General features: G+C 51.5%; 3 protein-coding genes, 1 long non-coding RNA gene and 1 pseudogene across 7 annotated transcripts in view; 2 read left to right on the top strand and 3 right to left on the bottom strand.

Moving 5' to 3' along the window:
* Positions 1–6,964, bottom strand: part of UPK3A (uroplakin 3A) — a 7,674-nt gene extending 710 nt beyond the window's left edge. Inside the window, exons 1-5 of the mRNA XM_028115666.2 lie at positions 6,873–6,964; positions 5,677–5,832; positions 4,424–4,703; positions 2,762–2,844; positions 975–1,107 (exon numbers count right to left, since the gene is read on the bottom strand). Of these exons, the coding sequence (XP_027971467.2) occupies positions 975–1,107; positions 2,762–2,844; positions 4,424–4,703; positions 5,677–5,832; positions 6,873–6,924 (704 nt within the window). The 5' untranslated portion in view covers positions 6,925–6,964. The remainder of the gene's footprint in view (positions 1–974; positions 1,108–2,761; positions 2,845–4,423; positions 4,704–5,676; positions 5,833–6,872) is intronic.
* A 28,778-nt stretch (positions 6,965–35,742) lies between these two features.
* KIAA0930 (KIAA0930 ortholog) lies at positions 35,743–69,306 on the top strand. Of its 4 annotated transcripts, none has more exons than XR_003611205.2 (11): positions 35,743–35,956; positions 57,373–57,524; positions 60,744–60,869; positions 60,954–61,031; positions 61,323–61,424; positions 62,241–62,381; positions 62,956–63,150; positions 65,959–66,121; positions 67,409–67,567; positions 68,099–68,916; positions 69,093–69,306. XR_003611205.2 is itself a non-coding variant. In XM_088025405.1 (11 exons), exons 2-11 carry the CDS (start codon positions 52,044–52,046, stop codon positions 68,137–68,139), a joined length of 1,197 nt encoding a protein of 398 aa, XP_087881531.1. In that variant the 5' UTR covers positions 35,891–35,956; positions 51,947–52,043; the 3' UTR covers positions 68,140–69,306. The 4 variants fall into 4 exon arrangements, 3 of the variants coding, with proteins under 3 accessions (XP_027971438.2, XP_027971440.1, XP_087881531.1); XM_088025405.1 differs by adding an exon at positions 51,947–52,083 and having other exon boundaries at positions 35,891–35,956; positions 68,099–69,306; XM_028115637.2 differs by having other exon boundaries at positions 68,099–69,306.
* Positions 69,307–75,388: 6,082 nt separating this feature from the next.
* NUP50 (nucleoporin 50) lies at positions 75,389–94,790 on the bottom strand. The gene is made up of 8 exons (XM_028115384.2): positions 94,445–94,790; positions 90,394–90,472; positions 88,569–88,652; positions 85,384–85,570; positions 83,738–84,379; positions 81,864–81,945; positions 80,000–80,118; positions 75,389–78,886 (listed from the first exon to the last, which is right to left on the bottom strand). The coding sequence occupies exons 2-8, from the start codon at positions 90,460–90,462 to the stop codon at positions 78,684–78,686; spliced, it is 1,386 nt and encodes a 461-aa protein (XP_027971185.1). The 5' UTR covers positions 90,463–90,472; positions 94,445–94,790; the 3' UTR covers positions 75,389–78,683.
* A 214-nt stretch (positions 94,791–95,004) lies between these two features.
* On the top strand, positions 95,005–121,861 carry LOC148163824 (uncharacterized). Its single transcript, XR_015768787.1, has 3 exons — positions 95,005–97,828; positions 98,230–98,285; positions 121,427–121,861. It is a non-coding gene; the product is annotated as an uncharacterized LOC148163824 (long non-coding RNA).
* LOC114218496 (MICOS complex subunit MIC19 pseudogene) lies at positions 102,856–112,984 on the bottom strand (annotated as a pseudogene).
* Positions 121,862–140,394: the final 18,533 nt, after the last annotated feature.

The following is a 140,394-nucleotide window of genomic DNA, read 5'->3' as shown; positions in this document are numbered from 1 at the left end:
TCCTGGTGGCTAATCTTATCTATTATTTGTGTTTTTATTACTTAAATGTCAGAGGGCAACGTGACTTGCAAGTTCACTGCCCCCTACTCCATCCCCCACCCACATGGCTTTTTCCACATGGCTAATTCCTGTGTCCACTCAATCTCACCTACTCCAAGAAGCTTTCCCGTCTCCTCCCCCCATCCACACTGGGACAGGCACCCCACCATCTTCAAAGCCTCCCGGGGGCTCCCTCCCTCTCGCTGAGACGCACGTGATTCCTCCCTGTCCTGAAGAGACTTTGCTCCTGTTGTTCCTTCCTCCAGGAAGCCCACCCTGGTGCTCCAGGCAGGATCTTCCTCACCCTCCTCCGGATTCCCACAGCACCTGCTGGTGCCTTGATTCACCCCCTGTGCCAGCCTCCCAGGATTAGTGGATTGTGTGCACACCTGACGTCCGCTCCAGACACCCACAGGAGACCTGACCCGACGTCAGAGCTATTGGTAGCGTCAGGAGACCAGGGCTCTGGCCCCAGCTCTGTTTTAACTGGCTGTGCGACCTTGAGCCACCCTTAACCCCTCTGGCCTCAGTTTCCCCACCTGTCCAGCCAGTGGGTGAATTATGACAACAGAAGCTAATAGCTGTTGAGTATCCAGGTGCTGCCCTAAGAACTCTGTAAGGATTATGTCACTTAACCGTCATGACTCCACATGGAGGATAAGATTTATTAACATCCCCATTTCCCAGATGAGGAAGTTGAGGCATAGAAGGAGAGGTGTCGGAGCTGAGACCCTCCCACCCAGCCCCGCTGCTGAGCCCCTCCCTACCCAGCTGAACGACCCCAGGACACTGCTCCCCTCTCACCAGACCCAACCCCACCCAGGGTGGAAGGCCGCTCCCTTGCCTTCTGGGCTCGCCCCTGCCTCGGGAGACCCTCTGGGTGGAGTGTGCCCAGGGTGCCCCCGAGTCTTGCCCTCCAGATGGCGGATACTCACAAAAGGCTGAGGACAATGGCGCCAGCAAAGGCGATGAGCAGGAAGAAGGGCAGGGAGCCCAGGATGGATGTGATGACGATCATGCCCCCACTCCGCCGGCCTGGCCACGTGTCGATCTCTGAGGACGGGGTGACTAACAGGACACAGGCCCACTCACTCCCCAGACACTGCACCCCTCAGCCTTCTCCCGGGACACACAGGGGCCCCCCAGCCTGGCAGCCTCAGATTTCAGGATGGAGTGGGGACCCAGGTCAGAGTCTGTCTCCCCCCAGGTCCGGGGAGCAATTAACTTGCTTGCCCCACCCCTGCTTCCCAACTCCCTCGTGTGTCTCGCCTCTTCCTCTTTTAACTGTCTTTCTGCATAATTTTAAATTCTAAATGAACTCAACCCCTCTGGCGAAATGGATGGGACACGGATTATAAACAATTAAAGATGCGACAAAGGGCCTGGGTCTGAGGGAGCTGGATGCCCCAAGGATCCCCCTCTGCTCTGGTCCGCGTCGCCCTTCTGGAACTAAGTGAACAATTTATAGGTCCTCCTGTGAGCCGGCTGCTTTCTGGCCACTGTCCCATGTAGACCCGACAAGACCCTCGTTCTGGAGATCGCTCACTGCCGCTGCGGGAGGTTGAGTTCCTGTTCAAGGGCACTCAGACTCCAGACTCAAGTCTATAGGCCTGTCTGGTCCCAAAGGGCATACTCGCCCCACAAACTGACCTCAGGCCCTGCCCCAAAAAGAGCCAGGCCTAGTGCTTTTGTCTGGGTTACTCCAAGGAACCCTGCTGGGGAGGCAGAGCAAAGATTTTTCTTCCCAATTCTCAGACGTGGAGACTGAGGTCCTAAGGGGTTCACAGAGCAGTGAGGCGCAGAGGCCGGGCTTGAACTCAGCACTTTCGGTCCCAGGGTAGCCCTGTTGCAGGGGGATGGCAACACATGGGCATGCCCCTGGAAGGGCAGGCGGGGGGCCACCCCGGCCACACGCGTGTGCACACATGCCTGTCTGTCTATGCCCTCCACTAGCCGTGTGACCTCAAGCAACCTGTCAGAGCTACTGCATGCCCTGTAAGCTTACCATGGGGCGGGGGCGCTCTACAGGTGAAATTCTCGGCTCTAGGCTGAGCCCATCATAGCATGAAGTCTCACCTTGGGGGCCAAGGTATGGGGGAGGGTGCTCTAAAGTTAGGGTCGGGTGCTGTCAAGATTACCATCTGAAATCTCTTCTGTTGCCCTCAGGTTCTGTAGACACGATTCTGGGTATAAACCTTGGATGGTGTGGAGAACCCAGATGGAGGCTTGAGGAGGGACAGGGCAGGGCCACAGGCAGATGCCTGGGCCTCCGAGCCCCCTACCTTTAGGAAACCCACCCAGCCTCCAGAGAACGGGGTGGAGAGGTGGGCAGCACTCTCGCTCCCTCCCAGGCTCGCCCCCTGCCCCGGGTCCTAGCCTCCGGAGCCATCCAGAACCATCAGGATCCATCTCACGTGGCTGTGAGGTCTCAACGAAGGGGTGGGTGAGGATGGAAAGACAGGGTAAACTCCATGCCCCTTGGAGGCAAATGCCTTGACTTCAGTCATGCCAGCCTATCCTTCACCTGCCTCTGCCACAACACCTGGCCCTCAGGGAACGGGGGGGGTGGGGGGCGGATGTCAGGTCAAACCATTTCAAGATGCATTTTCCTCCTCAACCCGACAGCCTGCCCGGGTCTGGGGAGACCTTTCTGAGTGACAGGCTGAGTGTGTTTTCCCACGTTCCCCTGAGGGTCGCCCCCCAGCCCAGCCCCATCACTTACGCCGGTTGGTGCGGATGGGGTCGGACCACAGGGTCTGGTCCTGTACCAAGCCCGTGGACATATTGACAAGGACGTACTTGAACCTGTAGGGAGACGGAGAGAGGGGGACTTCTGTCCATCCTGTGTGCCCGGCCACAGGCAGGTGGAGGGATTAGAATGGTGGGTGTCGGGGGGCAGAGGGGGTCCATCTTGGAGACGGAAGTTTAGACGGCCACAGGGTGGGCTCTGGGCAACAGGACAGTGCTGGACTTGGCCTTGGCGCCGTCCTCCCCTTTCCCGCCCCTGGACCCTTTCCATGAAGACTTCAGGGTCAGTGGTCTTCCTCTCAGCTCTCCCTCTGGGGCCCCCGTTTCTCTATTATCCACAGGATGAGTGTAGCATATTTGCTGAATAGCGACCAATTTACCCTCTCGGCATCCTTGCCTTCCACCATTCCCAGCCCGCTCCTTGGTATCACAAAAGGGACTTAAAAAAAAAAAAAAAGTAATAATATTCATTCCCAACCCAACTGCCCTGGGACAGGGCTGCCCTTTTTCTGTAGAAAGCCCCAGCTGAGTGTCACTAATCATAAAGGAAGATCACCAGAAGATTCCCAGAGCCCACCCGGGGCCTCAGATACGGTCCGTTTAAAATGATGGCTACTCTGAGAACTCAAAAACCAACAGCCTCTCATTTAACACTTAAAAAAAAAATGAAGACCCTTAAAATCTCTACAGCCTCCAGTGTTTTGCCTAATCTCCTATTTCTCTGACTTTGAAGAGGAGAATTCCAGAAGCTGGGATATGTGCTTTTGTGTCCCCCAGGTAGGAGGTTTGAGGAGGTAGGGGGAGGTTTTCCCACATGGAGAACAAGGTCAGAGGTAAGAGGTTGAGGGTGGGGACCAGACACTAAGGCTTTCATCCTGCCCTGTGGCCAAGGCCAAAGGAGAGGCAAAAGCCCTCCGACAGGACGGCGGGGGAGCGATGGTCTGGGCCCCCGGTGTGTCTAGCAGGTGCAGAGACTCGGCCTTAGGAGTTTCCACAGTAACGGGAGTGGGTGTACCCAAGGCTTTGGCACCAGGCGAGACCCCATGGCCACGGATCAGGCCTGAGCCCCGAGCTCTGCACGGAGAAGAAATAAGTGTGGAAAGGAATCAGGGACCCGCTGGGGCCAGGAGAGGGGGCACAAAAGGATATGGCAGAAGGAGGCAAGAAAAAGCAGAAGATGAGGTGGGAGCTGGAAAAGCCTTCAGCGCGGCTCTAGCTCAGGTGGGGCCGCTGCTTTTCAAGCGGTGACCCCCCCCCCCCCCCGCCCGCTCCCTCTCCGGACCAGCTAGTTTCCTCCCCTGGCAAATGAAGCAGATTGGGTAAGTGACTGTCACGCGGGTGATGAGCCGGGATCAGGCACAGAATCTGTGGAGCCCGGGGCAAAATGAAAATGCAGGTCCCCTGTTAAAAAACAATGAAGAGTTTCAAGATGACAGCAGCAGAGGATTAAGCCAAGCAGGGGTCCTTCTGAGTGCATGGGCCCTGGCCCGGTCGCACAGCCCAAAGTACGCCCCTTCGGGAGACCCGGGACAGTCCTGGCACAAGAAATGTGGCCTCGCACGCCTCACCCCTCCTGGGTCTCCCTGAGTGGGGATGGGAGCATAACTGCCCCGCCCCCGCAGCCGCTCACACCCACCTGTATTCCGTGGCTGCCAACAGGGGCGGGTTGCAGAGGCCCCGGAAGTTGGGGTCTGACAGGCAGGTTCCGTTGGCACCCACCCTGACGAGGTATGCGTTCAGGATTTCCGAGGCCCGGGCCACGTCCGCTAGGGCATCCAAGCTGGGCAGGTCGCTGCAGGGGGCCAGGTCAAAGGCCGCGGCCTTGTAGGGGCCCGTCCTCCCTCCCAATGTCTGCTGGAAGGTCGAGCTCAGCGGGGTCCTGCTATGGTCCTGCACGGAGGCGTTCCTGGAGCTGGCTGCAAAGACAGCATCAGCAGTGAGGCCCCTGGCCACCCCGGCTCAGCCGGTCACCGAATACCCCCAAACATCCTCTCTGAGCTAGTGCTGTGCTGGGCCCTGGGCTCCCAGTCGGAGGCAGGGTCAGGCCCCGCTCAGGGGCTCCCTAGGCACTGGAGGCAGATAGGCAGGAACACCGCCGACTTCGGGCAGGAGGAGGGCTCCTCTTTCTACAGGCCAGTGAGATCTTAAAGGGTCCTCCCACCCCTACAGACTTCCGTCATTTTCCCCCTGAGAGGCTGCCCCGCTCCCCCCCCCGGGCCAGTGAAATGGGAGAGAAGCAGCCGGCGGTGTGCACAGAATGGGCCCCGGGCCCAGGTGATGGCTCTGAATGAGCTGCTGTAAATGACCGGCTGCCAGAAATGTAGAGGCTGTCACTGGGTTCCTTCTCCCAGAAGCCCAGGATTGCTCCGGGGAACAGGCGGGGCTGGCCCAGAGCACATGGGTCCAAGTGCATGGTTCCCCTCGCCAACACCAACTGTGACCCACCTGCAGAAGCCGGGGAAAGGGCTGGGGCTTGAGGCACCACAGAGATCTGAGCTCACTTTCCAGCCTGGGAGCTCCCGTGAGTTATCCCACCGCTATGAGCCTTGATTCCTTGCTCTGTGATGGGACAGTGGCCTTGCAGGCTGGTTGTAAACATTAGCACCAAGGTACGCGAAGCACCGAGCATGATGTATGTGCTCAGTGATGTGTACTGTCTTTATTTCTCCACTAGCCTGCACATCTCTCCAGGGCAAAGACGTGTGTGTGTGGCCGCACCATGCAGCCCAGGGCTGGCCCGGGGCAGGCCCAGGTGCCTGTCAGTGAGGTACCTGGGTGGGGGGTGTTGAATGATAGAGCTAGAGCATCCCACGACCAGCCTCCTTTCCTCCTCCCTGCAGAAAGACCAAAGCCCCTTTCAGCTCAGCCGAAGGGAAGCAGAACCCTTACCTAGGTCGACGAGGACATAGAGGTAGATCTCATAGTTGCTGCCAAGGGCCGCTGAGCTGTCAAACATGCAGAGAGGCTTTTCCAAGGCCACAGTGGTGAGGGTGGGGTTGTTGGTGGCGAAGGTCATGCTGGCCAGTTGGGGCTGGAGGTGCACACCTAGAAGAGGCAGTGAGGACAGGAGCTGACCCCCAGTAGAACTGTCCACACCCATGGGCACACTCTGTGCCCCCCCATGTCTGCATTCAGTTACTGGGCACCTAGGGTGTGCCAGGCACTGGGGTTCACCCTCCCCATGGGCCGTCTCAGGAATTTGTCTCAGACCCAGGCAGCTCTCCTGCCCCCACCAGCCATCCCCCGCCCCAGAAACCAAGCAGTCCAGCCTAACTGCTGCCCTCTCTCCCCACCCACAGATGGTCAGTTGCCAAGAACCCCACTGCCTCTCCTAAGCATCTCTTCACCCAGTCAGCGCAGTCTGGGAGTCCCACTCTCTTTCCTTGGACCCCAGAAATAAGCCTCCCCCCCAAGTCCTTTGCTCTCTAACATGCAAATCTGACCCTGTCACTCTTCTGCTGGACCCCTTCTGTGGCTCCCCACTGCGTTGGAGGGGCCTCCCACATGGTCCAGCCTCTCTGGGGGGGCACCAAAGTCCCAAAGCTCTGGGCTTTGCTTCCTTGGGTCTCCAGCCTCACCCCAAGCACGCCCCCCACCTCACCCCACCCCATCCTACGCTCCAGCCACGCTGATGGACCGGTCAAGAGAATCCCACGGTGGACCATGCCGCCTCCCTCCTTGAACTTGCCCTCGCTGCCTCTTCCCCTGAAATGTCCCTCCATCTCCTCCAGTCCAGTCATCTGCAGGGTCTAGTCCAGCCTGTTCTCTGCTCTCCCACAGCCCCCTGCGTGTCTGTCTCTCACAGCACCCATAACAGGGACCTGTGACCCATGAGCCCTGGAACCGCCACCCAAGGAAGCTTATTAATCAATGTTGTCTTTATTATTAATATCCCACTCCCCAGAGCCTGCACAGGGCTTGGCACAGAGCAGGCATCCTGCCTATTCCTGGAGCGAATACACGAAGTTCCCCTTCCCAACGCGGCTTTCCATCCCGGCTCCTCTCAGGACGGTGGGAGGATCAGGGCCGAGGACTCAGCTGCCCGCCCTCCCGGGGCACGTCCCCTTCTCCCCTTCCCCGCTTACCCACACCGAGCCGCAGGCAGCCGAGGGCCAGCAGGGCCCAGAGAGGAGGCATCGCCCTGAACAAGCCGCGGGAGCGCGGGCAGGGTGGTGCAGGAGGCCGGGAGCCCAGGGCCTCTCTGGGTCAGCGCACCTGGAGGCCGGGACCCGCCCTCGGCGCGCCCCGCCCCCGCCCGCGCCGGCCAGTCCCTGGCCTCCTCGCGGGCTATTTGCATACGCCCTTCCCCGTCTACCCCGCCCCGCTGCGTGCCTGAGGCACACACCTGCCCCGCGGGACCTTCCCGGCCCTTCACCGAAGCGCCTACTGTGTGCAGAGGCCGGGGCGGCGCTTTCACAGCGTCTCTCGCCGTATCATCCTCTCTTTGAGCGGCCCCTTCCACACTGGGAAATGGGGGCGCTAATTCGTACAGCTCTTTATAGAGACCCTGCTAAGTGCCAGGTACTGGCTGGGCTCTGGTGGAGATGGACCAGGTTAATCAGAGAAAGTGCCGTCGTGGAAACCTTGAAGTCCCGGGCCTGTGAGCGATCCGGAGACCCCGCGGTGTGACCCTTGGGGTTCACAGGTGCGAGGCCAGGGCCGCACACGGACTCCCGGACACGCCCAGACGGGAGGAGCCCAGTCCTGCCTCCCAGCCCCCGCTGTTTCAAAAGGCCTGCTGCCCAGGGGAGCGTTTGAGAACAGTGCCGTGGGTTTCACCTGGTCTAGAGGGTTCCTTCCAGCATCAGGAATCGCGCTTTTCTCAAACAGCACCTTAAATATTACATTTTTTCATTGAAGACATAAGCCAAGGAGGATAGGAGAAAACTAAAACTGGAAACCAACAGGAAGTGTAGCGTGAACGACATAACCCCGTGCAGAAAAATACCGTGTCTGAGACTCCGGAAGGCTGGTTGGGCAGCACTCCCTTATAGAGAGCACTGTAAGGGCAAAGAGGACTCTAGCAGAGCCCTGGTCCGCAGGAGCCAGGTGGTGGGGAGGGCAGAGCAGTTCTGTAGCAACTGGATATAACTGGGGTCAGGACCCAGGCCCTCACCACAGGATGAGGGAGATTTGGAAGGGAGGAAGAAGAAGAACTTCTGGCGTTTTCTATTAGTAGTATTGTTATAACAAAATAACAACTCCTTGGCTCTGTCTGCTCCCCCCCACTTAGCACTCTGGGTCCTGAAACAGCGGTCCCCAGTAAAAGGCACCAAGGTCCCTTGGAGACCTGGTGACTCTGGGGCTGGGACAAGGAGTATCAAGAGGAGCCTAGACACTAAAGGTTTCGAAGATGATGGGGTTATGTCCAAGGTGCTGGCACAGAAGGGGCTTGAAGGGGCTCCAGCAACCCGACGATGGAAAGTTTGCACACAAAATAAATAGTGGAAGTAACATATTTAGCCCATTGGATGAAACATGAATCCATGAGTCAATACTGGTACTTTTGAAAAAGAAGTTGTAAAAGAGAACATTTTTCTTCAAAGAAGAACACCAACTAATAAACGTACAAGGAATGACAAAACAAAAATCACCATTCTGCAAACATCTTGGTAATAACGGGTTTCAGGAAAGAATCCTCTCAATCAATGTGAAAACCATAGACGAATGATTTTTAAGGAACAAGAGGTGCAGGAATCTGGGGATGTCAATTTAGTGAAGTAATTGAACCTCACATCACCAAGAATGGGGTGGGTTGACCTCATGTGCTTCCTGGGTCATGCCTCTGAGAAGGGCTCAGGACCATCTCTGTAGTGCTCCCACCCAAAAACTCTAACCTGAATCCAAACAAGAGGAAACAATCGGACAAATCCAAATTGAGGGATTTCCTGCAAGCCAACTGGCCTGGATGCTTTGAAAATGTTCATATCAGCAAAAGCAGAAGCAAATACCAAAGGCTGAGAACCGTTGTAGATTGAAGGAGACATGACAACCCACTGCCCCTTGTGACCCCGGATTAATTCTTAATAAAAACAACCTATGGGGTGCCTGGGTGGCTCAACTGTTTCAGTGGCCGACTCTTGGTTTCGGCTCAGGTCATGATCTCGGGGTCCTGGGATGGAGCCCCATGTCAGGCTCCCTGCTCAGCGGGGAGTCTGCTTCTCCCGCTGTCCCCGCCCAGATATAGGGATATTCATTGTCTTGTTCTTGAAATGTGTCTATAGTTGGAATTTTGCCCAAGTAAAAAATGTTTTTAAAAACCAAACATGCTGCTCCTCTCTCTGGGCCTCAGTTTCCCCTCTGTTACATGGGCGGGGTCCAATCGCCGGACCCCTGACATGCTGAGTGGATGGTCAGATCCTTATCGCCGGGGGACAGAAAGTAACAGAAAGTCTCTGCCCCAGAGATAGGGATCTCCTGGGCAAAGCAGTGGGGCTTCCTCCAAGAATTTTTATGGGCTGACATTTCTCGTCCAGTGATTGTTTGTGAACCTGGACTTGAACAGGGACTGGCCGAGCTGATCACAAAGGCTCAGCCCAGAATCACCCACGAGAGGGAGAAGACCCCAGGCATGTTTGTCTTCGCCCAGACACTGCGGTTTCTCATGAAAAAAACATAAAAAGTCCTCCAGTCTCTTGTCTTGCCCAAATATGGCGAGAACATCTGGGGAAAAGAGTTAAAATAACAATCTGCTAAGGCCCCAAAACATTCTGGGAAAAAAAAAAAAAAAGTCTTGGATTTATAAACAAGTCTCCACTTCAAAGATGCCGAGTTTTGTTTGGCCAGGTCTGAAGAGGCGCGAGTGTAGGAGAAGGAAGTCACTGTGGCGCATTCATCTAGGAGACACCCAGGCTAGTGTGCGTGGAGGGAAACAGGAGACAGGGGGTCCCCGACACCAATCCCCTCCTGCTGCAGCCCAGCGCCCCGGGTGCACATTCCAAAAACATTTTTGCCAAAAAAATATATATTTTTTAAAAAATTGTCCCTTTTTGATCAAGCAAATTCCAGGGCACCGAGCTTCAGTCTGACTTTAGATCTGTTTACATACCTCAGTGCATCAGACCGTCTCTGTGAACCCTGGCCCAGATGACAAGCTTGTCAGGAGGCCACCAAGCAGGAAGTTCTGTGATGTGAAAGGTTATGCAAACCCCAGCCCTGCACAGGCCTCCTTTGAATTTGAAACGTGGGGAGTTTATGGGTTGGAAATTCTTGACCCAGAAATGTTTCTTCCAGGACCAGAGAGGCCTGAGACGGTTTCCACTACTCTTTTCTTTAGAGGTCAGAGACGTTCACCCCAGCAGGTTCCGGCTTTTAGTGTTTGCTACGTCCCAGAGGTCCTGAAAGCCAAGCTTTCCAAAGCACTCAGACTCAGTCACTTTGACCCTAAACGAAACGCAACACAAGCAAAGCACCCCAAGCCCCAGGCTTTGGGGGCTCACGGGTCCACCCCCAGCTCCAGGTTGCTCCCAGCAGCCCCCATCTCTCCCCCGGGCTCCAGACCCCTGTCCTGCAGAGCGTCCCCACCTTGGTGGTCCCGAAGGATCCTGTCCCTTTCCAAAGCCTTAGTTTCTTTTTCAGTAAATCTGGGATATCGAGGTGCCCCCTTGCCAAGCAGAGGCATAAAGTGCAGTCAAGGGGTGAACGTGCTCTGTGACTGGGGCGCTGGGCAGGGCTGGAGGGTAAAGATATCTCTCCCGCCGCCCCCCCCCCCCGGGGCCGCCACCCTCTGCCCGGCGTGATAGGGCTTGTCCTGCCCTCACCGGCCTGTGCCAGGCCCCCATTTCTGGCCCCTCTTATGCCGAATCCAACTTTATTCAACAGATATGTCCTAAGTGCCTACTGTGTGCTGGGCACACCAGTCCCCCAGGTGACCCAAACCCGTCTCTTCCTTCCTGGTCCAGCTACGCTGCCTGCATCATATTAGTTTGCTAGGGCTACAGACGCAAATACCACAGGCTGGGGGCCTAAGCCCCAGAGACTTAGTTTCTCAGAGTTCTGGAGGCCGGAACTCTGAGATCAAAGCGTGGGCAGGGCTGGATCCTCCTGGGGCCTCTGTCCTGGGCATGCAGACGGCTGTCCTCTCTCCCCGTCCCCACGTGTGTGTCTGTGTCCTGACCCACTCCTCTTGTAAGGCCCCCAGCCAGACTGGGTTAGGCCTCATCCTAATGACCATATTTTACCTTAATTACGTCTTCCAAGTCCCCGTCTCCAAATACAGTCACGTTCTGAGGTCCTGGGGTTGAGGACTTCAGCGTATGGATTTTGGGGGGAGGGGGACACAGTTGACTGGACAGATGGATGCGTCCGGTGACCCCCAGGTAGGAAATAGGGAAGCAGATTTTAAACTTAGGTCACGGGACCCCATGGGACCCCATGGGGCCCTGCCTCCTCCTGGGTCCGCTCTCTCACCTGTCCCCTCTCCGGGGCCTCTCCACCCAGAAGTCACGGAGACATTTCTAAAGTATAAATCTGGCTGTCACCTCCCTCGTGCAAAACCCCTCGCGGGCCCTGACTGTCCTCAGGACACAACCACGCTTCTGGCCCTAGCGTCCAAGGCCCTGCGTGGCCGCTCATCTCCAGCCAACCTGTCTGCCTCCCCTCTTGCCCCCCATGCCTGGCACCAGCCCCTTTGGACACTGGTGTGTCCCCAGGCTCCCCACGCTCTCTCTTGCCCTTTGTGCTTCCAAAAACAAGGGCTTTCTCTGTTCTCCCCGACTTTGGTATCCACGACTAATGCTTTCTCAAGGCCCCTCCCCTGGACTGCTGCCCTGAAGCCCTTTCTGCCCCCACTGGGCCCACTGCCTAGGGGGCCCCGGGCGGTGCTCCTACGTGGAAGTCCCCCAGCCCCAATCCATCCTCCTCCAGAAGTCTTCCTTCCGTGGCTCTCCTGCGCATGACCTGTAGGGTTTTGATGTCATCATGCCATTGGTGTGTCTTGCTCCCCCAAGCCCCAGGAGAAGAGCCCCCTGCCCTGGGGCCGTGATAGAGTCTTCTTCATCACAGTGACTCCTGTGCCCTGCCAAGGGCACATGCCCATCAGTGTTGAATGAACGAGCGAAAGAATTTTTAAATGAACATTAAGTAGAAGGGAGGAGAGTCTTTCGAGGTGCCAAGCACGTCTCGGTTCATAGCGGACGCTCTCCAGGCAGGAGCTAGAGCATGGCACGGAGCAGGCTGCCATCAGCGTAGGCAGGAAGAGTGTTCACACTGTCGATACACGTTGCAGGATGGGCCACGAGGACTTGGCTGATGATGCGACGTGGGGAGTAGGTAAGGGGAAGTCGAAGGTGGCCTCTGGTCTGGCCTGGGGAACTGGAAGGTTGCAGTTGCCCTTAACCGAGATGGGAAAGGCCACAGGAAGAGTGGGTCTGGAAGGGAGAGGAATCAAGACATGGGTTTTAGAGCTTTTCATTCCCTTTTTCCCAGGGGGGGCCCTGGAGCCCAGCAATGGAAAGCGGCTAGGCAGGAGCCCCCCAGACGCCAGGCGCCCTGGTCAAACTGCAGTGTTCTTACTGTTCCCGACGGCATCCACTTTGGCATCCGTGAGGCTGGCTCTCCATCGGAAGACCTGGCCCAGGGCTTCGGGCTGCGGGAGGAGCACAAGCAGAAGCTTCTTCCCCCCACCACCCCCCCCAGCAATACCTGGGGGTGGCATGGGGTGGGGGGACTGATCTACAACCTGAATTTACCGAATGTCTCCAAGTTCCTTAGGGCACAGGGGACCGAAGGCAGTAGGACCCGCTGGGTCCTGGGGAAGCTCTTGGAGCCCCAGAGTCAAGGCCAAGGGCTGTCCTTGAAGCAAAGGAGGGTCAGCCAGATGCTCAGGCCCCCACCCCCTTGCCCTGGGGGAAGGCGAGGCTTCTCTGGTTGAGCAGTGGCAAACTGGTTTGTCCATCTCTGGAATGAAGCCTGGCTTAGACATTAATCTCTCTTTATCTGTGGGATCGGAGCCTAGCAGGCCTGGGAGGCTGTTCTTGCCCGGCCACAAATATCTTGGTTGGCTCAGAATTGCTCTCCCTCTGCCACGTGGGTCAGTCCCCACTGGCTGCTCACCCCGAGCTGACCTCCGTGGGTCAGAGCTAGGAGGATGCGCCCGGGCCCTGGAGGGAGGAGGGGGAGCACTTTATAGCTCCTAAGCACCTTCCCTTCCCTCACTCCCCTTCATCCCTGCAGCAGCTTGGGTAGGCCTTTGGTGTCCCAACCCCCACTTTACAGAGGAGGAAACAGGACCCCCAGACCCCGGGGGGGATGGCTGGACCCTGGAGCCTGGTCTCCAGGCCTCGGTCTGGTTTAACTGCTGCTGCTCACCCCCTCCCCGACCCCATCCATCCCAGCCACTGCCCGGCCAGCAGGAAGGGGCCCACCCTGTGTGCATCCAGATCCACCGAGGCCTGGAGGGAAGAGCTGGGGATAGCCACGCAGCACAGCCCCAGGAGGCAGGCTCAGAAGGCCCTGTTCTTGCCCCCCGTTTATGCTCCTACGTCCCCGTGGAGAATCATGTGGGGGCCTGGCCCCTTCTGGGGCCTCTCTCAGCTCAGATACAGAACAGTTCCATCTTGGTGTTTTCTGACCCTGCCCTTTGTGTGCTGGAGCCTGCATTCGAACACCCCGCCTGCAGCCCCACATCTAAAATGACTTTTCCATGTCCCATCCCCACCCTAACTCAAGCCCTATGAGGGCACCTGAAAGGCCCGGCAAACGAGTTCGTGGATCTATGACTGCCTCGGGCCTCCTTGCACAGTTCCCTGGGGAGGCCCAGAGACATCCAGGTTAAACCCAAGGGACTTATCATCAGCCCCTCGGGCTGCAACTTTGAGCAAGCAAAGTACTTGCTGCACAGTGTCCTCCTCTGGAAGTGGTCAGAATCTCTCCCTCATGGGTCCGCTCTGAGGATGAAATAAACTCACGTATACAGCAGAGGACTCCGTTGGGAGGATTCAGTGAGACAGTGTATGTTGAACAAAGGGACCCTGGGCAATTGCTTGTCTAGCAAGGTCTTCCTCCAGACCAATAACTCCACCTCGGGATTTAGGACCTCGGGGTGGACGGGGGTCTTCCAGGGAGGGGCTGGTGTGCAACTGCTCCTCAAATCCATCCAGGTCGTTGAGCCTCTCCTTTCTCCAGACCCACGTGCCCAACACTACAGCCGCTGGGCACGTGGCTATTCATAGTCCATCCACATTAAATAAAATAGCAAAGTCAGCTCCTCAAGTGCACTCGGCACATTGCGAGTGTTCGGTAACCAAGCACGTGGCTGGCGGCTGCCATACAGGACCTGGCCGATCTAGAACATTTCCATCTCTGCAGAAGGTTCTGGTAGCGCTATTCTGGAGGCCGGGATGGCCGTCCGTGGGGCATCACGCCAGGATTCCATTTATCGGTCAGAACAGGGACAGGCATAAGAGGCGGGACACGGGAGAACCTGTGACAATGGCTGCTTGTGGGATAAGGCGCCTCACTATAATGCCTTCCTTCAAATGATTATGCATTCAGCAAGCGCTTATCAAGGGCTTGCAACTGTGTGCTGGGAATGCAGTATCTCGACAATTGTGGGAGGAAACAGACCCTGCACTCAGGATGTTTTATATTAGGAAAAAGAGACATTCATCAAATAATCACACAAAACACATTAAAAAAAAAAAAAAAACACACACACACACAACAGGCTAGGGAGAGGCTAGAATCGGGGCTGGAACTCTTTACAGACTGGCAGGAGAGGTGCCCCGAGGGAGTGGCACCTCAGCTGGGCTCTAGGGGGTGAGGTCTGGCCAGGCAGAGGCTCCTGAGCCCGTGCAGGAGAGGATTGCACATAAGCATTAGAAATTTAGGACAGCACACCAGCAGCGGGTGCGGTGGTCCCCGCCGCCGCCTGTGGCCCCCCAGGCCTCGAGGGGCAAGAAGAGAGTCTGCTGGAAGGCAGGAGGCCCAGCTCCTGCCCGTGGCCTCCAAAAGAGTCCAACACACCTAGCAAAGGAGGGAGCTCTGAGCTCACTCTCCTCCTACCTTCCAGTCTCCAGCCAGGACCCCCACTGGCCGAACCCAAGGGAAGCCTGGGGGCAGGGTGCTAGTTGGTGCCGCCCACGGGGGTCAGAGGGCCCAGGGGAGGGTGGAAAGTTGAGAAGGGCTCGGGAGGGGCACATGGAGGGAGCCTGGTCTTTGTCCCTTCCAGGCTAGATGGCTGGAGGCACCACGGGAAATGATAAGCTAAGGGTCTCCTCAGCTTTTGAGTTGGGCTGGCAAACCTTAGATTCTAACGTATGACTCTAGCAAATGTGGACGCCTAGAAAAAATGATTTGCTATGGAAAATTTAAAACACACACAGAAGTAGAGCTAATAAACAATGAATCATGGAACACTACATCAAAAACTAATGATGTACTGTATGGTGACATAATAAAATTAAATTAAATTTAAAAAAAAGAAGTAGAGTTACTAGAATAGGTACCTAGTACTCAGGCTCACCAATGACCAGCACTTTGCTAATTTTGTTTCATCTGTCCTCCTGACTTAAAAATTTTTTTCATCGTGGAGAATTATAAATATATACAAAGGTAGAGCAATGGCACAATGAATCTCTAGTACCCATTCCCCAGAGCTGACAATTATGGACTCCTAATCAATCTTATTTTGTCTGTGTCACGTCCATTTGCCCATCCCTTGAGATTATTATGAAACAAATCCTAATTTACAACTATTGAAGATACAGAATCCTGGATTATTCTAGGACCCTTGCCCTGAGCAGGAAAACGTCTTCAAACAAATGTATTTTTATTGGTACAGTAATGGAATGAGGGATAAGACAGCATAAGCACATTCTAGCATGGTCACCTTCCTAGGACATTATGGTAACTTTGTATCTTATGTATCACGGTGGGCGTGGTTCTTCATAGAGTCAGTCGGCTTTAATCAAGCACAGTCAGTTTTCTTTTTTTTTTTTTTAAAGATTTTATTTATTTATTTGAAAGAGAGAGAATGAGAGATAGCACGAGAGGGAAGAGGGTCAGAGGGAGAAGCAGACTCCCTGCTGAGCAGAGAGCCCGATGCGGGACTCGATCCCAGGACTCCAGGATCATGACCTGAGCCGAAGGCAGTCGCTTAACCAACTGAGCCACCCAGGTGCCCCAAGCACAGTCAGTTTTCTTCTTTTGATCTTCAAATTGTCAGGACTTTGGCGGATGGGAGTTCCTTAAGCAAGCTCTTTTGTCCTTGTGACATGACCCCAATAATCCTTAACAGTCTTTCTTGCCCTGTGGCTCACTAAAGCGTTCCAGGTGCAGTGGGTGGCTCCTGGCCCACACATGGGGATGTGGGGACATGACCATCTTTAAGGGTTTGCTGCTGTAGTTATGTGAAACCATGAGTTTGTGTCAACATTTCCAATGTAGTTCTAACATTCTTATATTATTTGATTCTGTGATTGTTCTTATGTTCTTACCTGAAAATCTTGACACCTAACCCATTGAACATATATACTTAGTTGCTTTTTGTTGTTGTTGTTTACAGTAAAGTAGTTCCAAAATAATTCTGCCAGTATAAAAACCAAAGGAAGGCAGGAAGGCAGGAAAGAAGCAAGGAAGGAAGAAGGAAAAAGTACCAAATCAAGTGCAAGATTTTCTAAGCAATTCCTTTTATGGGTAGCCTGCATCCCTTTGTAATGGTGAATTTTATGCATCAAATTGGCTGGACCACACACAGTGGCCAGATACTTGGTTAAACATTATTCTAGATGTTTCTGTGAAAGTGTTTTTTGGATGAGATTATCATTTAAATCAGTGGACTCCAAGTAAAGCAGTTTCCCCTCCATGATGTGGGTGGGGCTCACCCAATCAATTGAAAGCTGAAATAGAACAAAAGACTGACCTCCCCTGAGCAAGAGGGAGTTCTGTCTCCAGCTGGCCCTTGGACTGGAACGGCAGTCTCTCCAGGTCTCCAGCCTAATGGCTGCTCTGCACATTTGGGACTTACCAAGCCTCGACCATCACATGAACCAATTTATTAAAATTTATCTCTCTCGTCCCCACCCCCCTGCTGTGGCCAGGTTTGTTTACAGGACCCTAACACACCTTCTAAGGATGTTCCATCCAGTGTCTTTGCTCCAGAGCAGCGGTTTTCGACAGGGGTCGATTCTGCCCCCGGGAAGACACACGGCAGTGTCTGGACACACTCTTGGTTGTCACCACTGGAGTGATGAGGAGGGCATGCAGTTGGCATCTAGTGGGTGGAGCCCAGAAATGTTTCTAAACATCCTACAATGCACAGGGCAACCGCACACACAAATGCATGGTCAAGGTCTGAGCTTGGAAGAGCAAGGTGAACCTCAGCTGAAAGCACGGAGCAGGATCACGAAAGTGGAAATAGAGTAGAATTGTGATTATAACTCTAGGAAAAACCAGTCCCAACAACGTACCGTTGGAGAAAAGATAAAGTAGGCTGGGCTGGAGAGCAGCATCCCAAAGATGTCTCTGGCCTAACCCGCGGAACGCACCCATTTAAAGTGCACCATTTGGGGGCACCAGGCTGGCTCAGTCAGTGGAGCATCGGACTCTTGATCTCAGGGTTGTGAGTTCAAGCCCCATGTTGGGTGTAGCGATTACTTAAAAATAAAATCTTTTTAAAAAATAAATAAATGAAATATAACGTGCACAGTTCGGTGGTCCTTATTTGCAGGGCTGTACAACTCTCACCACTAGCAGACGTTTTCATCACACCAAAAAGAAGTCCCACCCCCATTCGCAGGCGCTCCCTCCCTCCTCCCGCTCTCCCTGGCAACCACTAGGCTAGTTCCCGTCTCTAGGGATTGGCCTATTCTGGGAGTTTCATAGAATTGGCATCATCACACTTATGAGGCTTTTTGTGGCTGTCTTCTTCCACCCAGCACAATGTTTTCAAAATTCATCCATGTCTTTTTTTTTTTTTAAGATTTATTTATTTGAGAGAGAGAGAGAGAGAGAGAGTGCACAAGGAGGGGGGGGAGGAACCGAGGGAGAGAGAATCTCTAGCAGACTCTGCCCTGAGCACAGAGCCCGATGCGGGGCTCGATCTCACGACCCTGAGATCATGACCTGGACCGAAACCAAGAGTTGGACGCTCAGCTGACTGAGCCGCCTGGGCGCCCCACGTCATAGCGTGTGTCCTGCTCTGCTCCTTTTCACACCACAGTCCACTGTATTGTCAGCCTGAATTGTCCTTACCCATTTAATCAGTAGATTAAATGGGCATTTGGGTTGTTCTTGGGGCCATTATGAATCACCCTGCCGTGAACTGTCGTGTGCACGTTCTTGTATGGACAGGTGCGCGTTTCTCTCGAGAAGACGCCTGGGGTAGAATTGCTAGGACATGCGGTGACTCTCCAGACAGCCCTTTGACGAGCTGCCGGACTGTTCTCCACAGCGGCCGCACCATTTTGCAATCTCACCAGCGGTGCCCAAGGGGTCCGCTGCCCCCACAGCTCACCAACACTTGTTACCTGGTGTCTTTTTTTTTTTTTTAAAGATTTTATTTATTTATTTGAGAGAGAGAGAATGAGAGATAGAGAGCATGAGAGGGAAGAGGTTCAGGGGGAGAAGCAGACTCCCCGCTGAGCAGGGAGCCCGATGCGGGACTCGATCCCGGGACTCCAGGATCGTGACCTGAGCCGAAGGCAGTCGCTTAACCAACTGAGCCACCCAGGCGCCCCCGGTGTCTGTCTTTTTTGTTATGGACACCCTAGTAGGTGCGAAACCGTATCTCATGCTGCAGAGAGGTTTTCAAAACGCAGTGATTGCATTGTTTGGTTTGGAATATTTCGATGGCTTCCTGTCGATCTCAGGAAAAAGTCCAGGATCCTCCCCTGACCCTCTAAGCCCAGCGTGCGTGGGCCCTGCCCCCAGGGGGGCGGCTCCCAGGCGCCCCTCCGGCACCACCCTGGCTTCAGCGCCGGCTCTCCTCCGGCTGTGGCTGTCCGCTCTGCCCATGACAGCGCACCCGCTCCCGCCTGCCCCTCCCCCTTTCTGGGGCCCACTCCTTCTAGGCTTTGACAACCTGAGTTGAAATGTCCCTCCGTCCCACAGAGGACCGGTTCCTGACCCTCATCCCACAGGTTCCCAGCATCTCAGGCTGCTGCTTTGCCGCCTCCGGAAAACTGCATTGTTCCTCTGCCTGACTCCTCCTGCCGCACCACCTCCCCCGCCCGCCCCCCCCTCCCCCCCGCTAACCCCACCCCTGCCTGCTGCTAAAACCATTTGTATTGGGCTCCCTATGTCCTCAGAGCCTGGGATGGTGCCTTAAATGAAGAAAGTACAGAGTACAGAGCTCTTAGCACGAGGCCAGAGCTGATGTGAGTGCGAGCAGGATGCTTCCTAGGGTAAGATCCTCCCTGCTCGCCCGCGCAGACCCTGTAGCGGGGCCTCAGTTGGCCTGTTACCCTGCTAACCCCGGCGGGCAGAGTGGGTGGCCAGGGAAGAGTCAGGGTCTCACGCATTCAGCCCTTGCTATGTGCTAGCTAGGTGCTGTTCAAAGAATTTTCTACCTCGTATCTGGTCCTGACCATAACCTTCGTGGCAGTTCTTATTATGCCCATTTTAAAGGTGGGGTGTGTTCGATTTCCTACGGCTGCTATAAAAAAAAAAAAAAATCACCTCAAAAGGAGTGGCTTGAAACAACCGAAATTTATTCTCTCGCGGTTCTGGGGCCAAAGTCTGCAATCATGGCGTGGGCAGGGCCGTGCTCCCTCTGGAGGCTCCAGGACGAATCTGTTCCTCACGGCTTTCAGTTTCGGGTGGCTGTGGGCCCTGCTTGGCGGGTGGCCACATGGCTCCAGTCGCTGCTCTGTGGGTCGCATGGCCTCCTTCCCGGTCTCTGAATTCCCTCTGCTTCTCTCTTATAAGGAGACATGTGGTTGCATTTAGGGCTCACACGGATAACCCAGTATAAAGTCCTTCTTGAAATACCCTTAATTACTCACCTGTGTCCTGGAAGGTACTATGCCCAGGCTCTGGGATCAGGAGGTGGCCATACCTTTTGGGAGGCCACCATTCAGGGCACCACGGGCCACAATGTTGGGGTGACAGAGCAGGGCCAGGAGAACCGCATGCGGCTCCCGAGCCCGGGTCTCTCTGCGGCCTGCTCACTCCCCGGGGGCAAGGGACCAAGCCCGCCCGTGGGACAGGGTGTCGTGGCCCATCTGCTGAGACTGAAGCAGCACAGGGGGCAAGTGCGGCTGAGCTCACAGGCCTGGAAACACCGCCTCTCCGAGCTGCAGGGGCCCGGACGGATGACCCCAGAGGGCATCACTGCAGGCCCCCTGTGTGCCACGCTCTGCTGGAGCTTTCCAGGACTGACCTGTTGAGGGTTATTCGAGGCATATTTGTTTCTTGTCTGTGTCTCTGTCTCAAAGGTAACCTCCCCAAGAGCAGTCCTGGTGTCCCAGGAGTGGTGCCTGGCCCACAGGTGTCCGGAGAGGCGCGGTGTGAGTGGCTGACCCCCAGATCCTCTGGGGAAGTGGGTCCCACCATCCGGTCTTCATAGGTGGGGACCCTTCCCTGGGGAACGCTGAGGGGACAGGAGCCTGGCTTCTAATCTGGGAGGGGTGGAAATGGTGGCTCAGGCCCCTTCTGCCGGTCCCAGGCAGGCAGGCCCAGGGTAGGGGAGAGGGAGAACACCGGTGCTCTCCCCAGCAGACAGAACAGAGCGGGCAAACCTGGGGCCCGGGGCTCAACCAGAGTCCATCCCCAGCCCTCATGCTCCGGGTGCCCAAGCCAGCTCGGGCCGCCAGCACCGAGGACCACAGCCTCGGGCGGTTAAAACAACGGACGTTCACCGTCTCACGGTTCTGGAGACCCGACGTGCTGCCCACCACGGAGGACTGGGCTGACTCCACTCCCGGTGGGGGCTCTCTTCCTGGCATGCAGATGCCGGCCTTCTCTCTGTGTCCTTGAACTCCATCATCCTTTCCTTCGTGCCCACGGGGAGAGAGCCCGCCCTCTGGAGTCTCTTCTCACAAGGACACGAATCCTATGGGAACTTGGCCCACCCTCCTGCCCGCCTCTAACTGAATTACCTCCTTCTAGGCCCCATCCCCCAATAGAGCCACACTGGGGGGGCTGGGGATTTGGGATTTAGGGGCACACTCCTTCAGCAGACAAGCGTGCCGTCCCTCCCCGCGGCTGGGCACAGGGCTGGGAGGCTCAGGGGAGGACGCCGCCGCTCAGAGCGGGGGCCACGCAGCTGGTAGGTGGGCGAGCTGGGACTTGCATCCAAGGCTTCTGGAAGCCAGCGCCCCTGCACGTAGCCACTGCTGCCACTGCCCAGACTCATTCATTCATTCATTCGTTGTCCATTCATTCCTTCCTTCTCTCAGCCCACATAGGAAACTCCCGCTTCCGTAAATCAGGGACGCAGGATGAAGAGTCCCTGCCCCGGAAAAGATAGGAACAACCCCCCTGTCCCCCCCAGGGATCATTACTCTGCCAACCCCTGCCCTCCTCCAGGAGCTGTCAGCTAAGGGGTCAGGTGTGTTCCCATGTGTGGTTGGGGATACGAGAGAGGGGCATGAGGAGAGAGGTTCTAGGAGCCAAGGAGAGCCTGCACAAGCCTGCCAAGCCCTGGGGTGGGGCCATCTCCTCTTTCCTCTCCCACCCCCCTGAGCAGGTGATGGCAGACCCTCTACTTAATTCACAGCAGTACTCCTAACTAACCCTTCTGAGCATCTCCTCTGTGCTGGGCCTTCTCCCGAGTAGTAGGCAGGCACTGTCTCATTAATCTTCCTGAGAATGGAGGTCGGGGCGGGGGTTGGCTCTGATAACACCATCCCATTTTACAAATGAAGAAATTGAAGCACAGAGAAGTTCAGTAACTTAACCTAAGGTCACACAGCTAGCCGGAGTTGGAGCTGGGACTTGAACCCAGGCAGTATCCCTCCGGTTTGTGTCATGCGTCACCTACACGGTGCCTTGTGACCAGAGGCCAGCAGGGACCCTGGCGAGTGGGGGTCTGAGTGTTCTAGAGCATTCAGACCCAGCCTTTCCAAAGCCGTCTTGCCCGACAGACATACTACGTCTGCCAGGCTGGCCAATCCTGTACGGTCAAATCACAGAGTGACACAGATAACTCCCTAATTTATTAATTCTGAGGAGGTAATTTCCAAGCATCTGAGTCCTTTATTATTGCTCACAAATTGAAGAGGAGTCTCACAAACGATCCTGCACCCCAGTTGAAAGCTCCTCTCAAGAAGGAGACGGCAGGCAGAGATGCATGGTAGCAAGGAGGGCGTCCTGGCGGAGGGACCAGCTAATGCAAAGGCCAGGGGTCGGGAGCTGGAATGCCACCTCCCCTTTAGAGGTGGGGAAACTGAGGCAGGGGTCAGCCAGCAGGCTAGAAGGGCACGTCCTCCTGGGTTACAGACATGAGATGGGATGGGGATGGGAGCCAGGGAGCCCATTCCTGAGCATCTGTAGCCACTAAGCAAGGCCTAAACAAGAGAGGGGTGGGGGGCCAGGACTTCCACCACTGATGACCCAGCAAAGCTGCGTGGGAACTACCTGGGATCTAGGATCCCAGATTTACTCACCTGAACACTACTGCCAGAGTGGCCGTTCTGGGGTGATGGGTGACCCAGGCCCAGCCCTGCCCGAGGGTTCACCATCCACTCTCCTGGGAGACAGGAGCAGTGACTGACAGCGTGGATGGGGTTCCAGGGGGCTGTGCGAGCCTGGGGGAAAAGCCTGGCCCAGCCTGAGGCCCAGGAAGGCTTCCCGGAGGCGGTGGTACCTCAGCTGGGTCTTTCAGGGGGAAGAGAGGCGATGAGGTGCACAGAGTGTGGTTTTGGTGCGGCAGGGACGCAGGCGGTGGGCGGGAGCCCCCAGAGCAGGACTTCCCTTGGGGAAAGCCACTCTCCCCCCTACTCCGCGGCCCAGTGGGCAGCGCTCTGGTGTCGGGCGCCCCCTGGCGGCGGCCCCCCGCGCGCGGTTCGGACGGGGAGGCTTGCAGGTGTTTGCCTGCCCAGGCTTCCGCCTTCGGAAAGGGAGCTGCTGGTTGGCGGGGTCTGGCCTGGCCATTAGAAGTCCCTCTCTGGCTGCGGGCTGGAGGACAGGCTGACCTGAGATTGAAAGCAGGGAGCCCAGCGAAGGAAGCCATGCGGTGGCCCCCCTGGGGTGTGTGTCCCTTCCCTCTGTGCCCCTGCCTTGGGCCCCTTCTCTCCCCTAGGCTGCCCCATCAACTCCGACAGGTCCCCTGCCCAGGGGCCCCCCTCCACGTGCAGGGGGTAGCACCGTGTGTGGACATGTGTGTCCCAGCACCCCACCTCATTCGTCAGGGCTCGTCAGAATCAAATCCTCCACCATTTTTAAAGTCAAGGAGAAGTGCCTTTGAGCTTCCTGGAAACCAGAGCACAAAGGGAAATCGTCTGCTTATTTGATTCGTTCAGTGCTCAAGCACAGAGAGGAGTCAAAGGTGAAAGGTTCCTCTAACACTCCGAGATTTGGGGAGACCCCCAGATTTGGTGGAACCACAAGAGCACAGAACTCTGGGCAAATTCTGGGTTGCAGGATGGACCTGGTTTCTGGAACCTTCAAATCTCATGTTTCCTAACTGATGTTGGTAATTAGCAGCTTCAAAGAGCGACTGGCTGAGAGGAGAATGTGTGTCCTCAGAGAAGCAAGCCCAGCTCCCCTTCAGAGGTGGGGCACTGAGGCAGCGGAGAGAGGGAGGGACGTGGCTAATGCCATGCACGTCAATTCTGCAAATATTTACAATCAGCTGCACTGATTGAGGTACTGAGCTACAGACGTAATAAAGCCCGGTCCCCCGTGTCCCTCAGCAAGAGCGGGGGAAGGGGCCTGTGGGCAGAGAGCTCCAGGCCAGCCACAGACTCAACAACCCAGCACAGAAATAATGTTACAAAGGAGTCCTAGCAAAATTTCTGTGGCCCTCCTCACCCCTCACCCAGTCAGATGGTCCCCCCTCTGTAGAAAGGGACAGTGATCCTACATCCGATGGTCCGGTGTCTGTCGTGAATTGACTGAGCTCTCACTCTTCTCAGATTCAGCCCAAAGCCTGCTGCTTCGTGTTCCTCTTAACCACCCCTGGAAACTCCTGGATGCAGCCAGACTGAGAGGGGCTTTGGTGGGCCACCTGACAAGGGTCTGCTGGTGCAAATCTGTGTCGCCCCTGCTCAGAACCCCGCCCCAGCTCCCTTATCCCCAGGCCACAGACTCAGCGGCCTGGGGGGCCGAGAAGCGGATGCCTGAGTGCAGAGAAACCAGGGGAGTTGGGCCCAGGCAAACCGGGGAGCCGGGGCCGGGGCCAGAGGGGCCTGTGGCCCTCACTCCGCCATCTGCCTCTTGCCCACACAGAAAGCTGCTCGCAGCCGGTCACATTTTTCTTTCTTTCTTTCTTTTTAATTTTTAAAAAGATTTTATTGATTGATTGATTGATTTAGAGAGCACATGTGCAAGCAAGGGGAGGGACAGAGGGAGAGGGAGAGGGAGAGGGAGAGGGAGAGAGAATCTCAAACAGACTCCACACTGAGTGCGGAGCCGGACGCAGGGCTCGATCTCACGACCCTGAGACCATGACCTGAGCCGGAACCAAGAGCTGGACGCTCAGCTGACTGAGCCACCCAGGCACCCCAGCCTGTCACATTTTTCAAGTAAAATCGTCAATACAGATTTTTTAAAAAATTGAAATCCCCCCATTTTTAGGACGGGCAACTAATTTACAGATTTTTGAGGTATAAGTGACATATAATGAACCATACTTGTTTAATATGTACGATTTGGTGAGTTTTGACATATACATGAGGTTTGACATGTATGTCTATAGATCCTTGAATCCATCACTGTAATCAGGGTAATGATTTCCATCACCCCCAAAAGTTTCCTGGTGCCTCTTCTGTAAGAGATTTGGTTGCATTTTTTAGAATTTCATATAAATGGAATTATATGATCTGTTCTCTTTTTTGCCTCACTTCTTTCACTCAGTATAATTATTTTGAGCTTCATCCACATGGTTACCTGTATTAATAGTTCATTCCTTTTTATTGCTCGGTGGTAATCCATTATAAGGATGTACAGTTTGTTGATCGGTTCACCTGTAGGGGACACTGGGTTGTGTTTCCACTTTTTCCCTCTTAGCTATTCCCAATGAAGCTACTGTGAATATTCCAGTACAAGTCTCTGGACGACCGTGTGCTGTCGTTTCTCTTGGGGAGATCCTAGGAGGGGAATGGCTGGGTCACGTGGGAGGCGTACGCTTAACTTCGTTTTGTTTTTTTAAAGATTTTATTTATTTATTTGACAGAGAGAGTGAGCGGACAGCAGAGGGAGAGGGAGAAGCAGACTCCCCGCTGAGCAGGGAGCCCGATGCGGGGCTCGATCCCGGGACCCTGGGATTATGACCTGAGCCGAAGGCAGACGCTTCACGGACTGAGCCACCCAGGCGCCCCTTGAAAGGTTTATTTAAAAAAAGAAAGTGGGGGGCGCCTGGGTGGCTCAGTCCGTGAAGCGACTGCCTTCGGCTCGGGTCATGATCCTGGAGTCCCGGGATCGAGTCCCGCATCGGGCTCCCTGCTCAGCGGGGAGTCTGCTTCTCCCTCCGACCCTCTTCCTTCTCGTGCTCTCTGTCTCTCATTCTCTCTCTCTCAAATAAATAAACAAAATCTTTAAAAAAAAAAAAGAAAGTGGGTTTGGGGGAACACCTGGCCGGCTCAGTCAGTGGAGTGTGCAACTCTTGATCTCAGGGTTGTGAGTTCAAGCCCCATGTTGGGTGTAGAGATTACCGAAAAATAAAATCTTTAAAAAAGATGTTGGGTTGTTTGTCTACTTACTGTCTGGTTATAAGGGTTCTTTTTGCATTCTTGATTGCACATTTTTCATACACCCCCGGGGGTGTAAATTGTTCCTGGAGGAGAGGAAAATGCATCCTCATTTTATGTGGAGGACATGGATGTACATACTGGACAGAAACAGACACCTGCGGGATTGAACATTCATGGGGGCAATTAGGAGAGAAATGTCGAGAAAAGGGCTCCTTCGGGGATGAAAAAAGCCTGGGAAACATGGATTCAGATGTAGGTCCTTTGTTGGATATACGCTTCACAAAGAGCAAAATGTTAAATTTGGATCAAGTCCAATGTATCAATCATGCCTTTTATAGCTTGTATTTCTACAGCTTCCCCGGGCCACCGAGATTTTTCTCTTATGTGTTCTTGTAGAAGTTTCCTATTTTAATGATTCCTTTTAGGTCTACGATCTATTTCATAGATGAAAAAATTGGTTTTTGTATGTAGTGTGAGGTCAGAGTGAACATTTGTTTGTTTGGTTTTTGGGTTGTTTTTTTGTTTTGTTTTTGTTTTGCATCTGGACATCCAATCGATCCATTGCTATTTGCTGAAACCCTGCCAGTCACTCGCCCTGCCTCTGGCCTCATCATCAAAGCAGTCCCTCCCTTTGAGAGCAGCACCAGAGAGAAGGGAGGTGAGGTCTGGCTAGCCTCAGGCAGTAGGAGTCAGGAGAGGGAGAGGGGAGAGGGGTGAGGTGTCCTTGGGGCCATGCTGGGCTATCAGTGCCCTGTAATGACCACTGGGGCAGCAGTACTCCCACGGCTGGCCCTGTCCTTTTGGGGGCCATGTCCCTCTGTCGTTGACTCCCCTCTGGTCAGCAGGGGCTCCCAGGCTCCTGTGGGGTTGGCACAGGCCTCGCCTGCAGCCTGGTTCACTCACTCATTCACTGACTCGGTGGCTGTGGACCAGGCGGGGGGGATATGATGGTGAGCAAACAGACGCGCTCGCGCTCAGAGGTCCCAGGCTGGGCGGGGAGTGAGAGAGCAGTCAAGAAATCACACCCACGAGTGGGTCATCATGGACCGAGGTGGGTGCTCTGAAGGACAGGAGTGGGTGCAGGGCAAACACGGGGTTCCAAGAGATCAGAGACAGGAGTGGGACCTGATTCCTGGGCCCTCCTTGGGGGAAGGACAGCTGAACTGGAAGAGAAGACACAAAGAAAATTCCAGAAGAAAGCACGGACAGGAAGGTACAGCAGCTGGGAGAACATGGTCCGCTGAGAAGGAGAAAGGAGGCCAGGCGGCATTGGGGCAGGGGTGCGGGAGAGGCCACAAGGTGAGGCGCCACCAGCTTCAGGCTGAGCGAGGGAAGCCAGGAGGTGCTAAGTGGGGAGGTGACGAGTTCACACTGGATGTTGGAAGGATCACCTTGATCCTAGCTCAGAGCAGCTGGTGAAGAATGCTTGAGGGGCCAGGAGAGAAATGTGAGTGCAACTGGGGTTTAGAGAGGGTTCATTTTATTACGGGGGTGATGGTATTGTGGTGATGGAGAAAAACATCCATTTAAAAAACTTGGACGCACATACTGAAGTATTTAGAAATGAACACTCACCACGTCTGAAATTGACTTCAAAATATTTAGGAGAAAAGGTAAATGAAGAAAATAAGGTAAGATATTAACAATTGTTCAAAGCTAGGTGATGGGTACCTGGAGTGCCCATGATACTATTCACTCTGGTTGGGGATTTATTTGAAATATTTCCTATTAAACTGAAAAAAAAAAAGAATAACAAAGTAGGAAAGGTAGATCAGTAATAGGTAGATGAATAGACAGGCAGACAGACAGATAGGAAAGATCACCCTGGTTGTCCAGCAGAGGCTGGGTTGGAGGGGCCAGGGGTCTAGGGCTGAGGAGACCCCATAGAGAGGCTGTCTGTTGTAGGGGAATTCTAAAATGACCACCAGTGCCCTTGAGTGTGAGCGAGACCTATAGCTATGAGGGGATATCACTCCCATACCCCGTTAAGTTAGAAGGCAAAAGGGAATTTGGCAGGTGTAAATTAGTTGAGTTAATCCAAAGGGAGATTATCCGGGGTGGGCCTGACCTAATCAGGTGAGCATTTCAAAGAGGGAGTCTTAGAGACAGGGAGAGTCAGAGAGATGCACTCCTGTGGCCTTGAAGACACAGCTTCCACGAGTTGTACAGCTGCAGGGAAAGGACTTCTGCCCTCATCTGCCCTCAGATGAGACCTCGGCTCCTGCCAGCACCAGGGTTTCAGCCCGCCAGACTGAGCATGAACCCATTTGTGCTGGGCCTGCACTTCTGGCCTACGGCCACCGTGAGATGTTGAGCCACCACGTGTGTGGTGGCTTGTCCCATGGCCACAGAAAACAGACACGTGGTAGCAGAGTTGAGGCAGAAGAGCCAACAGGGTGGGTCAGGGCAGTGACAGTAGGGCTGCTGGGAAGCAGAGGGACTGGAACGTGCTCAGCAGAGAAATCACCAGATGGGTTAGAGTCGAGAACGAGGGAGAGGGACGGCGGCAACGGCCCCTGGGTTTCTGGCTTGAGCGGCGGATGTGCAGAGCCCGCAGGAGGAGGAGGTGGGGCAGGCGGTGGTGTCTCGGGCGTCAGGTGAACTTGTGTAGTCAGCTGGGCCCAGGGCGAGGTGAGGCATGCACGGGCAGTTGCCCAGATGCCACGGGGGCTGGGCTGGTGCGTGGGAGTCAGGAGGAGCACCCAGGACGGAGCCTGGAGGACCTGACTCTGAATGCCTGCGAGGGCTGCTCCGGGAAGGCAAGGGGGCTGTTCTAAGAGCTGGGGAGGAGAGAGGCCTCAGGGTGAGGTGAGGGGCAGGGGGGTTCAGGCTGCACATCATACGGGCCCCCAAGGCCTCCCACCGCGACGTCCTCACTGCCTTTGGCCTTGTCCTCCCTGCCCCCTGGCGGTGACACCCCCACCTGTAAGCCACCCAGCATTTGGTCTTTCGCCACAGCGGGCACCATGAACTAACACGCCCACCCTGGTCTCACTCATGAAACCCCATAAGCAGCGTCCAGGGGTGGCTCCCAAAGCTTGAGGGTCCACCAGTGCTCCCAACACCTCCGTCAGGAAGGGACAGAAGTGGGTGCGAACAGCTGCTGGGTTCTAAACATCCAGCAATGAGCCTCTGCCAAGTAGGGATTAATAAATATATCCATACGACCGAAGTGAGACCACAAAACACAAATACATTCACTGCATTCTTCTCCAGGCTCATGGGCTCAAATCCCAAGCTGTGCTGCACCCGGGCCGTGTGACTAAGCCACTTGGCGTCTCTGAGCCTCAGTTTACTGTCCTATAAAATGGGGATGCTGTCAGTACAAGCCTCCAGTTAATGTGTGGACAAAACGGGCTGGATACAATGAATTCAGCCCAGTGCCGGGTGTTTATGGCGGGGTTCTGTCCATTCTCCACTGCTCTCCACCCCCCAGCGGACAGCAAGCTATTCGGTGCTCTTTCATCCACTGAGCATTGCCTTTTTTTTTTTTTTTTTTTTTTTAAGGATTTTATTTATTTGAGAGAGAGAGAGAGCACAAGCAGGGGGAGCAGCAGAGGGAGAAGGAGAAGCAGACTCTCCCCCTGAGCCGGGAGCCCCACGGGGGGCTGGATCCCGGGACCCCAGGATCATGACCTGAGCCAAAGGCAGACGCTTAACCGACTCAGGCCCCCAGGAGCCCCTGAGCATCACCTTCCGTGTGCAGGCCCCATGCTGGACCTCAAGGGACAGAGCCATTTCCAGGCCTTTGGTGGCCTGAGGCACTCTTGCTTTTGGAGGCTCTGCCCACATCATCTCAAACATGAATGTACCTTTATCAAATGTATTTTTTTTTCCAAGAAAAAAAAACCTGAAAGGATTTGTATAATTTTGCTCTTGATTTTACTTGGTTACCTGATTCTGCCTTTGGACTATGGACGAGTCACCTAACCTCTCTGTGCCCCAGTGGGCTCATCTGCGGAAGAGGGATGATGATGTCTCCAAATCACAGAATTCAATGTCAGCATTTGCAAAGTCAGAAAACAGTGCCCAGCCCGTGGTGGGTCCTGCATCCATGTTTGCTAAATAAGATAAAATATATCACTATCTTTCATTTCTGATTTCCCGTCAACTACCTGGCGTTCTCAGAGTCCTTGTGACCTGAGAAAAATCTAACCTACAAAGAGTTCTCAAATGTAGTGAAACTTTTATAAATATCAAATCAAACATAAAGAGGAGGGGCAGCCTGGGTGGCTCAGTCAGTTGAGCAACTGACTCTTGATTTCGGCTCAGGTCATGATCTCGAGGTCGTGAGATCGAGTCCCAGGTTGGGCTCTACTCTCAATGAGGAGTCTGATTGTCTCTCCTCTCTCTCTCTCTCTCTCTGTCTCTAATAAATACATAAATAAAATCTTTAAAAAAATAAAGATGATACGATGTTATATCTTGTAGGTATTTAATGAGGCATCTCTTAATTTTAACTTTGCCATTTTATTGTTGTGTTTCGCAGTAGTACACAATGTTGGCTGTTAATATAGTTTCTATTGGCCCAAGAGGGCGGAGGCTGTGTGTTCGCGCACGGGAGCTCCAGGAGCAGGAAACTGGGGGAACCGGGAAAAGGAGGGTGGACCCTCTAGCTCTCTGCCCCGGCTCACCCCAGCTGTCCTTCCATAATGTCGGGGCTGGAGAGGCCCGAGGGGACATCTAGTTGAGCCTCCACAACTAGATGGGAAGCCCAGGGCTCTGGAGCAGAAGGGACTAGGCAAAGTTCAAACTGTGTCGGCCCCAGGTCTCCCTCCTGATGATGAAATTTCTTTCCCTATCTGCTCCCTGCCCACACTTAGCACAGCCCACCCCCTCGGCCCCTGGTAGCCCGCAATTGTGCAATTGTACCCCACAGCCTTTTGCAGAAGCGGGTCTCCTCCCTTCGAAGCTCATCAGCCTGCGTTCCTTCTTCTCCAGTGGGCCTTCCTTTTTAAAACCAGAAAAGGGATGACTTGATGCCAGAGGGCGCGTGCCTGGCTGTCTCCTCCTTCCTGAACCATCACGAGGGTTCAGATCCCGGCTCCGGGTCTCACGTGCTGGGTGATCGTGAGCATTACTCAGCCTCTCTAGGTTACACTTGTCTAACCTAACCCACAAAGACAACACTAGCTGCCTTCCAGGGCTCAGGACTGTACTTGTCCACATTCAGGAAGCTTCCGGCACAAAGCAGTTCCTCCAGAAATGTGAGCACGCCCCCCACCCCCAGTCCTACCAGGCACGTCCTCTCTCAAACTCTGAGTCCTTTCTTCTCGCTACCATGCTGGTGCCTAAAATAACTTTAAGGTTATCCCCTCCAGGGGAATTTGAGCAGGGACCTATTTTAAAAAAGTGGAGTGCTAGCAGTGGAATTTCTGACAACGCGAGGATGAGAAAATATTTTGTGTGTGTCGGGTGGATGGTGGAAAGAGGGCTGGTGGAGGGGAGGAAGGAGGTGGTGAACGTTTCAGGTGGTGCCCCCACCTTGGTAGCAGGTGAGAAAAGCCGAGAAAAAAACCCAGTGTTGGGGGAGATGTTGCGATCTCGATCTGGGAGAGGTTGGGTTTAATTTTCCAGAGCAACAAAAGGCTGAGGACCAGGGATTGCAGCAAAGGACAACCCCGAGTCCTGAGGAGGGATAAGTCAGGCCGGGAAACTCACGTGACTGTGAGAAGTATTTCAACAGCTTCTCTGCAGTGATCGAAGAGCCTGTGAACCTGCCCTTTGCCGTGCTTATCGAACCAAAGTGGGGCTGTGCCCACCTGGCTCAGCCCCAGAGAACTGTCTTGTCTTCTCAAGGAGAAAGGATGAACAATCGGGAGTCCAGCTCTAGATTCATGGACCATTGAGGGCAGGAGGGAATATCTCAGCCATCACCCCGGGCCCATACACCATTACACAGACCGTCAGCTGGAGAAAAGACAGCAGCTTGGAGCAGAGAAGGTTGGTGGCCGGGGGCTCTCTCTATCACTGCCAGGACTAACAAAATAAGTGCCCCCAAACCACATAAATGTATTATCTTATAGTTCCATAGAAGGACGACTGGGCTCTCACTCTGGGCTAAAATCAAGGTGCAGGCAGGGCTGTGTTCCCCTCTGGAGGCTCTAGGGGGAGAATCTGTTTCCTGGCCTTTTCCAGCTTCTAGAAACTTCCTGCATTCCTTGACTTGTCGCCCCTTCCTCCACGTTCAAGGCTAGTGATAATGCATTTATCTGATCTTTCTTCTGTCACATCTCTTTCTGACTATAGCCAGGATATCTCCAATTTTAAGCACTTATGTGATGAGATTGAGCCTCCATAGGGTGCCTGGGTGGTTCAGTCTTTGGGCGTCTGCCTTCGGCTCAGGTCATGATCCCAGGGTCCTGGGACTGAGCCCCGCATCGGGCTCCCTGCTCAGCGGGAAGCCTGCTTCTCCCTCTCCCACTCCCCCTGCTTGTGTTCCCTCTCTCGCTGTCTTTCTATGTGTCAAATAAATAAATGAAATCTTAAAAAAAAAAAAACAGTTCTCAAAAAAAAAAAAAAAAAGATCAAGCCTCCATGGATAATCCAGGAGGATCTCTCCTTCTCAAAGTCCATGTCCTTAATCCCATCTGCAAAGTCCATTTTGCTATGTAACATACATTCACAGCTTCCAGGGATTAGGGTTGGACATCATTGGGGGACATTATTCTGCCTACACACTTCCCCCTTCCTCAGTAGTCTCTCTAAAAGTGCAGTTCATTTATTTGCAGAAAATAACTTTTTCGTAATCATAGGAAATATAGCTAAACCAATTTTTTCAGGGATTTTAAATCTTTTATTTTTAATTCTATTTTATATTCTGAATGTTTATATATAGAAAAGTACACAACTCACAAAGTTACAGCTTGATTTTTGTACACTGACCATGTAGTCTGCACCCAGATCAAGAAACAGAATAAGCCCTATGGCCCAGGCTCATGCCCACTTCGAGTACAAAATATGATTCAACACTTGTTGACATTAAAGAGTTCCCTAGGTTGGGCGCCTGGGTGGCTCAGTTGGTTTAAGCGTCCAACTCTTGATTTTGACTCGGGTCACAACCTCAGGGTCCTGGGATGGAGCCCCGAGTCTCTGTGCTCAGCGGGGAGTCTGTTCCAGGATTCTCTCTCCCTCTCCCTTTGCCCCTCCCCCTGTGCCCTCTCTCTTTCTCTCTCTCTAAAATAAATAAATAAATCTTTAAAAAAAAGTTCCCTATGAGGACAATACTGGGAGTATTATTGGAATAAAAAGCAGAGAGCCAAAGCGATGTTCATTATTTTGTTCGACAAACATTTTCTGCCCCCTGTCCTGGGCTGGATCCAGGAAGAATAGCAAGAGTTGATTTGATGCTGGTCCTATGGCACAGAGTCTACGGAGGCGGCCGGGTGTGGGGGCGGGTGGAGTTTACAAAGCAGATGAGAACACAAATGCATTGGCCAAGCCTAACCAGAAAGGCTTCCCCAGCAACAGCGGGCCTCCAAGGCGAGAACGGTGGAGAAGAGAGGATTTCAGGCATGGGGAACAGCATGAACAAAGGGGAGGCGGTGCGGGCAGGCAGGGGTTTTCAAGGAGTTTGGGGAGACAGGGATATGGCCTTTGGACTTGCCAGTCTGTGAGCCCTCAGCAAGGCTCATTCCCGTTTCTGCAGCCCTAAGCCCAACTGTCCAGACTCAGAGCTGGAGGCCAGAGCCCTCGGGCCAGTGACCTCATTGTACAGCTGGGGACACAGGCCCAGGGAAGAAGAGAGACATGCCCATGGCTTACCTCCTTACTTCCCTCACTCCACACTTCTTTACAGAGGCCCCCACTCCCACCCCCCACGCGGGGCGCTGAGGGCACAGAGGGGCCAGACGCGGGCCCTGCCCAGAGGTGCTCGGGCCCAGGGGCACAAAACTAAAGCAAGGTCCTGAACACCCATTTCCTCCTCCAGGCTGTTCCACGGTCCCAGGCCTCCTTACTGCCTCGCCCAAGAGGCTTTCCTGCTTCCTATCAGGCCTCTCATCCATTCTTCCTCTGCTCATCCCACGCTCATTTCCAGGGTGTCCACCATGTGCCCAGCAGCGAGCTAGGCGCCAGGAACGCAGCCGTGAGCTGTGCAGGAATCGGACGATACACAGCCTGCGTAGCCGTGCAGTGTGATGTGGGAGGAGGTGAGCGCTGCGCTGTGCGGGGAAAATAGGGCAGGGGAGGAGAGCAAGGGCGGGGGGTTTCTGGTAAGATGGTCAGAAAGGCCATTTGAGGAGGGGACACTGGGACCCCAGGGAAATCAGGGGACACGTTTTACAAGGATGGGGAGAAGAGCACAGTTGACCCTTGAACCCGACGGGGCTTGAGGGACGCCATCCCCACACAGCTGAAAACCCCCGTGTAACTCCTGACGCCCCCCCCAAACTTAACAACTCATAGCCTGCTGTTGACTAGGAGCCTTACCAATAACATAGTCGATAAACACATATTTGGTGTTGTGGTTGTGTATGTATCGTACATGTCTGTGTACGTATCATATACTGTATTCTTGCAATAACGTAAGCTAGGGGCGCCTGGGTGGCTCAGTCGGTGAAGGTCGGCCTTCAGCTCAGGTCATGATCCCAGGGTCCTGGGGATCCGTGCTGAGCCAGGAGTCTGCTTGTCCCTCTGCCTCTGCCCCTCCCCCTGCTCATGCTCTCTCTCTCCCCCTCGCTAATAAATAAAATCTTAAAAAAAGAAAATCATAAGGAAAATACATTTATAGTACTATACTGTATTTCTTGAAAAAAAAATCTGCCTATAACAGTTCGCAGTGTTCTGCCTCGCAATTCACACCAGGGATATTGGGGGGTGTGGGGTGGGGCCTGGAGGCAGGACCTGCCCCGATGGGTCAGAGTGGAGACCCCCCCCCGCCCCAGCACTGACTCTCCATTTCTACCTGCCCCAGAAGTGCTAGCAGGCCTGGGTCCCGGGAAGGCCTCTGGCTGCTTCTTCCTCGGGTCTTCACCATCAGCAGAGGCCAGCACACGATGGGTGCCTGGCTGGACCTTGGCCTTCATCAGGATCACATGCCCAGCTGACCCCATATGTCCCTACTCCTCGATCCTCTCCTACCTAGTCAACACTCAGGGACACAGCCCCCATTGCACAGCTGAGGAAACTGAGGCTCAGAGCCCTTCTCAACACCCTGCTTGGCACTGGGTGAAGGACTCCATGCGGGAGGCAGGGCTTTGCATCATGCCCCCTAGGACACTTTATGGGGAGGGGGGTGAGCTCACCCTGGGCTCGGCGGAGGATGTTCCTGGCGGAAACCGGCCTTGGCAACTGGACCGGGAGGAGAGTGGCAACGTGGGGAGCAGGTGACAAAGTATTCCCGCGCGGGACGGGACAGGAGCAGGTGGTAGGCGGGCAGAGGGGGCGGGAAATAGGCCCGGAAGGGGCGATGGGAGGGGCTCAGAGACGCCAAACCGCTGCACGGTGTTTGGGGGCGGGGGCCGGTCTCCGGGACGGCCGCGGGGGTAGGGCCTGGAGGAGGTGGGCGCAGGGGCCAAGCGGCCAGGGAGGGTCAGAGGCACCGCGCGGAAGGTCGAGGCGGGCTCGCGACAGCCGTTTGAGGAAGAGCGTGGCTGGTGTCCGAGGGGGGCGGGGCCAGGGCCGCCAGGTTTGGTGAGGGTGGGGAAGAGACCTAGCCCGCCGGGGTCCTGGCCGTGGAAGCCGGGCCCAGGGCGGGTTCTCGTCGGTCGGGGGCGGGGCCCGGCGGCTCGGGGCGGGCAAGAGGCGGAGCGAGCAGCGTTAGGGGGCGGGGCCCGAGCAGCCGGGGGCGGGACGGGGCTGTCCTGGGGTGAGTCGGGACGTGGTCGGGCGGCGGCGGGGGGCGGGGCCCGAGAGGCCAGGGCGGGGCCTGGAGGACCGGGGCGGGGCCTGAAGGGCCGGGGCGGGGCGGGCCGGGGCGCGGCGGGGCGGGGCGGGCGGTGGCCCGGAGGCGCGCGGGCGGCCGCGGCGGCGCGGAGCTACGCTCCTTTCCCTGGGCTCGGCAGGCGGGCGGCGGCGGCGGCGGTGGCGACGGCGGCGGCGACGCGTACAAAGGCGGATTGTGGCTTCACTGGTGCTCGCGGCGGGTGGCGCCGGGGCGGGGGCGGCGGGGCGCGCCGGGGGCCCCGGCGGGCGCGGCGCGGGCGATGAGCCGGGGCCCGGCATGGCCTCTGCGCGGCCGCCGGGCCGGGCCTGCGCCTCGGCGCCCGCGCCCGCGGGGCTCCGTGCCGGGCCGCCCGCCCTCCCCGCCGCTGCCACCGCCTCCCCTGAGCCTGCGGGCGGCGCGGAGGCCGAGGAGCGGTCGCTGCAGCGCATGCTGCGCGCCATAGCCGAGGAGCGCGGCCGCCTCAGCCTGCGCCGTGAGGTCTGCGGCCTCGGTGAGTGGGGCGGGCCGGGGCCGCCGGCGCCGGGGGAGTGCGCGCCTCCGGGGGTCTCTGCGCGGGTCTCCGTCACTGCGTGTGTCTCTGTCTCTGTACGCGTCTCTCTGTGTCTCCGTCTCTGTGCCTGTCTCGGTCTCTGCGTGCGTCTCCGTCTCTGTGTGTTTCCGTCTCTGCGTGCGTCTCTGTCTCTGCGTGCGTCTCCGTCTCTGTGTGTTTCCGTCTCTGAGTGTGTCTCCGTGCGTGTGTCTGTCTCTCTCTGTCTCTGTCTCTGCGTGTCGTGGCCTCCTCCATGCGCCCCCAGCTCACCACGTATAGGTTTCTCCTGCGTCCCTGTGTCTTGGTCTCTGATTTTGGTCCCAAGAGCGGCTCCGCACACTCGTGTTCCTGGGTCTCTTCCTCTTTCCCGGGTCACTCCGTGTCTCCCTCTGTTTGTCCTTTCGAGTATGTCTGTTCACCCTTCTTCCTCCCCGGGGTTGTGGCAGGTTCCTAGGTTCCTGCCTTCTCTGGGAAGCCCTCCCCGGGGCTTCCGTGCCGCTGCAGGGAGTGTGGGCGTGGGATCTGGGGAGACCCGGAGCCCATCGCGGGGGGTGGGGGCAGGCCCCCAGTGGGCTCTGGGCAGATTTCCCTGCAAGCGCGCCTTGGCCACCGTCCCCAGCTCCCCGAAGCCTTTGTCTTCCCGCACCTGTCCGCACTGCCTTGCCTCCTCCCCAGCAGCTCTAACTGGGGACCTTGGCCTTGGCCCCCTGAACCCACCCTCTTAGCACAGAGAGCAAGGTCTGCTGCGTCTCTGGGTGTGATCCTGCTCAGCCGGGGCCCTAAGTCCTACATGTGCTGTGGGGTGGGGTTGGGGTAGGGTGGGGGTGCGTGGTATTGTTTGGAGGAGCCCGGGACTGTTAGGTGTGGGTGGGGTCTCCCTGCTTGGCTGGGCGCGAGGTTAATTGCTAAGGATGGATCCTGCCTAGACTGAAGCCCAGGAGCCCGCTCCCCTGTAGTGTGGGTTTTTCATTTTCTCCGTGGAAAGACCCCTCCCTTCTTCCTGCAGGAATGATTTCATACCACATTGTCAGCTCCCCCATCCCCAGTCTGAGCTGGGGATTTCTGGGGGTGGGGGGTGGGGGTGACAGCGTTGTGCAGGAGGGAATGTCAGCTTTGGAGATTCTACCTGTCCCCTTGTGGTTCACCATCAGGGAGTCCCAAAGAGCCAACACATCCCCTCTAAGGTCACAGCAGCCCTAGGGTTCCAGGCCCCTCAGCAGGCCACGCCCTGGAGGCTAGTGAGGAGAGGAAATAACTTTGAATCCTCCTTTTTGTAGGAGGCAGGCTTACCTTAGCATGAGACCTGTCCCCTCAGGGAGCCCGACCCAGCCCAGCCTGTCCCAGGAATGACCTTTCCTCATGGGCAGGCATGGGAGTTGGGGGGGGGGTGGTGCCTACCAAGTAGGATGGACCAGGAAGTGGGGTTCTCAGGTGTCTTTTCTGAAAAAAGGTGTCATGACTTAGTTTTGCACAGACGTTGAAGGATCCTCATTAGTTCATTCAGCAAACGTTCAGTGAGCACCTACTGTGTGCCAGGCTGTGTGCCAGCCTGGCAGGCATACCTACCACCTGGCACAGGATGTCTGAAATAGGAGAGGTCTGAGGGACCATCTGCTGCAGGCCCCTCAGCCCTGCTTGCGCAGAAGCTCCAGGGAGCCCCTCCCTGCTTCCCCGTGAGCACGCTCCCGCTGTCCTCTGACCTCTGAGCACCCTCTCTCCCCTGTTAGGCCCTGTCCCAAGGAGCCTGCAGGGCCACTCCTTAAGGACAATAATAATTAATTCTAGCACCTGGCATTTACAGAGAGCTTACTATGTGCAAGGACATTATGTGCGCTTTGTCACTTTGATTCTGACTTTGCCAGAAAGGAATAGCATCTCCGTGTCACAGAGAAGCTAGAGGTTTGGAGAAGGGGGAGACTTGCCTAGAGATGGTCAGTGAGGAAGTGGCACGACTGGCATTGACCCTTGGCCAGTCTGACCCCAGAGCCTGCCCCATCCCTCCTCTGTCCCCCAAGCGTCCCCAGCTAGGCCTCCCGGTGCCTGCTGCGCTGCGTCTGGGGAGAGATGCCCCGTAGTTTCCAGGTCTCGTGTCCTGGCGCCCAGGCCTCCCTCCCACACAGGGTCTCCTGTCTTAGCCCATCTTCCCATCCCCCTGCAGTGCTCTGATGCCCTGTGTTTTAGGCCTGCTGTTTTCCTGGACACGGGACACAGGACATCCTCCTCACCTGCCCCACACACGCCTACAGGTGTCCCTTCAAGCCTCAGCTGCAATGCTGCCACTTCCTGGGAACCGTTCCTCCACTTCCTGTCCCGCTGCCTGGGCTCTGTGTGCCAGGCTCAGGTCTGCGGGTTGATTGGGCCGATTATGGCATTGTGACACAGGCCTGTATGACTGACTCCCCCCCCCCCCAAGGCGGCAAGTGAGCCCCTGAAGGGCACGGCCCAGGCCGTGTCTCCTCAGTGCCCAGCACAGGGCATGTGCAGAGCAGGTGCCCGGGAAACATTTAGCAGACAAATGAGAGAATTTCTGGACTAGTAAATTAAGGGTGAGGGTGTCTGCAGAGAGTGGAATCTCAGCCTCTTAGCAGTGCTCACTTTGTCCATCTTTCATTTATCAGGTGAGAAATATGTTCAGAGAGGGCCAAGCTTAAGAGTGACCTAATGCCAGAGTTAGGACCCAGTGGTTGGCCTGCGCCCCCAGACGGGAACCCAGAACTTTTACATGGCCGGCAGATCACTTCCCCTTTTTTCTCCACTTTATAGCTGTGACAACCTGTTAGATTTAGGGATTTAAACCTCCCAGATTGTCACTGTTGTGTAATTAAAGCTGAGGTCATGCAGAAGCATGCCGTGTTCCCTGAGGTTATTTTGAAGGTGTCAGGGAGCCTCTGGTGGAAACGCTTGACCCCAGACACACTGTTGTCACTTCTGAGTCACAGTGTCTGTCTCCGATGGGAGAGAGCGACTGGTCCCCCCACACAGGGATTGTCGCTCGGCCGTCATGATGAAAGGCACCTTGTAGATGCAAACCCGACTGTTGCATCTTTCCTTCGGCAGCGTCTGTGCTGGAAGCATCTTCTGAGTGCCAGGTGGGGGGATCGGGCCTGACCCTGCCTTGTGGGAGGCCACAGCTAAGTAGGGGAGAGAAGCCAGGTGCCCAGGTGACAGCCAGAGTAAAGATCCTGCTGGAAGCAGCTGCTCCGAGCAGGATTTGGGGGTTTTATCCACAGGAAACTGCTTGTGATTCCAGGGAACAGATGAACCAAGCTGGCTGGCTGAGCTAGCTTCTGTGGGGCTCCGGGTTCTCTGAGCTGAGAGGAGTCAGGAGGTCCAATGCCCAGATGTTGTGTGATGGAGACATCTGGACCAAAAGTGGGTAGATATAGCCTGACCCTTCCTTCTGGGGCTTGGGCTCTCTCCTGGGCCTGGGCTGTGAGCTCCAGCACGCTGGGGCGGGAAGGCTCCTTCTCAACAGGGGCGGCACGCCACTGATGTTCAGCGAGGCTGTGTGGACTTGACCTGGCCCCAGGACCTGGTGTCCATCACGGACAGGCAGGGGCCCCTCATGCTGCTCATCTTTGGGCCCTGCCTAGGCCTCGCACTTTGTAGAGCTGCTATTTCCTGGTCTCTGGCCCCCTTTTAGGTGGCCGAGGGCATTCTCTCTCTGGTTGCAGGGCTGTGGGGCCAAAGAGTGTTTCATGTTCCCTGTTTTCTTTTATTCTTGAAATAGTCCTATGAGGTGGGTATTGTTATACTCTTCTCTTTGTCCTGATGAGCAAAGAAAAGGCAGGTTTAGAGGTGAAGTAACATGTCCCCAGTCACCTGGCTGGGAAGTGGCAGAATCTGTCTAAGCCTAAGCTCTTAGCAGAGGTGGACCCCGCCCACACCTGTCTTCAGGGTTCCGGCAGCCTGGTCAACACAGGTGTGCACAGCTCCCAGGCACAGGTGGATTGAGGAAGGGCCCAACTTGAAGTAGGAGAGGTTCCCTCAGGGGGCACGGAGGAGGGAGCCCCCGTGACTGATGGCAGGGCGGGGGGGTGTTGTGCGGGGTGTGGCCTTTGAGAGGGGCCGTGGCAGGGCAGGACCTGCCTGGGTGGAGGAGGAGAGGCTGGCCCCCCCGAAAGGGAAGCTGTGTGGGAGATGGGGCTGCAGCAGTGGCTGGGCCCTTGGCCTGGCCTCGGGGAGTGTGGTGGCTGTAGTGGGGTGGCCAGGGGCGCCTGGGTGGCTCAGTCGTTAAGGGTCTGCCTTCGGCTCAGGTCATGATCCCAGGGGCCTGGGATCGAGCCCCGCATCGGGCTCCCTGCTCCGCGGGAAGCCCGCTTCTCCCTCCCCCACTCCCCCTGCTTGTGTTCCCTCTCTCCTTGTATCTCTGTGTCTCAAATAAATAAAACCTTGAAAAAAAAAAAAATAGCGTTGTAGTGGGGTGGCCTGCCCCGGACCCGGCACACCCACTATGTGCCAGGCGCCTGGCAGCTACAGCAGTGCCTGTAGAAGAAGGTTCTGTTAGTACCCCATTTTGCAGATGAGGAAGGCAAAGCTTCAGAAAGCAAACTGACTCACCCAAGGTCATGTAGCTGGAAGGTGGCAGAACTGGGGTCTGTGGAGTTCCAGCTGAGACCTGTCAGATGCCCAGAGCCATCTTGCAGGGAGTTCATGGAATGAGCCAGAAGGTGTGAAGGGGGACACTGCCTTATAGTGAGCCTCTGCTCCTAGCTAAACACCCGCAGATGCCAGGCGCCCAGGGCCAGTCTATGAATTGGGAAGTGAACCGTGCAGCCTTGGCCCAGCTCGTCACCATTTTGCTAGGTGCAGTGCGGCTGGGCATCCATGGTGGGTGGGGGATTTTGGTGGGAGATGTGGCTGGAGGGGAAGACCGGGGGCCTGAGCCTCTGCGCAGTGGGGATGACAAGAGTCTGGAGGGCTGTGGGAATTGTATGAGAAGTGCCAGCTTCATGGGGCCGCATGAGGAGAGAATGGCAGCTAGGGGCCCAGCACAAGCCGAGGCACAGACTCAGACCTGAGCCTCGCTGTTGCCCTTGTCATTAGGAAGGACGCAAAGCACCTGGCCCGGTGCCCACACATGGAGCTGGGGTTGCATGCATGCTCCGGGGTGCAGCCTGCTGTGCACTCCCTGGGGATGGTTTCCCGAGGTTCCCTGGGGCCCCCAGTCCTCCAGCCCAACTAAGGGAGGCCGAGCTGGTCCTGGGCCTGTGCTGTGGGGAGGAAGTGGGACCGTTTGCTGTGGTGGTGGTGCCTCTTTCAGTTCCTGGGCCTATTTTTAAGGCCTGTGGGTTCCGGCCTCTGGCCGTTTCTGGGGCTGGAGCAGCCTGCGAGGCTGTGCTGTGGTTCTCTCCCGAGGCAGGGACTCTGCGTCCTTTGAGGGGAACCTGAGGACTGTGGCCCTTACACTCTGAAGAGCCCCGGGGTCTCCGCCAGGCCAGAGTGTGCTGAGTTGTGTGGCCGCCCCCGGGCCCGCACGTGAGGGCCGTTCTGCCCCCACTGTGTCCCCTCCTCGCGCTGTCTGCTGGCCTGACGTACGCTTGCCTCCTCCACTGAGCCGGGCAGGCTCCGGGGTACCGGCTGAGCCGGGAGGCCGTGGAGGAGAAGCGCCACGCGGGATCCTCGGTGAAAAACAGCCTCGGAATCCCCAAACAAATGTTTTCCCAATTAAAAAAAAATGTGCCATGCCACATTATAGAAACTGGAAAATTTAAGAGAACGGGAAAAAAATTACAGTTCCAATCACCCAGAGACAACCATTAACTTTGCGAAGTCTTGCTTTCCAATCTTTTTAAAGCCTTTTTAAAGAATTCTCGATGTTCTCTACATAAAGTTTTCTTAGTCATGCTTTTTGACTTAAAATTCTAAAACATTTTCCATGTTGTTCAAACTCTAAACATCATTTAAATGACTACGAGACAGTTGAGTGGATGTGCCATCATTTACTGAATGGGTCTTATCTTGTGGGAAACTTAGCTTGGATCTAGTTCTTCGGCCGGGCTCCCGGTTTGGGCTCAAGCAGCAGAATGTCTTCTGGGCCACGGCCCACCTTTGGGCGGGGGGGAGCCGGGATGGACAGGAAGGATCCGGAAGTCCACCAGCCTAACCCCGTGGCTTCACAGACAGTGGGGCGAGGCTCAGAGAGGACCCTGACACAGGTGGGTCCCAAGGGCCGGAATGAATGCCTGATTTGACCCTCCCCACCAGAGCCCCTGCATGGGGGCAGCTGGAGGCGCATCAGTGGCAGGGCCGGGGTGTACAGAGGGGAGAGAAGCTCAAGCACAGCCCTCCCGGGGCCCTGTTGGCCACAGACGGGGGCTGGGATGTTGCTGTTGGACCTTCAGATAAGGGGTCGGAGCATTCAGAGTTGATCCCCCAGGGGAGAGGGCCGAGGTTGGGGGACGCCCAGCCTGGGGAGGAGCCTTTGCACTTGAGGGATGTCTGTTGGCAAAAGTAGAAAGAGGGGGCTTCGTTTTTAATTTTTGGTTTTGTAGGTGGAGTCGCGGTTACTTGTTTATCTTTTTTTTTTTATGATTTATTTGAGAGAGAGAGAGAGAATGAGTGGTGTGGGGGAGGAGCAGAGGGAGAGGGAAAAGCACACACTCCACGGAACAGGGAGCCCGACATGGGGCTCAATCCCAGAACCCCGAGATCGTGACCTGAGCCGATGGCAGACGCTTAACCGACTGAGCCACCCAGGTGCCCCCGGTTATTGTTTATCTTTAAGGCAAAACTCCTTTGCTTTTGGAGGTGCTTTGAATTTTGAAAAAGACTTTTTATACTTGGGCAGGTTCTTAGGACAGAGGAAGTGAGGAAAGCAGAACATTCTGATGAAGAGCAGGCATTACCTCACTAAGTAGGGAGGAACCCCACCCCGGGTTTGCACTCCTCAGCCCTCAGCCTGTTTGCTGGAGAGTCTCAGCCTCTTGGGTCTCTGCTTGGTGGTCCCTCTCCAGCTGTTTGCTGACCCCTTGAAAGAATCGGCACCCCCTGCCTTTCTCTTGACCACTGCTATGCCGATTTCTGCCGCCAGTCCCTTGAGGCTGCACAGCCTGCTCTGTGCGTGACTTCCCTCCCCCCGCCCCCCGCCCCAGGCTCCCCCCTAGGGCTGCCGATGCCCTGCGGGCTCAGGGTGGACTGGGGCTCAGGGTGGACTGCTTCATGAGGGCAGTGCCGGGGGATGGGTCGGTGGACAGGTATCCGTGGGGTGACAAGGTGATCGTTTCTTGGGGGGTGTCCCTTGAGTGGGGCATTCCTCAGAGGGTCCTCCCTGGCAGAGACAGAGTGGGGAAGTGGGCAGAGAACGTTCCAAATTTAATTTTCCCCCAGTGCTGTGCTGCTTTAGGGAAATCCCTGCCGCGCTCTGGGTCTCTGTTCTCCTGGCGGGCAGGGTGCAGGGAGAATGACTGTCCCGCCTCCACCTAGGGCAGAGGCCGGCCTCCAGACCTAGAGCATCAGTCAGTGTCAGGAGGCTGCCTGGGACAGGTGACAGGGCCCGGGGCCGAATCCAGGGGGACTGTGTGGGTGAGCGTGTGAAGGCCCTTCCCCCTGGCTCTGGGTTTCCTCTTACACAAAGGGAGGGAAGGGTTGACCTGGAGCGCCGTTCTCAGCCCGTGGGGTGGCGCATGTGTCCGAGCCACCTGTGACAAGCAGGGCCGGTGACACCACGCCTCAGGGAGGTCACTGCCACCCGAGTGCTTTGGCTCAGGCCGACAGAAGTGAAACAGGAAGAGGCAGAAACAGAAGAACCCCATATCCCACCGCCCAGAGGGGGGAAACAAGAACCCTGTCGTCCCACCACCCTGAGCCTCCACAGCCTCCGAGTCCCCAGCCCCGGTGGCAGGGCCGCCTCGGGTGATTCTGGATTCCTCCTGACCCGGGGCGCCACGGCGGGACTCTGAGCTCTGGCTGCGCTCACTGCCCAGGAATGTGGTGCTCTCCGGCCCAGCAGCCAGGTTCCTCGGGAGCCCCGCAGCCTGTCTCACAGGTCCCATGTTTAATGTGTCAGAGCAAAGCAGTGAGTCAGGAGTTTGAGTAAGGCTACAGCCCACAGGAGGTGGGACATTGACTGGGGAGCTGCTCTTTTGGCCCCGAACTGCTCGGCAGGATTGAAGCTGGAATGGTTTGCGGGGTGCGAGGTGGGGCGTTGAGTGACGGGGCTGCGAGGGCTTTGCAGACCTTGGTGTTTGGGAGAGTCCAGAGGATTGCCTTTGGAAACCTGGGGCCGTGGACCACTCTGGCGGATGCCCCACCTCAAGAGAGCGACCTTGAGGTCAGGGTCAGGGTTTATTTCCCTCTGTGCCCCTGGGGCCTCCCACAGAGCGGCTCCCGGAGCAGATGCAGATGGACCCTGGCCCGGATCCCAGCCCCACCTGCCATCGTGGTCCTTCTGGGTAACCTGAGTCAGGGCTCTCGGTCTCCTCCCCTGGGAAGTGGGCTATTGGGGTGATCCCCGCTGAGGGTTGTAAACGCACTTCAAGGATTTCGCCCCACTGCGTGCATGACCGGGGGTGGGGGTGCAGGGAGGAGGAAAGCCCTTGGCGGTGGAGGCTTTGGACGAGTTTCAGAGCTGCCAGGGTGTCCTCTGAGCCAGCTGCAGAGTGGAGCTTTGTCATCCTCACATACTGATTTGTTCAACCCTCGCCGACCCGCTCTTGTGGGCCCTGCCCTGTGCGGGTGCCAGGTCCCGCTGCCAGCAAGGTGTCCTGTCTTGGCGGGGAGGGATGCTCAGGTGTTTGGAACCAGCGTGGAGGCTGTGGCTGGGAAGGCAGCTCCGGGCAGGAGACTCGCAGGGTGACATCGGACCCGTGACTCAAGCCGTGAGCCTCCAGTTCCTCACCAGCTGAGTGAAAACGGCGACTTTACCCCACAGGGTGTTGGGGAAGGTGGAAAGAGGGGAGGTAGCATGAGGTGGGAGAGGTCAGGGTGGCATGGGGGTCAGGGAAGGTGTGGCATGGGGGTGGTCGGCGGGGAGGTGACAGCTGAGGTGACACACGGGGGTGAGTCGGGCACGGTCAGGGCGGAGACCTGTCAGTGGGGGGCTGGCAGGCTGAGGATGCACGGGCTTTTGGTCCGGGAAGAAGGGCGGGGGACCATACTGCAGACCCGGGGGGGCTATCTGGATGGCCTGGCTCATCTGGTGAAGGAGCCCGAACTTCAAGAAGACAGGGAACCGGGCAGGGGTGTTGGGCATCTCCTGACCCGGCCACCTTGCATCCCTGAGACCCCATGCTTTCCTTAGGCTGGAGCAGAGCCGTGCTCGCTCACGTGGGGACCCGTCTGACCAGTACTTCTCATCTAAGTGCTTCATTCCTGCAGCCAGGGCGCCCCCGGCAGCGTCTTTGTCTCTTGTGCCCCAAGGGAGGGTCTTGAGCCAGCTGAGCACTGAGAGGCACGAGTTGGTGAAAGGCCTATTGAGGGGACCACAGAGGCCTATTCATTGTGCCCTGGCTACAGGGGTGCGGGGGAGTGTCCAGGGGCCGAGGGCTGCCTGGGACTCTCCCCAGAGAGGCCAGTTGACCCCCCCCACCTTTGGGAGGGGGCCAGGCAGAGCAGAGGCTGCTGCCAAGCCAGGCGTGCTCTCGGGAGGCACCTCCCCAAAGCAGAGACCCCATCTCCACCCCTCCCCGCCAGACCCTTCAGGGGCCCCCAGGCCTCTGAGGATAAACACAAAACCCCCAACCCAGCAAGGAGGCCCCGTGACGTGGGGTCCTATCCAGCTGTGGCTCCCCCAGGCCCTCCTCACCCCTGGGGCCTTTCCCTTGCCCAGCCACAGCAGGGCCTTGAATGTTCTTCCCGTACCTTCACCCACTTTACCCGTCAGTTCGAACCCCCAGATGGGGAGCCTCCCTAGTGCTTCTGACTTGTGTAGACTCGGGATGCGGCAGCGCGCACACCCTTGTGTGAGGCGTTGACACATCATGCCTCCCCTGAAGCTCCAGGGGGGCAGGGCCGTCCCACACCCAGCTCCGAGCACCCAGCCTCTAAGAGTGGCCCTCAATCAGTGTTTGCTCCAAATCAGACCAGGTGTGGTTGGGGGGGTGGGGGTGGGGTGCAAGTACCAGTGACCTTGGACAGCCCTCAGCATGTCCTCACTGGTAAATAAAACCTGCTTCTCAGAGTGTTGACTCGGGAACGTAAGTATTTAGCACAGTGCCTGGCACAACCTTTAGTGTTATTTAAGTTCATGAGGTATTTATAAATATGCCATAGAATATTTGGACAACAGGAAGAGTAATTCCAGCGCTCTGGACCCTAACCTCCACGGCATTTGCTTTCCTTCCTTTGGTCTCAGGCGTAGTTTTTACAGCAGTTTCTTTCATAGAGGCATTTCTGTACAGTTTTGTGGCCTGCTTTTTTCTGCTCTTTAAACTTTCTCTCCTATGCATTTTTTCCAAGTAGCTGCACTATTAAAAATATTTTTGTGGAGGGGCGCCTGGGTGGCTCGGTCGTTAAGCGTCTGCCTTCGGCTCAGGTCATGATCCCAGGGTCCTGGGATCGGGCCCCACGTCGGGCTCCCTGCTCCGCCGGAAGCCTGCTTCTCCCTCTCCCACTCCCCCTGCTTGGGTTCCCTCTCTCGCTGTCTCTCTGTCAAATAAATCAATAAAATCTTTTAAAATATATATATATTTGTGGAAAAAAATACATTTTTGTTACTTTCTGAAAAGGTCAACGGGCTGCAGGGCGTCACATTCAAAAGGTATGAGAAGATTCATGGTGACAAAGTCTCCTTTCCCTGTGGCCTCTCGCGGGAGGCTGACACCGGTGGTGGTGTGAAAATTGTTAACCTGGGCGCCCGCTCAGGGCCCAGCTCCCCGCAGGAGGCTTCGCGTTCCCCCCGCGCCTTCAAACTCCCAGCAACCCGGAGAGCTGGATTCCCTTCCAACTACCGTTCTCCAAGTGGGCAACAGGCCTCGAGGGGCTTGGGGCTCGCCTGGCACCTCCTGGAACTGCCAGAGCCTGGATGGAGCCCAGCACCACGTCCGCACTTCCCCGCCCGGGCTCCGCCATGGCCAGCTGTTGGCTTTAGTAGTGAGATCATCTAGCGCCATTCTGCTCCTCCTTTGTCCCGATTCCTTTATCCTAGAGACCTTTCCTTGCTGGCACAGGTAGGGCTGTTCCAGTTCTTGCTTGACAACGACAGAGCAGCCCATTCTGCAAGTGATTTCTGATTCCTCTGCTTACTTCCCTGTGCATGGGACCATTGCGGTATTTTGCAAACACTGCTGTCATAATTACATAATTTGGAAAAAACCCTCGGGCGTGGACTTGCCGGGCGGAAGGCGTGAGCGTGTGTGGGTCTTGTTGCCTTCCATCTCCGTGGAGATTTTTATCAGCCAGACACGAAGTCCTGATTCTCTACATTCCCTTCCATCCGGGAGTGTGGTCAGGTGTTCTGATTTTTACAAATCTGAGACGTGAAAAGGAGAATTTGGTGGTTTTCAAACAATAGCCCTCTCACTGTGTGAAGTTGAGCCTATTTTCATGTTCAGAAAGCTGTATCTCCGTTTGCTTTCTCTTCTGTCTTATTTTATATGCCTTTCCCTGTGGAAATATATATATTTCCAAATATATATAAAATATATATGCCTTTTCCTGTAATTTATGCATTACAGGAAGCCTATTATTTATTAGGGAAATTAGACCTCGGTTAAGACTTCCAGTGGTTTTTCTGGCATGTTGTTTTTTTCCCTTTGTTTATGACGTGTGGGGGGCTTTTTTCCCATAGACATTTTTTATTTTTATGTAGTTCGATGAATCTTTTCCTTGAAAGCTTTGGTGTTCTACTTAGAAAGGCTTTTTCGTCTCTTGAGAGAATAAAAAATTCTACCACAGTTTTTTTTTCCCCCCTGTGATTTTACTTTTAACATTAAACGTTTTGATATTTTGGAATTTATTTTGGCATGAGCCTTATTCTTTTCCCCTCGCTAGCCAGTTGTCCCAAGGCCAGTGGCTGGAGGCTCGTCTTCTTCCTGCTAATTTGAAGGGCCGCCTCGATGTAAACGAAATCACAGCGCCTCTAATGTTTCAGTACTTTCTATACTAGTCCACGGATCTGTGTGTTTATGCGCAGTACCATCCATCCTGGCTTCATCAGTCACTGAGTTCATGTCACTTACTTGTCCGTTGGCCAAAATTTATTGCTTCCTCTGGGCCAGACACTATTCTAGGACCTGAGTATACAGCACTGAACAAAATGATCAAAGTGGAAACGTAGTCATTGCCTTCACGGAGCTTACATTCTCATGGGGGCATCTCTGTTAAAACGCATATCAGTTCTAGTAGGACAGGCAAACCATGGCCCCAGGCCAATTCTGGCCGGCTGCCTGTTTTTGTAAATAAACTTGTGTTGGAACCCAGCCATGCTCATTTCTTTACACATTGCTCGGGGTGATTTTGTCGTTGAGACAGGACCATATGGTCTGCAGAACCTAAAATATTTTCTGTCTGGACCTTTACAGAAGAAGTGTGTTGGCTCCCGTCCTAAGAAAAGGCTGAAAGCAAACAAAGCAAACAGGTAAAACAGATGATGTTATGTAGTGACGGGTGCAGGAAGTGGGATAGGGAATGCTTGGGGTGGGGTTTGCAATTTTAAAAGGGGTGGTTTGGGAAGGCCTCGAGGAGAAGGTGGATACTTGAGTAAAGGGCTGGAGGCAGGTAAGGGGGATTTTGAGCAGGGAAGTGACAAGAACTGATTGAAGCCTGAGGACCAGTTAGGAAGCTGTACCAGTAAGGCAGACGGGAGATAGGTGTCTTGGCTCTGGGTGGAAGAGTGGTTTGTGGGACGTGGTTGGATTCCAGGTTTGTCTGAAGATAGAATCAATGAAACGATACAGAGATAAGGTCACAGTTCCGCAGGGGCGGGGGGAAGCAATGGTAGAAATTAACCAATATGTACATTACCAGATCTGTCCAGGAAAATGACGGAAAAGTTTCTACTGGAGTCAGCTTCTGATTGGCGCTATAGGGTCAAGGGGCATTTCTCAGTTTTTTGTTGTTGTTGTTGTTTCGCCTTGGGCGAGTCTCGCTATTTCGTTTGCTAGGATTCTTTAGGTTACAGTTCCCTGCTCCCTCCAGTTCTGTTCTTGCTGGCTGAGGCGAGAGGCATCCCATAGTTTTAGGGGTTTTAGGTCCGTAACAGTAAGGGGTGACAGAAGGGTTTAGCTTTCTGCTGTGGTTTTTTTAATACTGATAGGAGCCCTGGCCCCACATCATTCTTTCTGAATTGCCCTGGCTGTTCTCGCTTATTCCGAAACATTCTCTTGGCATTTTCTATTGGCTCATGTTAAATTCTCAAATTAGTGGAGTTGTTCCTTCTGTGACTTGAATATTCCTAGCTAAGAACTCGGCAAACCTTCAGTCATTAAAGTCATTAAAGTCTCTCTTCTTTTTAAAGATTTTATTTATTTATTTATTTATTTGACAGAGAGAGACACAGTGAGAGAGGGAACACAAGCAGGGGGAGTGGGAGAGGGAGAAGCAGGCTTCCCACCGAGCAGGGAGCCTGATGCGGGGCTCGATCCCAGGACCCTGGGATCATGACCTAAGCCGAAGGCAGACGCCTAACGACTGAGCCACCCAGGTGCCCCTCTTTTTTTTTCTTTTTAAAAAATTCTGAACAGAATATTTCTTCCCATTATACTTTCTAACTGGAATATTGGTTTATCTCAAAGTTTATCTCTAACTGGAATATTGGTTTCTGGATGTACTGGTGACTTTGAACATATGACTTCTGTTGTTTTCAGTTGAGTTTTGCATTTTGGAAGTCAAGTATAATGTCATCTGTAAGTAATGTTAATTTTGCCTTATCTTCACAATTTCTATTGTGAAGATATTAATATCTTCATTATCTAACTGCAGTGTATCTAGTACCTTTAGAACAATGGTAATCATAGTGAATTGTGATAATATTTAACTTGTTTCTTTTTCATGTTTAAGGAAATACCCTTTATTCTTACTTTATGGAGAATTTTTTTTTTTTTAAATCTTACTGAATGTTCTCTCAGCATCGTGAAGATGATCATGTGTTATTTCTCTTTTGATCTGTAAATATATTGTGAATATATGAACAGATTTCCTAATATTGGACCACTTTTGTATTACTGAATTAAATCCTGCTTGGAAATGGGATATACTTTTACTGGATTGCTGGGTTCTTTTTCATATTGTATTTAAGATTTTTATGTTTCTATCCGTGAGTGAGATTAGAGCTCACTCATACTTCCTCGTATGTGTTGTGTGTGCATGCTCTATTTTTGGAATAAGCATTATGCCTCCTTGTTAAAAAGAATGTGCAAATTGCTTAGGCTCTAAAAATGTGTGAGTAGCATTGGAGCTGTTTCTTGAGGATCTGGTAGAAATGCCCTCTCAAAAACATCTCTTGGCCCTACTACTCCAAAGTCCCTTTTTTAGATGTGGTTCCTGGACAGTTTTCTCTACTGTAATTTAATGGTCCTCATTTTTAATAGCTATAAACTGGTTTTTTTGTTTGTTTAAAGTAGGCTCCCAGAATGGAGCCCACCGTGGGGCTTGAACTCACAATGCTGAGATCGAGACCTGAGCTGAGATCAAGAGTAAGACGCCTAACCGACTGAGCCACCCCAGCACCCCCGTAAACTGTTTTAATTAGGGCATTATGTACCCTGCTTAATTGTGTGGTTTAATGGTCTCGAAGAAGACTGGGTTGGTTTCAAGGAATGCCTTCCAAAATCTAATTCATGATTTTTCAAAGGTCTGGTTAATGGAAAATAATTTGCTCGAGGCAGGGGAGGCAGCTGGAGCCTCGCGGCCCCTTTGGAGCTGACAGATACCAGTTTTTCTGATCCAGTCCATCCTCATTATGCGTGGATTCTGTGTTTGCAAATTCATCTGCTTGCTAAATTTACTTGTAGCCCCCAAATCAGTACTTAAAGCACTTCTGCGGTTAATTGCAGACATGCACAAAGCGGTGAAAACTTTGAGGAGCTCAGTGGGTGCACATTCCCCCCGAGGTCAAACAGGGTGACGCTTGGCCTCATTTCAGCTCATGTGGTACACAAGTGTCCGTTTGGGGACTATTTAGTGCTTGTATTTTGCATTTTTGTGCACCGTGTTGGTGATTTTGCTGTTTAAAGTGGCCCCAGGCATAATACTGGAATCTGTCCCAGGCGTGAGAGGGCTGCGACCAGCCCTTGTGGAGAAGATAACCTGTTTTAAACTCGTTCAGGCACAAGTTATAGTGCAGACCAACTCTATATGAAATCAGGTGTCACAAAACAAACACACATAAAACAAGGTTATGTGCTGATTGGTTGGTGGAAGTGTGTCCAGAGGCTTTGCAGGAACCTCCCCCTGTATTCCCTGAGGAGCATGGGTGTGGTAGGGTTCATCCTATGTCTTTGCGGAACATAACTACCGCGAATAATGAGAAGGGGACCATTAGAATGCTGCTATAGGACCCCAGGCCATCAGGGAAGGTGGGCCCTCAGACGTGGAGGTGTCCATGGCGGGGCCCAGGTGAGCTGCTCAGCATCAGGGGCTGCCTCTGTCCCACACGTCATCCACTGGATTCAAGGGTCCTGAAAACCTCCTGCCACGGCAGCCGGATGGCAAGAAGACAATCGGAGAGAGTTGGGGAGGTTAGGGAGCTCTCTGCCAAGGTGGCAGCTGCCTGGGCTGTGACCCAGGGCATCTCTTGCTGGGCAGGCCTGGGAAAGGCCATGTTGTGGACAGAGACACGCAGAGCAGCAGTGCAGGATGTCGCCACGAACCCACATGTGGATGGGACTTTACCGTTTACAAAGGACGTTCCTGTCGGCCTCTCACCTGGTCCTCACCATTGATTCTGGGAGGGTGGCAGGTTAGACCCATCTTATGGATGGAGTCACTGAGATTCAGAGAGGTTTCGTGCAGTGGCTGCCCGGCTCGTGTGGAGTCGAGTAGGGACCTGAACCCAAGTGTGTCTGACTGCAGGTCGAGACGCTGCTCTGTGCCTCCCGGAGCCTGAATTCTCCCCCAGTCTCGCCCTCGCCCTTCGCTTTGGACGTGGAGCGTCTCTTTGATCAGCCTGATGACATTCATCGGATGCTGTATGTTCACCGGAAGAGGAGGTATCACTGGCCTGTTACCAATACTGAGGGTCAGAGAAGGAGGAAAGGGAGACTTCCCGGTCAGGCTCAGCAGCCCCTGTCACTCTGGCGTGTTTGCTGCTGGTTCCCACGTGGCCCAGGCAGCTGGGTCCGCGTGTCTGCGCGCGTCTCCACGTGCCTGCGCGTGTCCGCGGCGGAAGCTCTGCTCTTCCCCGAGCATCAGATTGCACACAGCCCGTGGATCCACCTGTGCTCTTCATAGGCATCCTTCTCGAAGAGGGACGAAGCCTTGGCTTGGCAGATGGATCGTAACTCACTAGATTGAATGTCAGCACAGAATGTTATTTTCCTTTTTCCCCTTCCTTATAATCGTTGGGGTTACATTACTGGCTCTCATGTAAAACCATAGGAAAGAGGTTTGTCACAAGCCTTTTATTTTTGTGTTTGTTTTTATTTCTCTTGCATAAAGTAGATTCAGAGAAGTAGGAGAATGTCCGTTTGCTTTTCACAAAGGTGAGAGTGGTTTGTTCTCCAGCAATATATGAGCATCCCAGGGCAGTGCGCCCTTGCCAGCTTTGGCTCTTAACAACTTTTTGTCATTATTAGAGCGTGATTCACGTAAGACAAAGTGTGTCCATCTGGCCACTTGGATGAGTTTTGCTGGCTGTATGGACCCGTGAAACCACCAGCACGAGAAACAATGCGTGGGGACAACCACTGATCTGCTTTTTTTTTTTTTTTAGGTTTTATTTATTAATTTGAGAGAGAGAGAGCGAGAGAGCACAAACAGGGGGAGTGGCAGAGGGAGAGGGAGAAGCAGGCTCCCCGCTGAGGAGGGAGCCAGATGCGGGGCTCGATCCCAGGACTCCGGGATCATGACCTGAGGCGAAGGCAGACGCTTAACCGACGGAGCCACCCAGGTGTCCCTGATCTGCTTTTTGTCACTGTGGGCAGAAGCCCTGTACGCAGCCTTCTGTGTCTGCCTGCAGCCGGTTCTGAGATCCACCCGTGGTATCATGTGGCTCAGTAGTTTGGTTTTACTGCCAGTAACCCTCCACCGAGGGGCTGTGTCACGTGTCCACTCGCCTGGTTTCCAGCTTGGGGCTATTACGAATAAACCTTCTAGGAATATCTGTGTACCAGTGTTTACAGAGACACTTGCTTCGTTTCTCCCGGGTACGTCCCTAGGAGTGGCTGAATCACTGGCAAATAGATGTTTATAAGAAGCTGCCCATTTTCCGAAGTGGGATTTTTGTAAATACCAAATTTGCCCTTTCCAAAATGACAGCTTGTTGTTTATAATGAATTTTTGATTACTTGTGAGATTCGTGTCTTCCCACATTTTTGTTAACCAGTTACATTTCCTTTTTGGTATGTTACCCGTTTGTCTGTTTGTCTGTTACGGTCGGTAGGCATTTCCTTTCATCACTTGCTGTGATCTGAGTTCTTTGTTTATTATGGACACCTGTTACTTAACCGGGCCTTGCTCTCCCCCCGTTTTCACGCGCCCTTTCATTTCAGGGATGCTTCTCTTGGACAAGAGGGCAGTTTTAAATGTTGAGGAGGGCAGCTCTTGACCTTTGTGATTTCCCGTCCTGCTTCTGACTTTGAGCATCTCGGGTGTCAAGATGGTCTTGCGGGCCTGTTCCACCACAGTGATGCCCATGGCCCCTTCTGGCGCTTGTCCTGGCGGCTCTTTGCCTTGAACGCCTCTCCCGACTTGCGATGGGCCTTCTTCACCTCGTGTTAGAGGGAGGTGTGTTGGAGTTTGACTGTCTTCCTGCTGGGCTGGTCATGCCGGAACTGAAATAGTAACGTTCACGAATTCTGTCTGTGCGGCATTCCACAGCAGGTGGTGAGTCTCTAAGCCCCTTCTTGTGTTCGGAGCTCCCTGGCGCCGGGTCTCCTAACTTGCAGGTGCTGGGCGCCCCGTGGCAGCAGGTGCTCTGGGAGGCTGGGTGAGGGTCGGCCCAGTCTGGACACTCTCTCCTCTTCTCTCCCCATTGAACCTTCTCAGCGCACGTGGTAGGCCCACCTGCCCCATGCAGCTCCCCACAGTCTGACCGTGGAGTCATTGCTTCAGGCCCAGGAGAGCCCAGCGAGGGGGGCTTGCACGCGGAAGGCTTCTTTGGGAGATATTTCTTAGGTCAGGCCCTGTGGCTGACAGAAGGTGGCCCGGGCTTCAGGTGGATGGCCCTGGCTGGGCCACCTCCCGACTGTGGGCCCCTGGGCAAGTTGCCCCCTCCCTGAGCCTGTTCAGTTGGGCTAAGCCGTTTATTTAGCCAGCATTTATGGAGTGCCTGGTGCATGCCCGGCACTTTGCTGGGCTCTGAGATCTGGTGGTGGCCAAGACAAAGTCCCGACTCCTGGGATGCTTTCCTGCTGCAGGGGACAGACAGCAAACATGAAAACACCAGGGGTGATGAGGTTGCGACAGCAGTAAAACCAGATGATGTGACAGGGAGAACCCAGGGGGCACGTCTGGTATGGGGTCAGGAGAGGTTCCGTGAAGAGGCGACATTGCAGCTGTAAGTGGGGTGCAGTGAGGAGCTGCCTGGGCTGGGGTCCCAGGGCAGTGGAGTGGAGGCTGAGAAGCCGCAGGGACAAAGTGCCCGAGGGAGTGAGGGCTCAGGTCAGCGTGCCCTGGAGGCCGGTGACCGGGGACGGAGTGGGGACGGGGCTGTCATGCAGCGTTGGTGAGAACTCTGGGTTTTATTCAGAATTCCATGGAAAGGCTCTAAGGCAGGCAGGGAAAGATGCTTAAATAAAGATCCCGTGGCTGTGGTGTGGAGGGTGGGCTATCGGGGCTGAGGTGGTGCTCGCTCGGGCCAGGGCTGGCAGTGAGGGTGGGGGGAAGGACTTGGCCTCTGGCTGCTGGGAGTTTGGTGGGAAGCGTTTGTGTGGTGGAACCGCCGTGGGCCTGGCGCTGGCCCCTCCCAAGATCTTGTTTGGGTGTGGCCCAGAGAGGGAGGGCGGCCTTGGAATAAATGCTGGCTGGCAGTGTGGTTCGGGCCCCTCCCGCAGACTGTCCTCATGACCCGGGGTGGGCGAGCTGTGGAGAAGATGTTCTTAGCGCTGTCAAGCAGGGAAACGAGACCCCTTAAGTGGCCCCCGCTGGGCGCGTCGGCTGATAGAGAGCAGGCGGGTGCATAGTTTGTGCCACATCCAGAACTTCCTCTTGAAACCAGACCCCTCGTCCCCCAGCCTGGGAAGCCGTCCTGCCCACGGTGCTCCCGGGGTCCACGGCGCTCCCGGGGTCCACGGCGCTCCCGGGGCGGCACAGCTGCTCGCCAGGCAGTAGGTGGGGAGCATCCGGTTCCTTCATCTCACCAGGTTGCTGAGTGTAGCACGGAGCATCTTTCCGGAGCCAGAGTGCGGGGTCGGACAGGTCCGAGGGCCTCAGTAGTCTCCAACTCTGTGAACTTGAGAGCATCCTTGAACCTGTTGAGGGCCGGTCTCTTCTGTGCCGGGGGCAGTGATGACAGCTGAAGGTGATAACCCGCGTGGCGAGTGTGGCCCGGGGCCCACAGGAGGCTAGCATATCTCGAATCGCAGCCGATGCTCTGCTCATCATCATCGATGCTGACCGGGCGCCCGGCTACCGCTGGGCTACTTACAAGGTGACTTCCGTTAGCACAACGAAAGGGATCACCTGCGGAAGGCAGCACCTGGCCCCAGGGACAGACGCTGGTGGTGACCCTCTGTGTCTCTGTGGCAGGTGGGGAGGTTTGAGCCGTGACCCCTGCTCATCACAGCCAGAGATGCTTCTGGGGGGCTTCCCGGGACCTGCAGGGAGGGCGCCTTTGCTCACCTTTGCAGGGGATCTGGAGTGGTATGACGTCCTGTTGTCAGAGTGTGGCAGGAATCTCTAAGCAGTGGTGCAGGATGACGCAGACAGGGGGCTTGGTTCTGCCTGGGGCCGACAGGCAGGCCCACTGACCCGGACCCCTGATCGGAAGACCCCTTCTGTTTTCCTCCCCCCTGAGAGCCACGCAGGGCGGGGAGGGTGGTGTGTGGGCCACAGGCTGTGGGCGGTGGCCAGGAGGGGGGCACGGGCTGGTTTGGAGCCCAGGTTCTTTGATCACTGTGTGGCTGAAATGAACAAAGCCTGGGCTTTCTGCAAGCGACCCCGTCTTCCAAAGCCTGATGGCTGAGCCCCCAGGAGGTGAGTCAGGGGACCTGGTGGGGCCGCTGAACTGCCTGTGATGGCGGGGAGGGGGCCCAGCACGGGCAGGCTCTCAGGTTCCCCATCTCTAAGGGCGGGGATTAGGTCCTTCTGCCGCCAAAGTACGAGGACTAGGTCACAGTGGTAAAGTATTTTCTGGAGAAGAGAGGAAGAAATCAGCAACAATTTTATATTTTGATTATAAGAAATAGCTCTGTCTCATATCTTGAAACTGCGTCGGATCTGCCCAGATAGGGAGGAAGCCCACGTTGGTTGAGCCTGCTCTGTGCCAGGCTCGGGCTCTGTCTATGCCGGTTCCCTGCCAGGTGTCGGGCAGTCAACATTCACTGAGGAACCTGGGGCCCATCGAGGCCAAACGGCCTGCCTGCCGTCACTCAGCAAGCGGCAGAGCGAGAGCAGAAACCCGGGTCTTTCCCAGCAGAGCCCGTGGGCTTTACCTCCTGGGGGAAGGATTATGACAGAGATTTACGGATCCTAAAGAAACAGTATCTGTAATAAAAAGAAGAGCCCCCCCCCCCCCACGAAGATCAAGGGAGAACAGATCTGGCTGATGACAGGCTCCACTACACGCGGGGGTGAGGGAGGGGGTGGGCGCCTTCCCTGCTTTCTGCCAGCGGCCGAGACTGCCTGGCACAGGCCGCTGTTCCTTTAAGTCCGGTTCTCGGTGGGAATTGCCGCAGCCTGGGGCGGGGGTGGGGGATGCTGGCCGAGGGTGGTGCCCGCCTCTGGAGCTCCCTCCAGAGCCTGTCTGCTCCCAGCCCAGCCAGCCAGTGACGCTGCCTCTCTCTCGCCTCTTGTTAGGGCTTTCCTGCCCCACTGAAGCTGCTGATTCATCCACGCTGGAGTCGCCGGGGCTGTGGGGCTGGGGCCCAGGGATCTCGGGCTCTCTGGGCGGAGGCATTGGGCCTGCCGGGAGGTGTCCTTGAGCCCCTGTCCCCTGGCTGGGAGGGCGTGGGGGGGCGGTGAGGGAGCAGGGGGCTCTGGACATCCCCGAGCCCCAGCAGACCTCTGACCAGAAATGCAGGTTGGGGGTGGGGAGGAGGGGGGACAGGGCCTGGCCAAGGTCACGTGCAAGGACCAGGTTGACCCATCCTTTCTCACTCTTCTCCGGCCTCCCTCGGCAGGGTGCTTCAAGGATGACCGCATCGTCTTCTGGACTTGGATGTTCTCTACTTACTTCATGGAGAAATGGGCGCCGCGGCAGGACGACATGCTTTTCTATGTGCGCCGGAAGCTGGCGTACCCGGGCAGCGAGGGCAGCGTGGACGGGAGGAAGGTGAGCAGCCCCCTCCGGCCCCAGCCAAGCGTCCTTGTGGGGTCTGCCCTCAGCCGCCCAGGTGGGCTTCCCTGCAGACCTCGAGCAGGTCCTCAGGGGAAAACACTGTTCACTGAGCACCTACTGGGTGCCAGGAGCCGTGTGGAGACGGTCACATGTGCCGGGGGGGGGGGGGGCGCGTATACGTTACTACTGATCTTCACCAGGGCCCTGAAAGGCAGTGATGACATCACTGTTGTCCCTTTGAGGAGACAGGCTCAGAGGCGAGGTGGTTTGGCCAGCATACTATTAAGTAAATCAACGGGAGAGCAAAGCCTCGAGCCCAGAGCCCAGGGGCAAGATGACGTGCTCGGAGGTGAGGAGGCCCCGCAGGCCCGAGCCCCCACCGCGCAGCAGGCACAGTGCTGAGCTCTTTCCTTCTCAAACCTGCCGTGTCCTCCCTGCAGCTCAGCAGGGCAGGGGGGAGACCAGGGTCTCAGGTGTAAAGTGACTCAGCTGAGGCGTTCCGTCCACTGAGCTTAGGTGTGTGGAGGGGTTAATAAAACAGCCTCTGCCTGTTCTCTTTTTTTCAGAAACGCTACTAGTTTGTAAAATGTGTAAGCAACCTGTATGCCAAACAGGGGAATGCACTGTTTGCCTTTAATCACGAAAATGGGAGGGCTGTGGAGGCAGGTATGCAACTCACAGCCACCTTGGTTCCAAGTCCAGTGCCCTCTGACCCCTGGGCCACGGCTTGTGAGCTTGCCTGTGTGTCAAGTGCATGGAGCCCTTTCCCTGCTGTGTGCCTGTTCTCGGAGCTTGACACATACGGCCTAGGTGTCCTGCACGTGGACAGGCCTGGTACCTGCTGCAAAGGAGACACGGTGACTTGCATGCTGGCAGCCAGAGAGCTGGTCTGCCGTGGGCTCAGGGTGAGTCTGGTGCCGTCGCAGGAAGACAGGGTTCGGTGTTGGACAGGTTGAGTCCTAGCGCCTGTGGGCCATCCAGACGGTGACGTCCTCCAGTGGCGGATCTCCTGTGGGGTGAAACTCAGCAGAGAGGCCAGGGACAGAGGCAGAGGTCTAGGACCACTGGCTCCAAGATGGTACCTGGAACCATGGGAATTTGTGGGAAGAGGAGGGAGACTTGGAGGTGTGACAGTCACAGAGGCCTAGGACAGAGCTCTGAGCTAGCCTGACCCTGGAGGGACCAGCAGGAGACCGAGCGGCTGGCCGGATGGGGGTGCCAGGAGGAGAGGGCATGACCAGCAGGGACGCAGGACCTGAGGAGCCAAGTCCAGCAGGATGAGAAGGGGGACGGGCCGTTGGACCTGTGACCAGAGGCTGGGAAGGCGTGGGCAGAGCAGCCTCAGTGGTGGGCAGGGACCCAGGCTGTACTCAGCATGGGCAGGGGTTGCCCTCTGGGAGGGATGAAGAGAAGGCCCCAGTGGGTAGAATTGGGGCTGGGGTGAGCAGGTATTGGTGGAGAGATCCATGAACTGAGCACCTCGGGAGCCTGGCCCAGAGCTCCTCAGTCCCTGCTCACCATGCCCGCCCTGTCTGGGGGTGCAGCTGAGAGACCAGCTTTTCCAGCTTTGTCTCCCCCGACTTGCCCTGTGACTCCGCGGCTCAGCCTGTCCTGGGAAGGGGGCTGGGCAGATGCTCAGTGAGGTTAAGGTCCTCTCATTGCTCACACCTGGGAGGCCAGATGTGTGGGATGGTGTGACCACATGAGTCTCCTGGCAGAGGGCGGTGAGCACCTAGGGAGCCTCACTGCCAGGGACGCCCACTGTGGGCATGCTGTCCTCTCTCAGCTCGGCCCTGGGGCACGGGCTCCTACTGCCAGGGCTCACATGCAGAACTGGAACGGGGAGCTTTCTGCCCAGGGGCAAGGAGCGAGGGGGCAGCCGGGCTGTGGCCTCTGCCCTGCAGCCTGCCCCACTGGCCTGTGGCATCCGCTGCAGACTTTGGGTTTTGTTTGGGTTTTTTGTTTGTTTGTTTGTTTGTTTGCAAAATCTTGATCTTTTCCCAAAGGCAGCCTGCTGAGACCAGAGGCTCTAATAAGGATCTGAGACTCAGCTGGACCTTGAATTTTGGTGCCGGGAGATGCCCCAGCTCTGGTTAGGGATGGTTTTCTTAGCCCAGCCCAGCCTGGAATTCTCCAGGAGGCAGGAGAGGGGAGAGGCCAGGTGAAGAGGTAGGAAGAAAAGTTCTCTGGATCCAGAACTGAGGAGTTTGGAGCAGGAGTTCTGGGACCATGTGCAAACTTCCTGGAAGGTTTGGGGGTGTTGAGGTCAGCCTGGGGAACCTGAGTACACGGGGGCATGTGGCAGTCCTGCTGTTGACTTGCTAGAATGTTCCATCGAACACCACAGTGAGCTGTAGGCCGATGCCCCTCCCCCCAGCCCTGGGAGCCCAGGAATGACTCAGACCTGGCCCTGTCCTCAGGGAGCAGACAGACAGCATCGTGAGTGATCACAGAGTGGTCAGTACTGTGGGAGTGGGAGAATGGGGGACAGCCGGGAGCCCACACACACCAAGCTGTGACATCGGACCTCCGTGTTGTAGGACAGAGGGGGGGTCCACGGTGGCCTAAGGACATTCCCACTGGAGGGACCAGCCTAGGAGGTGCTGGGGGCGGGGGGCACCCGGCACACATGTGACCTGGCACCAACGAGAGGGGACCATGTGGTGTCTGTAGTGTTTGGAGGGCAGGGGGTGGGCAGTGATGTGGGGAGACCCTGCAGGCCTGGAGGGTGCAGGGTGGGCAGGGAGGGACAAATGGGGAGACCAGACAGCCATTCCCCCAGCAGCCTCTCTGCCCCCACCACTCAAAAGAACAGAAAGCAAGGAGAGCCCCGGGCAGGCGCCTGCGCACTGCGGGCTCTCTGCGGCAAGCCAGGGCCGCCTCCCGCCCCCTCCCCAGCCTGCAGCTGAGCTGGTACCCGGTTGCCATAGCAACCTGCGGGCTTCCTGTGCTAGGCTGGTGGTGATGGTGGGCGGATGGGTGGACGGCCGCCTCTGGGCAGGTTGAACAGAAGCAGTGTGCTCCCAGGAGGCTGGGATCCCCATGCCCTGCCGCAGGGCCCGAGGGACCACCTCGGAGGCTCCCTTCTTCATTAACTTGGGGTCACATAGCTGGAGACCGAGAAGCCAGGCCGGAGTCCATGTCTGTGCTAGCAGCTGCCAGGCAGTAGTCAGGGAGAAGGCGCCAGGACTCACCTGCGCCCTGTGCCCCCAGCTGGCTGAGGCTGAGCCCGAGGTGGAGGTAGAGGTGTACCGGCGTGACTCCAAGAAGCTGCCGGGCCTTGGAGACCCTGACATCGACTGGGAGGAGAGCGTCTGCCTGAACCTCATCCTGCAGAAGGTACAGGGGCGTGGTGGGGGCGGGGCTCCTGCGGGCGGCCAGGCGGACCCCTCCACGCACGCCGTCCTGCGTGCTCTCTTCCAGCTGGACTACATGGTGACCTGTGCCGTGTGCACACGCGCTGATGGGGGGGACATCCACATCCATAAGAAGAAATCCCAGGTAAGCCCCCAGGCCCCCTGACTGCTAGCTCAGCCCAGAAATGGCAGCCCTGTGGCTGCTCAGCGTTTGCGTGGGGGAGACAAGTCCTCCCCTCCCTCCCTCCTCGCTTCCCTGCCTGGAGGGGCAGGTCTGACCAGAAACCGGTCTGGCTCCGTGCAGAGTGGTTCCCTCTGGCTTTGGCCTGGCTCTGAGCCATGTGACCACAGTGACCTGTCCCTTGAGTGGCTGTGGGCCTGGGTGCAGGGCAGGGCCTCGCCTCACTCAGTCCTTCAAAAATCCCCTTCCTTTCAGCAAGTGTTTGCGTCCCCCAGTAAACACCCCATGGACAGCAAGGGAGAAGAATCCAAGATCAGCTACCCCAACATCTTCTTCATGATCGACAGCTTCGAGGAGGTGAGCTGCTCGTGCCCAGCACGTCTCCCCAGGCCCCGCGTCAGGGCCGCCAGGGCAGTGGGGGGTGGGGGCGACCCTGGCTCCTAACCCTCCGGCCCCCGCTCTTCCTGGCGCGGGACTGGGCCAGGGGGGCCCACCGAGCTCTGAGCCTGTTTTCTCAGCTGTCGAATGAGCGTCATGATCATGTGTCCTACTTACCTGCTGGGGTCGGGGATCCCACCAGCTCGTGAATGGAAGAACGCGTCATAAACTCCTATAAAAAAGGGCTGCCCGGGCAGGAGGAGACATTAGGATGGCCATGAACCTCCAAACAAGTGCCTCCACGCCCCGGGCCGCTAGGGCGTCAGAGGGGGCGGGGCTGCGGGCGTTTCTGGGCCAAGCTTCTGTTTTCAGGCTGGGAAAACGGACTCAGGGCAGAAAGTGAGTCACACGGGCCACACCAGGCACCTCGCCCCCAGCCCTGCCCAGCTGCTCCCCGCTGCCGCCGAGGTCCCCATAGCAGTGCTGGCGCAGCCTAGAGGCGGTCAGGACCCCAGGGAAGACTCACGAAGAAGGGAGCCTGTGTGTCAGGGTCTCTCCTCGATCGGGTGGTGCCTTGGAGCGCTTTCGGCTCAGGGGACTAAGTGCCGTCTCCAGGCTGGCATGGCCTGTTCGTGGCAGAGCCAAGATTTGAACCTGAGTCCGTGTGACCTTGAAGTGGGGTCTGTGCACAGCCCCTGCAGCAGGGCTGTGGGCGGGCGGGCGGCAAGGGGTGGAGCCTGGGAGCCAGGCCGCGGGCTGCGTGGTGGGTAGCTGTCCTCCTGTGCCCCCTCTCAGGTGTTCAGCGACATGACGGTGGGGGAGGGGGAGATGGTCTGCGTGGAGCTGGTGGCCAGTGACAAAACCAACCTGTTCCAAGGGGTCATCTTTCAGGGCTCCATCCGCTATGAGGCACTCAAGAAGGTGTATGACAACCGAGTAAGTGGGAGGACAGGCCCTCCACGGCCCCCTCCCCCCCCCGTCCTTGCCCAGCTCCTCAGAGCACCTGCGGCCCCCGGGGCCCTCTTAGGTGGCTCAGGGCCTGCGTTCTGTTGTGTCCCTCCTCGCTCACCTGGATCGGAGGGACAGGTGGCCCCACCCCACGTGCAAACACTCCCGAAATGGACCCTGGTGGTGGGGTGGGGGAGGAGCCCCGGTGGACAGACCGCTCTCCTGCAGCTGGGCCTGCCCCCTGAGGCTGGCCCCTCCCAGGGGAGGGGTGGGGGGTGGTCTCGGACTCCCCGGGGGAAGGTTGTGTTCCCAGCCTGGCACTCGGCCTGCTGCGAGGCACGGATCATGGGGCGGTGGGAGGAGCGTCCGCCCGAGCCCCAAGTATTCCAGCAGTACCCTGCCTGCTGGGGGGCCCCTGGCCAACGGGGTCCATCGCCCTGAGAGGAAAGCGGGCAGCCCTCAGGGGCCACTCTTTGAGGGGCAGTCATCCTTGCGACCCGTGTTCCCGGGAAGAGGCCATCCCTACGGGGGCTGACTCAGGCCATCTCCCACCTGCCCGCAGGTGAGTGTGGCTGCCCGTATGGCACAGAAGATGTCATTCGGCTTCTACAAGTACAACAACATGGAGTTTGTGCGCATGAAGGGGCCCCAGGGCAAGGGTCATGCGGAGATGGCAGTCAGCCGCGTGTCTACTGGTGACACGTCCCCCTGTGGGACCGAAGAGGATTCCAGCCCGGCTTCACCCATGCACGAGCGGGTAAGGGCTGCACAGCTCAGGGAGGGGCCTCCCGTCCCTCGGATCCGCTTCCCACCGCCTCCCTGATCCTTAAAGTCCCCCGTGAGGTAGGTGTCATCATCCCCACCCCCTGGGGAGCAGGCTGAGGTTCAGAGAGGGCCGTGACTTGCCCAAGGTCACACAGCAGGTTAGGGCGTGGGCCAGGGCTTTTTCTGCTTCCCTGAGCTGCCACTGCAGCTGGGCCCAGCCGAAGGGAAACCCAGGCTGGTCCTGGCGCACCTGCCTCAGAGGGCCTGCTGGCCGAGCCTGGGCACACAACCTGGGGAGTGCCCTGGGGATGCTGACGAACTAGCCTCCCCTCCTGCCCTGTGAGGCTCGGGAAGAGAACACGGGGTCCTGGACCACTCAGCTCTTCCCTCTGCTTGGCCCCCTTGTTTACGAGATGTTGTGCATCTTTGAGTATTGGGAGTCCCCACGGCAGCCCCGAGGGTAGACGTGGGCGTTCCCATCTACAGACCGGGAAACTCAGGCTTGCTGGACTGACTGGCGCCGCCCCAGCTCTCACGGCTCTCGTGGGGCAGCACCGAGCCTCTGAGCCCTGCTCTTTCTAGGCCACCGTCCTTTCCCCAGGGGTGGGAAGGGGAGGTCAGCGGCAGCTTCATTCCCAGCACCCCCAGTGGGGCCCAGGGCTTGGGCAGGAGAAAGTCCCGAGCCCGTGGGCTGCTCAGAGTGGTGGGTCTCAGAAGGGGACAAGTAGGTGCGCGTGCCGGGGGCAGGGAAGCAGCTTTGGCCAGCCCATCTGCAAGGAAAGGGCTTGGGGGTGAGACTGTGTGGGCTGGAGTCCAGGTGTTGCTGCTCAAGTGACCCGGGACAGGTTTCGGCCTATTTTCTCGTCCAGAAATGGGGAGCACTGGTGTTGGGAGGTTCAGGGGGGCTGCTAGCACAGCCAGCAGCTGGTGCGGGCGTGATCGGCTGGGGAAGATGCCTGAAGGACATAAAGCACGCCACAGTGCTGACGTGCCCCAGACGAGCAAGTGTGGGTTTGCTAGACTTCTCATTCTGTAAAACTTAGCCCTGCATGTCTCCAGGTAGTCAGCGTGTCTCTTCCTCCTCTTTACGTCCTTTTTCATTTTGTTCTTCTGCAATCAACGTGATTGAGAAGCAGAATAAAAACAGTCCGTGCTGGTTTTTGTTTTTTTTTTTTTTTTTTTTGCAAAGACATGGGTGAGGGTTCCAAGCAGGGGCCTCTCTCATCTTTCAAGCAGCGGTTGCTGATACATTTCCGAGCTGATTTCTGAGAAACAGGGTCTAATTCTTCTCCCTGGTCCTAAACTGCCCACCGAGGCCCTGCAGAATGTGTCTGTGGAAGTCCTCGTGAAGATGTGGCCTGGGCTCTGGGCCGGACCGGCCTGGGTTGCCGCTTCCAGCCACGCGTTTGCTGACCGACTGCTGATATGTTACCAGACCTGCCTGAGCCTGGCTCTTCCCGTCCACCAAATGGGAGTGATAATCTCTCCGTCCCAGGGTGGTAGTTGGGGGTGAAGGCCATGGTTCCTGGCTCAGGGGAGCAGGGAGGCCCGGGGTCGAGGGAAGGGACCTGCCAGGGTCACGCAGCTGCCAGTGGCTGGGCCTGACCTTCTGGGGGCTGCCCGGGCCCCCGCCACCTCTGTGCTTACTGTCGCGTGTCCCCCTTTTCCGGAGGGGTCATTTGTAACCAGCTCGTGACAAATGCAGACTCTGTGTGTATTGTGGTCTCTGGTGTTTTGTTTTTTTCTCTATCTTTGGAAAACTTCCCTGGCTTATGGGAGGACCATCTGGAGCCCAGCGGCCGCCGGGACTTTGATCGATGTCGGAAGCCGTGACGAGGAGGCTGACGGGGCTCCTGAAGTTTCAGTCCCAGCTCACCTTGTTCCTCAGATTCTTGTTTGCATGGGGAGGAGGGAGGAGATGGGCCAAGTTCCCTCTGCCTGGAACGCCCTTCCCCCCCTTCTTCACCTGGCGAACTCCTACTCGTCCTTCAAGACCCATCTCGAGCGGCATCTCCTCCAGGAAGCCTTTCCTGATTTCCCAGGCTGTGGACCCCTGTTGCTCTGTGCTCTCCTGTATCCTGCTCTTCCCTTTCTCTGTCTCAGCAACCAGCCTTCAGCCTGTGGTTGTCACTTTCCGAGTCTGTCGCCCCTCAGCAGACTGTGAGCTCCTTGGGGGCAGGGAGCGGTGTTGTGTGCCTGCCTGTCCCCTGTGCTGCTCCCACCTGACCCTGCGTGGCTGTGCGTGTTTGTGCAGAACGTTGCTGAGTGTGCTTACTAGATGAGGGGATGGAGGCCTGGGCCGCTTCGCCATTGCCCTTCACCGGAGGGTGCTGGGGCTGAGAGGGATGGGGGGGTGCCTCTTAGCCAAGTGGAAGAAATTAGGGTGAGGAGCATAGCCTCAGGAGGCAGAAGACCTGGGCCGAATCCTGGTTTTGACCCCATTCTGCTGGGTGTCCTTGGGCAGGTCAAGGTCGCTGTCCCACCTTCATTTCCTCATTGGTCCTGCGGGCTTCATACCAGCTCCCATCCCGTGGATTGGTTGGGACGCGTCCACGGACGCGTGTGCCGTGGCGGGGGCTTGAGCGGCGTCAGCAGTCTTACTTCGGCCGGCCAGGGTTCGGGGCCCGCGGAGGGCACCCGGCTCCCCCCTTGGGCGGAGCTGAGGCCCTTCCGCCCTCCCTGAGCTGGAACCAGCCCCGAGCACCCGCTCAGCCCCCGGGAGGCCGGCCCTCCGGCAGGCTGGCATCAGGGCCCCGGCGGTAGACGGGCTCCTCTGGTGACTATGGCTCTTTGTCCCCAGGTGACCTCCTTCAGCACGCCCCCCACTCCGGAGCGGAACAACCGGCCCGCATTCTTCTCCCCATCCCTCAAGAGGAAGGTGCCCCGGAACCGGATCGCTGAGATGAAGAAGTCTCACTCGGCCAATGACAGTGAGGAGTTCTTCCGGGAGGACAGCGGCAGGGGTAAGCCCGCTGCTTATGACCCCGGGCCCTCTGGGTTCATCCTCGCATTCACATCTGGGGGACCAGGGGGTGCCAGGGGCCCCTCGGGGCTGGGGATGGAGCTGCGGACGGACAGACGGAAATCCCCGCCTCGAGGAGCTTCTGATCTGGGGTCAGAATAGGAGGCAGGACAGGAGGCTTACAGACCTTTCCTGAGTTGAGGGTCTGACTGCTCCACACAGAGGGTTCGAGAAACCCTTGCCTAGTGTGAGGTGAGCTCTCCGGTTCGTTCCCGCCTTTCGTGCCTTCAGGCTGCTGCTTTGGCTCGTCCTCAGTGCCCTGCCTCCAGAACCTGCACAGGGGCATCCCTCGGGCTCTCCGCGGGGCTCACCCACCCTCTGTCCGGCAGCCTCCTGGGCATCTCCGCCTGGAGCTGGCGGGGTGCCCAGGCTAACCCCCGCTTGCCCCGCAGTCCCTCCCGGCAAACCCGCAGCTTCTCACTGCCCTGCAGCCAGCGGGCCAGTGGCCGGGGGAGGGGGCACCCTCATCTAAGCAGCAGGAAGCCCTCGGAAGGTTTAAGCAAGCCAGTGACAAAGTCAGATTCGCATACTGAACTACCACCCAGCGGCCCCTGTGGAGAAAGACTGTAGGAGGGCAGGCTGGCTGTCAGAGACAAGGTGTGAGCACCCTGCGTGTGTGCCGGGGGCGCTGAAGGGATGGCCGACAGCAGGGGGGGTGGGGGGCCTGGCGGGAGCTGGGACTGTGGCCTTGAACAGAAGAGACACCAGTCCTTATTCTGGGTGCTGGGGCCCAGAGAAGGACGGGCCTAGCCTTGACCTGCTCTTGCGTGCGCTTGGGCAAGTGCCTTCCCCACCTCAGCTCCTTTCCAGATCAGTAGGAAAGGGCTGATAACCACCCAGCCTGGGTGACCCAGAAGAATGGGTCACGGTGATGGGCCCTCCCAGCCTCGCCCTGGGCCCTGCGGGCTGGTGGTGCCCAGTTCCAGTGACAGACGGGGCCACGGGGAAGCGGAGAAGTAACACAATGTGGCGACAAGCCAGACCCCACGGAAGAGCCTCTCCGGGCAGAGAAGAGGGGTCAGGGACAGCTGGAGGGGAGGGGAGGGGAGGGGAGGGCTGGCTAGGCAGGGGGGAATGGGGGGCTGGTCACAGGCCAGGGCCTGGCAGCTCTGGGGCAGGTCTGGGGCGTGGAGGGGCTGGCGGCAAAGGGCCCAGGCTGAGGCAGAGGTGGTTCCTGGGGTGGGAGGTCGTCTCCTAGTCCTCGCTGACACGGCCTTCTCCCCTCTAGCGGATCTGCACAATGCCACCAACCTGCGGTCTCGGTCCCTGTCTGGCACGGGGCGGTCCCTGGTTGGGTCCTGGCTGAAGCTGAACAGAGCGGATGGAAATTTCCTTCTCTATGCACACTTGACCTACGTCACTTTGCCGTTGCATCGGATTTTAACAGGTAATGCAGCTTGAGGTAGAAAACAGTGTCACTTTTCACGGGGGTGTCGGTAACCCTGGCCCCTCGTTTCAAGTCTTGGAGCCCGTCAGTGGGTGTGTCGGGTTCTCGGCCTGTCTGGGAAAACCACGGCCCCTCCTGTCCCCCCTTGAGTGGTTGCAGAGCCCCGGGGCGGGGCGGGGGGAGGGAAGGGGGGAGGGGGGTTACTGGTTGGGGGGAGCGGTGAGGTGGAGCTCACGGGGGCCCCCTACTGACCAGGGCCTGCGCGGCGGTGCCGGGCGATGGCTCCGGAGTCGGGCCAGCCCACATCGGAGCCCCACTTTCACTTGGCTTGTTGGGCTGTGCAGCCGCCCCACGACCACCCCCCCCGTCTGTAAATCGGAACGACAGTAGTGGTGCAGTTTGGTGGGGGCGCGGGAGGAGATGCGTGGAAGTACTTAGCCCGCACTGCCCGCGTAAACGGCGCCGTCGGGGGCCGGAGCGCCCAGGGCCTTCACTTCCTTGTCTCGCCCGCCCCCCCTCCCGCCGCCCTAGACATCCTGGAAGTGCGGCAGAAGCCCATCCTGATGACCTAGCCGTGTGCAGAGCCTGCGCAGAGCCCCCCAGCCCTGCCCGGCCCTGGGGGTGCTGCCAAGTGCCTAGCTGTCCACCACCACCGGGGTCTTCTGTGACAACCCAGCGCCGACGCCGGAGCCCGGCGGGGCCGCTCGACTCCTGGGGCCAGGGCCGACTCCACGAACACCAGCCCAAACTGAAGTGCCTCTTCCTCCTCCCCTGCTGGCTCTGCTCCTGCCCCTGTGCCCGCCGTCCCCCCCCCCCCCGCCCATCTCTGGAGCGTCCTCTGCACCCCCAGAGGACCAGAGAGGCCGAGAGGCTGTAAGAGAGAGCAGAGGAGCAGCCAGGGTCCAGAGCGTGTCCAGACCCGCTAACCCGACGTCCACACTCAGACCGCAGGTGGAGAGACCACCCAGTTGGGGGCACCCAGAGTGTCAGCGTGTCGACGCCTTCCCAAGGAGAACTGGCTCACGGTTTCGTGCTGCTGCACCCATGAACTTGAGCGTCCGAGTTAGTCCTGACTTGTCCGCCTTCCCTTGTTTACCGCTTGGTTACAAATGGGTTGCCTCGGGGAGATGGGGCACGCAGCTGTCTGAGGGCTTTGCCCTGGGCTGGGAATACCTCACCCCACGCCTGGTTCCAGAAAGGCCTCGAGCTGAGCAGACAGGCCCCGATCCTGCCAGAATGGCCTTTGCTTCCAGCCAAAGAGCTCCACCAATACTCACACCTCCACCCTGGAGACACCCCGCTCTGCGCCTCGGCCGGCGTGACCCACAGAATCTGGACTCTGAGGGCAGGTGGGACGGCTTGGTAGTCAGACAGGAGAGGGTTGGGGGGTGGGGTTGGCTTCCTCCCAGGAAGGTTCTAGGTAGAACCTCCATCCTCGGGGGGCGGGGGCCGGGGGCCGGGGAGGGGATAGGGTGTTTCCTGGAGCTTGCTTGCTTTGACTGAGCGCACTGGTCCCATTTCTCAGACCAGCTCACTGAGGCAAAGAGGAACTGACCTCCAGGCGGCTGGTCCGGTGGGTTTGTGTGAGCGGCCGTGCGGCCCCGGGCTCACCTGCGGCCTTGTTCGGGCTGGAGGGAGTCCCACCTGTGATGGATGACACGTTGTGCTCTTCTCAAAACCACGAGCCTTCCCGAGTGGAAGCGGTTCCCTGCCCCATTGGGAATAAACCGTCAGCTGGGTCTCTGTTGCTATGTTGTTTTGTTTCAAGTCCCCAGGAATATTTGAGGGTTTGCTGTCGTGCACGGAGACCCTCTCTGCAAGGAAAGAAGGGGTTGGAGGGGCTTGTTCTCCCATCTGTTTTATTCTGCACGCTCCAAGGGTTTGCGCTGGGCTCCGGGAACAGGGGCTACTTTGGGGCTTTCTCTAGATTTTGTACGCTGTTATTAAAGCAAGCTGTTGCATTTCATTCTGCCTCAGTTGGCCCACCTGTAAAATGGGGCTGATACCACCTACCTCATGAAGTGTCCAGGGTTCCGGCACACAACTGGGTCAGGCAGCCTTTCTGCAGAGCTCGGGTTGGTGGGGGACCCCCGCCAGTCACCTGTGTGGTGGCGTTGTGCTGGAACATTCTCGCCTTCTCTGGCAGTGCCCAGCTCACGCTTGGCTGAATCCCAGCTGTCTGCACAATTTCACGTTCCAGAGCAGTGTTTTAGGACAGCCCAGAGTCAGGCCTCGCCGCCAAGCGCTGGAGCAGGGCCTCGTTTCCCTGAGCACGGCCCCATGTTCCAAGAGTGTTCTCCAGGGGAGCCAAACGCCGCCCCCAAGTTTGTGTCCAGGGTGGCTAAAATACAGCTTTTTCTTCAGGAATCCTTTCTCCCTGGTCATCCGGGGTCTGAAGACTCTGGAACTCAGGTCTTGGGAGAAATACGGTCCCGGTGTATCTTCCACGGAAGGAGGGGGTAGTCGAACGGACGCAGGACGGCGGCCCTCCCTCTGTTCTCAGAGGTTGAGGAGCACGAAAGGGCCCCCCCACTGGAACCAAGCCCCGGGGCTCAGCCACGGCTGCCGGCGGGGCCGCGGGCACGTCAGACGCCGCCTCTGGGAAACGACAAACCGGAGTCACAGGGCACCCGAGGGCCGGTGTGACGTGCGCGAGTGCTTCGCCGGTCTCAGGAAGCGTGCGCCACGGAGCGGTTCTAGGGATGACGCCTCATTTGTACCACGTGCGAACCACGTGCACGATGGCTTGGCTGTTTCCGGTCCCGCACTGAGGCGGCACTCGGCCTGCCCAGGCTCGGTGCTGAGGGGCACGTACGTCGCCGTCCCCAGCCTCGGGCTCGGGCTCGGCCAGCGGCCCACCCACGCGTCCGCAACACTGCTGCCCTGGGACAGACGGACGCGCGTGGTGGCGTCCGCCCTTCGAGGTCTTTCCCTCTTCCAGAGGTTACTTCTGGGACTGAATTTTTAAACACGCTTTTTTGAGAGGCACTTGGGCACTAGGCAGTAAGCTGTCACCCTGAGGTTCATTTTTTTCGAAGTGATAAAGGACATCAGTAACAGAGTAATAGAATAACAAGTGACGGGACCAAGCCCAGCACCCGTGTCCTGGAGTGTCCGGCTGTCACTTCTCATAAGGCCATCTTTAACTTTTCTGGAAACACGCCTGTCTCTCGTGTACTGCAGGGAAGACCGAAGCACGCGCACATTTCTTCAATGGGAACTGGAATCAAAGTACGGTTTTTCTGTGAAGACCCTGCGGTGTCACTTTTTAGGACATGTATAAGAAAGCAAGCTCTCTTTTTCTGAGAAATGTCACGGTCCTAGCGCCTGATGGGCGGCATGTCGCCTCTAGTCCACCTTCAGCGCCTGCAGGCTGAGGGGGCATTCGGTCTCACACGCCGAGGTCTTCCAGGAATTTCCAGTTGCTTGTAGAGATAGCCGAGGCTCAGTATCTCAGAAGAATATTCCCAAGTGACAGGGAAGTAGTCCACAGAGAACAAAATCTTCCCCAGCCCAGTGAGTTTGGAGATGGCTGGGGGTTCTGACAAGTCCCGTTCCCGCTCACATTTGGACTTTTCAGGGACTGTGCACAGATGATCCAGTCAGGTTTCTGTTCCCCACGGAGCAGTGCTCGTTAACGACACGGAGGCACCTGCCCGGCGCAATTGCTCTTTTCAAGAGCCTGGCTAGAAGCAAACCAGGAGCTGGTGTTGCTGTTTTAATCACCGTCTAGTCAGTAGACTTGAAAAGTGCTGTAAAAACTTTTTTTCCCGTTAAAAGACATTCCCGAAGGCAGGCCCTGTGCAGCTGGCAAATTCTAGTGACTTGACTCGAAGGACGCTTCTGACGCCGTCCCAACGGGGAGGCCACGACCCTCTAGAGATGTCAGCGCTAGAGAGCTGCCGACGTTTTCATGAGCCTCGAGCGGTCCCACTGTGGCACACGACTGAGCTGGAACGTGGTTTTCTATCCGGCCTCAAACACCAAGCGTCTGTGGGTGTGACGTTGATTCTCCCTGTTCGGGCTTCTCATCTTTGTCTCAGAGAGCAGATTCTCTTAAAACACATCAGCACCCTGACAGGACGCGGGCTCCGGGAGAGCAGCGGGAGGCGTTGCCCTCCGGGCTCCCGTGGCCATGGTGCCCCCCCCCGGCCCTCGGTGCGGGGGGCGGGGGGCGCACGCGGGGCTGCTCTCCTCTCCTCTGTTCCTTTCCACCGGCTGTCGTGGCGCGGACACGGTCCTCGGTGGGACAAGGAATCCTCTGGCCCTTTCTCTGAGCCTTTGTCTCGAAAGGTCTGGAGAACTCCTTGGATGCCTACCCGCAGAAGCCAAGTCACCCGGACCCCGAGTGGCCCGGCCGGTGGTGGGTCCCCCGCAGCGGAGAGAGTTTGTGTTTACAGTTTTCTACCGTCCCCAAGGCAAGCAGGCACCTTGATCTGGCGGCGCGCCGGGGCCTTGAACGCCAGAGACCAGAGGTCACGGTGGCGCTCCAGCTCCCCCCCACCCCCCCCACCCCCCCCACCCCCGCATCTCGCAAGGCCGGGCGGGTTAGGTGTACATAGCGAGCACGTAGCGCGCTCTCGCGGTTCCCAAGCAAACTCTCCATGTGAGAAGAATCAAAACCTGCAAAGAAAACCTGTTGCGATTTTTCACGACTTTGAGGCTTAACTAAAACGATTTCTACAAAATATATTTTGGCAAAAACACCGTGATGGCATAATCGAACATGTTAGGATCTATCTCATGGTCAGTGGTATTTCCATAAACATGAGCCGCTTCTCGGTTCACTGTCTTCCACGTACAGAAACAATTTCTGAGCAGCATTCGGTTGGCTGTGAGCTGTGCTTTTTGCATTTCTGTTGAAAGTAAAGATTTGCATGTTGGATATTAAATTTATTTTTCCTCAGTGCTTTCCTCTGATGAATCTGTACTTGTTTTTTTTTCTTTAATGGGTATTTCAGATCAAATACAGATGTTACAGCAATGCATAAACTTAGTGATTGAAACTTAATTTGCCCCCAAAGATTTCTTCTTCGACTGTTTTTGGAGCTTTCACATGAGTTCCTTTCTAGAAATGCTGGAGACGGACAGAAAGCACCCCAGGCCCTGGCTCGGGCCATGCTGAGTCAGCCATGGGGTCGGGGCGCCCGCAGCCAGGTTTTGGTCCGAGGCAGTATTTGCAAAATCCAATCACAAGAGACGCGTTTCGGGTTTAGCTCCCAGTCCCCATAAAGCAGTATAAGCCCTCCCGTCACCCTGTCAGATGTCCCAAGCTTTTTCTGGAGAACCTCTAAAAAAGGCCTTGTGGCAATGGGAAAACGCTCAGGATCAGAGTCAGGAGTCCCGAGGTCAAGTGTAAACAGAGCAGGCTCCTGACAGGCTGCCTGGTCTGCGGGAAGATGGTTTCTGGGCCCTGGTTTTCTGTTGCCTTGAGACTCTAGTTAATCCAGTTGATGTCTATCGCGCTTGCACGTTTCTTGAGCTGACTCCACCTCCCAGGGGCTGATGGAGGTTCGGCGGTGGGCTCACTCATCCCGAGAGCAAACGAACTCTTGTGTCTCAGGTGATGGGCACGTGTCAGGCCTCCACCACGGCAGGAAGTTGCAGGACAGGAAGTGAAAGCATAGAATGGGGGGGGGGTCTGAGAGGAACACATATGCAAAGCCAGAAATACAGTGCGAACTGTCACATCGAGGACATCTCTCGCAAACATCCGCTGCATTGGAAACAGCCGAACCAGGAGAATTTCCTGAAGCAACATCACCAAGGGCAGATTTCGGAGTGGTTATCAAGCAGGCCGTCTGGTAGGTAAAATGAAGACAATGTCTTCGTTGCCATCCAGGTCACACCCCCTTCTCGTTAAAGGAGGAGGTGGTCCCTTTAAAACAGTTGCCTGAAAAATACGTAACAGCTGACGTGGAGAAAGCCGTGCGAGAACCTCCTCCGGGAGCTGCCCGCTCCTGAAGGCTAATGCTGCTATTTCGGTCCTTCTGTTCCGCCCGTCCTAGATGAACTTTTAGGAACTACGGTCATGCCCTCGCTTTAGAAAATCATGTTGACTGCAAGGGAAAACCTTTGGGAGCCTCCTGTCGGGAGGAGGGGAAAATGTAAACTAAATTAATCCGTATGCTGTCCTGGTTCATTGTGTATAATATACCTGTGGGATGGATAAGCCTGCTGTGCTCTGGGCTTGATTGTTAAAGCGGCGGGAAGAACGGCGGGAGAACTTACGTGGGAAGGGGAAATGTCTGTTTTGGGGGAAGATAAAAAAAAAAAACGGAAGAGGTCCTTTCTTTTGCTCGCAGCTTCATCACGGCCCTCCTGACGTGGCCTCCACGTAAGCCAACAGGTTTAACAAGGTATTGCTTTTCCTATGTGTGGATCAAGGGTCTTTCATCTTGGAATCTGACTTTAATAAAACAATTAGATTGCTCAGTTTGAGAGAACCATGGTTTTTAGTGACTTTTCATGATTATGTTTTGAATAAACAATTTTGTTCTGAAGATTTTAGACCATTGCGGAAGCCAGTCAACTGTAGTCCTTTAATGGGCACGTACACCCACCTTCGAGCGGGGCGCTGGGGACAGCCCGCGTGGGCCGGCGGCTCCCCGGGCACGTGGCACCTGGGCCTGGGTTTTCGTGGCCGTCCCTCCCTTCCTGGGTGCAGGGGTTGAGGTGAGACCCGTGTGCACAGAGGCTGGCACAGTCGCCGGCAGCACTGAGTCACTGCTGTTCCCCTCCTGGAATGTGCCTGAAGGGCATCACAACAAAGCACCGACATGGCCTGTGGCGGGTGGGGCGGTTCTCAGACTTGAGCGCGTGTCAGAACCCTCTGTTGAAACCCACACGGCCAGTGATGAACATGTTCTGGAATCAGTGGTGATGGTTGCCCAATTCTGGGACTATACTAACAACAACTGAACCCTTCACTTTAAAAGTGTGTGAGTTTCTCGATAAAAAACAAAACCAAAACCACACTATTCCCACCCCTCCCCCCGCCCCGCCTCAGTCTGCATTTCTACCAAGTTCCAAGGTGTGGCCACTGTGGCTGCCAGCTCCGTGCTTGGAGGACCCATTTGCCAGTGGCCCACTGCCGAGTACTTACAACAGGGCTGGTGCGTTTTCGGGACAAACACCTTCTTGTGTCACTTAGTTCCCACTGGGTGTTACTGGTTCGGGAATACTACCTTCGATGAGTAAGTTCGTCTTCACAGTATCTTACCAGGACACACCTCTGAAGTCACTCAGCACTTGACTCCAAAATCGTGTCAAAATTCTATTACAGTTTAATCTGTTCATGCCTTAATAAGTGATTTTCTGGATCACTGAAAATTTAAAGCTCTAGAATAACAATGTATTTTTTCTTGATCATCTTGATCTTTATAGTTTTAAAATGTCCTTAGGAGGGTTCAGACTTTTGACTGAGACAGACCTGGACACAGATCCCAAATCCACGTACGTATTTGTAAGAAACACACTAACCTGGCCCGGGGCCGTGCTTTGGAAAACGCACCCCACGGAGCCCCTTTGGGAGGTTTGCCCCGAGGGCCAAATGAGCACCAGATGCAGAGCGCCTGGCGCAGTTCTCCCCACGGTGGCCCTGACGCATCTACCATTCCAATTCTGATTTGTAAGGACGTCAATCCCACACGACAGACTCTCGAATGGCTCGGAGGGGGCCACACGCACACGCACAGGGGCCAAGAGGAAGCAGACCCTCCGCTGCCTGGGGGTTTCTGCACGGTCCTTCTCCCTCCTGCCCACATGACTGGTATCGACACCAGGAACGTCACCGAGGAACATAAAAGTGTCAAACACTGATTTTGTTTACTTTCCATTTATTCACATTTCATGGATTACACTTCCTCAAAAACTAATACAAACTGAGATTACATTGTCTGACAATTCAAGTATTTGTTTTAGAAAACAATTTCCTATGCAAAATAGAAAGCAAACAACTTATCTGATTGCTAAGAAGTCTTACAACTGTAATGATCACGTCTGCATCAAGCAGAGTCCGGAGTCCTAACCATGACTGCCTCTGGCCAAGTCCCGGTGCTCAGAGCGGGACTGGACGGCTCCTCGTGGTCCCCTGCCGGCACTGTGGGACACGCCAGTTTCAACCAGATTCTCACTTCCAGAATGAGAACCAATACCCAGGGGTTTGGGAGTGAGCCATTGGGTCTGCAAAGCCTTCAAAATGCACCGTGCTTGCATTCTGACTTCAGAAATCAAAGAACTGACAGATGCTCAAAAGACGTGTTTAACTTTAAAATGAAACCAAAAAGGCTTTCTCAGTGATAACTTGTTCTGCACTTAGATAGTAAGATGTTTTTTTTTTTTTTTTCCTCTCCCCCAGAACAGGTAGATTCTTTTTGGCATGCAGCATATCAAAAATATGATTTAGAACTGAAATTATAAAACTATAATCCTTTTCAAGAAAATCAATTCATAAATGGTCAGACTTGTTCTTCCCTGGAAAACACAATCTAAACTGCTTTAAAAACTGGACACACATTTCTAGCCTGTAATTCTAAAAACAAAGACAGCACAACGCTCATTTTTTTGCTTACTGGGGAACGCTCAAAAGAAGGACACACACCAGTTTAAAAAAGGCCACCGGGACACTCAGTATTTGTCAAGATGCAACACAACTGATTAAAGGTTAAAAACACCTCCCTTCAGGCCACACAGACAATATACGTCATAGATCCTCCAACTAAATACAAAAATTTCAGTCTACGTTAAACATTTAAAAGCCTAATTTCTAATATTTTTGTTAAAAATAAATCTAACTAAACCTATGGGGCGGAATTTAGCTACAAATACAGCAGGGGAGAGAAGGCTGGCCCTCTGGGGGACAAAGGGGCCTTTTCCCCCAAGTAACATACAAATATTCAGGTTTTACAGGAAAATCCACACACACTCAGGCTCTTTTGTATGAATACATAATTAAAGTAGAGACCAGCAAGTTCCTAAAGGGGAAGCGACATGAAGGAAATACCGCGTCGGGAGTTCCGGCACACGCATCACACCTGTCCCTGTAATTGTCACTTGAACAGTGAGTCTTAGCAGCAACAATTTGCTAGGAATGTCAGGAAGAGAGAAAGCCACACACACCCACTGATGCAAAAAGATTATGAACTCTTTTTCGGGGGGGGGGGGAGTGAAAGGTGACCCAATCCTGATGCTGTTTGGCCACGTTTGGCAAACGTCCCACTGGCCACGCAGAGGCTGCTGCCAGTGTGGCACCCCCTGAAGGTGCCCGAGTGGCCTCGTGGCTCCTGGGGACCACGGGTGGGCCACCCGGGACAGAAGTCTGTGCCCTGCACTTCCTCGTCCTCCTAGCAGCTGGATAAACCTCACTCAAGGCCGGCTGGGCCACGGTTGCTGTAATAGGATCGACCACCACACACTAGAGATCACCTGTAACAAACACTCCAGAATATTCTTGATTCTAAAAAGAAAATGCAAAAGTAATTGCCACTCCCTCCCTAGCTTTCCCAACGTGACAGCCTGACCACAGCCCACAAGTGTACGCACACCTCTCTGCATTTACCCAGAGTCACACACTGGGCCAGATTCTCTCACGGAAGTGCAAGAATCTCATGATAAATTGTTGGCCAACTTCCACATCTCAGGCATTTGAGTTAACCTATTGGATCATAAAATGGTTTCCCAGCCCCCTTTATAAATCTCTAAAAATTATAGTTTCTTTTAAAAAAAGTAACTGTACTATCTACAATTATTTTCTACAATTTTCTAAGTCAGAAGACATTACGTACTGAAGATCAGAACATACAAGCGTAAGCCCTCAGGCACGGACCCTGAGCCCTGAAACAAGATCATATGGTACCAGCACTAAGTGATTAACGAGGAATGAAAGTGGACATTTAAACATTAAAAGCTGTATCTAATTCACGTGCCCAGAATCTTCCAAGAACACTAGGATCCGTTACCCGACAGCCGTGGAGAAGTGACAGCTCTGCCCGTGCATAACCATGGCTCCCTTCCAAATGGACATACTGAGTATCTTACTTGTAAAAAAGTGGAAACTTCAGGTATCAAATGTAGAATATACTTTTGTCTAAAGTTAAAGGCAACATTTACACACACAATTTCAATTCCATTACCTTATTGCATGTTTCCTGGCTCATCACATGGCTCATGTGTAGTAAAAGCTCCCAGGACTTTAGTAAGTAGCTCTTAGATCTGTAGGGTTCATCACGGTAAAAACAGCTAAGACGTATTTCTTTCTTTTGTACTATATGCTCTAGCTTTGACTTAACTTTCATTTCTACAAGGGTTTGCTGTCCATGGCCTATAAACTATAAGCTACCAAATTTGTGCTTTTAAACCTCATTCCAGGCAATCCCCCTCTATTCTCTTTGTCTGCAGGGGAATAGAGAAGTAACAGCACCTCAAGAGTGAAAACTACAAAACCAAAGAACAAGCTACTTGTTTCCTTTCAAAATGAAAAAGCAGTTCCTCAATCAGGTAAAGAAGCCCACAGGGTTAAAAGGCCAATGTCTGCAAATAAAAAGCTAAAGCCTCTAATGCTGGGCGGGAACATCTGGTACTGGAGGTTCAGCTTTAGAATAACAATATGAGGAAGCAAAGGAAAAATACCTCAGTCACAGCGTGGTAGCATGATTCATTTGGAAAGAGTGCTGTTCTCCCAAATCAGAGAATGCTACAGGCAAGCTTCCTCCTGGACATTGGGGGGGGGGGGGGGCTGCCGGAAAGCCTCGCCAGCGGCAGCAGCAGACCCCAAAACCCGTGGATCGGAACAGCCTTTGGGAAGTCTAATCGATACCCTGATTTCAGCCTATTAAGAAACCACTTGTGGTCAGTTTAATAAATGAACATTAAAAATCTTCCAAAAAAATTTCATTCAAATGTATTTTACACATTAGACAGTTCTTAAGAAGGGAGAATACAGGTTCTTGACACTTAACATTTAAGGGTTTTATTGGCCATATTAATCTTCCTCACAAAGTTTTAAGTTATCTCTAAGTTCTTAGAATGTCAAAGTAAGAAGAGAAGAAAAGCTGACTAAGTCTAACGGGCTGTGGGGGAGCAGCAACTTGGCGGCAACCCCTCGGTCCCGGTGTGTTCAGGCGTCCTTCTTCTCCAGTAAAATTCTGTGCAACTCATCTGCGTCCTCGCCCGTTTTTACCCGGATTAACATGGTGACTGGGACGGCAGCATTCTTCTCATCGACGGGTGGGTTTGGAACACACGCGATCAGGACGTTGTTCTTCCCCGTTCGACTACACGGCATGTTGGGCGGAATCAGGACATTCAGCAGTATGTTGCCTGTGTTTCAACAAAGGATAAAGGACATCAGAACCACACAGACCACACTACAGGTCCACAAGACTGCAGCTTTCATGTGCTAAATGTGAAATACAAGCCCTCCTGGAGCGAACGGATCTAAAACTGGGAGCCTCGGGAAGGTCGGGGAAAAGGGCCCGGGTCCCCTGACGCAGATGCCAGCATGGTGTCCCTCAGAGAGGCCTGTGAGGCCCCGTCGCAGCGGCCAGGCCTTCTGAGGGGTGTCTGTGCTCACAACAGATGAAGAATGCGTCATCCCAACAAAGGCAGGGCGGTTGGCAAAGACAGCTCTCTGTGGCTCGCCGGGAAGAGCGCTAGGAGGGGATGGCATCACCCCCGAGTCAAGCCCACAGGGAAGAAAAAGCCACGCAGAAGTTTCTGCAACCCAGCCCGGCAGGGCCTAGTGGTACCCACTGCTTCTTCACAGACCAGCCCTGGCCGCACCCCCCCACCGCCCCCCAGGCTCCTCCAGGCACCGCCACCTCCTTCCAGTGGGTTGTTCTAAGGGTGGGGCTGGGGCAAAGGGGAGCTGGCAAGGTGTTTATGGCTATTTCCTACATAAAGCAGATTCCTTTAAATGGTTAGTCCCCCTTCTGTGTTTATTAAGCCATCCAATTTACCTACAGCTTCTTAGTCACATTTTTTTTTTTTTTAAAGATTTTATTGCTTTGACAGAGAGACACAGCAGGGGGAGAAGGAGAGGGAGGAGCAGGCTCCCTGCCGAGCAGGGAGCCCGATGTGGGGCTCGATCCCAGGACCCTGGGATCATGACCTGAGCTGAAGGCAGACGCTTAACCGCTGAGCCACCCAGGCGCCCCCTTAGTCACATTTCTAACACAAAGTGAAACGAAAACCATCTTGGTTACTTCTTTTAACACATCTGCGGTTTTCTTACACTGTTATGCTGGCACTCAACTCAGCCTATAAATCATCCGTAAATACAGGGTGCATTTGATCTGAGTGACTGCTACTCTGTCCCCCAAAACACACTGCTCTACTTGAAAAACCTCAGTGACCGGAACCAGCGAGGTGAAGGGCTTTTATACACTATGTGGTTAGCATGATCTTGTGCCACCTGAAAAACAAGATACCCACCCAAATTGGTGTCTGCCCGCACTAACAGCTGTGTCTTCTGATTGGCTGCAGGTTTTAAATGCAAAGTACCCACACCTTTCTCTTTAAATTCGTTGTCTTTCTTGTAAAACAGTTTACACCTATAGAGAAAAAGAAGCAAGGCCATCAGATACTCAACAGACAAGTTTTCTAACAACCGCTGTTCACACTTGTGTGGAAAGATGAGGAGGAAACTTTGATCCAAACTTGGTCTGGGTACAAACCCAAATAAGAAAATCTGGTTAGATATTCTAGAACCCTTCCCTATTTTTCCCAATTATTAAAACAGTGGGTCATGTGCAACTGGAAAAAAAACACTTTCTGAAGCTACCTATCCTCAGTTCAGTCAAAACCACAGCAAACACTCCACACCTCCGATGTGCTCCTTTGGCCCTGAGTTCAGGAGGCCAATCTGGTCCTTTCGGGACAGGAACAAATACAGGATCCTCTGCCCCCCATCTCTCTTCCCCTTCTTCCTATTTTTCAGTTTTCTTCATGACTCCTTCAATTTTTGATCTACCAAAATGCTGAAATTTTGGAAATCACTTTTTTTTAAAAAAATTCATTTGAGAGCAAGCGAGCACAAGCAGGGTGAGAGTGAGAGGGAGCAGGAGACTCCCCACCGAGCCGGGAACCCGCCGTGGGGCTCGATCCCAGGACCCCGGGAGATCATGACCTGAGCTGAAGGCAGACGCTCAACCGAGCCACCCAGGCGCCCCGGAAAACACTCTTAAGCAAGACCTAACTGACAATAATGTAATCAAGCGTCTTCCCAGCCTGCTCTGTCATAATCTCCTTAGGTCATGAAGACACAAATCAAAACCACTTCCTGCTCCTTCAATTTATTCCGATTAGGAAAAAATCCTTTATAGGTCATCTGCGTAATTAAATTTAAAAACAAGCAAAAGGCATTGCTGGATTCTTTTTTTTAATATTTTATTTATTTGACAGAGAGACACAGCAAGAGAGGGAACCCAAGCAGGGGGAGTGGGAGAGGGAGAAGCAGGCTTCCTGCGGAGCAGGGAGCCCGATGTGGGACTCGATCCCAGGACCCTGGGATCATGACCTGAGCCGAAGGCAGACGCTTAACGACTGAGCCACCCAGGTGCCAGCATTGTTGGGTTCTTAAAAAGTTCTCAGAAATAACAACACTTGGGAATTCCACAGGATATGGTTATTGTTACAAACACTGACGCCGTGTGAAATTTCTGTATTTAAAAAAAACACACCTAGGGAAGGTTCTAAAATGGTACAACTGACTTTTCTGTAAACATGTTTGTTAAAAAGTACTAATTTCATTTCACTGGATGAGGTAATTCAAAATTTCTCCTTGGCTTTCTTCTGAAAGCAACAACTCTCACATAAAAACAAAAGTGAACCAAAAAACAAAACTGTTCTCATCACTGGGGAGGAAATAAAGGGCTGGTCACTATGCAGAACGTTTTGGCTGAGAAAACCCACAAGAGCCAACCAGGCCTCCAGGAGGGGATGACACCTCCCGATGAAGAGCAGAAGTAAAAACAAAGGTGAAGTCAGTGAGCAGGGGGGTGGGGGGGGAGAGGAGGAAGGAGATGGGGGTGGGACGGTCAAAGAAGAAGCCTGTCTCTAAAGCACCTCAGAAGAAAATACTAGAAAAGAGTAGGCAATGACCAGCAGGAAATTTCTAGAACCTGTTTTCAAATGAACAGGTCAAGAATTCTCCCTTGTTCCCATCTGAAGAGCAGGCCCAGCCTGACCCCAGGACGGGATGCTCTGCAAATCCTGTGGGGCTGAGGTCGCCCCAGAGGCCGCCTTCCACATCTCTGAAGACATGCTCACCACGTGGGTTCCCGGAACTCTTACTTACTTTTTGGAGTAAAAAGCATCTTCTTCTTTTACTTCAGTAACTACTACTTTGGGCGGCTCGTCATTCTCTTCTTCATCTCCGCCTTTTACAAAAACAACACTAACTCAGTAAAATTCAAATCAAGAGCTTAAAAATGTCACAAAAGTTACCCATCCCCTAACACCTCAACCTAAATATTCCCCTTAAGCTGATGCAGAAATCGAAAGCACACATCTAACTGGGGGGAGATTCACTGGATTTTAATCATTTTGTGAAAAATTAGGATAATTTTTAATGGGAACATGCTTCTCTCTTCTAAATGTTAATTTGTAGAAAGCCCTAAAATTGAAAACTTGTCGATGCTTATGATTTGGTGCGCCAATTTTAACAGAAAAATAAACACCCGCACAGACTCAAGATCTGTGCCACTGGAAAAGGAAAATCTCAGACAGGCTTCTAAACACCTTCTCCCCAGATCTCCTGTGACACTGTGTGTGTCATGCTGAGGTATAATCAGTCTCAGCGATGGCCAAAGAAGAGGACAATAAAGCTGGTTACAGGGCAGGCTGTCAGAGAAACCACCCCAACGCGTGAGCAAGCTGCATCTGTGAGGCCCCATGTCTGGAGGCTCAGGCACCAGGCGCCCTCCCGGGCTGAGCCCCGGCCCCGGCCCCAGCCCCAGGCGCAACCTAGGACACGATGATGCAAACAATGATCCTCCGGAGAAAGACCGTCTCAGGACACACACTAAATTAAACAGCAACTCTCAGAAAAACAATTCTGGTGCCCCAACAAGTCAAAGTGACCAGATTTAAATTCCCAAGAAGGCAGCCGTGAGCAAGGCTCTCCAGGGCGGGCCCAGGCAGCAAGACTCGAACACGCTCACAGTCTCTCTCGTGGAGAGAGAGGTGCAGCGGCCACCAGACAAGCAGGGGGGGCTTTGCCCCTGGGCATCTGGCATCCTGCGGGGACCGAGCCTCACTCACGTCCCTCCCACAGGCAGCCTCGCCGTTCCTGGGACCGCTCTAGCAGCAGGACCACCCTCCGTCAGGCGCATTTAGGGCAGAGAAATAAAAAGGGAGACCTTTATCCTGTGCTTTGCTCTGGAGGGCCCTTGCCTGAGGATGGACTCGGAGGAACGGAAGTTACCCTCCCAGGAGAAAATGGCCGGTTTCCTTTGTTCTCAAGTACTGAGAAGTGAACACCTCCTTCGAGACGTACTTTTTAACTGCTCACAAATAAGTGTCTTCACACGTGTTCACAACCACAATGGAATGAGGAGAGACTAGGCCATTAACCCCTCTTTTCAAAGAGCTAAGAACAGGGAGTGAAGGGCCTGTGACTCAGGCCCGGTTTGGAGCACTGACGCCACCCAAGGTGGATGCTTCTGGAAAGGTGGCTGCAGTCCAGGCACATCGAGGGACACCTCCACCAATTTGTTCCTGGGCCTATGCAAAGTCTACCTTTTGTATTCACAGTAGAGTACTATTTTGCCATGAGACTTCACCTATGATTAAATCTCCCAAATACAAGACATGCCACGGACATTGATGAGCAATTCTTTCAGTAAGAAACAATAGCACTGTTAATTCACTGAATTTTTTTATGTGCATTTAATACTTTTCAAAGTCACTGTGCCCAATATGGTTATACTCTTCATTTTTATTTTTATATTCTCAATCCTTACAGTAGCCCTGCAAAATAGGTCTTACTCCACTTTACAAAGAGGGAAACAACAGACTCAAAAGCAGCCGATCAGCTGTGTCCGAGATCACATCCAGGAAACGACGTCACAGCATGAATCCAGATCCACCTGATTCATAAATCTACGTTCGTGCCGCTAAACCTGAAACTCAGATCCAAGACAGACTTAGGAGGATAAACTTTATTATTACCTTTGTATTCGCTACTGCTTCCTTCAGCCTGTACCTCCAACATTTTCGTGGAAAATGGTGAAGACACCGGTTTATTCTGGGTAAGCTCTTTGCCAAATAAACTGGAGTTTCCAGAAGAAAATGAAAATGCAGTCAGGGGGCCGGAGTTTAAAGAGCCCAAGACAGAACTGTCGATCTTCTTGCCGAAGTTAAACGAGGCCCCTGCGGCTCCTCCAGGCGGGTCCGGTGGCTTCTCGGCGGTGTCCTCCACCTTGGTGCCCGCAAACGCCAATGTCGAGTCTCGCTGCAGTTCTGCTGCCCCGAACGGGGAAGGGGACTGGGTCGCAAGCGGCATTTTCTTGGCTTCGCTTTCAGAGCGTCTGCTGCCGCTGCCCCCGAGCTGCTGTTCGATACCAGTGAGGTATTTCTCGTAGTCCTTAAAGATGGGCGTCAGGTCGCACAGGGGGTTCGTGTTCACGTGCTTCGCGATCCAATCCCGGACGGAACAGTTTAAGGCAGCCAGCTGCTTGTGATAGGCGTCCCGGGGGCAGGCCACACTAGAGGTAAGGCCGGAGGAGGAGGGCTGCTGACTGTCACCATTAGTTTTGGGAGTTAAGATCTTTTTATCGACCAAGGAGGTAGGACCATTTGCAGCAATAGATCCTATAGGGAATTAAAGTTTGAAGAGTTTACTGAGAAGCTGATTTGATAACATCACCTGGATTTTTATACTGTTCTGTCTTCGTACTTTCTGCTTTTATTGTATCCTGTATTTTTGTGACAGTTCAAGAAGTATGTGCACATCTAATATTTAGGAACCAGTGATCACAAAAATCAAACTTTATACAAGAACACGGTCTATGATGTGCTTGCATTAAAAATAATCTTTTCTTTGAAAAGGAGGCCCGCTTCCCCCAGAACTGTCCCAATAGTTAATATAAAACTTAAGCCCCAAGGCTGTAGGGATGAACATATATTAATGCAGTCAAAATCTTAACAGAAAGTGCTCGCTTAATCACACTACACATTCTGCCTCATTAAAACAAAACAGTATACATTCAGAATAGCTAAGTACAATCCAACCAGCCAGGATCACTTCCCAAAAACCGAAGAATGGAGCCCATGATTCCATTCTCTGCTGCTAATCCCAACAGTTCTTGACCAATTCTCTCAAAACAGGATCAGGCACTCACCACATCCTGGGTGACATAAATCTAGAGTGGAGGACCCGTAAGTTCCTAGTAGGTGTGGGCCACACGGAAAGTCCTTGGTACACAGAGAACGAATGAGCACGTGGGAAGGCAGGTCTTTACGGAGGATCCACTAAGAGTTTCCTCTTCTCCTGTGACCCCAGAGGTCAGTTCTCAGGGTCATTCTCATTTCACAGTTGAAGATTTGGAGGCTTAGAGGCTAAGGAACTTTACCAGGGTTGCAGAGCCAGTGACTGGCAGAGCTGAGAACCTGGGTCTATTTTGGCTCAAAAGCCTATGCTCTACTCACTTACTCTGCAAACAGCCAACATCTAACTTCCATCTCTTTCAGTATTACCCTGTTTCTGCTCACGGAGTCCCAGGACCCAGGATCAAGTACAAAGAAAACATCTTTGCAATGTTATTTTTCAGATCATCTGTACACAGATGTGAGCGGGGGGAGGAGAACCTACTCACCAAAGGCTGCCTTGCTCTCTGCTGCTGTCCTGGCGCTGGAGAAGGGAGGGGCGCTGCTTATGCCACTTCCATTAGACAGTCCTTCCAAAGGCTTCCCTCCAGCACCATTACCAAATCCAGAAAACCCTCCTCCTCCAGAAGGTACAACCAAACCTTTAAAACCTTTAAAGGCCCCTCCACTATCCGACTGAAACATAAAGAAAGAGCACACATTAGAGGACTCTGTTTCATAACTAGGTAAGCAAGTGCGTGAGAATACCACATTGGCTGAGTAGCACCAGAACACTTACGGGACCAGCACTGGAGGAAAAGGAGAAGCGGGTGCAGAGACGGGACATGAGACCGACTTTACTCACAGCGACAGCTCTGCAGTCCGAAGCTGCCTTCTTGACACAGCCATGAAGATAGCCATTTACAGTGAAACTTGTTTTTAAAAATATATTTAAGATACAGAAGGCAAAAAAGACTAATGCAATAAATTTGTGTACACAGCCTCAGAATTACAACTAAAAACAAACACTCTGAAACGACTAAATCCCAAATAAGGCTTTTTTCTTGTACTACTCAAAGACCATTAGCCTAAGGAAGCTGTGGAAACATCAGGTCAGGCTGACTCATCAAAGTGCCTTACCCCTTTTCCTATGACCTCCTAAAGCACTTCTGTAGCTTTTAGCTTCTAGAAACGTGAGCAGCTAGACCTTACCTTGGTTGAGAAATCCAGAGGCAACATTTTTATTCTCGATTTTCTTGCTATTTCCATCAGCAAAGCCTTTCTAGTAGACCCTTCCCACTGTCGCTGGCTTCCTCACATCTCCAACCCACAATGCTCTGGAAATACCTGGCACTCCTTATGAGCTTCTAAACCTGCTCTCTGCTCCTGGAAACTCTTGGAGAAACGTTCCTCAGTTTACATTGCTCTGCTAAAGATACCTTTTTTTTTTCCCCATTCAAAACCAGGGGTTACACCACAAGGGGCGTGATCTGCTTCCTGGATCCAAGGGAGGCTCTAGGAAATATTCTCAGAAACACATCATGGAATACATGCTTCCCAACATCTGAGGGAGTGCACAAACCTTACGTTTTCACACAAATGAATTATAATCACGATCTCACAAAAATATTACTTAAACTAGAAACTTCGTTTTCTGAATGGGTTGGTTAGCCTAATGTTGCAGTTTTCAAAAAACACAAACATTTCAATCACATCCACAGGAATTTCAGATGGTTACTGACCACGGATACGATTATGGCAACAAAATTAGGCCAAAAAAGGCAAACTCTTAACTTATATGCATTTTAATGCATGTAATAAAAATAGCTTAGGCCCTGACACCCTCATTTGATTTCTGATGATTCAGTATCCCAAATACACCAAACCGACAGCTTACCATCTATGACAATACTCCACGGACATAGTGGAAGGCTCTAAGTGGCTCCTCAGAGCCTGGTATTCTGCATGAGATTTAAAAGCCACAGGACATTTATAGTGATTTTAGAAACTGTTAACAGCAAATTGGCTCTAGAATCATCATGAAGAGTCAAGAACCACTGTTTAAAAAAAAAAAAAAAGGAATAGGAGTCACTCAGAAAAAGGGCAGAAGTGAATGAGGAGCGGCCTGTTTGGGCCCCATGGAACTGACACGTCCCTGGCCCCACCAGTCTCCCTCACTCATTTTTCTCCGTGGCACTTAGAGAAAAACAAAAAACTACACACTTGGTGTGTCTCTTCCATCATTAGGACGTATGTTCCACAAGGCATTGATATTTTACTTACTCCTGTTTTTACCCACCAATATATTTCTAGCACTTAGCAGGTCTGTTGAATAAAAGGACAAACCCACGACAGGCGACCCTTGAACAACATGGGGTCAGGAGTGCCGACCTCCCCCCACCCCCGCCCCCCCGGAATATACAAAGGGACGCAGGCAATTCAAACCCATGTGGTTCAACAGTCACCTGCATATGGGAAAAGCCACATTTCAGCATTCAAGCAGGCAACGTAACATTTATTATACAAGTTCTAAAAGTTATAGCTGAAATGATATGTGGATTTCAACTATCTATATTCATTTCCTTTAACAGCCAGAGGGCTCCCCCACCCCCCTTCCCTTGGGCCAAGTCTGGATTGTGGTCTACACAGTTTCACAGTTTCATTCATCTGAGGCGGGGCCATCCCTCCTCCAGTTGGTCTTCCTTCCTTCGGCTTCTCAGTCTACATCATGAGCTGCCACTCTGTTACACCCCGGTTTCAACCTCCTGCATGCCTCCCAGAGCTGCACCCAGCTGTCACCCCTCCTCCTGTACCAGGTAACCACCCATATATGTAGTGGTCTCCTAGAGAACCTCACTTGAATGTACCCCAGGCCCTTAAAATACATTTCCTCAAGTAAACCAATCACTTCCTCCCTAATTAAGTTGTCCTTCCCCCGCTGTTATCTTCTCCATAAGAGAGCCATCAAACTTCGCTAGGCTCAACACCTACATCTAACTCGTCACCAGTCTTTAAGAATGAAATTAGACCAGAGAAGACTTGGAATAACAAAACTGAACAGAGCCACCACAAAAGGTGCAGCTGAGTAGGTTCCTTCCAGCTGCCACCCAGGATGTGCACACCAGCCTCTCCGGACTGACAACAGATGCCCAGGCCACCAAGTCAGCAGGCAGGTGTCCGCAATGTATTTGAGGGCTGAGGGTCGTACTGGGGCAGCATTATTAAATGTGGAGTGATGGCTGAATGGAACCACATGATTTCAATTCAAGAGTTACAACTCATCTTTCAACCCTTCTGAACACAGGAAGGAAACACTATAACATACTGTATTAGGAAGAAAATCTACACGTGAAATGCTTCTGTTACAGCTAAAGGACCCCCGCGCCCCCCCCCCCCCCCACACACACACTCCTCAATGCCAGGGAGCATTTCCTTACTCCACCAGCTATCCACTCCTCGTTATCGCCGCTCGGGTGAAATTTGTCCAGATCTACACTTTATTTCTACAACTGGGTAAGGTGCGCATCTCATACTTATTGTTTTCTATCTCCCATGGTCCCCCTCAAGGATATTCACAAGTACAGTAAGCATTTTAAAAAATATTTATCGATCTGACTGCTCCCAGAGGTAGAAATGCTCTGCAATTAGAAATCAAATTAGTGTTTAATACCAAAAGCGGTAAGAAAACACTCACTTCAAATCCAACATTTCTACGCTTTGCTTTCTTTATGGCTCTATTCTTCAAGACTTCCTCACTGGCCACTGAGAATGTTCCCACCTGCAGGTGTACAAATTAAACAGCAGTAAGATGAGGACCAAAAGGAGAAGAAATGCTAAACAAAAAAGCCTGACCAAACTTATTTTAGTATCTACTGGTTTTAAAGTACTGTTAATACTAGTAACAAATTATGGAGGGGGCACATAACAATAAAGTTTACATCTATTATCTATCTTACGATTCCCAAAGCTACTTAGGTGAATCAGAAATCTTCCAGATCTACAAAAACGCAGGCTTTGAATCACAATCCAGAGGAGTACACACAGGAAAGTTCTGACAAGACTAAGACCGTCAAAAGTTTGGTAGAGGGGTGCCTGGGTGGCTCAGTCGGTTGAGCCTCCGACTCTTGATTTCGGCTCAGGGTTGTGAGATCAAGCCCTGCGTTGGGCTCCGTGCTCAGCATGGAGTCTGCTTGATATTGTTTCTCTCCCTCTGCACCTCCCCCCAACTCTAAAAGTAAATAAATAAAATGTTAAAAAAAAGTTTTGTAGAAAACTATTCAGGACCAGTTCTTCAAATTTCAAATATATTCAAAGATATGAATAAAACTTAGGATAAAAAACCCAGTTTCAAGAAGTAAAGTCTATTCTTCAAAAGCTAAAAGTTACCTTAACGATCATTAACAGTTGGTAACAGAGTCAGTTCTAAAACCCAGATACCCAAATCTAGGATCTTCCTACTACAGTTTTCAAAAACAGAGTTTATTTTTATCACATATGCACATGATTTTTAAGAGAAACCTTGCCCATTTGCCTGTCATCCCAGAGACCACTGGCACACCTGGGACTCTAAGTGACCCTGCTGGAAAGCTACTGCTCCTCCCCGTAGCTAAAAGTACTATGCCCACAATCAGGAATTTGGTGAAGCTCTCTGGCTTTATTTCAACCCTTCTTTTACCCTGTAGGGCTGGCATAAAATACTTTCTGTAAGAAGCTGTCTCTCTGTAGTTATTTCAGATAATGTTAAACTTAAAAGAGATCTCTACACTTAAGAGAAGGGACCATCTGGATACCTGTCTCAAATTCAATGTAAGGTCCTTTCAGACTCATCAAAATTAAATGGAAGTCTTTTCATTCCTGAAATATGTTAATGTCAAAGCAAATCATTATATAGTCATCATAATCGTACTAGGCACAGAATGTAACACTGTGCATAAGACCAGGAAAAAACTTAGTTATCAAAGAGTTGGTTAAAAAGCACCAAGTCATATAGAAATGTTAAAAACCCTGTCGAAATATTAATATACTTGTGATTTTGATTTCCCTAAACATATTAATACATATGTTTGTAAAGGAAAAAAACATTCATACAAGAAATTCAGAAAGAAGGAAGATGGTTTAAGAATAAGCTTGTAAACACACTTTTGCAGATTTCTTCTTCTTTTTTTTTTTTAAACTTAGCACCATTCTATTAACTCGGAAGGCTAACTTGGTTACAGATTTCCTTAGTGAACTGGCCAGGGAGCATCAAACTGCTGATGAGGCACTAAAAACGCAGCTGTGTTCTACTCTTTGTAAGAGAAAAATTAAAATATTTCCTCAGGGAAAACCATTTTTATTTTGTTAGGAAAGAAACTAGGCCAATCTAAATTCTAATTCCAATGAACTTACATTTTTAGTTTTAAAAGTTCAGGCTGCTCTTTAAAAGACCTTTTAAATTTACTACAAAATCTTCCTGAGGAACCCCAAAATGAATTTAAATTTAGAAGCAACAGGAAATCATTCTTGAGGAAAGATCTTACCTCTTCTGCTTCGTCTTCTTGATCCCAATTCCTATCTGTCAATTCCTTCTCAGCAATTCTTTTGGCCATATTTTCAAACCTAAGTTAAAAGTAAAAAGAAGTGAAAAGTGCTTTCCTAGACCAAGATATAAGAACTTACAAAGAATTTTTTTTTAAGATTTACCTGAGAGAGAGAAAGCGTGCACACAAGCAGGAGGGGCAGCGGAGGAGGAAGAGAGAATCACAAGCAAGCATGAAGCCTGAGGAGGGGCCTGCTCCCACAACCCTGAGATCATGACCTGAGATGAAACCAAGAGTCCGATGGCTTAACGTACCATCCAGGCGCCCCAAGAAATTACAAAGAATTTTTAAATAATTTTTACAAAGAATGCAAAGAGTTTTTACAAAGAATTTTAAAAATTCACCCTAGCATGAAATGAGATAAAAAACACAAACATTCCTGATACCAGTGGGAACTGCCTTCCTGAGAGCTTCACAGCAGTGTTCTTAGGCTCTCAGTGTTACATATGCAATAAAGAGTTATGGAAGGAGGCAGTGCAGGTCTTCTAAGAACATTGGCACTCTTTCTGAACAACGCTAAACCAGCTCCATTTGAAAAAAATTAAACCACTGACTTTTTAAAATCTGAAATCTTAAGTACTGTGTACGTAATCAACAAGTGCTTATTCCATGCAAATTACAATTACAGTCTTGCTACAGGCAAAACATTTTAAATACTTAAAATTCTCTTAAAGATGATCCAGTAAAGAAGTTCATCTTTAGATAAGAACGTTAATAAGGCCCTGGAAATACTTTCCCAGCACGAGTACTCTTCTTTAGGCTACAGCTGATAGAAATAAATTTCCCAAGACTGAACATTTAATTACCCCAAGTTGTATACTGCTAAGCTAGAGTATCATTTAAAAGTTCAAAATGTAATTGATATAGATGAGTTAACACTCAAAATTTATATAGGACCTTCAAGAATAAGCCATCACTCAAGTCCTCTAAAGCCACCATGTCAGAGGGAGGAGGAGAAGGGGACTGACTGTGGACACAAGCACCCAGCCAGAGAAGGTGCTGGTGCCCATCCCTTACAATTTGCAATGTTTTCTGATCCCGATGTATATTCTATAAACAACAAAATTGCACAACAACCAACAGAGACTCCACGGTAAGTGCTGTGCTAGTTCTTCTCTAACTCACCAGTTAAATGGACCAAAAACCCTCCATTTCCTCCGCTGCCCATCTCGCCCTGGGCAAGTGCCCCATTCCTTCAGGGCTCCTGAAACCTGATGAGAACCTGACGGTCTCTGCCCACTCTCACTTGTCTCAACACCACAAACCACTATAGTTGGTTCCTTGAATTTCGTGGTCATTAAGATATGCATTCACACATCACCCATTTCCCTTTAGTATCTATAAAATAAAATTCCAAATGTTGACATTCCAAAGCCCTTCAAAATCTGACCCCTGTAGAGTAACTACACAGGGGATTTTCAGCTTGTAATAATATCCTAATAACACCTGAACTTTTACTTTACAAGTATGTACGGGCTTTTGTCCTGAGTGTAAAATAAATGGTTTTAAAGTCCAAACTGCTAAATACATAAAATAGGGCACTCAGCCATTACCTGCAAATCCCCCTTTTTAAGGTCTCCACCCCAAATACCTGGTCAAGTTCTCCCATTAATCTTGGTCATTCAAACAAAAGCAAACAAGGTACTTTCTGACATTATTTCCTTAGTACTACCTTAAACTGTTCTGAGGTCCAACCGGGGAAATCTTTCCCTGGTCAGTAACTAACACCTCCACCAGGGGGCAGAAGAGCCGAGAAGTTGAAAGAGTCATTTTTGCTATGGACTATCAGTAAGTTATTAAGGCAAAAAAGGGTGGAGCTGAAATGCAAACAGTGTAGTGAAAATATAACATCTAACTCAGGCCCACAAGTAAAGAGATAACCAGCAGAGTAAAGCAACCAAAACTAATGTAGCTGCTTCCCCAGTCTACTGTATTTATCCAACTGGTGACCTAACCACAGGGCAGGGATCTCCCTTTTGTTTACTGCCCCCTCCAAGTGCCCCAAACCTGCCCTGTCACAGCAGGTAGTCCAGCAGTCGCTGAGCAGTGATCCGGGGCGCTACTTGTTTTAGAAAATACTACAAAACTCTCAGTTTTGCCATTTTCTTGCTAGACTTCTGCAAAGTTATTTAATTGCTGTGACTCACTTTCTTCATCTATAGAAGAGGAAGGTGGTGTGAAAATTAAGGAAGATAAAGAAAAAACTTAGTTCAGGGTCCCTGAGTGGCTCAGTCGTTAAGCGTCTGCCTCTGGCTCAGGTCATGATCCCAGGGTCCTGGGATCGAGCCCCGCATCGGGCTCCCTGCTCAACGGGAAGCCTGCTTCTCCCTCTCCCCCTGCTTGTGTTCCCTATCTCACTGTGTCTCTCTCTGTCAAATAAATTAAAAAAAAAAAAAAAAAAAAGAGAAAAGAAAAAACTTAGTTCAGAACAGTGCCTGGAACATAAGAAGGGCTTAATAAATATTATTAAAGAAACAAGTTTTGCTAGAAGCAAAGACTATAAAATAATATTTTTCCTCAATATTGTAAGAAGTATAGAGTGGGAGATGAGAATTATGAGCCAGGCTTTAAAATATATTTTAGCAAATCCATATTTTATTTCAAAGCATGATGCTCCAATTTTCTTTTTTTTTTTGTGCAAGAAGAGGAGGAAAAAAAATCTCGGTAAAGTACTCGGAGCAAGGCCCAGCACCTAAAGAGTCTTAAGTCCTGTCTATTATTAAGAATTTAGGGGTGCCTGGCTAGCTGAGTGGGTGGAGCATGCGACTCTCCGTCTCGCGCTTGTGAGTTCGAGCCCCTACGGTGGGTGTCCAGACTACTTAAAAATAAAATCTTAAAAAAAAAAATTAAAAAAATGTGGGGCTTGTGGTCAAAAGGGCACCCGATTTTAAAATGATTCCTAGGTATGAAACACTGGTAGGAAATTGAGAGTTTTCATAACTGAAGAAATTGTGTCTGCTAAGAGTTACGTGATCTCTGCCACCAGGTGCTGCCTCATCCTCGGGGTTGAACCTCAGTCAACATCAGTTTACCCTAAGATGAAAATAGATGTGACCATACTTGACAGAAAAAAAGAAAAGAACAAGGGGGCGGACGCCGGAGACTGGAACGCCAAGGGGAAAACGAAGTCTCAAAATTTCTTCTTCGCGGAACAGAGGAAAGGGGCGATCAACAGCCCCGGGTTGCAATACGAAAGTGAAGCCACGCCGAAGGGGTAGTATAGGGAGCGAGTGGAGACGGCCAAGGAGAAAGGAGCACCGAGAGGAAGCGCTAGGAAGTAAACCGAGACCGCCAAGCTGGAATGGCCCCTGCCCAATCCGGCCTCTGCCTCCGCGGGGGCCGCGGGGGGCCCGCACCCGGGCGAGCCTTACCCAAATTGGGCGCCGCAGCCACGACAGGTCGGCCCAGCGCCCAGCTTCACAAACAGCACCCGACTACGCGCCGCTGCAGCCATCCCGCCCCACCCTCCCCACTGACCCCCAACAGCCCGCGCGGCCCGGATTCCTCACCCCTCTCCTCCAGCTCAGGGTCCCCCCGCTTCCAAGTTCGAGTCCCGCACCCTGACCCCAGCTCCTCCAGCCCAGGGTCCTCCTTCCAGGTCCGAGGCCCGCACCCGGACTCCGGCTTCCTCCTCCCCAGGCCCGGGCCGCTCACCCCGGCTCCTCCAGCCCAGGGTCCCCCCTCCAGGCCCGAGTCCCGCACCCTGACCCCGGCTTCCTCCTCCCCAGGGCCGGGCCGCTCACTCCAGCTTCTCCAGCCCAGGGTACCCCCCCTTCCAGGTTCGAGTCCCGCACCCTGACCCCGGCTCCTCCAGCCCAGGATCCCCCTTTCAGGCCCAGGTACCGTACCCTGCCTGACCCCGGGTTCCTCCACCCCAAGCCTGGGCCCCGCAGCCCGGCTCCCCCTTCCAGGCCCAATCCGGTGCCGGGACCCCGGCGCCCCTCCCCGGGATCGGCCCCTTCGCCTGCCACGCTGCCCGCCCGCCTCTCACCTCCCGGGCGGCCGCCGCGGCACTCGCTGGGCTGTGGGTGCGGCGAAAGCCGGGTGAGCGACCGCGAGCAGGTGCGATGTTGCAGCCGCGGGCCTCGGGTGTGAAGCGGCCGCTGCTCGCTGGGCTGAGCGCGCCTGGTCGCTTCCGGTGCGCCGAGATTCTTGAAGAACTTGGTGGTCAGCAAGCCTTGGGTCTCAAACACCATGTCCTCCAGGGGCCTCGCCTCTCTGTGTTCGGCAGTGAGGGAGAACAGGAAGCTCAACCAGAGACCGCCGGAGGAACAGCGCCGAAAGCGCCCCAGGCCGCCATTTTATAACTCCAATCTAACCCTCCCCCCCCCCGCCCAAACCGACTCTATAAAAAGGGAGGAAAGAAACGCCCGCGTCCAGCTACTGCGCAAGCGCGCCGGAGCCTTGGCGAGCAGTACCTCCCTCCGCGGGCGGTGGACCGTCACGCAGCGCAGGCGCCCGGCCTGCCTGGAAACCGTCGCCGGGAGGAGCGCGCCCGTCTCGCGCATGCGCGCGCATGCGTGCACTCACGCACGCGCGGGCCTTCGCGGGGAAGCCGGCGCCCGCGGCGGGAGTTTGCGCGCGGTGGTCACGTGTCGGCGGCCGGACGCGTCTGAGGAGACGGTGCCGCTGGGATCGGTGGTGCTGGGCAAAGCGGGTTTGCGAAGCGCTAGGGACGGCACGGTCAGCCAGTGAGCGTGGCCGGGGCTACGTGCGAGGTACTGAGAAGAGACCGGCGGTGGTGGGGAAACGTGAGTGACATTGGGATGCTCGGCGTCGCCATCCTGTCCCCAAGAGCTGCGCCCCCCTCGCGACCCTGCCCTGATGGCCCACGACGTGCCTGGCCGCCGAGGGCAGGGAGGCCTGGGACTGCGGAGCGCCGAGGACCGGCCTCAGTCGTGGAGGTGGACACACGGACCCACTGGACATCCAGCTTGTAGTTGCTTTCCGCGGTGGGCGCCGGAGAGGCGGAGGAACGTGTTCAAAATCGCGCCACTAGTTAGGATCCACAGAGAGGGGGTCCGCGGACGCGCTGTCACACCGCGGGACTGCTGCGTGGGTTCTCGTGCTTGTGTCGGAAAACGACGGCGTAGCGCCGCGGGTGCCGGGGAGGGAGCCGCTCCGCTGTACGGAGCGGTTCGGCGGCGTGCGCCTGCCCTGGCCAGCGGTTCGCGACACTGTCCACCGTGGCGCTAAGGGAATCAGGCCGGCAGGAACGAATTAGGAAACTTGCTTCAGAAAGGGAGCATTCTTAGAGCAACGGGGTGGGGGGAGGGGGGTATGGATATTCAGGATTTGAAAATCCCAGGCAGGTGTGTGCATCCGTGCCTGCGGGAAACCAGTGTGCATATAAGCTCACGTGTTTAGGAGCCGTCCCGAAAAGCCCGTCTTTGGACCACTGTGTTAAGGACTCCTTATGCAGCTGGGTTGCACGTGTAAGGGTTAAAAACAGGTGGCGCCCGCGTTGGACATTTAAAATAAAGCCGGGTTTATTGCCTGCTGTGATGGTGACTTCCCCCAAGACAAGAATCCAGAACGTAGGTGTGGCCGGGTGTGTGTTTGTTTGTTTTTTTCTGAGGGTGGATAGGAAAAGCAGTGTCCGGCCAAGGAACTGGATGAGTTGTTTCTTTGGCATTGTCCTTGTGAAGTGGATGGAATAATGCGAACTCGAACTGTATTCGTAACTAGGAACCAGGTGTTATTGCATGGTCTTTAATGGCATGCTCTTCAGTGGTTTTGTTTTTATCAGTAAGAAGAGAACCTAGTACAGCCCCTTCTGGGTGATGCGTGACTCGCCAGAGCCATCCATCTGGTTAGTGCCAGGGCCTGGGCCTCACCTCCCGCCCAGGGTCCCTTTCCACAACCACTGGATGCCTACGGCTGGGGACTCCACAGCTGTTTGGTGCCGAGCCCCAGGCGGCCACTCTTCCATCTGCCCCAGGTCAGCTTTTCCATACTTCACAGTACCTCTCCAGCCACCTTCCTTCCTGTTCTCCCTCCCAACCCCCAGTCTCACCTCTGGCTTCACCATCCATAGTACAGTATAGGCACCCAACTCGTTACCAGAAGAACGAACCCTTCTTTTTCTTCATTGAGAGAAGGAAATATTATCCCAGACTTTTCCTGAGCTCCGTTCTGACCAATAGCTTGTGAATCTCCATATTTGGTTCTCTCTGTGTGAAGCTCATTCATTCCAAAATGTTTCTAGTGCCTTCTTATAAATTGAGTGGTAATTTTTTTTAACACCAAAGTATAAATTCTAGATTACTGGCTATATAATATTTAGGTTGTTAACCATACAAGGGGTACAGATAGGTAAGTCGTGGTAACCTATCACGTATATGCAGTTGACCCTTGAACAACACAGGCTTGAACTGTGTGAGTCCACTTATATGTGGATTTTTTCAATAGATGCAGTATAGTATTGTAAATATATTTTCCTGATGATTTTGTTAACCTTTTCTCTAGCTCACTTTATTGTAAAAGTACAGTGTATAATGCATATAACATACAAGATATGTTAATTGTTTATGTTTTCAGTAAGACTTCTAATTAACAGTAGGCTATTAGTAGTTAAGTTTTGGGGGAGTCAAAAGTTATACTTGGATTTTTGGCTAGTGGGGTGGGCAGTGCCGGTGACCCTAACTCCCATGTTGTTCAAGGGTCAACTGTATTTATCATTGAAATGTGGCTAGTTAAAATCACAGCTTCTGTTCTTGCAGTAATACAACATTTATCTTGTGAGGCTAAGTGAAGTAGTACATTTACTTCTTAATTACATATTGTAGCATGAGGTGATTGATGCCTTTCTAATGCAAATAAAAGATGTATGTGTACAATAGCACTGTAGCAGGCTTGCACATTATATGGTGGAATTCAGTGCTAACTGAAATGATAGCTTTAAACTGTCTATAACTCAGGAGAATAGAGGCAGTTTGCATGCTGAGCTCTCTGCCTCCATTGAATGTGGCTATGTATTTAGTGAAGCTCTTTGTAAAATTTACGAAATAGTTCGCCAAAGGCGTGAGACAGTATTTCTGAAGTCGACCTTTCAAAAATCCCTTTCACTTTGCTTAACCTATGAGGATTTTTATGGTTGCCCAAGCTGGATCATTTTCTTCCTCATGTTCAGTAAATCAGTACCCAGAGATGCTGGTTTACCTACTTTACCTAATTCAGGATGAGTTCACGGCGATGTCATCTTGCCCTTTTCCCGCTAGGGTTCCACCCACTGACAGGAACCACCATTGGGTCAGCTTTGCCACTGTGATCAAGTCATGAATGTCTTGGATAATTCAAGCCTAGTTGAACCTGGTGAAGAAAATTACAAGATAAAATCTGTCGAATTCCAGCTGCGTCTGGGCCTTTGGTTCAGGTAGGCTTGAACTTTGAGATTGGCATCATTCTCTATTAGGACTTCCCAGAAAGCACAGAACCATGGGAAGCCTACAGGAGCGCTTGCTCCTAATGTTAAGGAATTAAAACAGAGGTTGTACCGTCCGCCCTGCAGTAGGACTGCCGGCATGGACTACGACTGCCAGAGTTCCCAACTCGCAGAAGCCGCCACCTCCTTTGTATCTGGAGTGACCTCTTTAAGTCTAGAAATGCACTTGGCGCTTTACTCTTTATTGTGGATCATTTGTTGAAGAGAATCTGTGCCCTGTCCTAGAGTATCTTTTATCTAAAGAAAAAAGAAAAAAGGTTGGCACAAAAGGGTGGCTACCAGGCAGTGCTGAAAAGAATGTCACACGCTGCTTTTCTCATCCTCTTCTCCAGTTCTCCATGTGGGCGCCTTGCAGTATTGATAAAATGACATCCACGGTCATGAGAAGGTAGGTACTACAGGCAGCAGAATGAAGAATTTCGGGTCCTTATCACCAGACCATAGAGCATGGAATTCTTAAATCGTTGTGCCCCAAAACTCAAGAGTTCTTGGGAAGATACACATTTCCCCAGACTAGTCTGAGATCTGGAAATCCAGGCCACGATGTGTCTACAACAGGCACCACCCCCCCCCCGCAAGAGTCTTATTTCCTCCCATGCTGCTTCCCACCTGAGCTTGAACCTAGGGGAAAGTCCTCCTCCTTTAGTTGTTGGGAAGACAGAGGTTATCCAAACAGAGAGGACAGGGGAATGAATGAAATAATATAATAGGGCAATGAAGCACATAAGCTCTGGAATTAATTGGAGTTTGATTCTTGAACGTGCCACTTGCCAGCTGGGTGGCCTTGGACAAGCTATTGAACTCTTTGAGCTCACTTTCCTCATCTGTAAACTGAAGGTAAAAATAGTACCTTCGTAAGGTGGTAAGGATTAAATGAGAGCAGGAGTGTACAGCACACAGAAAGGGCTTAATAAATGGGCCATTGTTACTGAGACAATAGCCCCTGTTTTTAAGTTCCCTGGAGCTTTTGCCCCTCCCCACCACAAACACTATGAAAGGTTTTAATTATTTTTTCTAACGGGATTCTTGTTTTAAAAGATTTTAGTTATGAAATGATAATTCAGTTTCCCTTTCCTAATCAAAAACATAACTAACGTTCAGAGGTTTTGGCTTCCACACCATAACTAATATAACTGCACCGAGTTCTTACAGTTCCAGCTAAAAGCAAAGAACTGTGATGTTTTAGCTGGAGTAGTTTTATGGTTAGATTTATGATTTCCAGTAGGCTTTTCAAACACTGCCCAAGGGTCAGGGACTCCCTATTCCCCTTTACAGATTCCAGATTAGACCTTTGTCAATATCAACACATTTGGCTTCATAACAAAATTAATTATTAAACTGAGATTTAGCTGGATTCTCTCAACACGGAGCAGTGCCTGACCTGTTTTGTCCTAGAGATTCCACTGCATTGGGCACTCCCAACATTTCACCTCTTATGTTTTTTTATTTTTCATATCTCAGGCATCAGTGCAAAAGAATTAAGACAAACTGCTGAATTTTCTAGAGCTCTTATTTGTTTTCTCTTGAGGCTTTACAGTCACTGAGAAAACAGCAGTATAAAGTATGTTTAAAAATCTGCTCAAAATACTGTGAATTATATGAAGTAGCATGTTGTATCATTTTTCTGGGAATGAAATTAGCTGACAATTAAATAATGAAAGAAAATCATCGGGAGATGTCGCGGCCCAGTGGTGGCAGAGGCACAAATTGTTGTGAGTTCCGAAGCCAGAGATCCCCGTGGGCGGAAGCCATCAAGGGCACGTTCAATAGCATTGAGGCTGAGTGGCCACAGTGGATTTTGTGTGAGTGGAAAGGGGGCAGGGCTGGCAATGGAACAGTGAAGTAATTAAGGTGTATGGGTCTTTGAGACGAAGGTGGAGAGACTGCACAAGAACAGATCCACCATATCTTTGAAGAGACCCAACTTGTTCTTCCATTCCCCTCCACGTCTAAAGGGTTCATTGTGTGCAGGTGCTTTTCCAGATGCTGGGAGGATAGTGTCTGACCTGCCTTTGAGGACTGTTAGGAATAATGTAATGCAAATATGGTATTTGTGAGATTTGTCCTAAACCAGCCCATAGTCTTCCTGCAGCTGGACTGACACTGCTCCTCCATGTCCACCTGCTTGCTGCTTTACCCTTGGATCCCTTGTCTGCTTTTGTGTCTGACCGTCTCTTATTCTAGCCTCCTTTCTGCCTGTCCACCCCTTACCTGCCGCCCCTGCCACATACTTTTCTCCAGGTCTGTGGCTTTAGGGGACTCTTTTGGTCAGGAAGAAGAGAGGGACAGGTGCACATGCATTTAGCAATGTACAAATGCCCGTATGTGGTGTAACTGCCATGTGATCTTAGGTTGCGTTACTTGGAGTATAATGTTTGAAACAGTGGAGTTGGTCTCTTCTTACTCTGAGTAGGCTTGGGGAGAGGCAGCAGAGAGGGTAGAGGTTAAGAACGCAGGGCTCTGGAGACAGGCTGCCTACATTTTATTTTATTTTTTATTTTTATTTTTTAAAGATTTTATTTATTTATCTGAGACACAGAGATAGAGAGAGAGAAGAGAGAGCCTGAGCAGGGAGAGAGGCAGAGGGAGAAGGAGAAGCAGGCTCCCTGCTGAGCCAGGAGCCCGATGTGGGGTTCGATCCCACGACCCTGGAATCATGACCTGACCCGAAGGCAGACGCTTAACCATCTGAGCCACCCAGGCGCCCCAGGCTGCCTACATTTTAATAGCAGCTTTCATTTCATAGTTCTGGCCTTGAGCAGGTATTTAATTTCCGTGTCTGTTTCCTCATTTCCAGAATGGGGAATGATTATGGTAATCTATCTAATGGGGTGGTTGAGCTTATATTGAGGTTACATGATTGTAGTGCTGAGAGCAGAGCCTGGCGCATGAGCACTCAGTAAAAGTTCTTACAAGTGTCAGTTCTAGGAAGCCTTCTCTGAAGAATCGCATGGACACGAAGCGGCGGACTTAGAGGATGCGACTGTAGTGGCAAGGGTACAGGCCCTGCAATCTCAGTGAGGGCTGAAGAGCTCAAGGATGCTCAGAGAAGAGAAGAGAAAACTCAAGAGGATAGACAGATTTTTTTCACAGATTCGAGGCAAGTCTCATCATGTGTTTATTGTGTTCCAATCTGTATGACCCCGAAGTGAGGGACTTTGAAATGGTCCTGGAGGAAGTGAAGGAGGCAGTGGGATCGAGTTGAGAGGGTAGAGTTCCATAATCACAGCAGAGTCCGAATCCAGTTCTGCTCTCACCACGTGCGACCTGCAGCTATAGTCACACCTTTTGAAGCTCAGTTTATTCATCTGTAAAATGGAAATATTTTGATTGAAAGAGGTGACAGGGATGGTTCGTGATGGGGCATGACATTGAGGCAAAAGAAAAAGAATTAAATTTCCTTACAACTTACAGCCCACTGACCAGTCCTTGAGACAGGCAGAGTGACCTTCCTCTAGGAACTTAGCTGCCTCAACGTTAATACTTTGCTAAGGGCAAAAGGCAACTTTATCTTAACCCAACTCCCAACCTCCAGGATCCTGTAAGTCTACTTTAACATATAAAATTTTCTTTGGAAACTTCCTTTATCTCTATCCCCCCGAAGATACATGTTAGCAGTCATCCCCCAAGTATATGACCCACCGATAAACATCTGAAGGGTCTCATGACTAAGGTTTTACTAGACAGTAGTAAATGACCTTTTCCTAACAACAGTTAGACCCTCAAGGTCCTGGAAACCTTGCTTCCAGATTCCTTAGAGACTTACACTATCCCTAACCCCCTCCCAACTTGGAAGCAGATAATTAGCCACTCCTCAGGACCCCAGTGCAGCTCCCCCTGCCCACAGGTCCTGTCCTGTGTGCTTTAATAAAACCGCCTTTTTGCACCAAAGACATCTCAAGAATTTTTTACTTGTTTGCTCCCGAACCCCAACATTTTCACATCAGGGAAGAAGGCTACCACCAGCGTCCAAGATCTGGCCCTCAACTTGGCAAGTGTAAACCTCTGTTAGTAACTTGCCCATGGATGATTTTGGTGACAGACTAACATGAATATATCTCTTTCAGTGCTGTAGTAGGTTGAATAGTGGCCCTCAAAAGATGTGCCTGGGTCCTCTTTTCCAAAGAGAGTAACATTTACAAGTTCCTGGGATTAAAAGTTACTATCTTTGGGTGGCCATTGTTCAACCTACTACGATGGACCCAGGAGACAGAATATGTCCCCCTACTAGGTATTTGTTTCTTTTTCATTTCTGTTTATATTTCTAATACATCCTGTGGATTAATATTCAAAAATGCAAAAGGAGGTAGAGAATAATGTGCTATTTCTTGATCTCAGAAGGGGTTGTGTGGGTATTTTTCCTTTCTGATAATCATTTAGCTGTACCTTTATCATTTGTAAGTTTTCTCTGTATATCTAACTTTGATTTAAAAATTTTACTGCTGTTATAAAACGTACATTATCACTAAATGAACTTTGATATTAAAAATCAAATTAGCTTTAGTTGCATATTATTTTTTACAAATAAGGATAGACTTGTAAAAATTTTTTTACCTGCTGAAAACCATACATCTTTCCATCCCTGAATTTTCTCTTATTTCCTCACCTGAATGTGTCCCGCACTTCTTTTCCTACTCCAGATTCTGCCTTATCTGTCAAAGTCCATCTCAGCTTCTCCTGCCTTTCCTGAGTGTCCCAGCTTTTTTTTTTTTTTTTAAAGATTTATTTATTTATTTGAGAGAGAGAGAGAGAGAGCCTGGGGGGGAGGCAGAGATTAGAGGGAGAGAGAGAATCTCAAGAGGACTCCCCACTGAGCACAGAGCCCAATGCAGGGCTTGGGGATTGATTCCACAACCCTGAGATCATGACCTGAGCCGAAATCAAGAGTCCTATGCCCAACCAGTTGAGCCACCCAGCCTCCTGCCCCTCGAGTGCCCCAGCTTTTGGTCTGCCCCTGCTCAGAATCCCACAGCACTATCAGCACCATACTCCATGGCATCTTTATCTGCGGTGTGTTGGAATTTAAAGTGAGAGTGTGTATGGGGGGTGGGGGGGGTAAGAACATATGAATGTAGAGTCTTCCGTGTACATTTAAGATCCTAGAGCAGTGGTTTCCAACTTGTGGTCTTGTGCTCTCCAGAGGTCTTAAAGATGTGGTAATGGGTTTAATCCATTTAAGAGAATCGGGGGCACTGCTGACGATGTAGAATGAGGGAGACAGGGTCCCTGTTGGCAGGGATTCAGAATCTAGAGGGGGATGCAGTCACATAACCACAGAATTGCAATACTCTACTAAGTGCTACGATGGAGACACACTCAGGGCATCTGTGTGTGCAGGAGCGCACACTTCAGCACTCCTTACGCTCCGGAAAGTCTGTCTCTAGCCACACACGCACACCCCACGACAAGTCTCCATAGGTTAACGTAAATGTCAGATTTCCCTCTTGGTTGAGATGTTATCAGCTCAGTATGGTAGTTCTCAGTGTGGCCTAACGGCTCAGATCTGACGGACTCGCTGTCTTTGATTTTTATAAATGAAGAATTTATAAGTTAATAAGCATAGGTTGGCAGATGAAATCTTTCAAAACCTGGGAATCCACTTGGGAGAAAGTGAACAAATGCCATAAAAGGAATCGGTCCTCTAGCAGGTGATGTCCTAAACTCACTTGTGTTCTTCCTGTGCTGCTTGTTTGTTCTGGACTGATGTGTCCTCCCCGCGATTCCTATGTTGAAGTAGTAACCCCCATAACTCAAAATGCGGCCACATTTGGACATAGCATCTTTAAAGAGGTAATTAAATTAAAATGAGGTCATGAGGGTGGGCCCTAATCCAATATGAACGCCATCTTTACAAGAAGAGATTTGGACACAGATGCATATACAGAGGGATGACCACGTGAGGATACAGGGAGAAGGCAGCCATCTGCAAGCTATGGAGAGATACCTCAGAGGAAACCAACCTTGCTGACACCTTGATTTCAAATTTCTCGCCTCTAGAGTGAGAAATTACATTTCTGTTGTTAAGATACCCAGTCTGTAGTATTTTATTCTGACAGTCCTAGTAAATGAATATGTTGATTGATATCTTCTTATATTGAAAGGTAGGTTCTTTGGTTTTGGCACTCAGGAACCTTCACATCTTGTCCCCAGTGCATCTGTTCAGTCTCCTCTCCCAATGCTCCCTGCCATGCCTTCTGCACCCTCTGGCCTCTCAGTGTTCAACAGCTACATCTGCCTTTTAAAATCTCAGTCCTTGCTGGAGGTTCTCCCTGGGTTGCCGTTTCTTCTCCTGATTAGACCTCTTTGAAAACCTTGCTCAGATGTGTGCTTTGTGGAGCCTTTCAAAACTCCCAGGCTGAGTTAGAAGCACTGATCACGTTGTATCCTCATGAGATGCCTCTTCTTACTAGATGATGTGCTCCTGAAGCCTAGGGCTCTGATTCATCTGCCTCTCTCTAGAGACAAACATGGTATAGGAGTCTGCCATAACAAAATGGGTGCGGTAGCTTAAACAACAGATACTTATTTTCTCACTGTTTTAGAGGTGGAAACTCCCAGATCAAGCTCTAGCAGGGTCTGTTCCTGGCCAGTAGACGGCTGCCTTCTCACTGAGTCCTCATGGCCTTTCCTCTGTGGGTGGTGTGTGCTGATGGAGAATAATAAAAATAAATAAAATCTTAAAAAAAAACAAGATATCAAAGGTAGAAGCACTTTTGGAATGGTGGATTGAGAACCTCCAAAAATCAACTAACCTTCCTTAAAAAAAAAAAAAAAAAAAGACCAAAGTACATGAAACAAAAGGTGACAATTGAAGAGAGAAATAGACAATTTGGCAATAATAGTTACAGACTTCAATATCCCACTGTCAATAATGAACAGAACACCTTGGCAGAAGATCCCCAAGGAAACAGATGACTTAAACAACACTCTAAGCCAGCTAAACCTTTAGCTGGCATCTTTAGACCACTTCACCCAACAACAGAATACACATTCTTCTCAAGTGCACATGGCACATTGTGCAGGATAGACCATATGTTAGGTCATAAAGCCTCCTAAAGTTAAAACGGTTGAAATCATACAAAGTATGTATGATTGTATACAAACCACAATGGAATGAGATGAGAGATCAATAAAGGAAGGAAATTTGGGGAATTTAAAAAAATATGAAATTGAAACAGCATACTCATAAATAATGAATAGTCAAAGAAAGTCACCAGAGAAACTAGGAAATACATAGAGATGAAAGAAAATGAAGCCAATATACCAGAACTTAAGAAAAGCAGCAAATGCCATGCATAGAACAAAATTTGTATTAGAAATCTCAGGGGCACCTGGGTGGCTCAGTTGTTAAGCGTCTGCCTTTGGCTCAGGTCATGATCCCAGGGTCCAGGGATCGGGCCCCACATCAGGCTCCCTGCTCCGCGGAAGCCTGCTTCTCCCTCTCCCACTCCCGCTGCTTGTGTTCCCTCTCTCACTATCTCTGTCTCTGTCAAATAAATAAATAAAATCTTTAAAAAATATATTAAAAAAAAAGATCTCAAATCAATGAACAAAACTCTAAGAAATAAAAAGTGGGAATAGATGAAATAGAGAAAAGAAATATAATAAAGTCAAGAAAACCAAAAATTGATTTTTTGAAAAGATAAAATTAACAAAATTTTAGCTACACTGACCAAGGAGAAAAGAGAGAACATTCAAACTGTTAAATCAGAAATGAAAGAGGAAACATCACAACAGACTTCAAGCAATAAAAAGGACTCTGAGGAATATTATGAATAAGTATATGCTAAGAAATTGTATAACCTAGATGAAATGGACAAATGTTTAGGTATATAAATGTTTATAATTGTTATATCTTGTTTTAAGCCTTTTATTAATATATAATGTCCTTCTTTGTCTTTTGTATCCTTTTTTGATTTAAAGTCTGTTCTCTCTGATATTAGTAGAGACACCCTTGCTTTCTTCTGGTTACTATTTGCATGGAATATCTTTTCCCACCCTCTCATTTTCAGTCTATTTGTGTGTTTGGTTCTAAAGTGTGTCTCATAGATAGCATGTAGTTGGATCATGCATTTTTATTCATTGTGCCAAACTCAGTCTTCTGATATTTATTTATTTAATTTACAGTTAATTACTGATAAGAAGGACTTTGGTCACTTTACTATTTCTTTTCTGTACATCTTATAGCTTTTTTATCCCTCATTTCCATTACTACTTTCTTTTGTGTTGATTTTTTTGTAGTGAAGTGTTTAAATTCCTTTCTCATTTCCTTTTGTGTATATTCTAGGGCTATTTTTTTTTTGTGGTTACTATGGAGATTACATTTCACATCCTAAAGTTATAACACTGTAATTTGAATTTATACCAGCTTCACTTCAATAACATACAAAAGCTCTGCTTTTTTAGGATTATTTATTTATTTATTTCAGAGAAAGAGTGCAAGTGAGAGAGCAGAAGCAGGGGAGCAGCAGAGGGAGAGGGAGAAGCAGACTCCCCGCTGAGCAGGGAGCCTGATGCGGGGCTCGATCCCAGGACCCTGGGATCATGACCCGAGCCGACTGTGCCACCCAGGGCCCCAAAAGCTCTGCTTCTTTACAGCTCCGTCCTCACCCCTTTTGGTTGTTGATGTCCCTCAAATTATATCTTTATGCATTGTATGCCCAAACATAAATTAGTAATTCTTGTAAATGCATCTCTTAAATTATGTAGAAAAAAATTCGGAGTTATAAACCAAAGTTACAATAATACTAGCTTTTAGACTGATAATGTATGTCTCTTAAATCATGGAGAAAACAAAAAAATGCATTTATAAACCATTGCTACAATACTAGCTTTTAAACAATTGCCCATGTATTTACGTTTATTGAGATACTTATTTCTCTATACAGCTTTGAGTTACTGTCTGGTGTTCTTTTACTTCACCTCTCAGGACTCTCTTGAGCATTTCTTGCAGGGCAGGTCTAGTGGTAATGAACTCCATCAAATTTTATTTATCTGGGAATGTCTTACTTTCTCACTTTTGAAGGATATAGGATTCTTGGTTGACAGGGTTATTTTTATTTTCATTTAGTATTTTGAATATATTGGCCCCCTGTCTTAAGGCCTCCAAAATTTCTGATAATAAGTCTGCTGATAATCTTATCAAGGATCCCTTGTATATAATGATTTGCTTCTCTCTTATTACTTTCAAGATTTGCTCTTTGTCTTTCACAAGTTTAATTATATTGTGTTGGTATGGGTGTCTTTGAATTCATCTTACTTGGACTTCATTGAGGTTCTTGAATGTTTATATTCATGTCTTTCATCAGGTTTAGGAAGTTTTCAGCCATTATTTCTTAAATATTCTCTCTGTCCCTTTCTCCTACCGTGGGACTCCCACAATATGTATGTCGGGGACCTTGCTGGTGTCCTACAGGTCTATTAGGCTCTGCTCGGTTTTTTTTTCAATCTCTTTTTCTTTCTGTTCCTGAGATTTGATCATTTTCTCTTCTGTCCTAGCTTCAAATTCAGGGATGCTTTCTTCTGCTTGCTCAGATCTCTTTGAATCTTTGTGGTGAATTTTCCATTTCATAGATTTTTTTTTAAGATTTTATTTTTAAGTGATCTCTACACTGAACATGGGGCTGAAACTCACAACTCCAAGATCAAGTGTTGAAGGCTCCGCTGACTGAGGCAGCCAGGTGCCCCATGAATTTTCCACTTCAGTTATCATACTTTTCAGTTCCAGAATTTCTTTTTGGTTTCTTTTTAGGGTTACTATTCCTTTATTCATATTTCCATTTTGTTCCTACATCATTTTCTTGACTTTCTTTACATCTTCAGTTCTTTGAACAGCTTAAAGACTGTTGTTTTAAAGTCTTTGTCTAGTAGATCTACTGGCTGGTCTTTTTCAGGGACAGTGTCTGTTTTGTTTTTTCCCTTTGAATGGGCCATACTTTCCTGCTTCTTTGCATGCCTTGTGGTTTTTGTGTTTTTGAAAACTGGACATTTGACTCTAATAATGTGGTAATACTGGAAATCAAATTCTCTCTCTTTCCCAGGGTTTGGTGTTTTTTGTTATCATTTTTTTAATTGTAGGCTGTCTCTGTGCTGAAGATCAACTTGAGGTGTAAACTTAAGGTCTTCTTGGGTCTTTTCCAAGCCTTTCCCTGGGCGTGCATGGATCACTTTCTAGTTTTTCCCTTATATGCAAGTGTTTTTGAATGTCCTGGTCTTTAATGTCTGGCTCCCAATAGGGGAAAAAAGAGAACAATAAAGGTGGGGGAGGAGAAAGGGGCATTGGCCCTTTAGATCCCCAGAAGTCACTTCAGCCTGAGGGGGAGGGGCTTGCAACAATGGGGGAGGGGCAACAGCAATGGTTGCTCATTTCTGTCGGCACCTCTGATCAGAAGCAGCAGTCAGTGACCAGAGCTCTGATCACCAGTATTTGGATTTGGAAGATAGGGTCCTTTTTGCCCTCCCTAGCTCTCACCAGCTGTGTACAAGCTGCTGCAGGAACCAACTATCTCAAGCCTCATTTATTAAATCTTTTTCTTTTTGTAATACCAGCTTGGTATGTATTGTGTTTCATATATGCACAAGTCTGTTTCAGCTCTCTGTATTCTGATTCACAGTGTTATCTCATACCAGTAACTTAGTTATAACGACTCCATAGTAAGTCTTGATAACCAGCAAAGTAAGTCTTCCTGCATTATTCAAAGCATTCTAGGTTATCCTTGGCCCTTTGCACTTACACATACATTTTGGAATCAGTTTACAAGTTCTTCAAAAAGCCCTGTTGAGGTTTTTGTGTGAGATTGCATTTAATATTAACATTTAATATTAGTTTGAGGAGAATTCTCATCTCTAAAATATCAGGTTTCCTCATCCATTTGTTGCTCAAAAAGTTTTATGATTTTACACATCTTTTGTTTGATTTGCTCCTAGACACCTTAAATACTTTGTAACTATTATAAAATACACCTCTTTAGAAATTAGTTTCCAGCTATTTGTTGTGGGCATATAGACAAATAATTAACTTCTGGATAATAATCTTATATCCTGCAATCTTACTGAACTCTCTTCTAGCAATGGCTTGTGCTTGATCCTCTTTGATTTTCAATTTTGGAGCCTCTGCAGATAATGACTGTTTTGTTTCTTCATTTCCAACATACTGTGTGTGTGTGTGTGTGTGTGTCAATGTCAGTGTTTTGTCTTCAACAGCACTGGTCAAAATGGGGTGGAGTAGAACAGTGGAGAGGAAGTGTAAAAATATTACTCCGTCCTAAGTTATAGTTTCTGAGTTCTTTGACTCATGAATTATTTTGAAATTAGTTTTCAAAAATTATAACTGTATAGACATTTTTTGCTTAGTTTTTGTTACTGATTTCTATTTTTATGATAGTTCAGGAATTTGTCTTTATTATATTGATTTTTTTTGTATTTGTTGAGTCTTGCATTATACCTTAGTATATGATCAGTATTCATAAATGTTCAAGATGTCCTTGGAAAGATGGTGTATTCTCCTACTTTGTGGATTTGTCAATCTCTCCTTACAATTCTGTCAATTGGGGGTTTATACGTTTTGAGATTATGTTGTTGGGTTCAAAACAGTTTCAGAAATTTTGTACCTTTGTGAGAAAATGTTCCTTTTATCATTGCCTCTTATCTCTAATGATACTTTCTGTCTTTTAGTTTTTTCTGTTACTAAAATAACTGCACCAGCTTTCTTTTGGATAATATTTGCCTAGTAAACCATTTTCCCTTCCCTCTAGTCTCAATCTGAAAGATGCTTCAGCTTTGGTATGTTTCTTATAAATATCATACAGGTAAATTTTTCTTTTTCTTTTTTTTTTAAGATTTTATTTATTTGAGAGAGAGAGAGAGAAGGAGAGACAGTGAGAGAGTACAAGCAGGCAGGAGAGGGAGAAGCGGGCTCCCCGTTGAGCAAGGAGCCCGATGCAGGGCTCGATCCCAGGACCCTGGGATCATGACCTGAGTTGAAGGCAGACGCTTAACAGACTGAGCCACCCAGGTGCCCCCTGATGCATTTTTCTTATTTCTGCCTCATCTGTGATCTTGTCTTCCAGTGGTAACTTTACTCCGTGTGCAGTTATAGTGACTGTAGTTATGTGTTCATTTCTGCCACCTACTTTTGTACTTTCTGCTTTTTATGTTTTTTATTTGATTTTTAAAATCTCCTTTTTTAAAAAAAGACTTTATTTATTTGAGAGAGCGAGAGACAGAACACAGTCGGTGGGGAGAGGCAGAGGCAGAGGGAGAAGCAGACTCCCTGCCAAGCAGAGAACCCAACATGGGACTCGATCCCAGAAGCCCGGGATCATGACCTGAGCTGAAAGCAGAGGCTTAACCGACTGAGCCACCCAGGCGCCCCAAAAACTCTTCTTATCTTTGGTTGGATTGATTGAGTTTTTATCCCTTCCTCCACATCCCCCCGCACATTAAAGGTTTGCGGTTTTGTTCTGTTTCCATACTTAACATTCATTTTGACTTATCTGAAATTAACTACTATCTCTCCTTTAGTCTTGAATAATACCAAAACCTTAAAATGCTTTAATCCAAACACCCCTCCTATCTTTATTCCATTGTTGTCCTTTATTTTACTTCCATTTCATTTTTGTAGTCTTTAAATCACTTCCTAGTGCTCTTGTTTTGTTTTTAGAGAGTGCGAGCTCAAGCGGCAGGGGGAGGGGTGGAAGGAGAAGGAGAGAATCTTAGGCTCCACGCTCAGCACAGAGCCCAACATGGGGCTCGACCTCATGACCCCGAGACCATGACCTGAGCCGAAATCAAGAGTCTGATGCCCAAGTGACCAAGCCGCCCAGGCTCCCCTGTGTGCTATTGTTTTAAATAGCGCTGATTTAGATTTGCCACATAGTTACAATTACTTTGCCCAACAAGTTTTTCTTACATTTCTCCCTTCCAAATGTTTTCTTTCTGAAATAAATCCTGTAGTATTTCTTCCAGTGAAAATCTTTATAGCGAGGGCACCTGGGTGGCTCAGTCGGTTGGGCGACTGCCTTCGGCTCAGGTCATGATCCTGGAGTCCCGGGATCGAGTCCCACATCAGGCTCCCTGCTCAGCAGGGAGTCTGCTTCTCCCTCTGACCCTCTTCCCTCTTGTGCTCTCTATCTCTCATTCTCTCTCTCTCAAATAAATAAATAAAATCTTTTAAAAAAATCTTTATAGCGGGATTTTTTTAGTCTCTTAAGAAAAAAAGAACATAAAACCCTCTTCTCTTCATCGTTGTATTGACATTTAGCTGGAAAGGGAATTCTAGATGGACCTTTATTTTCTCTCAGCAGAAAAATCCAGTTGTAAACTTTACCATAGGGACTATGCTGTGCCACAGCCAGTTAGTTAGGAGAGGATCTGAGCTCGAATCCAGGCCCACGTGGCACTAGAGCCTAGTTCTTAGCCAAATCCTCTGTATTTGGAGTCACCAAATGCCAAATCATTTGAACAATAAAACTCTATCTACATCATGACAACACACAGGCAAATTTTAAAATATCTGATCCAGCTCAGCAACTGCTTTTAGGCACTTCCCATATGCTAAGCAATGTGGGGGTGTGAAAGGATGTGGTTCTTCAGTGGAGAGAAGTCCATCTCATTAGGGCAGCAGGAGCTGTTCAGTAGCGTTTATTCTATTGTGCTCTAGCATCCTGGCTAGTATTCTGGGCCTCCTGATACTTGGAAGTAGAAAACACATAAGGCTGTCTCTCTTTTCTTATCCCTGTTGGAAACTATTGATAGTGAGTGAAGTAAAGATGTCAGTATTCATGGTAGAGAAGAGGTTGTACAAGCCAAGACTGCCTTCGTGTTGATAAAAAATGCCCTATTCGACTTGTGATCATAAACACTACTATAGTGAAAGAGGTACACTTTCTCTCCTTTTTGTCTCCTTGCTTGCATGATCAGCATCAGTTAAAATGAAGTAGCTCCTTAGATAGTCAAGGAGAAAAGAGAGAGAGAAAACCAACACACCACAGCCTAGGCAACTCCATCCAGCACCGCTGGGCTGAGATCAAGGTTTGGTGCCCCCCCACCAACCACGCCAGTTACCTTAGCCCCCATCCCGACCCCAGCTTTGCTGGAGTGAGGGTTCACCCCCAACCATGGACTTGGTAAGAAGAGAAAGTTGAAAAGGAAGTTACAAAGGTAGAGAGGGCTACCTCTCCCTTTCCATCATCACAAACAGTGCTGACTAACACGGCAGTGTGTCCTTGCTGACTGATACCTGACCTAGGCCTCGGCTTTTCAAACTGCAGCTCATCAAACTGAGATACACCCCTGCTGGATCTGCTCTCTGGTGCCTCTCTCTAATCGTCTTCTCTTTAAAGGGGTTCCTTTCTTCCTAGGGAAAAAAAATGTTCTGCCTCCAGAATTACCATTGAGGGCTTTTGCTTGTTCTAGAAGCTGACTTGACGCTCCCTTCTCAAGCACGCTCTGTGTGGCCTAACGGACACAGCGCATGTAGTGGTTGGCCAATGTGGAGCTGCTGAGCGTCTGTCTGCGGGGTGTTCTGGCGGTACCACTGGAGAACCTGGGCCTGCAGATCAGCCCAGACAGGATGAAACACACTGGTTCAACCTCGCTTCCCCTCCCCAGCAGCTTTCCGATACTGTTCAGTGGTGACTTTGTGGAATTCCGAGCTGCTCTCCGTAAATTGCATCCTGCTTCTTTATCACTCTAGCTTTCTCTTCCAGCTGCTTAGTGGGTGCTTTGCCTTGGCTCGTGCCTCTTCCCTTGATCCCCTCTCTGTCGAGGAATACCTCTGGTTAACTGCTTATTGGCACAAGCCCTCCCTTGGTCCAGCTCTTTGCCTTGGCTTTAGTTGTTTCTGAATTTCAGGGTCTTTCCTGACTTTCTCTAATGCCAGCCCTTCAGCTACTCTTCTTTTCACTTCTTTGTCAGAAACAGAGGCACCAGGAGCACCAGAATACTGCTGAGACTTCAAACCAGGTGGGGAGCTGTCCCTAATACAATCAGTCACATTTTCCAAAAACCGGATGCCCTTCACCATGGTGATGTTCTCATTCTGGTCTGCTTCAAAGGTGACCTGTGGGTGCTGGTGGTCCCACCCATGGCTCCTGCTTCTGTCCCCGCAGAGACCTAGCTTGCACCCATGAGCACTTCAGGCCCCCTGTGCACACGCGCGCGCACACACACACACACACACACACACACACACACACACGCCTGGAAGCGCCCGGACTCTTCCCTTGTATAGCGGGAATGAGGTCACGACCCCCAATGAGCCATCAATGTCCTTGTATATTGATTACCCTTAGTATTACATATGCGGACTGGGTGGGGAGCATCCAGAACGCAAGCCGGAGACAAGGGTATGTACATATCTTTGTAGTTTATTTTGAAAGTGAGTGATTGCAGAGACGGGGAGATTGCAGCAGGAAAGGAGGTGAGCCAATACAAGTTTGCACTCTCCAGTTTATCACTCGGTCTCTGTGTTATTCAGTTGTTCTCCAGAGAAGCAAGCAGAATGAAGAGATTGATTTTAAATAATTGGCTTATGATTATGGAAGCTCTGTGTGGGCTGGCAGGCTGGAGACTCAGGAGAGCCGATGGTACAGATGAAGTCCAAAGACAGTCTGCTGGAGAATTCCTTCTTGCTCCAGGAGGTCAGTCTTTGTTCTATGTGGACCTTCAACTGATTGGATGAGGCCCACCCACATTATGGACGACAGACATTCTTCTTTACTTAAAGGTCACTGTTTTAATGTTAATCTCATCCAAAACACCCTCCAGGTTGACACGTAAAACTGACCATCACAGGCTCGACCCCGTGGTACCTCCTAGCAGCGTGTAGAGTGGACCTCAGATGGTACAACTCTGGACAGAGAGGGAGCACTTGCTTACTGGTGCTCCACGTCCTGTGGCCCAGACTTGTCCTATGGGATGTGAACTCTCATTTCCTGGTTGTGGATGCATGAATGCTGGGCAGGTTCTCAGGTTCTCCACCTTCTGCTAGAGACTTTTAGACTTACTGTTTTTCCCACTCATAGGAAAAAGCATTTACCTTTCCGTCACCCCCCAGGAATCATCACTGTCTTCTCTATGTTTTAATGCCCATTCTCTGTCCATGGCTGTCACCGTGTCCTGCAGGCCTTATAACCACACCGTCCCGCGATCCCTGTTGAATTCCCCACCTGCCACGAAGCCTCTGCGGGCAAGGACCTCCCCTGTTGTTCCCGTTTCCTCAGTTCCTTGGTTCTTATTAATGGCTTAATAAGTGTGGCCGGAGCAGATGGAACAGGTTTTTCTTTTTGACTCTACCAGTGTTTTATCACCACTGGGGTCATTCTCACTGGGCATTTAATACTCTGTGGTTGTGCCTTGGCCCAGCCCCATAACCCCTGTGGCCCCATTTTCTCACACATGACATGAGGGAAATGTTATTACTCAAAGGCTTGTCACTAGATGGAATGAAACATTAGATGCAAAAGCACCTGTTACCTGTAAAGCAAAGCACAGGCTCAGGCTGCAACCGTGACTGTGGCCAAGGGCACCACTTGGTCCCCAAAATCCGTTCTGTGCATCCTCTGCAGGAATCAACATGCCACGGGGTTTGTTGACACTTCCCATCTCCTTTGTTGCTGGTGCAACCTGGTGGCCACATGCTGGGACATGTGCAGACACTAGTACAACTTCTAGATTGTTCCTGACATAGAAGCTATGAGCCCTGGCCCTGGAATGGGGCTCCTTGCCCTTCTTGAAAGCTGCAGTGTGAGTGTGCTCACCACCTACATTTTACCCTGGGAGGAAGACCACATGCTTGGGGTCAGCACTGCAATGAGCCGGAAAGGGGCTGGGTCACAATCCTGGACCTTGGGACTGTTAGGTGCCTGGGAAATAAGTAAGCCACCATATTTTAGAGTCTGTTTCAAGCAGCCGGGATTTTGTGCTGTTATTATAAGCACAGTGTCAGCAGGAGCCTCAGCTACCCAATGCCTCCCTACCTATGACACTGATATCATGTTGGAGAAGAATCCTGTGGCCTTCTTTCTTAATGAGGACATTAAGTTGGAGGGCCAGGAGAAATTGAGGGCTGTATTATACCAGGTAGGTGGACTAGCCTTGTTTTTCCTACATTCATGTAGAATAATTCTAGACAAAAGCACTGATTTCTTATCAAACCATGTGCTTTGTGAAGCCTTGGGCAGAGGAGATGGAGCTGATATAATGAAATTTTTGCTTTCCTTACTGGGGCCTTAGCCAGATCTTTCTGTGACACAGCATTCATTAACCAGAGTTGACCTGTAAGTTGGAGCTGAAGAAATTTTTCCTAAGAGGAAAAGGCTCAGTGCTCTTAGTTGGACTGAGCTGAGCTCAATTCCAGTGTTATTATTACTTAGCAGTGAAGTTACTTCATCTTCCTGAGTCCCTGATTATTATTATTATTATTATTTTATTATTTTATGTTTTCCATCTGTTAAATGAAGACGCTGCTGTCTACCTCCCAAATGTTCCCAGGTCACCTGTTATTGAGATCAAAGGGTCTAGCGTATGCCTGGACATTTCGTACACTTCACAGATACTAATTTCTGTCTTTCATCTTCCTTGCTCAGAAAAAAATTGGGGGAAGCCTTTATTGAAAAATTTTTCTTGGGCGTCTGGGTGGCTCAGTTGGTTAAGCGACTGCCTTCGGCTCAGGTCATGATCCTGGAGTCCCAGGATCGAGTCCCGCATCGGGCTCCCTGCTCAGCAGGGAGTCTGCTTCTCCCTCTGACCCTCCCCCCTCTCATGTTCTCTCTATCTCATTCTCTCTCTCAAATAAATAAATAAAATCTTAAAAAGAAAAATTTTTCTTAAATTACTTTATAATCCCACTTTCTCAGAGAGTACTTGAGGCTCTCTTCCAAATGGATGTAATTTCTAAATAAAGGTTACAAAATGCTTTTGCAGTCCTTTTAGGACATGTTATTTCTGATCCAGAGATGTGTGTGTCAGGAGGATGGGGGTAGATTTAATTCATTATGAAAGAGAAGGTGCTAAAAGATGCACCGTCTTGGAGAACTGGGCGCTGGAAGGGAGATCTGGGCCCCTGGGGCAGCTTCCAGAGTCAGATGTCTCTCCCATGGAATCTCTTTCCCGCCTCTTATTGGCCCCTGCATGCCCAGCTCCCAACCTACAGTAATGGAGAGTACAGCTCCTTCCTGTCTGCTTTGCACAGTGCAGGGACATTGCAGGCTGACAGCAGCAAACTCTGAGAACCACCTGTTGTGCATGGGGACTGCCTTCACTCATTTAGCACCTACCCAGTGGCCCGAGACTAACTTGGGTGTCCTCCAGTCCTTGCCAACCACCCCCCGCAACAAGTCTCGTATAAGCATTGCTTGAACCCAGGGAACTAATTCCTTCAAATCTGGTCTGGTACCTGGCACCTGATGTTCAATCAACATTCGATGTATTTGAACCCAGTCTCGTGACCTGGGTCAATTCATTTTATGTCCCCAGACTTCCTTCCATTGCCTTCTCTGCCACGGGAGGGACTTTGAATGAGACACTCTCCCCAAGGTGCCTTTCAGCTCTAAAGTTCTCATACTCAACATGTGATGTCACTTTCCAGTAGCTTCTACTCTCCAGCTACTCATTCCATCCCCCCATCCCAGCCCAAAGACAACTATCAGCATGGCCTAGGGTTTGAGGATACAGATCTAGTCTTACCAGAAACTGAGATTACTCCCATTTCTTTGCTTTCTTTTACATCCAAGACTATAATCATGATTCTTAGCATTTGACTCCTTGTTGATGGAGTCAACGCTGGAGGTCCCCAAGACTAGTCTCAGGGTCAAAATTCACTTGAGTCACAGAACTCAGAAAAGTGCCTATGCTCATGGTCACAGTTTGTTACCATGAAAGGATACAGATTAAAATTGGCAAAGGTGGAGTGCCTGGGTGGCTCGGTTGGGCGGCCAGCTCTTGCTTTCCGCCCAGGTCATGACCTTGGGGTCCAGGGATCCAGCCCCATGTTGGGCCCTGCACTCAGTAGGGAGTCAGCTTGAGGATTCTCTTCTCTCCCTCCCCCTCTGCCCCTCACCCAATCTCTAAAATAAATAAATCTTTAAAAAAACCAAATCAGCAAAGGTAATAGGTGTAGCAGACGGTCCAGAGAGCCCAGGCATGGAGCTTCCAATTGTCCTCTCCCAGTGGGGTCCTGTGGACCGTGCCTCATTCCCCCAGCAAGGACGGTGGAGGGAAGTGGGTGGATTTGATAGACATTTAATCTGATTTGAGGTGGAATCGGTAAAATGTGAGGGTTGCAGGACAGGAAAGTTAAGGATGACCCCCAGTTTTCTGCTTACATTAAAGGGAACATCGGAGTGGCTTGAGTCTGGGGAGGGGATGGAGACAGTGAGTTCAGTTTTGAATATACTGGTGTGAGGTCCCTGTGGTACATCTATGTGGGTCTGCAGTTCAAAGAGGAGGTTAGAGCTAGAAGTCGTAGGTGTCCAAGGAGTAAATGAAGCCCCGGAGGGGATGAATTGCCTAGGGGTGGAATTCAGGGAGAGAAGGCACATTCTTGAGAAGCTCCAATGGCACTAAGAATCCTTGGTAAACCAGCCAGGGAGGCTGAGGACCGCCAGCCTGGGATGTGGGCAGAAAGCTAGGAGAAGGCGTCTAGTGTTCTCAGAAAGAGCGTGGTTAGGGATCTTGAATGTGCAGAAGGATTACCTTAGATGAAAATTATACAACATCAGTTGGATCTAGCAAAACAATTGGTCCCGGGTGACACTAAAAAAAAAAAAAAAAAAAAAAGTCATTTTGGAAAAGGTAAGGTTGACTGTAGCGCTTTGCAATGGATTGAGAGATGAGGAGTAGAGAAGCTGCCAAAAGCTAGAGCTAGCGTAGACAACTTTACAGAGGTTTGGCCGAGAACAGATGAGTAGAGATTGGGAAACAGCTGGAGGGGCAGCACTGTGCAGGAGTGGGGTTTTTGTTTTTGCTTTTGTTCTTAAAAGTGGAGGAGCCCTGAGCTTGTTAATGTGCATCAGGGAAGAATCTAAGAAGGGGTTGAAGATAAAGAAGGGAGAGCATGAATAGAATGCAGTTCTTGCAAAGGTGGGGGCTGGACCCCAGGGCACCTGGGGACGCTTACCCCAGGAGAGCAGGGGGGAGGGGGAGGGATGCTCACAGGTGCAGGAAGAGTAAGTAGTACCACTCCCTTCCTCAGCGCCATGGGAGGGAGCCACGGGAGCCACTTTCTTTTAGTTCAACACCCCAAACTCTTGCTGATGGCTGACTTGTGCCAGACGCTGTACTATAAGCCATGATGCAAGTGGGAGTGGATCTCAGGCTCTCGTGGAGTCAGAGAGGAGTTAGGAGACAAACCACCATGACCAGAGCTAACCTTTGTGGAGCACGGACTCGGGGCCAGGCAGTGGTAGCATTTCATCCCCACAGGAACCCCAGGGAGTGGGCGCAGCTGTGTGCTTCCATTTTAACAGATGGGGGGATGGAGGTGCAGACATTGAATTACTGTCTGAGGCTAAAAGAAACGGCGGGTCTGGAATGCAAGCCCAGGAAACTCACTCTGCAGGCGATGCTCCCCATCACAACATCATGCGTGAGCTCCAGCTCATAAACCACGTCTCGGGAAAATGACTGGTCAAGTCACCACTTTTCTGGGGCAATCCTGGTTTAGTGTCATTCTCATCTTTTCAACGAGGGCAGTTCACTCGCTTTCCTCCTGGCATCCCTTCCGCTGGCATGCTCCTGCTTACCCTTTATAATCCAGCCTGTTAACCCTCTGCCTCCGCTGCAAAGCTGGTCTCTCTGTTTTAATCCTTCTTGGTTTTTAGTTATAGTTATTTTCTGCATCCCAAACTGGGCCACAAAGGATTTGTTTTAATTTAGGAATCTGTGTGGGATATCTTAACAAAAGGCTCATAGAGAAGATGGTATGAGATTTTAATCTTCAGCCTGAACTTCTCCCCTAAACTCCAGTGTGTACACAGCATCGGTATTTGGATGCCTAACAGGTGTCTCAAACTTCCAAACTCGAAGCCCCAAAGCCTGATATCCACCGTTGACTTGACCTCCTTTGTCTGCTGCCCCCCTGCAGCCCTCCACTCTCAGTTAGTGGTATCTCCACAGTGCCCTAGGTATCTGCATAATGGTAATACTACTCAGCTGATTACTGCCTCATATTTTATGGAGAACATAGATACAATTAAATGAAGACTACTTCATCCCCGCCCCCGCCAAAGCTGCGAGTCTGTCAGCATCCTTTGCCATGGTTGACCACTCTGTCCTTGAAATACTTAATTCTGGGGGCACCTGGCTGGCTCAGTTTGGAAAAGCATGTGACTCTTGATCTCACATGAGTTTGAGCCCCACGTTGGGTGTAAAGATTACTTAAATAAATGAAACTAAAAAAAAAAAAAAAAAGGAATACTTAACATCTGTAGTCTACTGTGATAACCCAGGGAATTTGTCTTGATTGCCATCTGCCTTAGAGTCTGCCCCTTCTCAACTTCGACCAGATCTCCAAGTGTTGGCATTCTCCAAGCCTCTCTAGTCTGCTCTTTCCTCTTTTCCTGTCTACACTGTCCAGGGCTTCTCATGTATTCTTGAAACTCCAACTTTGACTCGAAATACATCTTCTGTCCTGACCTTTCTCATGAACTCCAGACTCTCATATCCAACTGCTTTCTCATCATTTCCATTTGGATGTCTGAACACATCTCAAATGAAATTCCACCCAAACCCAGCCATTGATCCCCAGCATCCCATCTCTCTGGATGACACCACCATGAGCTTAGATCATCTCTGATTCTTCCCTTTCTCTCAGACCCCACATTTAAATAGAAGAGTTCTGGTTGACTCTATGTCCGAAATAAAGCCTGCTGTACCCAACCACTTCTTTCCATCACCTCTGCTTAAAGATTCCCTGACTTGCTTCCCCTCCCACCTATTCTCTCTGAATGTGTAACTCTTGTGCTTTTTTGGTGCACTGATGAACTTTTTCTCTTCCTTTCTTTCCTTTTTAAACAGAAGTCAACTGAGAGGGAATGTTTGTGCATTACCTAAAAGAAAAAAAAATACCCAATACAAGTACCGTTATCTTTTTGTCAGGAAACAGAGTGCCTGGACAGGGCTGCCATGTACAGGTTGTGCACTGCACAACTCTAAGGGAGCAAATTGGCCTGGTGGTTCAATAGTGCTGTATCTGCAACTGGACTTATACATTCTTTTTTAAATTGATTTTTTAAATTGCGTTAAAATGTATATAGCATAAAATTGATCACTTTATCCATTTCCAGAACTTTTTCATCACCCCAAACAGAAACTTTTTACCATTAAACAGTAACTTCCCATTTCTCCTCTCCCTAGCCCCTGGTAACCTCTACTAAGTACCTGCCTAGGTGGAATCATACAATATCTGTTCTTTTGTGTCTTCTTTATTTCTGTGCATTCTTTTATACTTCCTCATTTGAGAAAGTTAAAATTTTTAGGGGCGCCTGAGTGGCTCAGTCGGTTAGGTGTCTGACTCTTGATTTCGGCTCAGGTCATGATCTCGGGATCGTAGTATTGAGGCCCATGTGGGGCACCGTGCTCAGCATAGAATCTGCTTGAGATTCTCTTTCTCCCCTCGCCCCTCCCCCCATGCTTGCATGCGAACTCTCTCTCTCAAAAAAAGTTAAAATTTTTAAAAATTACTTAAGTAACACAGGGTATAATAGTATACCTCTGAACAAATTTAGTTCAAGATGCTTTTGAAACTAGTTTATCTTTCCTTGAATCACTTGTGGGTTACTTCGTTGTAAAATATAGTTTGTCTCATAAGGTCTCAATGTTACATTGTTTAAAAAGAAAACATTTTATCATGACAAAGATTCTTTTAGTCAGCCTTCCTGAAACTTCTCCTAGGCCCACCTGTTTGTGCACTTTTTTGTAAAGCCTGGGTTTAAGCAAGCACCCTGCTAAGTCGGTTTAGCCAGAGTCCCCCACCCTCCCACATCTGATCACCCTCGATATCTGCCCAGGTTCCTCATCCTCCACCACACCCCGGGTGAGGTCTGCTCACCCTGACCTGTCTTTAGCAAAGAACTCTGTCAGGTTGGTTTAGCCCGACACCCCCCCCCCCCCCCGCCGCCGCCGCTGTCTCTGCCACCCCTGTTATTCCCTCTCAGTAATTTTCCATCTACTGACCCCCACCTGCTCCCTGGCCAGAAACCCCCACCTGCCCATGCTGTATTCCAAGCTGAGCCCAGGCTCTCTCCGGCACAGCAAAATCTCATAGCAGTGGACCCCACTCATGCATACAGTGTGCCTTACTATCTTTAACAATTGTTACTGAATATTTGTTTCTTTAACAATCTTTGCAAGTTGAATGTATGGCAGTCTTCAATATAGAAAGAAATGTATTTGACTTTCATAAGCCATTTTTCTTTCCTTTGCGACCAGAGCAGGCATTTAGATTTTATTTCAAAATGTTTTCCCCATTCACACCACCACCAAATTTCCCTCCTTTTTTCTTTCTTTTCCATTGCTTTCCCATCTAAGCCAATCAGAGCTCACACTTGCTGCCAGGAGAATCCAGTCACCTCTCCCTCCTTTAAAGCCAGATCCTGTCAGCTGAGCGTTGGTCCACGGGTCAGCCACAGGCTGCAAGGAGGGCAAAAAGCACCAGGAATGGAAGGTGGGAAAGTCATCCATCAGGGGCTTCTTGAATCTCACATGAAGAGCCCTGAAGAGTCTGTTCCTGAGCATCCCTCTCCCTGCCCCACACTGCAGCCCCTGCTCCTTCCACTGAAGACTGAAGACAGCCAAGCTCCTGAGTTTGCTGTCTTCTAGATAAAGGAAAGAATAGTCTCACACACCTCCTCTACAGGGTTCTGGGAAATCATTAACCAGCCCTCATTTAAAATGGGGCGCTTGGGTGGCTCAGTCGGTTAAGCGTCTGACTCTTGGTTTCGGCTCCGGTCATGATCTCAGGGTCATGGGATCAAGCTCTGAGTTGGGCTCTGTGCTCAGCGGGGAGTCTGCTTGTCCCTCTGCCCCTCCCCCCACTCGTGCTCTCTCTCACTCAAATAAATAAAAAATAAATAAATGAAATCAGCTCGGACTCAGGTTGGTTGTTGTGGGATTCTCCCCTCCCTCCTGACCTGCCTAAAATCCCTCCTGCTGGGGGGAATCAGGACAGAATCGGTCACGTGGTCTTGAGGAGGCGGAAGATGATGACTAGGTCACATTACATAACCCTCCCCACCTCTCCATGTTTGCTCCTTTAATCCCCCCAACAACCTAAAAGAGTAAGGAGACTGAGGCCCGAGAGCCTGAGCAGTTTGCCCCGTCACAAAGCTGCTGAGCGTCCGAGGCCGAGTCTGAGCATACTCTGGCTTCCAGAGCCCGCACTCTGAGCCACACAATCTTGCTTTCTGGGGCTTGGCCCCAGAGTAGTCCTGAATCTGCTTCATGGAGGCCAGAACCAAAGTCCCGGCATACCGCTCTCCCCCTCTGGGGAAGAGAAGAATCACTTCAGGCCATCCGAGCATTGGCACATTTGCATCTTCTTCAAGGAATTCTCCTTGTCACGGTCCAGTGATTTTTACATGATATGCCCACAATACCTACCCACCACACCCTTCAATCAGTAACACAACGTATATAAATCAGCAAATACAACATATTAGAATATAACATAAATGGACACATGTATGTAAATTGATGAAGGCAATGACTAAGGGGCCCTAAGTGGACACTCACTGGTTCCTGAGGATTGATTCTCTAGTTTCTACACTCCCTGGTGGAAATTCTGAGAGGGAGGGTGTCAACACAAAGCCTTTGTATTTCAGGTACTTTCACACTGGCTCAGTGCTTCCAAGAACTTTCTTGGAACTTCTTACACCTCTTGTCACTCTTGAATTGTAGTTATCTACCTGCTGATTTCATTTCCCCCTCCCCCATACTCTAAGTGTCCGGAGGGTGGACTTGAGCTCTGACTCATCTGTCTATCCTCCTTTCCACCCACTAGAGCCCACCCTTCCCCAGACGGTGTCCAGTGCCATACTTTACCCATTGTCGGGCTCAGGACATATTTGATGGGTGAATGAATGAATTGTCCCCTCACTAGGACAATCCCTGATGGAAGAGACATGTATACACACACCCAGGCTTGTCTCCGTGGCCTAAATGAGGATCACTCAGGATTTCTGTATTGAACCTTCATTGTATCAAGAAGCGCTAGAACAAGAAGGCAAAGCAGTTATTCTCAGTAAAGTCCCAATGAGACTAGTGAAGTGGTATGAATATTTGAAAGAAGACACCGACTTCCAACAAGGATGGTCTAGCTCCCAGCACCTTCACCACGATCACTCTCACTGAGTCACCGTTGGGTTCTGGAGCCTCAGTGACCCCGAGATTGTAGAGGGCCCTGCCTCCCTCCCTCCCCCATCTCTGATTGCTGGTAGATCGCCGTTCCAAGGCCTCAGCTCTGAATGACCTGAGGCTCATGGTCATGATCTACAAGTTCCCGCTCAGGGGGCTGATGAGTGTCTTTTCTGCAGGAAGGAAATACATCTCAACGAAAGTAGTAATGATTTCTTAAGTAGCTTTATCGAAATCAGGACTCGATTCTGGACATGTGGGGGAGGGCTAGGGTCTCTACCCTCATGTTCATAGTCTCCTTGGGAATATTTAAAAAGTGACAGTAGGAGGCAGCCGGCAGTATGAGTTTAGCATGATGGAAAGCAACAGCTTGAGCTGTGTGCTGCGTAGAATGCAATAAACCTGTAAGCGACAGGTCTCAGAATTCTGAGAACAGAGAGGTGCCTCTGGGCTGCGCCTGCTTGGGAAGGCTTCCCCCAGAAAAGGATGGTCCCGTATGGCCCTGGGACCAGAGAGTGGCAGCATGCCCAAGCCGTTGGTCAGCAGGTGGACCTCCCTTAAACTCGACAACCAGATGGCACAATTATGGTGGGACTCAATGAATGGAATGATCTCTGCTTTCCCTCCCCCAAGCTGATTCCTTTCTACTTCTTACCATTACTTGATGAGTCTGTGTATGAATTAATAGCTGTTCCTTCATTCTTAGTAGCACTGCTTGCTGCTGAGAATTATGACAGAGCTAAAAACGAGCGATTGCCAAGATGCACTAATTGTGTCTCCAGGGAAGTGCCCAAGATACTCAGATTTTCCTCTCTCTTCCTTCTTGTTGCTTTCCCCTAGTGAGTAAGTTTGCGCTAATCACTTTTGAAGGAAGCACGTTACACTAATTCCAGCACCTTGGGGTTTGTCAGCGTAAGAGCTAAGAGTCAGATTGGATCTGTTGGCAGAGTGGTCAGCAGCTGTTGAAATGAGCTATGCCAAGACCCGGCTGGTTTTCTGTCTCACGCGCCAAGAAGGGAGATGCTGACTGTGCGTCCGCACAAGGGGTAAAATAAACCAGGTGGCAGGATAGGTATGCGATTTCCAACTCTTGATCCAGGGCTTTGGCTCTTTCAACCCAAAAGGAAGAGGAGAGGGTGAGGTGGTAGAAACAGCCCATATACCAACAAACGCTCGGAGGGCATCCTCTGTGGGATGTGGTTGGCTCACTTGCGTAGCAGGACCTCACTGCATCAGAATCTTCGGGCATCATACCTTATGAGTGTCCACATCTAGCATTTTGGGTTGATAGTTAAGGATTAAAGACCTCGGGTGGAACTGAAGTGGGTCAGATTTCTCGTATTTTCATTTGGATTTTCACTAAATAGAATTAGACTGAGTTTGTTGTGGTTTGTGGCCAACACAGTTGGCTCCCTCTCCTTCCCTCAGCCCTCATCTCTACACGTTGAGAGCTGCTTACCACAAGCACCAGGGACCCTTGTCCTGAGGACTTTCTTCTGGCTCTGGGACATATGGGGCTGGGACATGGGGCAAACCAAGCCAGAAGTGTAGGAGAGTTAATGCCTCAGAAGCAGCCCTCGGCTGATGTTGGATGGTGAAGAGGTAGAAAAGCATAGCTGGGTTGAGCTCCAGGTACCCAGTGGGTAACTTGATAGATAACACTCTGTACTGGTCCTTCCCTTCCCTCCCTCACATCCCAGCCCATCCCATCAGAGTTCCCAGGGATCAGTCACCTTCTGTTATGGGTCAAATTGTGCCCCACCCCTCAAAGATATGTTGAAGCCCTGAATCTCGATCCTTGTGACTCTGACCTGATTCGGATATAGGGTCTTTGCCGATGTAATCAAGTTAAGATGAGGTCATACTGAATTAGGGTGTCCTCTTAAGAAGAAGGGAAGAGACGCAGAGGGACACACAGGGAGAAGGTCCTGGGAAGGTGGAAGGAGAGATTGGAGTGATTTATCTAGAAGCCAAGGATCAGCAAAGATCACCAGAAACCACTAGAAGTGAAGAGGAAGACATGAAGCAGCTACTCCCCCAGAGCCTTCGGAGAGAGCACAGCCCTGCTGACAGCTTGAGTTCAGACTTTAACCTCCAGAACCTTGACAGAATACATTTCTTCATTTCTTTTGTTATAAGCCACAGCCCTGGGAAGCTAATACAGCTCCCAAATAAACTATGGGCACTTGGGTCCCTATTTTAGGGTCTGCTTCTCAGGGTCACTAAACTAAGACAAGGAATACAGGAAAGGATGGATTATTGAGCACTGACTCTTAAATATCTTAATGAACAAGGCATGCCCTTGAATAGAAAGAGGCTCTTCTCATTAACACAAAAATAAACTGAATCCTATTTCCACGAGGGGAACAAATGTGAGAAAAATCACATATAATGTTCGTGGGAGAAAGGTATATGGTATAAATAAGAGAAAGGTGGAAACCGATGTGATGAATGGTTTCCTTTCTGTCCACGAGGACCAGATACGTATCAGTGATTCTCTGCTGTTTGCATTTCTTTGCAACCGTGCAGTTGGATGGTCAGTGGAAACCGTGGCACCTGGACCCAGATTCTCCTCTCTCATGTTACCTTGCAGGACAACCCAGGGTGGCTGTAACTGCAGAGCATATCGCTGACATTGAAATTTCGAGGGCGACACTAAGATGCAGTAGATCATGAAAGTCTCACGTTAGATCGCACTCTGCAGAATTTATAAGGACAGTTTCGGGGACTACTTGCATGGCTCTTGGCCCCTAAACCCGTGAAGGCGTGAGGAAGGAGATCCAAGAAGGGAGAGGGAGGAAGGGAGAGGATGGCTGGGACTTCCTTGGGAGGGAGCTGCCACCACCCTGTGACCCCGTGCAGAGCGTACCATGTGCACCCTGCCGTGAGAGAGAGCACTGCCCTGGAGCTACTTTGAGATCCACAAAGAGAGAAGACCACCCCCGGTGCTGGCGAGGATGTGGAGCAACACCATCTCTCATTCACTGCTGGTGGGAACGCAGAACACTGCAGCCTCTGCAGGAGACAGCCAGGTGGTTTCTGACAAAGCTAAGGGTACTTTTCCCATGCGATCCAGCAGTCGGTACTTACACAAAGGAGTTGAGAACTCTGTCTACACAAAAATCTGCTCACGGATGTTTACAGCAGCTTTATTCATCGTCACCAACACTGGGAAGCAGCCAAGACGTTCTTCAGGGAATGGATAAATAAACTGTGCATCCAGACAATGGAATGCAGGGTTCCCCTGCTCTCTGAAAGGAGCGCGTTCCGATGAAAACTTGTGGAAGCCAAAATGGGCTGAAGCAATAAAGCAATTATCATTAATTCAGATGGAAAAAAAAAATTGAGCATCCCCAGATCCCAAAAATAACCTTTCTTAGGCATTCCTGATAACTTAGGACACATCTGGACAACAAATGTACAAAATAACTCAAGATACAGCACTGATACTCACAGTTCAAAGCTCTGGCAGCTTGATGTTGAGATGCTGAGTGTGGTCCCGGGGCGGGAGCTTGGGGGTCCCATTCCCGCTGCTCAGGGTGTGCACTGTCTCAATAAACAACACCAAACCCTATTTTCCCTTCTTCTTCTCCTCCTCCTCCTTCTTCTTCCTCTTGGTAAAAGCGACAGTCATCTTCAGCTTTCTTTCAGTTAGCAAAAACAGGTACTAATATAGGCCTTTCATAAAAGCAACGTGGTGTAACGCAAACTTCCAAAAAGTGGAGGACGCCTGTATTATTCAGCGCTAAAAGACATGAGCTATGAAGCCACGTGAAGACACAGAGGCACCAGAATTCCAATTATGTGGCATTCTGGAAAAGGCAAACTGTGGGGACCCTAAAGATATCCGTGGTTGCCAAGGGTTGGAGGAGTGGAGGTGAATAGGCAGAGCAGTGGATTTTTCGGGCAGTGAGACCACTCCGTATAATCCTGTAAGGGTGGATACGTGTCATTATGCTCTTGTCCAAACCCATAGAATGTACAAGACCAAGACTGAACCCTCACGTCACCTGTGGATAATGACGTGTCAGGGTAGGTTCATTAATTGTAAGTAATGTGCCATTCGGGGGCAGGATGGTGATGAGGAGGCTATGCGTGGGAAAGCTCTGTACTTTCTGTTCAACTTTACTGTGAGCCTAAAACTACTTAAAAAAAAAAAAAGTCTCTTTAGAAGGTGTTGTCTGTGTGGCAGGCATGGAACGAGGCCGTGAAGACAGGCAAAGGAGCGCAGGGAGCGTGGTCCACAGATAGCCTCCGAGTGTCGGTATCTCAGAGACCCACCTTGCCAAGGTCACACCCTTTCCAGGGCAGCCCGCATTCGGTGACCCAGTGAGCTGGGGCACAAAGGCCTGATAACAGTAGATAGTGGAGGCCCCAGTGCTCCTCACTTGAGTCCAACTGGCCTCGGTTATTGGGCCTATGTAGTGCTATGTCTTCTGTCCAGTCCCTGCCCCTCCTTGTTTTCACAGAGTGGATCCTTTTTAAAAAAAAAAAAAAAAAAAGATTTATTTATGCCTCCTAGACAGAGAGCATGTGTGGGAGGGCAGAAGGAGAGCTAGAGAGAATCTGAAGCGGACTCCGTGCTGAGCGCAGAGCCCGATGTGGGGCTCAATCCCAGGACCCTGAGATCATGACCTGAGCTGAAGGCAGATGCTTAACCAATTGAGCCACGCAGGTGCCCCTCACAATGTGGATCCTTAAGAAACATCTGGCACCCCAAATTCCGTCTCAGCGTCTGCTTCCAGAGAACCCGTGCTGGACGCCATTCTTCATGATCCAGCCTGGATTCGACCTCTCCCATCAAGCCTGCCCAGCCCACTATATTCACAATCTACTTCATGATGCAGCTAGCTACTTATGCCAAGAGTTTATTTGATAAAGGATTCCCACTGCCCTATTCAGGCTTCTTGCTGTTGTATTAAGGGGCAATATTTCTCTTACATTTTTCAGGAGAATTATTTACTTTTTTTATTTTAAAAGTGTTTGAAATTCTTAAAATATATGGAAGAATACCAACGGTAACAAAAGAGATGCTGTTGGTTCACGACCCTTTCGGGAGCTTCCCGGGTGGAATCTGAAAATGGCCCCGTGTACCCAGAGGGCCAGGGGACAGAAGAAAGAGCCAGGCCACACCAGGTTGGCAGGCGACAGTTTTCATGAGCAAAAGGATCTTCTATCTGAGGCTGGACTTGGGCGGAAGCAAGACGAGTTGATCCCCGCCGGCCAGATCTTAAACCTTTATATAGAAAGAGACCTTAACTGGGTTGAGTCACGCATACTGTGCAGGTGTTCTCAACACCACATCACTTCCTCAAGGCTGTGTCCTTGGAGCAGCCTCTGAGAGGGGGAAGGTCAAGCAGAACCCCCATTCCAAGGACAGGGGAAGGTATGTGATCACCTGGGTTCGGCTCATGGGTCAACTGGTGGTCACATCTTCTCAATGACCTTTCCCAATAGACAGCCACATAATCAGCACCCAGTGTAGATCTTTTGTCCTGTTTCCAATCTCTCTGCTGAATTTTTAAGGACATAAACCATTAGTGATATAACTAATGTTCCCCCCTTAGCCCCTTCCTTCTTCTGCCCACGATATACTTCCATGCATGTTTTGGTCACTCTCCTGCACATGAAGGTGTCATAAACATGACATGCCATTGATTCTGTGTTTTAAGTTGTGCAAAAATGGTATTATACTGATTCCATTGTTCTGGAACTTGCTTTTGTCACTCAGCTTGCTCAGAGGACTGGCCACGTGGATCCGTGCAGATGTGGTTCATTTGTTTAAATCGCTGTCTAGAATCCCATCACATGGAGGACGACCCCTCAGAGACTCGGGTCTTTCTTCATGCAAATGTGAAAATAGTGCTGCAGTGAACGTCCTTTTTGTGTCTCCTTGGGAGCATGGGCACGTTTCTCTCTGGTGGAATCGCAAGGTTGAAGGGCACACAGCCCTCCAGTGATGTTAGTGATGCCGCAGCGCATTGAACCAGTCTCGCGCCTACACCGAAGGGTAGCCCACATTCTCTGGTGTTTTCAAGACTTCGTTGTTACTCCGATTGGTGTCACACCTTTGCAGATCCCTTGATTATCAGTGGGGTTGAGCATCCCTTATATTTATGGCCATTTGAGTTTCCTCTTCTGGGGACTGCTTTTTCATACTCTTTGCTCATTTTCTACTGAGTTGCCGGGTTTCTTTCTTTTCTTCCTTCCTTCCTTCCTTCCGTCCTTCTTTTCTTTTCTTCTCTTTTCTTTTCTTTTCTTTCTTTCTTTCTTTCTTTCTTTCTTTCTTTCTTTCTTTCTTTCTTTCTTTCTTTCTTTCTTTCTTTCTTTCTTTGTCTCTCTCTTTCTCTCTCTCTTTCTTTTTCCTTTCTTTCTTTCTCTCTCTCTCTTTCTTTCTTTCTTTTTAAATCTCTTGCATTTTAATGCAACTTTTCATGTATGTTTCATCTCCCTGGCTGGATGTTGAGTTCAAGAGAGCAAAGACTAAGCCTTCAGCATCAATCATGCCATAGGTGCTCAGTGGCTACCTAGGGATTGGGTTGGACTTTTTAGATTGAGACACAAAAGACTGAAGGTTACCAGCCAGGCCGGTATTTTCAACCTGTCCAATAATTGGGTGGTTTTCTGCATTGTGGAGCTGTTGACTTCCATAGTGACTGGCTGCAGGATGGAACCAGCCAGACCACAAGCCAAACAGGTGTGTTCAGGAAGGCCTCAGACAGGTCACCTGTGCCCGTCAAGTTATTAAACAGGGAGCAGTCTGGACCAATTGATTTCCATGGTGGCAGTCTGAGGGCAGGGTCCGTCTTCCTCACTCAGTGAGCTGCAGGGCTTCTGGCTCCAGGATGAGTTGTGGAGCTTCCAGAGTATCTCTTTGGAAGTATCTTGGTGGGACAGGCACCAAGGGGGTACCTAGCGCCAAGTACCCAGGAAGTACCTGTATCCAGCCAGAGACTGAAGTCAGTATGCTGGACACAGAGTATGGCTTAAGCCCATGTACCATCGAGCAGAATCTTTGGCATAGTAGGAGACCGGAGCTGGAGGAACTCTCTGAAGCTGGCTAGCGTAACCATCTCATTAGGTAGATGCTACCTTTGGCCCAAAAGGACTAAATACTTGGTCAAAACCCACAGTGCAGGTTAATGAGAGGATTGTGTGCATGCACGCATGTGTGTGTGTCTATGTGATCAAACCACACCACAAAATATGTTGAATTTTTGAACAGTATCTGATATAAAAATATTTTTTTTCAAGAATTTGATACAATGATGAAATGTCATCAACAGCCATGCAATGTCCAGCAACGATCCATTAATGTTCTGCTCTGTGCCTGGTACTGCTCCAGGTGCTGTGGGTGAAGCGGGGGCCAAGCCGGAGAGGGTGCCGGCCTTTGTAGGGTATCCATTCCAGTTGGGGGGAGCCCCAGTCAGCCGGTAAATAAATAAATAAACGAACAAGCTTATGTCAGACAGTGATAGGTGCTGTAAAGATAACAAGATGTGATCAGTGTTCAGGTTTTTCGTTCACTGAACAAATATTTATTGAGCTCCCGCTGTATGCCAGGCACTGCATTGGGCCCTGGGGAAATGGTGGGAACAAGACGGAAGAGGTTCCTGAACCCAGAGATTTGATTGTGGTTGGGAGAAATGCTGTGATACATGAAGAGACATAAAACTCCAGATGACTAGCTTCTATGAAGCAAGGAAGCAGATGATAAGATGGAGCAACAGAGGGGGAGGCTGGGAGAGGGGCAACTTGAGAGTGCTTCCAGAAGCAAGTGCAAAGGCCCTGAGGTGGGAAAGGGCATGGTCAGTAAAAAGCAAGGAAGTGGGGAGGCCAATGTGGCTGTGATCTGGGGAGCCAGGGAGGGAGGTGAGAAGGGAGCTGGAAGCTGGGGAGGAGCCGTATCACCTCCCGCCAGTGTGATGGAGGAGGGAAAAGCAAGGGGCACCTAGGTCCTTGGGCTGGCTCCTCTCCTTTTTCCCTTTTGCTGGCTGGTGGCACATGAGAACATTTAGTCTCTTTGCTGGTTGGGTGTGTGATCCCTGGAGCCCCCCTGCCTTACCATAAAAGGATTTTCAAAGGCAGTTTCTGAGTGTTCGATGGTCTTCCAGATTGACCACGGTTTGAGTCCTGCGCAATGGTTCTGGCACATACTCAGCCCATCTATGAAACACATGCTGTTTATTCCACGGCGCTGAGTGGGTCCCAGGGGGCTATTTTCCTCCATTGTGTAAATCCATGCTTAGAGAAGTTTAGCACACAGATTATGCACTCAGCCAGCTGAAATGATTCTCTGTTGCTATTACAGTCAATGGTGAAAATCACACACACCACTTTGTAAAGTAAATGATTTTTTTCACCTGATAGATCATAATAGCTCTCCAGAGTTGTTAAGGTCTAAACAGTCCATTGAGAGCTTGTAGAGGTAGGAGGAGGGGGCTGGGGGTGGAAGGGGTGGTTGGGGGAGAGGAGTCTCATCATGCCATTCCTTCTGGAAATCTGGCACGACGAATATGGGCGCTCACTTTTCCTGGAACTCCAGTCTGCACGTAATGGGCTCATAAATATCGCTGAGTATTTTTCTGTATTTCCAACACAAGTTTCTGTCTGGCTGACACCCAACCCCCACCCGTTTTCGGTCAGCCCTTTGTAATGTGTGTAAGGAGCAGAGGGAGGGCCATAAAAGTGTTTACGGTATCATAAGCACACAACCACACGCCACTCTGCTCTGAGGTCTAAGCTCAGACCCACGTCTTGAGGAAATACACCCACTCCCCCGATGCTCCCCTTTAGAGAGTACAGCCATTACCCACTGAGCACTCTCTGTGGGCCATGCGCCACCCTGTTCTAACTCCTTTATCTGTGTTCAACAGTCTAACAAAACGATGTGCAAAGCCAGTTGATGTCCTTCCTGTTATTTAGATCAGGAAACTGAAGTAGGACAGGCTGTGACCTACCCCAGTCCCACGAGTAGTCACGTGGTAGGCGCTGGAGACTCACTGAATGAATGCATGAACGAATGGGCGGGACAGAGTTAGAAGTCTTGAGTGTTGGCATGAAGCCATCCCACGCCATCCTTCTCTCGCCGCCCCCCCCTGCCACCTGCCACAGCGTGGGGACAGGTGGGTGCTCCCAGGCACGAGACTCAGCCCGTTGCCTACAGCAGACCAGAGAGTCCACAAGGGACTTCCTCCAGGAGTGACTTATGGGCCACCCATATGGGAACATTGGGAGGAGCTCAGGAATCTGCATTTTGACCAATTCTGTAGGTGATTCTTATGCAGAAGATGGAGCGTGTGTCTATTAAGATGAGAGAAAATAAAAGTGGAGATACTGTTCTGGTGAAGACAGTTTTGGATAGTTTTCCAATAATGTTCCCCCCTCCTTTATATTGTGATAAAACATACAGAACACAAATTTTAACATTGTAACCATTTTTTCCCTAAGAAAATGTATACAGCTTATTTTTTACCAGTAACAGAATTACATGATGATATCGTATGGATGCACTTTTTTTTTTAAAGATTTTTATTTATTTATTTGACAGAGAGAGACACAGTGAGAGAGGGAACACAAGCAGGGGGAGTGGGAGAGGGAGAAGCAGGCTTCCCGCCGAGCAGGGAGCCCGATGCGGGGCTCGATCCCAGGACCCTGGGACCATGACCTGAGCCGAAGGCAGACGCTTAACGACTGAGCCGCCCAGGCGATGCACTCTTGATATGAATATGATTTTGGGATTCTTAAGATCTCTATTAACAGGGTTCTTCCATTATTTATGTCCTTTTTTGTTACTTAAAATTTTTATTGAAGTAGAGTGAACACAGTGTGATATTCATTTCAGGGGTACAATATAGTGATTCAACAATTCTACGCAATACTCGGTGCTCATCACAGTAAGTGTTCTCTTAATCCCCTTCACCAGTTTCACCCATCCCCCTCCACCTCCCCTACGTTTTAGGCATTTTTAAGTGTACAATTCGGTGGCATTGACAATCCCATTGCTGTACAACCATCACCACCATCCATCTCCAGAAACTTTTTCATCTTCCCAAACAGAAACCCTGTCCCCAGGACACAACTTCTCATCTCCCCTTCCCCAGCCCCGTCTGGTCTCCTCTCTGTCTCTATGAATTTGCCAAATAGGGACCTCATGTAAGTGTAGTCATACCAAATCTGTCCTTTTGTATCTGGCTTATTTCACTTAGCATATGTCTTCAAAGTTTCTCCACGTTGTAGCATGTCAGGATTTTATTTCTTTTTCGGGCTGAATAATATTGCATTGTAGACCTAGACCATATGTTGTGTATGCATTCATTTGTTGGTGGACAGCTGTGATCTTTCCACCTTTTGATTATTATGAACAATGCTGCTGTGAACCTGGGTTATGAGTATCTGTTCGAATCCCCGCCTTCAGTTCTTTTGGGGATATACCAAGGATTGGAATGGCTGGATCAAATGGTAACTTTATTACATTTGTTTTGGCATGTAGACATTTATAAAGATCATTGTTCTCAACAAATCAGAATCAATACCTCCTTTTAATAATATTTTTAAAGGAGGTTAGAAAACACATAACGCAAAAATTACCATCTTTCAATGACATTTCAATAAAAATGATAAAATAAAAAATTACCATCTTAGCCATTTTTAAGTGCATAGCCCAATAGTGTTAAATATATTCACATTGTTGTGAAGCAGATCTCCAGAACTTTTCATCAGGCAGAACTGAAACTCTATATACATTCAACAATAACTCCCCATTTCCTTCCCCCCCCCCGCCCCTGGGAACCACCACCCTATTTTCTGTTTCTATGAATTTGACTACTTTAGATACTTTATGTAAGTGGGATCAGTCAGGTAAAAAATATTTTGTCATGCCCCTGTAGTATGCTGAAATGAAATTCACAGATACCACTTTCTCGTAACACAATTCTGAAGGGGAAAAAAGTGTAATGCCCGAACTATAATATGAGGGAGAAGTGAAAGTGATTGATAATAAAATGCATATTCCAGCATATAAACACTTCGGTTTGACTCCACCAAAAGATTTAGTGGAGCAGCAGAAGCTCACGCCCACACAGTGTTTGGAGAATTGTCAGGAATGGGACAGCTATGGATGTGAACCGTTCCAGGCAGGTGACAGTGATGGGTGCCACAGGCTCGCTGTAGGCAGCGGCAGGATCTTTCGAAATGGTCAACATTTGGTAAAGTTCCAGCAAGGACACAGAAACAGTCTTCCCTCCCATTGCTTAGTGGCTTGTAATCAAGATGTAAAAACCTCCGGGTGCATATGTGAACGTTTAGTCTCAGATAATTATAAACACTTTTCCCCACCTGCATTAATGCCCGCCAGGACATTTGAAAAAAATGTATGAGATGTGGGACCATTCTTTTTTTGTGTGAGATTATCCTTGTGCACTGAAGGACATCTAGCAAACCTGGTCCCAGCCACAAAAGGCCTGAGGTAACCCCATCAAAGTGGTAACAAGAACACACGTCATGCTTCCAAAATGCCCTCCAAGGGGCGGTATACAGAAGAAACAAAACAAACGTGCACCTTCATAAATCACAGCAATAAGAAAACCCAATACCCTTTTAACCCCCACACAGGTCAAAACACAGAACCTTGCCAACGCTCCCTCTCCCTTCCCCTCTGGGGGCTAGGGGTGGGTTAGCCTGCCTTTTTTTTTTTTTTTTAAGATTTTATTTATTTATTTGACACATAGAAACACAGCGAGAGAGGGAACACAAGCAGGGGGAGCGGGAGAGGGAGAAGCAGGCTCCCCGCCGAGCAGGGAGCCCGATGCGGGGCTCGATCCCAGGACCCCGGGACCATGACCTGAGCCGAAGGCAACGACTTCAGCTGAGCCACCCAGGCGCCCCTTGCCTGACTTTTCTCATATTTCTTGACCATTTTATCATACGAGGGTGCATCCCTGAACGCCACAGTTTGCTTTTGCCTAGCTAATTTTTAAATATGTTTTTCAGTTCTTTAAATTGACAAGCTCTCCCTACCTGCTTCTCTTTCTTTCTTTTTTTTTTTTTTTTAAGGTTTTTCTTTTTCCTTTACAATTTATCTGCTAAGGACTGAGGCTGTTTGGCCTGTGGAGTTTCCTGCTGTCTATAGATGGTGTGAAATGCCTTCTTGTGGTGCCGTCCAGCATGTTCCTCTGTCTGCTCTGTTTGCGGCACGGTGGCACCAGACACCTGGTGTCCCAGCTTTTGGCAGGACTCTTGGTGCTGTTGTCTTTGTCTGCTTGCTTGTTTGCTTCCTTCCTTCCTTCCCTCCCTCTCTCCCTCCCTCCTTCCTTCCTCCCTCCCTCCTTCCTCCCTCCTTTCCTTCTTTCTTGCTCTTTTCCATGCATCTCTTTTCTCCCCCACCAAGAATTTTGGTTCTCAACAACACAGGGATGACACAGTTACAACATCTGACTCCAATCCCCATCTGTCAAGGTCTAACCCACTCATCAAGGTCAGTGACCTCCATGTTGCCACATCTGATGGTCAGTTGCCAGGTCCTCATCAACTTGACCCAACAGCAGCATTTGACTCAAAGCAACCACTCTCTCCGTGAAACTTATTCTTCTCTTGGCTTCTAGGACACCCCACTCTCCTGCTCTCCTTCTCTTCCCTGGTGCCCTCCTTTATGGATTCCTCTCCATCTCTGCAACCTCTGGCTGCCAGCTCATTCCTCGGCATCCACATTCATCCCCTGTGTGATCTCACTGTGGCTTCATCTGCCAGCCCATCACAGCCTGGGCTTCTCCCCAAGCGCCTGACTCCTGTGTCTCCTCCACATCCCCCATGGACATCATGTAGCCATCTCATACTTAGTATGTCCAAAGGGTATTTTTCTCTGTCTTCCCATCTCAGTAAATGGATGGCCCCAGCCTTCTAGATACTTAGGACAAAAGCCAAACATGTGGGAGTCACCCTTGACTCATCTCTTCCTCTCACCCACACACAAGCCATCAGGAAATCCCTTGGCTCTTCTGACACAGATCCAAAATCAGAGCTCTCCTCATTGGCCCCTTTATCTGCCTCCTTCCTCACGCTCTCATTGTCTCCTGCCTGGATTTCAAAGACAGCCTCCCACCTGGTCTTTCTGCTCCACCTGCCCTCCCTAGTCTGCTCCCCCACAGCAGCCCAATGATCCTGCTACATCCCAAGACCCTCCTTTGCCCAAACTCCCCCACCCCACGGCTCCCATCTCATTTGTGGGGAAAGCCAGCATCCTCACAATGGTGAGCAAGGCCCGGTGTGATCTGACCCCGGGGCCAGCTCTCTGCCCCACTGCTCCCCCAATCCACCCCACTCCAGCCCTTTGCCTCGACTCCCTTCCCCCGACGCCACGTACTCCTTCACTGTCTTCAGGGTCCTTTTTCAAATGTCACTGTGTCAGAAAGGCCTTCCCTTCCCTGCCTAATAGGATAATAGCCCCCAGCCCTGGCCTCACTTCATTTTTCTAAAGCAGCATCCTCATTTCTCCCTCTGGTTTATTTAGTGGTTGTTATTGGACTGTAGGCTCTACCACGGTGGGCCGTTGTGTCTGTCTGGTTTTGATACTGGATCTCCAGTGCCTAGAACAACCCTTGGCCTGTGGTCATGTCACTCTATGCTGATGAATGAGTACATGAATGGGTGAAGAACCAGTGACTATCCTGTTCGGGGGAGCGAGGCTCAACTCAGCCTGACTGAGCACTTTGGCTCTTACACCTAACCCTCTCTCTCTCTCTCTCTCTCTCTCTCTCTCTCTCATTGTGGCAAAATATAAATGACATAACCCCCCCCTTTTAATCGTTTCAAGTGTAGAGTTCAGAGATGTTAAGTATATTCACAGTGTTGTGCAGCCATCCGTCTCCAGAACTTTTCCATCTTCCCAGACTGAAACTCTGTCCCCAGGACATGCGAAGTCCCCATCCCCCTCTGCCAGACCCTAACAACCACCAGTATACTTTCTTTCTCCATGAATTCGACTCCTCTATGTACCATATAAATGGAACCATGCAGTATTTTTGTGCGTGGGTGTGCGGCTTATTTCACGGAGCATAACGTCCTCAGGGTTCATCCGTGGTGTAGCCTGTGTCCGAATCTCCTTCCTTTTTAAGGGGGAATCGCATTTCCCTGTGTGTACATTTCACATTTTGTTTATCCATTCATCCATTGGTGGACATTGGGTTATTTCCACCTTTAGGCTGTTATGAATAGAGCTGCGATGAACACGTGCATACAAATACCTGTTCGAGCTTCTGCTTTCGGTTCTTTGGGGCCTACATCCCCAGAAGCGGGGTTGCTGGGTCATACGGTAACTCTGTGTTTAATTTTTTTTGAGGAGCTGCCACACCTCACTTTTTTCTTTCTCAGGAAAATGTGTTTCCCAGCTCTCCTCAAGCCTCATCTCCTGGGTGGCAGTTCTGTGGCCATCTGCGTCCATGGAGCGTCTGGCCTGAGGGCTTCCCTCTGTGTCCAGTGGACTCCTGGCCCAGGTCCATGGTGGACACTCCAGTTGGCGTTGAACCATCAGTTTCGTCCTTCCCCGCTACCTCTCGGTGCCACTAGATGGCGCGGGAGAGTAGTTCAGTTTTGTTTCCGGGGGAGAAAGCCCTCTTTTGTTCCTCCTGCCTGGGTGGGGGTGGGCGTTGGGGGGCGATCGCCCTTCAGAGGTCCATATCTGGGATCACACTGCCTTGAAACTTGGCGTTTCTGAGTTTGTAATGTCTTTAGTTGGGGAAGCCCACACCATCCTTCTTAAAGGGGGTAATGGTGTTGGGAAGACACTGGCACATCGGAAAAAACAGCAGATGGGGTGTCAGGAAATCCTCCTCTGTGTGACCTGAACGCCTCATCTAGGCTCCCCTGGCACCCCATCAGATGTTCCTCTACCTGTAAAATCGAAGGGTTGGATTGACCTGTGGTTCTCAGTTCTGGGAGAGGGTGAAGACCCGCTGGGGAGGGAACACAGCAATGCTGGTTGAATCAGAACCTCCAGGCACTTTGTCAAAGCTCCTCAGGTGATTCTAATGTGGGAAGCGGAGAACCCCTGGGTTAGGTGGGCCGAGACCCCTTCCAGCTGGAAGGGGCTCTTACCACCTGAGACACCAGCTGTTCTCCAAACATAGGGGACAGGGATATATCAACCCCCTCCCCAGGGAATTTGTCAGAAGACACCTGCTATCCAGGGACCCCCATCCCAAGCTTCGAATGAGTGGGACAGGGTACGCCGGCTCTAAGCCCTTTGAAACAGCCCTCCCCAGCACTGCAAGGCACTGCTGGGCACTCATGAGATGCTCAAGGAATGTTTGGCTAAATAGTCTCATTTAATTAAGGAGAGCTTCCAGAAGAAAGTGATCCCAGAGCTGAGCCTCGAAGGCCAACCAGGAATTAGGACAAAGAAGGGTGAAGAGCTTTCTCCCCGGGGCAGCTGGAACAGTGTGTGGTCTTATTGTGGGATCGTGGAGCGCAAGGGTCAAGAAAGAGAGAATTCTTGAGATGTTGTGTGATGCAGCTTAGTGAGTTTATTTGAATAGCGTGGGGACAGGAGCCCTGGGCAGAAAGAGCTGCTGTTTTGCTGTGTGAAGCTGGTGGTTACATGCTTAGTCATGCTCAAGGGGCAGGGGAGGCGCAGGGAGTATTAGATCATAAGTGTCTTCTTCGAACTTCTACTTGTGAAACTAGTTTCATGAGATTTCTCTGGTGCTTGTCATCCAGTTCAATATTGGCTGTCGGTGAGGTGGATGGGCAGTCAGGAGACCCTATAAGAATGCAGCAGTCAGGGCGTCTTTGATGGTTATCACAGCTACGCAGGCTCTAGGTCAGCCTCCCGGGCTACTGAAGGTAAGCCTGCTTCTCTCCCTCCGGCATCCCAGGGATGTGGGGCCGTGAGGGCTGGCTGAGTCCTCTAGGGTGGCTCACCCCTTCTCCAGTGGGGCCCTGCAGGATGGGACAGGAAGCAAGGTGGACGCATCCCCTGGTGGGGAAGCCGTAGCTGCTGCAACTGAGATGTCTGAGCTTTGCTTCGTGTGTTCTGGAAAACCCCGACGGGGCTTAAAGAAGGGGAGTGTTGGAGGAGTCAAGCATTTCCGGTGGGTGATAGATGGAGCCCTGAGGGTGGGGCCAGAAGAAGGGGGGCAGGAGGAAGGAGGCCGGCTGGGAGGTGAGTGCACTCACCTGGGCCCAGAGCGCTGAGAGTGATGGAGGAGGGAGAGGGTGGGTGGAGTTGGGAACCAGGAAGGGGAAGGAGGAGGCGGGGAGGACCGGTGAGGACGGGGCCTTGCTGGCCATCGTGAGGGCTCCGCTCTCACCGAGGGCCTCTGGGAACTGTTGCGGGGTTTGAATCAGGTCCCGATCTGGTGTAGAACCACTCTGGCTCAGGTGTAGAGATGAGGGGGAGGGAGAAAGCAGGGCGGTCGTCAGGAGGAAATTCAAACAGTCCCGTGGTCTCTGGGTCCAGTGGTGGTGGTGGAGAAGGGGAGGAGAGGTCAGTCTGGACGCTTGACAAAGACAGAGCCACCCGCATTGCTGATGGATTGGATGTGGGAACGAGAAAGGAGTCATGAGGACTCCAAGCTTTGTACCTGGCCCAGCAGCTGGAAGGCTGAACTGTCCCTCGCGGGACTTTGGAGACTGGAGAGGGTTGAGGTGGAGAGTTTGGGGTGGGGGTGCCTGCTGGGCCGTCAAGGGGATGGAGCTGCCAGACGGGTAGAAGCCAGGGCTGGAGGGTAGTCTGAGAGTCACCGTGCGTGATGGAATTTAACGTCGAGGGACATCAGCACACCCGTTGGCTTGGGCGGTGGAAGGCACTGGGGACCCGGGCCACTGCAGCCTCAGAGGGCTGGGGAGCTTAAACGGCAGACATTTCCTTCTGGAGGCTGGAAGCCTGAGGTCAGAGGACAGCATGGTGGGGTCCTGGCGAGAGCCCTCCTCTGGCTTACAGACGGCCCCCTTCTCGCTGTGTCCTCACAGGGCGGGTGGGGTGGGGAAATTGTTAAGTGGAGACAGAGACAGAGCCAGCTCTCTGGGGTCTCATAGAGACGCTAATCCTATCAGGTTAGGGCCCTGGCCTTATGACCTCATTTTAACCTGAATTACTCCCTTAGAAGCCCCGTCTCTCAATACAGCCACACTGGCGGTTAGGGTTTCAG

This window comes from Eumetopias jubatus, unplaced genomic scaffold (assembly GCF_037043125.1).
Source record: "Eumetopias jubatus isolate StellerSeaLion01/CBP00866 unplaced genomic scaffold, mEumJub1_p1.0 scaffold_8, whole genome shotgun sequence".
Lineage (NCBI taxonomy): Eukaryota > Metazoa > Chordata > Mammalia > Carnivora > Otariidae > Eumetopias > Eumetopias jubatus.
This window is presented reverse-complemented; position numbering and strand designations above follow the sequence as displayed.

Excerpts from the sequence above, each read along its gene's own strand:
- KIAA0930 (XM_028115637.2), top strand. The coding sequence starts at position 35,743 with ATGGCCTCTGCGCGGCCGCCGGGCCGGGCCTGCGCCTCGGCGCCCGCG. Across the intron at positions 61,425-62,240 it reads TGATCGACAGCTTCGAGGAG|GTGTTCAGCGACATGACGGT; the intron begins GTGAGCTGCTCG and ends GCCCCCTCTCAG. Across the intron at positions 67,568-68,098 it reads GTTGCATCGGATTTTAACAG|ACATCCTGGAAGTGCGGCAG; the intron begins GTAATGCAGCTT and ends CCGCCGCCCTAG.
- NUP50 (XM_028115384.2), bottom strand. The coding sequence starts at position 90,462 with ATGGCCAAAAGAATTGCTGAGAAGGAATTGACAGATAGGAATTGGGAT. Across the intron at positions 88,653-90,393 it reads AAGAAGACGAAGCAGAAGAG|GTGGGAACATTCTCAGTGGC; the intron begins GTAAGATCTTTC and ends GTACACCTGCAG. Across the intron at positions 78,887-79,999 it reads GCGGGCAGACACCAATTTGG|GCAACATACTGCTGAATGTC; the intron begins GTGGGTATCTTG and ends GTTGAAACACAG.